The 144,179-nt window shown below is 36.4% G+C and overlaps 1 protein-coding gene across 3 annotated transcripts; it reads left to right on the forward strand.

The window, feature by feature from the left end:
- Window positions 1-41,678: 41,678 nt before the first annotated feature.
- Window positions 41,679-112,471, forward strand: VWDE (von Willebrand factor D and EGF domains). 3 transcript variants are annotated; one of them, XM_082693303.1, is made up of 30 exons: window positions 41,679-41,948; window positions 51,728-51,912; window positions 55,285-55,516; window positions 64,222-64,287; window positions 65,211-65,458; window positions 66,581-66,670; window positions 68,887-69,031; window positions 72,069-72,286; window positions 72,535-72,608; window positions 74,197-74,467; window positions 77,050-77,258; window positions 77,392-78,353; window positions 81,586-81,722; window positions 85,215-85,370; window positions 85,477-85,581; window positions 87,193-87,307; window positions 89,207-89,457; window positions 90,513-90,732; window positions 92,257-92,394; window positions 97,535-98,104; window positions 99,511-99,606; window positions 99,688-99,783; window positions 101,431-101,526; window positions 102,104-102,199; window positions 103,433-103,528; window positions 105,872-105,967; window positions 106,067-106,162; window positions 106,925-107,020; window positions 109,496-109,599; window positions 112,174-112,471. In XM_082693303.1, the coding sequence occupies exons 1-30, from the start codon at window positions 41,888-41,890 to the stop codon at window positions 112,186-112,188; spliced, it is 5,340 nt and encodes a 1,779-aa protein (XP_082549429.1). In that variant the 5' UTR covers window positions 41,679-41,887; the 3' UTR covers window positions 112,189-112,471. The 3 variants fall into 3 exon arrangements, with proteins under 3 accessions (XP_082549429.1, XP_082549430.1, XP_082549431.1); XM_082693304.1 differs by having other exon boundaries at window positions 105,872-105,949; XM_082693305.1 differs by having other exon boundaries at window positions 89,363-89,457.
- Window positions 112,472-144,179: the final 31,708 nt, after the last annotated feature.

Consider the following 144,179-nt stretch of genomic DNA (forward strand, 5'->3'; position numbering starts at 1 on the left):
AAAGAGTCTGCCTTTGGCTCAGGTTATGATCCTGGGGTCCTGGGATCGAGCCCTACATCAGGCTTCCTGCTCAGTGTGCAGTCTGCTTCTCCCTTCCCCCCACTGCCCACTCATGCTCTTTCTCAAATAAATAAATAAAATACTTTTAAAAAATAAATTGCCTAAATGACTTACTTTAAACATGAAATCATGTACTATGGTTTTTAATCCCACTAATCTCCTTTTTTGTTGTAGAGGTAGTTTGTATATACAGAATGGCACTTATTTACATGGGGGGAGGGACTGTAGTTCCTGCTGTGTCTGCTTACACATTAAATTATCGTACTGTAGGTAAATGCAGGTTTTGTTGTATGTAAATAAGTGAGATGACAGATCTTTTTACTAATCCATATTTACATGTATTATATAGACTTTTACTGTTGACAGTGAATCTAGCTAATAGCCGTCATGCTTTATGGAAATGTATATTGAAAAGTTGGAAATACCATATAAACATAGGGAAACATTATGATAGAGGAGTTAACTATTAATTATTGTTTGCCACTGTCTTATAAACAGATAATCATAATTTAAATTCATTATTAAACTTATTAGTCCACCACACTGAAATACTGAACTAACCTTTGATATGAAAAAAGATCTACTTAGCTGAACAAATGTTCATGAAACCATGTGGATGCTTTGTGCCACGTGGCTCTGCCTAGGTCTATAGCAGTCGTCAGCTTTAGGTGAGAGAAATTTTAGGAGACTCGCTTTTGATAAAACAAAGCACAACTCCAGTCAGAGTTGGATTTACCAGGAAACCACTTAGGCACCCACAGGCTTCAGGGCTTCTTACTATGACTGGCCATTTACTTCCAGGGACTGACTCACAAAGGACCCTTGCAATGGGAAAAAGCATATGCTTTATAACATTTGCAAAAGCCAGGTATTTTATCTGAAAGCAGTGAAGACTGTTCTCTCGTCACTTTGTCTTCTTTATACTTTCTTCAGGGAAAATGGTGTTGGAATGATTAAAGAAAGTTTTGAGGGGCATCTGGGTGGCTCAGCTGGTTAAGCATCTGCCTCTTGGTTTCAACTCAGGTCCTGAATCTGGCTCCCTGCTCAGCAGGGAGTCTGCTTCCCCTCTCCCTTTGGCCCTCCACTGCATGTGCTCTCTCTCTTTCTAAAATAAAAATGAAAAAAAAAATCCTTAAGGAAAAAGAAAAGAAAGAAAGTTTTGAGATTAGTCTAAAAGGAAGTTAGTTGGGGATACATTGCAAGTTGAGTTGAAAGTAGCACATAGTTAATGTGGCTCTCAGTCTCTTATATGGATAGTTACATCATTTCTGGTTGTGTCTGTGTTGGAAAGGCTGTCATCCATCATACCAATTAGGCTGGTGTCAGGTCACAAGGATGTTAGCACCTGAGTCAAAGGCATAGTACTCTATAAACATGTCCAACAGCATCTGACACTAGAAGAGAAATGGAGAAAAAGATTGGTCTTGAAACATACATACTCAAGTGCTGCTCTGTGGAAATTTGTCCAAACTGTACAGTTTACAAATAAAGGAAACAAGTACTGCAAAGCTCTACTTGAAAGCACTAGTGATGAGCTGTGAATCTAGAAGAAATTTTTCTAAATTATTATTAGTAATAAAAAATTTCTATCAACTATTATAGAAAATTGGATTATCTTTCTATTCTCTGTAGAAAATGTCATAACATTGTTTCACATGAAGAGGCACTCAAAGAGTATATAGCTAAAAGATGTAGAAAAAGTATTACAGAAGTGTGTGAAGCAGTTATTAATAAAAATCTGCATTTTATTTTATTTTGTGATGTTTATTGTATTTGCCAACTTTTTAAAATATGTAATGTGTTGTGATTTTTCTCTTTCTGAAAGATATTCATTTTGTGTCAGATTTTGTATGCATAAATTTGTATTCTTTTTTGTCAAGAGGGTCCAAATTATACAACTTTAGGCCTCATAAAACCTGGTTCTGCCCCTTACATGAGAAAGTCATAAAGAACTCTAGATAGGATCCTAATTAAGGAAGAAACAGCCCAGTGACCCTTTTGTTTTTCCTTCTCTTTGTCTTTTCAGTGATCTTTTTCTTATGGAATTCTAACTTGATTCCTGAAGCTGCCACTACAATTAGCCTTCAGGAAAATAGATTTCTTTTTTGTTTTGAAATTCTGCATCTTGTCTCCACTCCTTCCAAAGGAGAGTTTGCATCAAAATTGTTACAGTGAGTCATCTTTGTATGGGAAGACTATGCATGGTTTTTAAAATACATCTTTTTTTCGCTCTTTCTAAAAGGCTTTTGTTTTAATTCTATTGTAGTTAATCTACAGTGTTATATTGTTGCAGGTGTACGATGTAGTGACTTAACAATTCTATGCATTACTCAGTGCTCATCATGATATATGTACTCTTAATCCCCTTCACCTATTATACCCATTCCCTCCATCCTCTGGTCCCACCAGCCTGTTCTTTATAGTTGAGTGGTGTTTCTTGGTCTCTTGGTCTCTCTCTCTCTCTCTCTCTTTTTTAATACATATTCTTTTGATATGGCTTATATTTATTTTCTACATTGCAAATGTGCTTTCCTTTTTTTTAAATTAAGGTTTTATTTTTTTCATACTACTTTTTTTTTTTAAGATTCTTTATTTTTTTATTTGAGAGAAAGAGCAAGCAAGCACGAGTGGGGAGGCACAGAGGAAGAGAAAGAAACAGACTCCCCACTGGGCAGGGAACCTGATGTGGGACTCGATCCCAGGGTCCCAGGATCAGGACCTGAGCTGAAGGCAGATGCTACACCCCCTGAGCCACCCAGGCGCCTCTAAAATTAAGGTTTTATTTTAAAGAACTTGGCTTAAATGCAGTGAAAATTATTTTGTTCTCATAAATTCAGTTCAAATTGATCATGACTTTACCTTATTGAATATTTATTACATGCCAGGCCATAGAATTATCCAAATAATTAATTCTTTACAAGGTTAATTTTAAAATGTATGAAAAACCAAAAAACCTGAAAAAAATCCTACAGTGTGTTCTAAATATTCAATCTTACAAAGTTGGTTTTCTGCAGAAAACACAGCTTATTTCTTGTAAATTATCTTGAGTCTCTTATGCTATCTGAGCAGTCTGTGGAGAAACACTTGACTTGTCGCGCTCTCCCTGCCCGCAGAGATGATGCAACACCAACACACACACAGGTCGATGCACAAGCTCTTGTTTATGCCCTGGTAGATCTTTCTTTCTCCCTGTGGGGAAGTTCCCTTGCCTTATATAGAGCATAACAGCCAATCACAGGGGTGTTCACGTGAACAGGGAGTATACAGCCAATCACAGGGGTGTTCACGTGAACAGGGAGTATACAGCCAATCACAGGGGTGTTCACGTGAACAGGGAGTATACAGCCAATCACAGGGGTGTTCACGTGAACAGGGAGTATACAGCCAATCACAGGGGTGTTCACGTGAACAGGAGGTATCTGGGGCTCCTAGGCAGTGGTGGCATATGGTGCTCATGTGAGGAGCACGAAGTCACGTGTGGCCAGGGCGGGTATTTTTTAGGCTGTCCGTACTGCTCCGGCGCCATCCTAGGGGCGCGACCGGCGCCATCTTGGGGGAGTGACCCCGACATTGACTACCTGAGGAATCTTCATCTCCCTACTTCTTTGGTCCTTCTTGGTTCACAGGGACTTTCTGTGGAGGGCAGTGAGGGATGATTGGGGTTAAAGGCTGTTATGAGCTAAATGTGCTCCCATTTTATATGCTGAAATCTTAGCCCCAAAGTGGTGTTTTTCAAAGGTGGGGGCCTCTGGAGGCAATTAGATCTTGACAAGGTCATGAAGGCTGGGCCCTCCTGAGGAGATTAAAGCCCTTGAAGCAAAACACCAGAGTGTGTGTTTGCTCTCGGCCGAGTTGAAGTACAGTAGGAAGTAGGAAGGTACAGTAGGGAGGGTACAGTAGGAAGAAGGTAGACATCTGAAAACCAGGAAGAGGCCTTTCACCAGACACAGGATCTGCCGGCTCTTATCTTGGACTTCTCAACTTCCACTATTGTTAGAAACAAATGTTTTTTGTTTAGGTCACCCAGCCTGTGGTATTTTGTTCAAGCAGCTCAAGCAGACTAAAACAAAGGCCCATCTCTGGGTCTCATGGGAACGGCTGGAGAACTCACCTTCCTCCATGTCTCCACAAAAGACAGATAACCTTCCAGATAGAAAAGAACCATTTCTACATGTCACTTCTTTCCCTTGTTTTCTCCCTTCATTACACATTTTGGTTATTTTCTCAGAGGGGGATAAATCCTACTCACATGTAGAGATCACTTCGTTCTCTTTAACTGTTGGTGAGAAGATTCCTTGAAGGGACAGCTTCTCGTTGCTCTTGGTAGAGGTGATGATTTAGTAAGCCTCCTTTAGGGTTCAGATTGGACCTCCAGAAGCCTGCTTTGCCTGTATTTCAAGCATTTAGCAGGAAGGCTTTTCTTATAGGTTTGATGGGGTCCATGATCAAAGGAGCAAGACTGACACAAAGCGAAGGTCAAGCAAAGCTTTATTTCCCACCAGCACAGAGAATCAAACTTACCGGTCAGGGCCAGCTCTTACGGAGAGAGCGACCACCCCCAGTCTCACAGACTAGCTTTTATAGAGCAAATGCCATGTGGTTGAGCCTGGCCAATGAGATTGTAATACACAGAGAAAGTTGCATAGTCATGCTAGGTCATACATGGTTGGCCAACTGAATTACAATTTACCCTATAGTAGCTGTTTGAACTAGCCTATGACTCTGGTCAGAATTGGTGCCCTAGTTTGGCACCCAAAAGGCAGGGTTTGCATTCTTTGGTGGTTAGGGAGATAGTATGTGTGCTTTACTGATTGGATGTCTCTACCTGGCCTGACTAGTCCTTGCATTCTGGGCTTTGTTATCTCCATCTGACCTGACCTGTCCTTGTATTTGGGCTCTGTTATCAGGGACTGTTTGACCATATTTTACTGGTTTCCCAGACTTGCTTTTAAGTAAGTTTTTGGTGGTGGTGGTGGTAGTGGGGGGGTTGACAGGGTCAGTTTAAGTTTTATTGCATAAAAAACAAAATGGCTGTTTAACCGAGATGGAGTCACTCTGGCTAAGTAGGGCCCTACAGGTTGAGGAAATTTTTTTCCAAGGAAAACCCTGGAAGGCATTGTAGGATGGACAGAGGATACAAAATTCCAGGTTATTTTATTATAAAATGTGCAATATAGGCTCTTTTTTTTTTTTTGCTCCTGTGTGAGACCGTTAAGACTTTGACCTGACACTTCTGCATTTCTCTGAAAGGAAATTTTTGTTTGTTTTTAAAGATTGTATTTATTTATTTGTCAGAGCGAGTGAGTGCAAAGCGGGGGCGGGGGGCAGGCAGAGGGAGAAGCAGGCTTCTTGCTGAGCAAGGATCCTGATGTGGGACTTGATCCCTGGCCCCTGGGGTCATGACCTGAGCTGAAGGCAGATGCCTAACTGACTGAGCCACTTGGGTGTCCTTGGAAGGAAGTTTTTAACAAGAGCTAGGATTTGGGTTCCAGGGAGTGCACAATTTTAAGAGGCAGAGGTCAGCAAGAGAGCTGACATGCAAGCCACACACAATTAATTCTGATGAATAAAAGAATGAGAAACACTAAGAAATACATAGCACATTTTAGTAACACTTGAAAGGAAGATACAGAGAATGTGAAGATAGAATGCAACATTTATGTATCTCAGACAGTCCTGTCCACACAGTGTGCGGCTCCTCCATTCCAAATTCAGTCCTGTCCTTTCAGACTGAGAGAAGAATATGGCGCTCAGATTCTCTCCCAGAAGAAAAATGATCATTTCATGGTATGAGCTGTCCTTGAACTGATTTAACACTTGTCTCTCGTTGTGATCAACCTGCTTTGGCTTATTTTACCATACTGACTCCCCAAGAACAATGAGGAAGCAATAGCTCCTATGAAAAGACCCTAACAGGGGCGCCTGGGTGGCTCAGTGGTTAAAGCCTCTGCCTTTGGCTCAGGTCATGATCTCAGGGTTCCGGGATCGAGCCCCACATTGGGCTCTCTGCTCAGCAGGGATCCTGCTTCCTCCTCTCTCTCTGCCTGCCTCTCTGCCTGCTTGTGATCTCTGTCTGTCAAATAAATAAATAAAATCTTAAAAAAAAAAAAAGACCCTAACAAAGGGATCCTTCCTAGAATAAGATATTTACCTGAAAAACAAAACACTACCTCTATCCTGGGTGGCAGAATCTGTTTGTAATTTATCCCAAACACAATTTTTCCAGATACAAAACAAAAAACAACAACCAACCCAGCTTTAGGTGCCATTGTCTCCACTCACCTTTTATGTATCATATAATCATTAGCTATTATAATTTGAAAGGATTGAATGGAATGATATAAAATGATATAAAATGCACTTAATGCATATAACAAGTATATGATTCAACTTGAAGTGTATCTTAGAATTTAATTAAAAAAAAAGAATTTGAATAATTGTGCCTTTCTATAACATTTAGACTTAAATGAACTCTTAATTACCATCTCAACATTAAAAAGTCAAGTCTGTTGACATTTTGGGTGAATATGCAGTAAGCAATGTATACTAAAATTTATTTCGATTGGCTTACTTAATGTGCATTGTTTTTAAGCATGTCTAAACTAAAATCTGAGTCAAAAACTTTCAGCCCCAAAGAATTCTAATACTTAATTTTTTTCTTTGAAAATAGAAATTTTATTTTCAAATATCCCAGCCAATAACTTAACAGGATTTCTGCTTGTAATAATCTTTTATGGCATTTCAAAAACAACATAATCAAGTTGTAGAATTCTTTATACAAACGCCAAAGCACAACTATTAAATTATAAAAATTTGAAAAAGCTCTTAACCTAAATGATGATATACAGAATATTTTAAAAGCAAATAATATGGGGCACCTGGGAGGCTTGGTCAGTTAAGCATCTGCCTTCAGTTCAGGTCATGATCCCAGGATCCTGGGATCCTGGGAGCCTCATGTCAGGCTCCTTTTTCCCCCCCTCCTGCTTGTGTTCCCTCTCTTGATGTGTATCTCTCTGTAAAATAAATAAATAAAATCCTTTAAAAATTTTTTTTAAATAAAAATAAAAAATAAAATCAAAAGTATGTCCATACAATCCACACAATAATAAAGGAGTAGGCAATCATTAAGAGGAAGACATGTAGTTTTCTCTATTAAAACAATAACAATACATCAGAAAAAGTAGGCTACAAAGAACATAAATAGTAACCTAGTTGTACTAAATGTAAGTGATTACACAAAAAAAATGTGAAAGGATGTACACTAAATATTTTTGTTGATTATTACTTGGTAATTTCTTTCCTCATATTTTCAATTTTCTAGTTTAAACATCTATACTTAGACCTTTAAATAAATATAGCTTTTGAGTTGGAGTTAAATGTAAAAATGAATAAATATATAAAATCAAAGTGGAGAATCAGAATTACTTTTTAGGTGTTCACTGTAACCATGTATGTCTAAAATACAGTCTTAAATTACAGATTACTCAATTATTAATTGAATCTATGGTTCTCAGAAAAAGAGTGTTACTTTGTTTAAGGGAAATTTGAGGGGTGCCTGGGTGATTCAGTGGGTTAAGCCTCTGCTTTTGGCTCGGGTCATGACCTCAGGGTCCTAGGATCAAACCCCACATCATGTTCTCTGCTCAGCGGGGAGACTGCTTCTCCTTCTCTCTCTGCCTGCCTCTGCCTACTTGTGATTGCTCTCTCTCTGTAAAATAAATAAATAAAATATTTTTTTAAAAAAAAGGAAATTTGACCACCTACCTCCCCATATTTTATATTTTGTTCTTGGATCCAACAAATTTTGCCTTCTGAAATCTCAATCTAGAACTAGCACCATTTTAATTTTATAGTTGAATGAAATAGAGTTATTGTTAGTTATTTGTTTCTGCTAATGGAATATAAGTTTCATGAGGTCTAGAACTTGGCTTGGTTCATTCCTAGTGCCTTAGGGTCACGTATGGTTTACAGCAGGCATCCAGCAAGAAAATTGGTAAAACCTGCCAAAAATTTTTCACTTATATTAGCTTGTTTCAGTTCCCCACATGTTTCCTGTGGATGTTTTATACTGAGCTATTTCTTCTTTTTTCACCAGTACTATGAATCCTATTGCCAATTTTGGCACTAAAAACATTTTAATGATTTAGATGCTCAAACCACACAGACAGAACCTTGTGTTATTTACCTGTGTGTTGACCTGATTCCTGGCTTCATCTTACTTGATATCTTCAGATCTTTGAATTCAATATATTTACCCTTTCATGTTATTGTGTCATTTATTTACAAAGATATTTTAAATTCTTTGAAAATGAGAAAGTGGAGAAGCAAGAGTGGCAGAATGCAAAAAAGTAGAGAATCGCTTTGATACACATTGATTATAATTAGGGTGACTACGTAAGTTACTGCTCAGACCATGGAAATTTTGAGAACAAAATGGAGAGTGCATAACAATTATATGAAGTAAGATGTCACTCTAATTGTAATAACTTTGTGATTTGACAAGATCATGTTAATACAAAATAATAATCATAAGATACTTGCTTCTCTGGTCCTGCTTCACCATTGGGATGATGACTGAGAACATGACCTGCTCGCTAACCCATCTTCTCTATGCATGTGACTTTGGCCACTTTTTCTTCCCTCTCTGGCCAACTGGAATATTTTTTTGCAAGGGAATCATCCTACCCATGATGTACAGATTTTTCCTTATGAATCATACTCTAGTACATTCTCCTATAATTTTATGAAATTAAAGCAAAAGCTGAGATTCTCAGCATATCCTAGCTTTGTGTCTCAGAATTCTCCTTTGAATGATGAACATAGAGAAGACTATGTACTTAAAATCTAAATAGGCTAAAATATCAGAAGAAGGATGAAAAATTAGCATAATATTTCAAAACATTATTTTGCCAAAAAAGCAAATCCTTCCCAGTTGGGTTCATGCCAGCTTACTCAGTATCTTCACTCGCCATTGTCATGCTCAGTGACATTTTGCTCCTACAAAAACCAAACCTGGCCAGCTTTCTTACTCTTCAGGATTTTTTCTCCATGTCTTTGCATGAGTGGTCTCCTTGGCATCTGGAATCCTTCATCCTTGCTTTTGCTCAGAACTTCTTAAGAGCACAGAGTAAACTTTCCCAACCCCACAAGCAAGATCTAATATTCCTTCCTTCAGGTTCTGACATCACTTTTTACTCTGGCTTGAAAATTTTGCATCTCCCTGATGAGACCCTTGACTTCATTTCATGTTTCTTACTCTGTTCTCCTTTGTCCCAATTCTTTCCCTATAAGAGAAAAAGCATGAGAGACATTAACTTATTTATTATAGAAGCAATATATATGAATTCTAACAATTTGATATGACAAGTCTATAAAAAATTCATTTTTTTAAAAGATTCTATTTATTTATTTGAGAAACTGAGATCACAAGTAGGCAGAGCAGTAGGCAGCAAGAGAGGGAGAAGCAGGCTCCCTGCTGAGCAGAGAGGGCTTGATCCCAGGACCCTGAGATCGTGACCTGAGCTGAAGGCAGAGGCTTAACCCACTGAGCCACCCAGGCGCCCCATAAAAAATTCATGATGCTTTACTCCAATCTCAACTCCCTAAGATACCAAGTGTGACAATTTGTTAAGTATCCTCAGACATTTTCTATTATATCTATTATATATGCATCACATACATGTATAAATGCGGAATTTCCTTTTTCACTTGATACATCATGGACATCTCTAGAAATCAACATATCAGATATGATTCATTCTGTTGTGGAATATTCCACAGTATGACTTTCTCATAATATTTTCCAACATCTTAGGAAACTAACACACATATGAGACAACATACCTAGTTCTATTTGCAATCACCTGGCTCGAAGCAAGTTCTCTGTAATTCCAGCTGTCATTCAGAACAGTACAAGGAGCAACATTTCAAATCTCTACTCCTCAAGTATCTGCAAAATCTGTTTCCTTTTCAGCATTCCTACCATGACCTTCAGTTTTATTATGGAAGTTTATAAAAATCTTCACATACTAAATAGAAGAAAGAGCTCTTTTAGTGAAATGAGATGACAAAAAGCTGAGGCTTTTCCATTACAGAAATCCTTGCACTTTTTTTCATTAAAATAATGCCAGTTACGGCTCTGGTTTACAGTTGTGTCTTACTGTATTGTGGTAGTAAACATTAATCAAGATTCTTTGACTCTCTTCCCATTGTTAGGTGAGTGTCTATGCTCTTTCTTTGAAACTAGGGAAGATATGGTGGATTCTACCATTAAAAGTGATGTTATGTGATTTCTGAGCTAGGTTAGAAAAGGCCATTCAACTCTTGCCTGGTTCTCTTGGAATGCTTGAGACAAGTCAGCCACCACAGAGGAAAGCTGCCTACTCTAGCTTTACCATGTTAGAAAAAAAGAACATTACAGAAAGTTGTTATATGCTGAGGGACAAAGTATGATATAAAAAAAGGGGGGGATTAAAAAAATGAAGTGAATAGAGGTAGAATATGTTAATAATGGTTGGCTCTGGCTGTTGAGATTGTAAATCATATTTTCCAGCCCTTAAGATTACATTGGACTTTCTAAAATATTTATTGAAGAGTGTGTGTTTCTATTATTATTGAAACAAAATAAGCCAATAAAGGAAAGAGAAAGTAAATTATCTTTTTCTATGTACATGTAGGCCTTGATATAATGTCATTATTTAAAAATTCTTCCCAAGCACCTGGGCGGCTCAGTTGGTTAAGTGACTGCCTTCGGCTCAGGTCATGATCCTAGAGTCCCAGGATTGAGTCCCACATTAGGCTCCCTGCTCAACAGGAAGTCTGCTTCTCCCTCTGATCCTCCCCCTTCTCATGCTCTCTCTCTCTCTCTCACTCTCTCTCAAATAAATAAATAAAAATCTTTAAAAAAAATGCTTCCCTTTGCTTCTCTCAAAATATATAGATATTAACTAAAAACGGAGCAAAATTTTAAAAAATGGGTATAGGTTAACTAATTACATTTATTATTTCTATCTGAAGAATACACAGAGGTTAAATTTATTATTAAGACCTCTTTGTGGGACCTACTGACTAAATTAAATGTTTTTAATGAATGAGAGATTGCTGGTCCAAAAGTAATATAATAACCAAAGGTGATTTATAGCATGCCAGATTTAAAGATATGATAAAATAAGCTATCTGGCATAAAATAAATCAGGGTAGGTCATATTAAAATCAGATACCGGGTGTATAAGTTAACATGTTCCATATTTTAGAAAAGTATTTATAGGAGTGACTTGACACCTGTGCACACAGAAACACACAAAGGCTATTTTCTTCTTATTCTGTTCCATCTAACTGACTTGTTCATAGACTTCACTTTATTTTTTCAGAAATCATTCTTCTTTATTTTATGATTTAAGCAATACTAACACAATCATGTTATTAAATAATGAAATAAAATTGTGACTATTCAAATTGTATATGCAAACCGGTGAAAGGTGATACCCCCGCATTAGGTATTTCTTAGTAAAATGATTGGCAACGTTAACTCATATGTCAGAAGCCAGAGTCTAGTGATGATTTACCCAAAATAACATTAATACTTTGCTCTTTCAAATAGTGTCGATAAAGGAAAAAGTCATTTTGTTTTTATTGCCACAGTGTTGCTGTTATTGACAATGTTGGTTATCATAGAGCCTCACTATGGCTTCAAGTAGGAAAGGAGGTTGGAGAAACTTATGAAATAATTTTCTGCATAATAAAATTTCCCCATTTCACATAATATGCTGATATTGGAGAAGGAACAGAATCCTAGGCTTCCATAATCTCAGTAAATGTTTTTTGACTAAATCAATGATGAAAATCAATAATTTGATAAATATAAGTATCTAGTATATACTCACTAGTATATACTACAGAGTGTGGACTCTGTAGCAGATGCAAAGTTTCAACTAGAATCAAACAAATACTGTACATGGAACTTTAACGGCGTAAAATGTTCTGTGCTCTGCTCCTTTTAGGAGAAGAGAATACTCATTACCATTTGGTTACTATTTTCCCCAAGCTCCTTCATTATCCTTGTTCTTCATCTTTAGTAAATTACCTGTTCTTATTTATTTATTTATTTTTAAGATTTTATTTATCTCCTTGAGAGAGAGAAAGCAAGCACAAGTAGGGGAGAAGGGAAGAAGGAAAGGAAGAAGCAGGCTCTCTACTGAGCAGAGAGCCCAACATGGGACTTGAATCCAGGACCCTGAGATCATGACCTGAACCAAAGGAAGATGCTTAACCAACTGAGACACCCAGGTGTCCCCAAGCTATCTGTTCTTCTGTTTGGCTTGTTCACTCTCTAGTTTGTGTAGATTACTTATTATGGGAAGCTTTTTTGTTTGTGATTTCTTTGGGAGCTTACAAAAAAGGATAAAAAATCAAGTTTCCTTACAGATGACATCTATAATGGAAACAAATCAAAAGCAACAATCAGGCTACTTATGACCTGTTACTCAAATATTTAATTCTACAAATTACTAGCAAATAGCTTTGCCAAGAACAATACTGTTCAGTTAATTAGAAAAAACGCCTAAGGTTCGGTATAAAAATTCTGTGGAATATCCCTCCATGAAGAGTAACTTCCTGCTTTGGGTGGTGGGAGCAGACATTGAGAGCAGGGAGAGAAGACTGATCCTCAGCCACTGCCTGGGACAGTTGCATTGAAAATGACAATTATTTGGGTTATACATAGGGACCCAATTCAAAATTTTAATTTTCCACTTGAACTATAAACTGAAGCAGGGTGCTGCAACATACTCAAAACCATGGCCAAAGAGAGATCAGTAATACTATTTGTCATCAGTCAAATCCAAAAGACAGCCTGGACCACAAAAATGCATTGACTTCAATGAAAGGAGTGTAAGATTCGGGAAATGGGCTGCTGACACCACAAGCTTCTTTCCTTATTGCACCTAAAATAAACCTATACCTATACTTACATCTATACCTATATCCATACCCATACCTATAACTACCTGTACCTATACTCATATACATATCAACTCTATTTTTATCATCTATCTACCATCTATCTATCCTTTTCTTTTTGTGAGACTAGTGTTAAGACTGCTCTTAACTTCTATCCATAGATAGATGGGGTATGTTCCTTGACATTTAAAGGTTTGTGTTTCAAAGGAAAAATGAGTGAATTGGAAAAAAAATTGTGATACATAGGGGAAATTAGCTTGATACTTGTGATATTACAGGGTTTATACAAACTAGCAAGAAAACAAATATTAAAATGAGAAAAACATATTTTAAAATCACAGATGAGGAAACCCACATGGTCAGTGAATATGAAAAAATATTTTATCTCACCAGTGGTTGGAGAAATGCAAATTGAAGCAATATCATTATTCACCCATCGGATTGATGAGAGCTAGTAAGAGTTGTTCTATCCAGTGTTGACACTAATGTGAAGAAAGGGAAATGCTCATGTATTTTTAAGTGTACAAGTGATGACATTAATTACGTTCAGAGTGTTGTGCAACCATGACCACTCTTGATTTCTAAAACTTTTATCACTCCAAACAGAAACTCTGCAACCATTAAGCAATAACCCCCAGAACCCCCTCCATCCAGCCCCTGGTAATCTCTAAACTACTCTCTTGCTCTATGAAAATGCCTATATTAGATATTTCATTTAAGTGGAATCATGTAATTGTGGTTTTGGGTCTGGCTTATTACACTTACATAATGTTGTCAGTATTCATGTTGTAGCATGGATCAAGACTTCATTTTTTTATGGCCATTGTATGCATTTAACACCCTCATTTGTTAGTGGACACTTGGATTGTTTCCACCTTTTGACTCTCATGAATATGCTACAATGAACATTGGCATACATATAGGTGTTGAGTCCGTGTTTTCAAACCTTTGGGGTATATGCCTAGGAGGACAATTGCTAGGTCATGTGCTAATTCTCTCTTTAGCTTTCTGAGGAACAACCAGACTGCTTTTCACAGTGGCTACACCATTTACATTCCCACCAGCAGTGCCCGAGGATTTCAAATCTCTCCACATTCCCAGTAACAGTTGTTATTTTCTATTGCTTTTGAGGTTTTTAAAAATGATTATTAAAGGCACGTTAGTAGGGATGAAACGGTATCTCACCGTGATCTTGATTTGTATTTCTCTCACAACTGATATTATCGAACATCTTTTGGTTATTGGTTTATTGTCCATTTGCATATCTTCTTTGGAGCAATGTTTATTTAATTTTGTAGCCTTTTAATTTGGGCCACCTTTTTGCTGTTAAGTTGTAAATGTCATTTTTTATAATCTGGGTATTAAACCTTTATCAGATACATGATATGCAAATATTTTCTCCCATTCTGTAGGCTGTATTTTCTGTTCCTTGATAATGTTTTTTGAGGCATGAAAGTTTCTAATTTTCATGAAGTCCAATTCATATAGTCTTTACTTTTGTTGCTCATGCTTTCATACCTAAGAACTTACTGCTCACTCCAAGTTCATGAGGATCTATCCCTATGTATTTCTCTGAGAGTTTTATAGTTTTAGCTCTTATTTTTAAAAGATTTTATTTATTTATTTGACACAGAGAGAGATCACAAGTAGGCAGAGAGGCAGGCGGGGGGGAGGGGGGTAAGGGGGAAGCAGGCTTCCCACTGAGCAAGGAGCCAGATGTGGAGCTGGATCCCAGGACCCTGGGATCATGACCTGAGCAGAAGGCAGAGGCTTAACTCAGTGAGACACCCAGGCACCCCTAGTTTTAGTTCTTATATATAATTAGGTTGTTGATCTATTTGGAATTAATTTTTGTAGCTGATGTGAAGTAGGGGTCCAACTTCATTCCTTTGCATGTAGAAAGTCCAGTTGTCTCAGTATATTGGTGGATAAGATTGTTTTTTTCCTATTGAATGAAGTTTGCAACTTTGTCAAAAATTAATGGACTGTAAGTGTATGGGTTTATTTCTGGACTCTGAATTCAATTCCATTGTTCTCTGTGTCTGTCCTAATTCCACTGCATATGGTTTGATCACCATAGCTTTGCAGTAAGTTTTGAAATTGATCTGTGAGTCCTCCAAGTTTGTTCTTTATTTTCAGATTTTGTTTTGGCTACACATAGGAAACCGAGAATCGGCTTTTACATTTCTGCAAAAAGTCTGCTGAAATTTTGATGGGGATTGCAATGAATCTGTAGATCACTTTGAGTAATATTGACACCTTAATAATATTGTTTCCCTCTTCATGGGATGTATTTCCATTTATTTAGATCCTCTTTAATTTCTTTCAGTAATATTTTGTAGTTTTCAGTGTACAAGTCTCTCTCTTGATAAATTCATTCCTACTATTTAATTCTTTTAGATGCTATTGTAAATAGAGTTGCTTCATTAGTTTCCTTTTTGGGTGGTTCACTGCAGGTATTTAGATACACAATTGGCTTTTTGTGTGTTAACCGTGCGCCCTGCAATGTTGCTGAATTCATGTATTAGCTTCAACAGCTTTCTCATGAATTCTTTGGGATTTTCTATATATAGAATCATGTCATCTGCAAGCTGAGATGGTTTTGCTTGTTTCCTTTCCAGTTTGGATGTCTTTTATTTCCTTGTCTTTTCTAATTGCTCGGCTAGAGCTAACAGTTCATCAAAGTGATGAAAGTGGGCATCTTGTCTCAATCCTGATCTTAAGGAGAACACTTTCAGTTTTTCACCATTGAGAATGGTGTTAGCTATGGTTTTTTCATAAGTGCCTCTTATGATGTTTGTGGGAATATTAATTATTATTGTTTTTCAGGGATTTTTTTTTGGAAATAGCAATTAAAATTAAATATAAAAGTAATTTGGAGTTCCTGTTTGTATATGAGTTCCACAGAGACAAAGGATCATTCCTAATGTTAGATTGTAAAATATCTGTACAGCAGTATTTTGAGGGGAGGGATTATTAAAAGCTGACATCAGCTTAATTATCCATAAATACTGAGTAGATTTTGATAGTACACATGGGGGAATATTTTGAATTTGTTAAAAATAATTAGATATCTACATATGGGCCTGGAGAAATGTGCATGATCTGTTTCCAGGTAGAAAAATATTTTCTGTATATTAATACAACATAAGCTCATTTTTAAAAACAAAACCAGGGGCACCTGCGTGGCTCAGTGGGTTGAGCCTCTGTCTTCGGCTCGGGTCATGATCTCAGGGTCCTGGGATCGAGCCCCGAATCAGGCTCTCTGCTCAGCGGGGAGCCTGCTTTCTCCTCTCTCTCTCTGCTGCCTCTCTGCCTACTTGTGATCTCTGTCAAATACATAAATAAAATCTTTAAAAAAAAAAAAAACCCAAAACCAAAACTACCCTAAATATTATGTGTGTGTGTGTGTGTGCATGTATGTGTTTCTGTAAGTATTAAGTATGGAGAAAGATAACGTATCATGTGGTTATAACTGGTTACCTAGAAAATAGAAAGATAGAAAACTGCTAATTTTTGTTATTCATTTTTAAAGATTATCCTGTATTATGGTATAAACATTTCAGAAGACATAATTAATATTTTTTAAAATTTAACAGTGCTTCAGAAGACTCATTATGAAATGAGTGATATATACTTCAGGAATAGTCAGAGAAAGAGGTTTTTTGGTTTTTTATTTTTATTTTTTTAAAATATTTTATTTATTTATTTGACAGACAGAGATCACAAGTAGGCAGAGAGGCAGGCAGAGAGAGAGAGGAGGAAGCAGGCAACCTGCTGAGCAGAGAGCCCGATGCGGGGCTCGATCCCATGACCCTGAGATCATGACCTGAGCTGAAAGCAGAGTCTTTAACCCACTGAGCCACCCAGGCGCCCCAAGGTTTTTTTTTTTTTTTTTTAATCAAGGAAAAAAGTGTTACAAAAAGAAATTAATCAGCTTCACAGTTTTGTTCAATGCCCATTAAACAAAAATGTAGAGGCAAGAATGACAGCCTCTATATAGAAGAAGCTGGAAGGAGTGAGACAATGAGGTTTTCTAAGTGATTCTGGAGATGATGAATAATTATGACAGGAAAACACTCACTTCAAGGAACTTAATAGACTGTGTTCTCTTCTTAGTGTTTCTTGAAAATTAAAGTTTACATAGTTGTTATTCATGTAAAGGCCCAAATAGGAAGAAGAATATGCCATTTTAACTTGTGAGGAACTGATTCTACTCACAGACCATTTCCCTCTTATTTTAGGAGCTTGCTGCCACCTATAGGTAAGAGCAAAGTATGACAGACTGCGTCAATAACTTCCAATGTCGCTCAGTATCAGATGTAGGCTTGCCTTTCATTCATTTTAGTTCAGTTCAGTTCAAGTAGTATTTTTTAAAGATTTTATTTATTTATTTTTCAGAGAGAGAGAGAGAGAGAGCACACAAGAAGGCAGAGTGGCAGGCAGAGGAGGGGAGAGAAGCAGGCTCCCTGCGGAGCGAGGAGCCTGGGATCATGACCTGAGCCGAAGGCAGCAGTTTAACCGACTGAGCCACCCAGGCATCCCACAGTTCAAATAATATTTAATATCAATACTAAACACTGAGTTAAACACTGGAAATTCATCTATAAATAAGTCTTTGATTCCTAAGGAGTTTATAGGATAGCAGTGGAGATAAATGTAGAAACAGAATAATTTCAATACCTTGAGATAAAAGAACATGTGTTATGGGAAAACAGTGGAATTCAGTCTTGATAATGTGTAAGTATGAAGCAGGAAGTGTGAGAAGTATGGGGTGAGAAGTTAGGCACAACCCAGATCATGGAAAAACTGTGTTTTAAGGCAGAAAAGCATTTCATGTAAATTAATACAACATATATGGGGGTGGTGGTGAGTAAAATACAATATGCAGTAGTTACATCCTGGGCATGTTGGATGGACATACTGCTTTTATGAATCTGAAGCTCAGACACAAGTCGGGAGCGGATATTCACATTTATGAGCTGGTGGATATGAATAATAGATAAATCATGAGAAAGAATGGATTGTGTAATACACTATACAGACAAACTGAAAAGAACAATGAGCCAAAAAGAGGAGCTAAGAACACATTTATTAAGAGTCAGAAGAGCAAAAAACCTACCAGGAGATAGTTTATAAGGGTAAAAATCAGAAGACTCCTAGGGCACTGAAAAGGAATTTTTCCTTTTTTTTTTTTCTCCTGTGTCACATAATTCTTTAATAATGTTTGATAAAAATATAAGGGTGCTTGTCCAGAAAAACACAAAAATACTGCATAAAGACTAAATAAGACATTGTGCTTATTTGATTTCTTTTAAAATAAATTTAAAACGTAAAATAAATATAAAGTAATTTAAAACACAATATGCAAGGTTAACTAATAACACAGTATAATTAATATAATCGGTATCAACTTGTGGAGTTAAAACAGTTCGTATAATCAGTTATGGAATATAAAAGCAGTATCAACTAATACTTATATCCTCGCCACTCCTAGTTTCATAGTTTCAAATACAGAAATTAAAGTTGGAAGCAAAAAATAAGACATATTTAGTGGAAAGAATATTATTTGAGTCTCAGTTTGCAAAGTAGACTTCTATGTGCAAAATAAATATTATATCTGATGGTAAATTAATATTTTTACTTTTTATTTTTTTTCAGTGTTCCAAAAATTCATTGTTTATGCACCACAGCCAGTGCTCCATTCAATGCATACCCTCAATACCTACCACCAGGCTCACCCCCACCCCCAAAACCCTCAATTTGTCTCTCAGAGTCTACAGTCTCTCATAGTTTGCCTCCCTCCTCCCCGATTTTCCCCATCTCACTTCTCCTTTCCATCTCCCAATGTCCTCCGTGTTATTACTTATGCTCCACAAGTATTTTTATTTTAATTAATATTTACTCTTAAGAACTAAAAACTTTGCCTCACAAAATGACATAGCTACATACAGGGGGGGAAAAAAACCAACTATGAAGTCTACCTTGCCAGAAAAGCATAGACAAGTGTAATATCACATCAGATTTTTTCTAAGACCTTAAGCAGCGTTCATTTCAAAGTCTGTTCTGCTAATGATATGTGCTCGCCAGTTGATAGCTGTCCTAGAAACTGGGGAAAGTACTTCAGGATTCCCATTTCTCCCATTTCATCTTCAACAAAAGCTGTAGACATGTACACTGATCTAGATGACTTCTCCAATAGATTTCACTGAATTTCAATATAATAAAAAATAAGACCATATAGGTAAAAATTAAGGAAAAAGTCAGTCAGTCTGTGAAAAACATGTTGACAATTAATGCAATCTGCAAGGAGTATGTTAACAAGCTATGGCTGGTATGCAGAAAGATTCTAGCTCAGCTGGCGACTAAGTATTTAGAAATCCTTAGCTAACTGTTGTCTAAGACAGTCTCTCTGTCCTCCTAGATCTTCTATACTTGGCACGTTCACTCTATCACCAATGATAAAAAAGTATATTTCATTTACTGTGCTTGTGATAATGACCCAACAATGACAGTATGGTAGGAATCACTGCTAATTAGTATTTACTAGTCATTATGCTCAATATTATACATACATCATTTTATTTCAATTCTATATCAACTTAATGGTAAGTGATTATATATTATTTCCCCTTTCAAGAGGATAAAATGAGGCTTAGCTATTTTTTTTTTGTAACATACTTAAGGTTACATTTAAACCAACACAATCAATGTCAAGAACCTCAGCTCTTACTAATGAGATTAGGGGGTCAGGGGAGCAAATAGAGGAGATTGCTGGTAGCTTTGCTAGAGGTGATGTATTAGCAAACTCATAAGGGAAAAGGAAGAGTTAGTTACAAAAACAAGAGAAAAAGAGTGGGAGTCTGAAGTCCATAAGCAATCTCTAAACTCCCTGACGATCTCGCAGAGTAATGTGTAATTTTGGCTTTTTCTGGGTGCACTAAATAAAGTTGCTGAGTTGATAAGATTGCATTACAGACCACATGAAAATAATACTACTACTAATAAGAAAAGCCTCAGACATTTATTAAACATACAATAACTTTAGGAGGCAAACACTATTATTATCCCCATTGTACAGGTATAGAAGAGGTAAAGACAAGTTAAAATAACTTGCTCGGAGTTACCTAATTGGTGAGCAGCAGGGCCAATTTCAAAACAAGTCATTTTGATTCCAGGCTCATGCCCTTAATCACTGCACTCATTTGCCTTACGTTGTTCCTCCTTGAGTGTAATAGCTCTCAGAGCAGTGGTGGCCTGGCAGCAACTCAGTCCCTACGCAGCTGACTTCCCATTCCTTGAATTCAAACTCTCCAAAGGTGAGGACATAGTGGGTTTACAGAATCAGCTTCTGTCTGCCTTGGAGCCTCCAGTGATGGAGCCCACTCCCCCAAGTTCATATACTGAAGACTTAACTGTGAGTGTGACTATCTGGAGGCAGGGTCTTTAGGAGGTAATTAGGTTAAATGAGGTCATAAGGAGATTTGCAGATGACTTCCACCTCTCTGTGTCCTCATATGGTTGAGAAAGAGAGAGATCATTCTCTTCCACTTCTTACAAGGTCACAGACCAGATTATGGCCCTTCCATCTTGACCTCCAAGACAGCTCCACTACCAGAGCACAAAGTATACTAAGCTATAAAATATGGCCTTCCTGTCCCACTCCCGCTAATAGTCTATCCTAGTTGCGAGGCACTTGTTTGGTTTGAAGTAAAATACTTGCAGGTTCCAAATTGTTGGCAATACTTGCCAGCAACTTGTAACCCATAAGCTCATGTCCACAGATAGAGCTATAGTGTTCTTTGGAGCTGGGAGGGTCTCCTGATGGCCCCCCAAAATGTCTTTCCAGCTAGTCCTGTAGCATCTGGGCAATCCTCTGATGGTGTGGTATGAATTTTCCTATGAAATTCCGATATGAATTTTTCTATTGCATTTATTATAAAAATCCAACTTACAGGGTCACCTGGCTCAGGTCATGATCACAGGGTCATAGGATCATGTCCCGCATCTGGCTCCCTGCTCAGTGGGGAGTCTGCTTCTCCTTATCCCTCTACTTCTCCTGCCTGCTTATGCTCTGTCTCTCTCAATTTCAACTTACTTTAAGGGAAAAAAAGAGCTAAGCAAAAGATTTTCTGTTCGGGTTGAAGAACATCATGAAGTCAGTGAGAAGATTAGACTTCATACAGAGGACCAGGAAGCTCTCATGATAGACGACAGTCCTCAAAGGGTACAAACTTTGTGTTTGGCAGTAATGCTCTGCTGTTTGTAAAGATTCAAACAGGCCTACCTTTTCTCGGAGGGATAGAGACCTTCACAGAGATTAATAAGAGTCACCAAAAATTTCATTTAATAGAGTGATGATAGTTTATCTTTAAAGGCAGTCACTATCTCACTCAAAGAGCCATCAAAATATTTCCAATTCCAAGTGACTGGGGTCAAGGACAATTTAAAGGCATCTCAGAAGCCTATAGAAGTATGTCAGAGTAGAATAGTGGTCTTGATGGAAATGCTCAGCTTCAGGAAAGCATAAAACTCTTTGCCAGAGAAGATGCTGAATGGCAAGAAAGAATGCGGAAGGTAAAGAAACAGAAAAAAAAAAAAAAAAAAGATACTTAAAAACTTCCACACACAATGTGAACTGGTCATAAATGATAAATCACCCTCTGACTGAAACTCTCCTGAGGATGATAAATGTGACTGTCTCTCGTTAGAGAAGATCACATTGATGGAACCAACTTGACATTAGAGAAAAAAGAAAAATGAGAATTTAAATATTAAAATACTTTAAAAATTACGTGAAGGCAGTCAAGCGAATGAAACAAAGTTCAAAGTTTCAAACTGGGACAGCATCTTTACAGTGTGAAATGCATATGTTGAAAATGTGATTCAAAAGCTTCAGCTGAGACCCCCCCAATAGTGCTTCAACTACGCCGTGATTATGTCAGGCAGCATCTCATCAATTGATGGGGAAATTCATACCTTAAGATGGAGCAGAATGCATAGAAGAGAAAGCAATCTGAAGATGAAGGCAGAGATAGGAACAGTGTGGCCACAAGCCCCGGAACGCTGGCAGCCAGCAGAAGCTGGAACAGGAAGGAGGGAATTCTCCCCTAGAGCCTCCATGGAAAGCGAAGCCCTGCCATCTCCTTGATTTCTACCCAGTGATACTTATTTCTGACTTCTGGCCTCCAGAACTGTAAAAGAATACAATTTCTGCAAGTTAAAGGAGAAAGGGGGCAGCGAAAGAAACAGAATAGAAACTTCCCAAGCTTCTTCAAAACATCAACCTTACACATTGAAAATTTGGCAGTAAGCTGGCCAGAGTCTTGGAGATAGAATTGGAAATGATCACTTTATTCTAGCACAAGTGGATTTTTCTCTTATGACAAAAAGTCTGAAGAACAGAGCCTGACAGCTCTGGTGACTGACAGAAAGCTCCATGATCTAAGGGAAGAAAATGGTCAACATGACTCAGAGCTTAGGACCCAGCTTTTGCCAGTGACCTTCTGTATCTGCTAGTCCCCAGGCAGCCCTGGGCAGTGACAGGAGAGCATTAGGAATTACCCTACATTCTCAGGTCCACAGAGAGAGGGAAGAGATCCAGGGTAACATATAGGTCAGAGTCAGGTTTACAGCAGGTGAGTCTGAACATCCATATGCGTGGGGGGACATCTCATGGGGTTTCCCTTTTTTTTTTTTTAAAGATTTTATTTATTTGACAGAGAGGGAGCAGGAGAGCACACCAGGGGGAGTGGCAGAGGAAGAAACAGGCTCCCCACCAAACAGGCAGCCCGATTTGGGCTCGATCCCAGTACCCCAGGACCACGACCTAAGCCAAAGGCAGTTTCCTAACCAACTGAGCCACCCGGGGTTTCTTCTCTTTAAAGAAATTTTGGTTACTTTAAATAATCAGTTCAGTAGGTTAAGCATTTGCCTTTGGCTCGGGTCATGATTCCAAGGTCCTGAGATCCAGCCCCGAATTGGGCTCCTTGCTCAGTGGGGAGAATGCTTCTTCTGCCTCTACCCCTCCCTCCTGCTCATGCTGTCTCTTTTGCCCTCAAATAAATGAATAAATAAATAAAACCTCCCAAAGTAATTTTGATTCAGCTCTTTTGAGTGTTAACTGCTGCCCTATAGCTAATTCTCTTTCAAAGATTTTGTATACAATAACTCCTAAGAGAGTGATTCCCAAATATAGATGGTTGAAATATAATTCTTATTAATATATTATTTTCATTTCATTGGACCTTCTAGAATTAGATTATATAAGTATTGTATTTCTAAAGGAGTACATTGGCCCATAATTACTTTAGCCATACTTGAAGTTTAATATGACCAGCTGGAGGTATTTGCAGCATTAAAGTCTATTTCTGTATATATCAAGTATACTAAAAAATCTGTAACTTAGTATTCACTTTAATAATCGGTGATGGTTTAAAAGTAACAGAACCCCCTCCCCCGCAAAACACAAAACAGCAAAATCCTAGCAAAGCTTAATAATGTTTTGTTTCTTCATTCTCTTTAAGAATTTTCCTCGTTTTGGGGGTGCCTGGGTGGCTCAGTTGGTTAAGTGTCTGCCTTCAGCTCAGGTCATGATCTCAGGGTCCTGGGATTGAGTCCCGCATCAAGATCTCTGCTCAGGGGGGAGTCTGTTTCTCTCTCTCCCTCTGCCCTCCACGCCCGCTCCCTCCGTGCTCAAGTGTGCTCTCTCTCTCTCTCACAAATAAAGATATAAAGGACTTTTCCTCATTTTTAAACATATGCTTATCTTTGGCAGAATGCATTCATTGTCATTTGGTTGAATTTTTCGCCCAAGCCCCAGCAAAATTTATTAAGTTGTTTATTGGTTTCAGTAATAATTTTATAAACCAATTTAGGGGAATTGAGTCATAGCCGCAGGAGAACATACATATATATTTAATTAAGACTTCTTTTATATGTTCTTTACATTTTTTTATCCATGTGCTCCATGTTTACTTTTAGACTTGCTTTTAGATAGTTTAACTTATCAATACTTATGAAAATATAATACTTTAAAATGTTAATCTTTGTTTACTTCATTTGGGGGAAATTTTCTTTCCTTGACATAGACTCTTTGTGTAATTTGAGATGTATTTTCTCATAGGTTGATATTAAAGAATGAAATTGTTTGTGGCTTTGATTTTTACAATTTTATGAAGTTTATAAGGGCACATATGGCACGCACAGCTAGGTGTAGGCATATCAGAAGTACCCAGTACACACTAAGGAGGGCACTTGCTGGGATGGGCACTGGGCACTACAGGCAACTAGTGAGTCATTGGACGATGCGTCTAATACTAATGATGCACTACTATATGTTGGCTAACTGAACATAATAAAAAAAAATTTTTTTTTTAAGTACACAGTGACTATGTGAGTACAAGGCCCTTTCCCTGTTACAGCACCTTAACCAGGAGAAAGACAACTGGGATCAAATTCTCCTTAACCTTCTTACCCTTTGCAGTGCTGGGAAGCTGAACCACAAATAAGATTTTGGTTCCTGGGTATGAATCACCAATGTGGCCGCTGCCCAAAGCTTTTGTATTTTTCCTTTTAAAATAACAAATTCCCTCCATTAAATGTATCCTCTTTGTGTAGAGCTCTGAGAGTTTCTATGACATGATGTGTGTACCTGCCTCTCTCAGCAAGGTACAGAGCAGGAATCTCACCGCAGAATGTACCTCTTGTTAATTTAAATTCAATGGATCCACTACCCCCTGCTAATCTGTTCTTTGGCCAGAGCGTATTTCCATTGCAGTAATGACATGTAAATGACATCTAACAGTGTGTAACCATTTGAATCTGTCTTCCTTCACACAGCATAGTACTCTTAAGGACATTAATCCTTATAAAAATGCTATATTCACTTTATAGCTCTAGTGCTACCTGACCAGCAACATCTCTTTCCAAACACAGCCTGCCAGTGTCGCTGATTTGCAAGAAATAAATCATTTTTAATGTTGGAGGGAGACATATAAAGTTTATTAAAATACAGTTTGACAATTACTCTGCAACTATGGATGAAGATTAATGGGTGCCACGATGAAAGGGCTGAGAGCAGCGAATGTGACACTCTAGAGATGACTTCCTTTTCTTGGCATGGAATTTATAACTCCTTTATCACTGGGTTTATTTCAGCTGAATCATGAAGAGGATCTTGTCCGTAAGAAACAGTGGCAAAGGCAGTTTAGGAAAAGAAAACAGTGTGAACAAGGGTATGGCAATGTGAGAACACATAGTACATTTTGATGTCACAGTGCAATATAGTGTGGTTACAGAAAACAGTCAGCATCAATCTCAATTTCCTAAACCAAATACAAGACCGCTTTACCATCTGATGGTCTGTAGTCTGCATAGCACATCACTGAGTTACATCATGCTAAGCAAGTAAGTAACTGGAATTGTACCGTCACCTGAAAAACAATGACAATTTTGGGGGTAATATAATTAATTACTGAGCATTTTGTTGACCTGTGTTGGTTCATAAATTGGCCTCCATGCAAAGAGGGCAAGGAGAGAGTGAAGAAAGAGGCAGGCCACTCCAGACAGGCAAGCTTAATAAGCAAGAGAACAAGGCTTGTCTTGGGTGTACCCCCTAGAATCTTAAAAGGTGATCGAGTGGCCTTAACTGAGTTCAGTCACATAGAAAAGCCTGATTGTCTCAACAACACATTACTCCCTTAAGGCTGCGTCCTTGGGACAGGCCCAGCTGTGGAAACAGTGAGTAGATCAGACATTCCAAGGACAGAAGAAGACGTGAGGAGCCACGGGGTCAGCTCTCTTGTCAGCCAGTGGTCCATCCTCTTGATGCCCCCCTCCAACAACTTCGCAGGCAGGCAGAGCCGATTGGCAGTGATTATGTACCAACTTAGGCTTTTTCCTTTTGTTTTTAAATGCTTGAGGGTGGGGGGAAAAAAATAGAGGACTAAGCAGCTGAGTTTTTAAACAGGTTATCTGGTACCAAAGCCTCGTCTCCCAGCTGGAGTTGCAGAAGCAACTCTGTCTTCTGAGACCAATAAAGGGCCTTATTGCTAACTCTCATGAACCTACTGACCTACCGTTCTTCATCCTTCTTCGTCAGCACAATTCATACTATTATCATTTCAATTTTATTTATTATATGTTTGTTTGTCTAAAGATTCAGAGCGAGCCAGCACAAGTGGGGGGGAGGGGCAGAGGGAGAGGACGGAGCCGACTCTCCGCTGAGCAGGGAACCCGTTGCGGGTCTTGACCCTAGTTCCTCTCTGCAGTTTCTAGAACCGCTAAGCCATCCCCAAACAGCTGCACTCAGCGAGGTGCTTGGCGCTCAGCCCCACCTGGGGAGCCTTCTCTGAGCTTGAGCGCGGGGCCGTGGGGTGCGAGAGCGACAAACAACCAGCAGGAGGGGCTGGCGGGCGGGCTGCGGGCCTGCGGGCGGGGGTCGCGGGCCGGGGACACGCAGGAACCCCGCGCAGCCTCACTTGGCTGCTCGGGCCATGGGCCGATTAAACCGGGAGCCAGGACCCCTGGCCAGCCCGAAATGTAGCAGGGACGGCGGGGAAGCCCGGAGGTGGATCCATCCTCCCTGTCCCCGCGGCCTGGGTGGGCTCTGTGACATCTTTGACTCCTGCGCAGGCCGCAGCAGCGACTGGCGGAGCCTGGCCGAGGTCACAGGCAAGGTCGGAGAGGTTCGAGACCGAGTGGGGCGCAGGGCGCCGCCTGGTGTGCAAATCGGGGGCTTACTGGCAGGCGACAAGAGGACGGTTACGGGGCATCTTTATGGACGGCTGGATGATGTGATTGGTTCTGACCCAGGCGCCGCTCCTGCTTTTGCAGTGATCCCTTTGCCCTCGGTGATTTTAGTTTTCCCGGCGGTGGTGGTTGCCTCCTTGCGGTCTTGTGGTTTTTTCCTCTGATAGCCTACTCCTTAAAATCTCTTTAATAAAATCTGTGACAAACGTCTGCTAGATCCTGAAGGCATCTTAGTGGCAAGGAGCTTCTACTTCTCAAGAAGGATAATCAGACACTGATTCTATTACAATCCCTTTTGCTACTGTAAATTAGATCTCTACTGAGGGAAGACCCTTCTGCCCTCAACTCCTTTAAGCTAGCCAAAGAAAACCTAGCCTCATAACAGTGTTTAGAGCAGCAACAGTGTTCCGTAGTCATTCCTACTTATTGTCAGGTAGTTATACGGAATATTAAAGTTACTTTGTTATTTTCCAAATACTCTTAGGTTTTACAAGTTTAAATCTGTCATGTATGGAAAGTATAATTATCTACAGCTTTACAAAGGTTAAGTGCAAGACTTAACAGTTTAGGATATGATCTTGTCTTTTTATTGGCTTATTGATTTTAGTCTATTCTATTAAGGTCAGTTTGATTTGTAAAAATAGGAAGCGAGCCTCTAACCCACCACACAATTTAAAAATTGAATATTAAACCCAGTTTATTAGATCATATCCTGAAAAACCCGAGTACAAGTGCTTTCCATTTTCTCCAATAGAAATACCATGTTTTCATAAAGAATGTTTAAAAGTGGATTTATGTAATATAAAATATGTATTTATGGTAAATAGACAAAATATTTTGCAAGAAAATATTTGACCCACGTTTAAAAAGAAAAGAGATTTTAAAGTTTATTGCATTTTTACTATAGCCCACATATCTCCTTTTCAGCGGTCACGTAAATAGTAATGGCACTCTCTAAGACAAATATTATCACCAGGTTCTAAGCTCCTATGAAAGGAAAGTGGATAATATCCTTCTGTTTAATTGAGTAGAGATACAAGGGGAAGTGAGAAGAAAAATATTTATTGAGTATCTTTTATATTTAGCGAGCATCATAAGGGCATTAAAATATTCAATTAAGTAATCCTTATTAAACTGGGAGATAGTTTCAGTTAGAGTCATTTACAAGTCTCTAGCACCAGAAATATAGAAGATTTATCCTCGAGATGTGTTATTAGAGAACACCTTGGTTTCACGGTATATGCAAGCAATAATGGAGTCAATGTCTTTTTATATTGTAATAGTTGCTTTAACAGAATATTATCATGGAATTATAACTGATACTTCCTTTTAATATCAAAATAAAATAATAAAGATAATAGAATAAATTTTTATTGAAATCTCAACTCAGACCATTATGGGAACATTTGCATGAGGAATAAGCTATTTTTCATTTGTTCTCCTGCAGGAGAAGCTGCATAGAGGAATGAACTATAAGTCAAAAGAGGAGGAGTTTGTTAAAATGGTTAACATATTTCCATTTGTAAGGCATATTCTGAAGACATACAGCAGGCACTGAGGAAAATTCTCTTACATGTTTTCACTTAAGATTTTGTTTGTTTTTATTTGTTCACATGTAAGGAGTTAATAGTGTCCTTATCCTTTCTTTATTGTATATTTCTTATGGTTTTTTGAACAGTTAACCTAAAAACAATATATGACATTATTAAGTATTTGCAATCATCACAATCCTAGTTTACACACTAGTGCTATCTTAGAATTTATTCAAACATGGTCAGAATTAATAGAGACTTGAAAGCAATCTTCATCTGTTTTTCTCCTCCCTTGCACATACCTACCACATGAAGATGCAGTTAAAATATTTTAGACCTGATGCTTTACATTAGAAAGTGAGTAGAATTAGCACAAAGATATTAAGTGGCAAACTAGTTGTTTTGCTCATCTTTAAAAAAAAAAAAAATAGGGGTACCTGGGTGGCTCAGTGGGTTAAAGCCTCTGCCTTCAGCTCAGGTCTTGATCCCAGGGTCCTGGGATCAAGCCCCTAATCCGGTTCTCTGCTCAGCGAGGAGCCTGCTTTCCCCCTTCTCTCTCTCTGCCTGCCTCTCTGCCTACTTGTGATCTCTGTCTGTCAAATAAATAAACACAATCTTTTTAAAAATAAATAAATAAATAAATATGTATATATATATATATATATATATATATATATATATATATACACATATATATTTCTAGGTTATTTTGTACTATCAGTAACAAACATTTTCTCTCTTGTCTAATCTCTCATGTTTACACGAGGATGCCATTTGTAATAGAATATAAAATTAAGGAGCTATTTTGTTGTATTCCATAATGGGATTTTTTTGTATAAGTTTCTCCTGTGTCCAAGGGCACAGATGGGTCCTTTATTTGGATATGTCCTAACAGTGTAACTATCCATGTGAAAATGTAGTTTTCCAAAAATGTAGATATTTTTGATGACTAGAATTATACTGTATTATATGATGAAAAGTAGAGTGTATTTAATGCTGCAAAGGAAGCTATATGAAGCATGAGCCTAATTGTTATTGCTGAGTCTACTTTATATTGATAGTAATGTTAGGAAGTAAATTCTTGTATTAATCAAGTCGTAAATAACCATATTCTTTCTTTTGATTAATGTTCATTACAATTGTAGTCCATAAACTACATAGCATAAAGAAACGTGATGCTTATCCTTTTTTGCTGAGCCCACAAACCAATAACATTTAAAGAAATTACCATTATAAGAAATCCACACAGAGAATAAGGCACCTAAGTAGAAACAAAGTTGACTAAAGGTGAAGATCAAGGATAATGGTTGAGTTTTAGAATTTTAGAATAACAATATTAAGATGGTGATAAGCATTCTTTTTATCTAAAGGTAGACTGGGAGCACCTGAGTGGCTCAGTCAGTTAAGTGCCTGCCTTCAGCTAAGGTCATGAGCCCAGGGGCCCTGAATTGAGCCCCACATCTGGCTCCTTGCTGAGCGAGCAACTACTTCTTCCCTGCCTGCCATTCCCCTGCTTGCGCTTGCTCTCTGTCTGTCTCTCCCTCTCGTTCACTTGCTCTCCCTGGGTCAAATAAATAAATAAAATCTTAAAAATAAATAAATAAATAAAGGTAGACTGGCTAAATTAGACTGCAAAAAAAATCCATATTTTCATTTGTTTCACTCAAATTGGATTGGCTACTTAACAGATTTGACAAATTAATAATTTTAATCAATTAATCAGTCAACAACCATTTACTGAGACTACTGGGTTCACACAAATCTAACCCTTTTCCAACATCAACACACTACATGAATTTGAGAAATTTTCTTATCTCTAAAATTGTCACAAGTTCTTTCCAGCTCCTTTTCCATTTAAATTGGGCTCTGTCTTGAATAACCCTAACATTAAAACAGCAGCAACAACAGGAGCACAAATTAAAAGTCCTAAACTATCAATATCAAAGTTTTCAGTAGTCACATGTATCATTTTACTTTCCTCATTTAGCTATACATTTTCCTGAAAACAGAACATTTGGAGAATTTTCATTGCTTTTCCTTTTTCCCAATTCCTCTCTATTTTCCTCTGGAACAAATCCACAACAGGTGCTCAAAATACAAGTTGAATTGATAAATGCATTTTGTTCATTCAGTTCACTGAGATGGCAGAAGACATAAATTCAAACTCTAAATGCACAAAACACAGAATACGATGAAGAACTATAAAGAAGAAAAAGTGTATCAAACATACTGCTACTTCTAAGAACTTGCAGGTTCAAAACCAAAACCATTGGCACTTTGTTCTGATAAGACCAGTCAGGATTCTTCACGAAGTTGAGACTCAAAAGCTTTATGAAATATAATGTAAATTTAAAAGGTTCAAAAGCTTGCTTTAATGGCCAAGTTTACAGAAACTCTAACACTACATAAAATGATATAAGTAAATGAATGCCAAAAGTAAACTTCCTTTGCAGCATTAAATACACTCTACTTTTCATCATATAATACAGTATAATTCTAGTCATCAAAAATATCTACATTTTTGGAAAACTACATTTTCACATGGATAGTTACACTGTTAGGACATATCCAAATACAGGACCCATCTGTGCCCTTGGACACAGGAGAAACTTATACAAAAAAATCCCATTATGGAATACAACAAAATAGCTCCTTAATTTTATACTCTATTACAAATGGCATCCACATGTAAACATGAGAGATTAGACAAGAGAGAAAATGTTTGTTACTATACATTTCACAATGATTTATTAAAGCAAGTTGTTCACTGTTTAAATAATTAGGTTTAAAGAGGACCATAAAAGGAGAGTTTTTCTGCTAAGGACTCCTGGGAGTCTTCTTGTTTTATATCCTGCTTCTAATAGTGAGCTATACATTTGCTTTTAAGAAATGAAGCATGAACCTAGTGATTTGTTTTTTGAAACCTTTATTTAATTCAGATAATGTCCTCTATCATCTACAAAATCCTTTTATTATAGTGCTTTGGTGGTATGCCTTTTTCATTACTGCCTGAAGTTGAAATTCCCACTCAATAAAAACAACTTGTAGTTCTAAGAAAAAACCAACAGGAAATTCAAGTTCCCTGAAGCAAGACTGGGGATTTTCCTGACAGTTAAAGGGGAAGAAAGGTCTTTTCAAAGGCATTATTTTATTGAAAGTCTCTCATTAAAACCATTGTTCAACATGATGTAATTTACAAGAAACCATATGTTTCCTCAACATGACAATTTCTTTAGTCTCTTTGTAGTGAATTGTATTCCTGTGTTTGCTTATTTTGAGGTGTAGTTCCTTCTTCATCTAAGGTAAGTGTTACAACATTAAACATGAAACCTAGATATATAATGTTTCACTACAACTTGGAAGACATGAATTGTCAGTGTTACCTATGTGGAGGGCTACATTCGCACTCCATTCCCCTTTGTTACCTATGTGGAGGGCTACATTCTCACTCCATTCCCCTTTGGAAACTTCCAAAAGTACACATTGTCCTTGTTGTTTACTTTTTTAAATATTTTATTTATTTATTTATTTGAGAAAGAGACAGTGAGAGAGGGTATTAGCGAGGAGAAAGTCAGAGAGAGAATCAGACTCCCCGTGGAGCCCGGAGCCCGATGCGGGACTCGATCCGGGGACTCCAGGATCCTGACCTGAGCAGAAAGCAGTCGCTTAACCAACTGAGCCACCCAGGCGCCCATCCTTGTTGTTTTCTTGATTGAAAACTAATATAACTAAACAATTTTTATTTGTGTGATAATTTTTGAAGACTTTTATTCATTCTGTAGACCCAGAAAGACAGAAATGTATATATGGGCATAGTTACACTTAACCAATGAATTAGACCTATACTTTCACACTAATTTCTTATAAAAATCTTCATTACTTTGTAAAATTTAATAATAGCCTCATTAATCAAGTGATTACTGTATGTCAGGAATGGGACTAAGTGCTTTCCATTTACTATCCCCCTTAACCCTCACTACAACCTTGGAAAAGATGCAATTATCCCTTCATGCTACAAATGAAGAAGCTAAGATATAATAGGATTCAGAGCTGGGATTTCTAGAATAGGTCTGCCCAGCCAAAAATTCTGCTCTCTTAACCACTGCATGATCAGCCCATTTTCCCAAGTCAAAGACAATGTGTTAGTGAAAAGGACATTTGGACACTGAAGTCAAAGAACATATGCCAGCCTTACCAAAGCATGATTTCTGATCTTCCATTCTCTTATTCATGAAAAGAATGAGAACCTTGATCCTGAGCAGAAGCTGCTGATCAGCATAATTGTTTCTTTGGTCTGACAAGCAATGTTTTCTGTTTGTTTTAAACTAGTTTCTGAATTTTAGAATTGTAGTGTTTAATAAATAAAAAAAAAAAAATGGGGGCACCTGGGTGGATCAGTTGGTTAAACATCTGCCTTCGGCTCAGGTCATGATCCCAGGGTCCTGGGATGAAGCCCCACATCAGGCTCCCTGCTCAGTAGGGAATCTGCACCTCCCTCTGCCTCTGCTGCTCCCCCTGCTTGTGCTCTCTCACTCTCTGTCAAATAAATAAAATCTTAAAAAAAAAATTAAAAAAAATATAAGAATGGAAGAAGAAAAACTTTGCTTTTTAGAAAAAAAAAAAAAAAAGAGAGATGACCCAGCAAAGTAGACTGGAATTCTGTCAGTATAACAATCAGCTGGTGGTAGCACCTACTTCTATATAATGGATGCAACTTCATGCCCTAGTCCCCACCTCTCCCAGTTGTCTTGCACTGAACCATTGTCACATATTTCTCTCTCCTGCCCTGCCTCTGTGGAATTCTGAGCATGTACCCTTACCTCAAGCCATGTTTCCCAAACTGTCCTCTGCAGAGCTAGTGGGGAGTGCTTCAGGACTTTCACTCCATTTTCAGTTAGAGCCTTTGGACAAATTGTCTTAAAACAAACTTAAAAATCATTGACCTTGATGACTTCTCCAGCTCTAAAATAGATAAATATTTTTTAACTGTTTTTATTAGTATACAGGTAAGAAAATATAGAAATTCTATGATAGGCTTAAAATATTCTAACAAAAAACTAAGATCATATATTTAGAGACTAAGAAGGAAAGAAATTTACTATGTACATGCAAGTAGATAACAATAGAAATAATATTTTAACTTTCTGTGAAAGATCTGCACACCATGGCCTACAAGTCAAATCTGATTGCAGTCTGTTTTGGGGGATACAGTTTTGTTGTAACACAGCCATACTGATAAACTTACAATTTATCTATGACTGTTTATACTTGACAGTGACAAGAAAGTAGTGTCAACAGAGACCATGTTGTCTGAAAAATATTATATTTGATATTTTCAGAAAAAGCTTGCCAACCCTAAAGGAAAAGCTGGGCAACATCCATAGAGCAGAATGGTTCTAGCTCAGATGGGACTAAGTCATTATACAGATTTGCCAGTGTTAAGTGATGACTAAGACACTGTCCCTCCCTCTTAGACTACATATTCTTATTGGTACATTCACTCTATCACAACATACTGAATAGGATATTTCAATAAATGGTGCTTATAATTAATACAGATATATACAGAAAATAGGCATTAGGCTACATATAATGTATAGATTAATATATAGTATATATATATATATTTATAATTCTATTTAATATTTATGCCATCACAATGATAAGCACTATTACATTATTTCCATTTTCCAGGTAGTTTAAGTAGCAGGCTTAATGTCACATTTAAACCAAGGCATCAATGCAACAAGGTAGTCACAGGAGTATATATGGTGGGGGGGGTGAATTTATTTTTTTTAAGATTTTATTTATTTACTTGACAGAGAGAGAGAGATCACAAGTAGGCAGAGAAGCAGGCAGAGAGAAAGGGGGAAGCAGGCTCCCCGCCAAGCAGAAAGCCTAATGTGGGGCTCTATCCCAGGACCCTAAGATCATGACCTGAGCCAAAGACAGAGGCTTAACCCACTGAGCATCCAGGAGCCCCAGGAGGGGGAAATATTACCTTGCCTTTACTCTCAGAGAAATTTGCTAGAGGTGTTGTTGTATTAGCGAAATTATAAAAATTTAGAATAGGAGGGGTGCCTGAATGGTTCAGTTGGGTAAGTGTCCAACTCTTGATTTTGGCTCAGGTCATGATCTCAGGGTTGTGAGGCCAAGCCCCATGTGGGGCTCTGGGGTGAGCATGGAGCTTGCTTGAGATCTTCCCTCTCCCTCTTCCTCTGTGTCTCCCCCGCTCCCAGGGTCCCTCTAACTGTCCCCCACCAAAAAAAAAAAAAAAAACCCAAAATTTTTTTTAGAACTTTACCATAGGAGGGGTACCTGGGTGGCTCAGTCAGTTAAGTGTCTGCCTTCAGCTCAGGTCAGAATCCCAGAGTCCTAGGATGGAGCCTCACATCAGGCTCTCTGCTCAGAGGGAAGTCTGCCTCTCTCTCTCCTTCTGCCTGTCCCCCCTGCTCATGCTCTCTCTCTCTCTCTCAAATAAATAAATAGGTAGATAAATAGATAAATAAAATAAAAGCCCTTGGGGGAAAAATAGAAATAAAGTGAAACATAGACATGAAGGACCCCAGGTCAGAACTATAGTATAGCCTATAAGTTTTAACATTCTTTTTATAACCAGCTTATGCTAACTAAGAAACTGTGGCCAGCTGACCATAGATAAGGGAGTCAGCAAGCAGCATAACAGGATAACGAATAGCAAAAATCTGTGTTTAACCCAGCTGTTTCTGGCTTCTGTATAATAATGCGAAACATAGACATGAAGGACCCCAGGTCAGAACTATAGTATAGCCTATAAGTTTTAACATTCTTTTTATAACCAGCTTATGCTAACTAAGAAACTGTGGCCAGCTGACCATAGATAAGGGAGTCAGCAAGCAGCATAACAGGATAACGAATAGCAAAAATCTGTGTTTAACCCAGCTGTTTCTGGCTTCTGTATAATAATGCTTCTAGTGCTTTGCTAAGAAATGAAAAATTGCTTAAACCCTCGTTCGCTGTGTAATCAAATAAAGTTATACCCTTCCCCTGTTAAGAATTTCCCCTACTACTAAGTAAAATTGATAAGGGTTGCCTCCCGTACCAAGGCCGGAGACGTACGGTTCAGCACGTACGCTAGCTGGAGACGTGCGGTTCAGCACGTATACAGATAAAGGTTAAAAACGTGCAATTCAACACGTACCCTCTACTGTACACTACCTGAACGGTGACTGGCCAGAATGTATGGTTGGTTTTAAAGGATTGGCTACCTATGTGTAGGTCTTACTGTAATGCTTTGAAATTACTGGCTAGAAAAGTGAGGGCTCTGATGTAATGGACTGTAAAATTCTATATTAAGGGACTCCCGAAACAGATCGGGGCTCTCAGACACTGACCCATCCCTCGCGGATTTCATGGTCAAGTGTCCCTGGGAGTCCGAGCATGCCCGAATAAAATCCTCTTGCTTATTGCATCCAGTGGTCTGTGAGTGCGTCCTTGGGTGCGGGTCCTCTAGGGTCTTTCAGACATATCCCATGACCAACTCCATTCCTAGATCTCTGTCTAAAATAATGAGCGTAAATGTACACACACAGACACACTAAGTTGATGACAGCATTATTTACATGACCAAAAAGTGGAAACAACCCCAAATGTCAACTGATGGCTAAACAAAATGCATTATATCCACACAATGGAATATTATTTGCCAACAAAAAGGAATAAAGTAAATAAAGGAATAAAATAAAATAGAGTAGGATAAAGCTACAACATGGATACTCTAAAAGTGGAAGAAGCCAGTTACAAAAAACACATATGTTCCATTTTTATAGGATGTCCAGAAAGGCAAATATATGGAAGCAGAAAAGAAATTAGTTGTTGCTTAAAACTGCAGGTTGGGATGGAGTGCAACTGTAAGTTGGCATGAGATTTACCTTTAGAGTGATGGAAGTGTTCTAATACTAGACTGTGATGATGTCGCACAGTTCTGTAGATATGCTTACATTCATTAAATTATACACTAAAAGCAGGTGAATTTTATGTTTATGTTTATAATAAAGATACTGTAAAAATCACTTTGTATCTTATAAAATTTTGGTTTATTTTAAATTGGATTAAGGGTGATTGGGAGAGTTGGACAAAAGCTAAATTTACTGATATTTATTTGATTTTTCATAAAAAATCTATTTCCTAAGTAATGGAATTTCTGCTCTAATATTATCAAAGTTCCTCTATAGTTGCAGAATTTAATTATATATTGCAAGTTATAATTATGAGGCTCAAAATGCTTCGTGATTTAGAAAGGGATGATAACATAAATCATATAAACAAAAATGGAAATGTTACATAGTTTTCCCACCTGCTACAACGTTTTATTTAAGTCTTCTAGGAGAAATCTAAATAACATTCAATTATAATCATGATACTTATTAGGAAGACATTTCAGTTATAAAGGCATTTTATAATATGTACTTTGGATGCAAACAGTAATAGTTATGTATATGGATGGCTGTTGAAAGGGATAATATACACCTTTTCCAACTCCATTCAAAGGAACTTTAATATTCTAATCTCATTTCTTTTTTTTTTTTTTTTAAAGATTTTATTCATTTACTTAACAGACAGAGATCACAAGTAGGCAGAGAGGCAGGCAGAGAGAGAGGAGGAAGCAGGCTCCCTGCGGAGCAGAGAGCCCGATGCGGGGCTCGATCCCAGGACTCTGGGATCATGACCTGAGCCAAAGGCAGAGGCTTTAACCCCCTGAGCCACCCAGGCACCCTCTAATCTCATTTCTAAATCACATCATGGAAAATATTAAGTTGAAACAAGTTGATTTCTTTATTAAAATAACTATCCTTAAAAGCTATTTTTATTGTGTAAAAGTGACAGAAACAAATCTTTGAAAAGTAATTGTGACCGATAAGATAGGAAAACTGCTTAGCTGGTAAATCTTATGACCCTATGTTGCAATTTATGTGGTTTTGCATGGCTGGTGGAGGTGTAATCAATTTGTCAACCTCTGAGTATGAGTTTATGTCTCAAAGTAAATTCTGTCAGAGGTTAAGCTATTTTTACTCAACTGAACATTTCAAAAAATCTCCTTCAAGCCAATAATGTTGAGATCTGTTTAAATAAAGGGTTTGCTTTCTGACTGATGGATGAAAAATCCATTCATTTTACTTGTTTTTTCCTATTGTGGCCAAATATATGTAATATAGAGTTATCATCTTAACCATTTTAAGTGTACAGTTCAGTAGGAATAAATACATTCACTCTACTGTGCAGCCATTACCACCACTCATCTCCCGAAGTTTTTTATCTTTCCAAACTGATTATTGCCCCCACCCCCAGTCCTTGGGAACCACCATTCTACCTTCTGTCTCTATGAACTTCACTACTCTAGGTACTTCACATGCATGGAATCATACAGTATTTGTCCTTTGAACTGGTTTATTTCAATTAGCATAATGTCTTCAGGGTTCACCCATGTTTTGTATCAGAACTTCTGTACTTGTATCAGAATTTCTATTATATTGTATCAGAATTTTTTTCCTTTTTAAATAATATTCCATTCCACGTATATACCACATTTTGCTGACAGTTCGTCCATCAGTGGACACCTGGGTTTCATCCACGTTTTAGCTATTGTGAGTAATGCTACTTCGAACATGGGTGTGGAAAGATTCATTCTAATAACCAGCCTTCATGCCAAGGCAGACAGCTCCTCTCTCCGAGGTTTTCCACATTATTTCCTAGAGGCATGCCCACAATAAACACTATAAAATTCACAGTTAGTGGATATTCTCGGTGAATTTTCTTTAATGTATCACATCTCTAGTTCACTCCTCATTAAGAAAAAGGAACTTGCTAGTCTTGGGAGCAAGATATCTATCCCATTTAGTGTCTCTGTCTGGGAGTAGTAGCCTCCTGATATAAACTCAGAGCCAAGACATTAATTTATGAAGCTTAAGTATTGATTTGGTAATGCCATTATCTCTCCTCCCCCATCCCCCCACCGGATGCTTTTGCCAAAATAGGTAGATGTATCTGGGAGAGAGCCAGACTCTCTCATTTAGTAAAACACACACTGGCCAAGGAATTCATATATTATATAAACCCGTGTTTCTAATAAGTGTACTCCAAATTATAATGTATACTGTTACAGGCTAACACTGAGAAACTATGCACCTTTATATAATAACAAGATACAAGAAAAAGAATAATTATGTGATGTTGCACCTTTATTTTATTAACGGTACACTGTTATATACATTCACTTTAGTTCCTCTGAATCAGATGCTAAGTGCTCTCTCTTCACACTCCTCCTCAGCACTCATTCCCACACATATACACACTTTTTTCCCTTAAACTCTGTGCAGTAGGTATTACTATCATCTTTCCCATTGCGCATATAAATGAGGTTAAGAGACATTAAGTATGCTGTCCAAGGTTACACAGCTAGTAAATAGGTGGCAGATCTAGGATTAGAGCCTAGGTGTCCTGACTCCAAGGTTCGTACACTTCATTTGCTCTGTCTTCTCGCCTCCCCTTGAGGGGTTTTTCCCAAGGTAAATGATCATTATCATTTTGCAAATGATCATGACAAGTGCTGAGTTATTTTCTCCCCTTCTCCCCCGTAAAAAAATCATCATATGGAGGTTTCTGTTGGTGGGCTTTTTCTCTTTATTCAAGTTATGTTATACTTATTAACTCTTGGCTTCATTTCATCTTCCTCCAGAAATTCTACACTAAATTTCTCTCTCAGTGATACCTGCCATAATTTCCCTGGTGTCATAGATATTTACACTAGTGGTACCATGCATCCACTGTTTTTTCCTCCTTTCAAAAAATAAAGAAAAAATGAAAAAATCTGAATCTTATACCAATTTTTAATGAACTTTACTAGATATATGTTAAAACATCATTTTTATTACTTTGTTTTTTCCCACAGTCCTGTAACTAATTTTTATTTGATATATTCTTGCAGACCCACACGAGTGTAGATAAATTTTCCATTGAGATTTGGAAAACAATTTAAATTCACTTTTTTTCTATCTTAACTCACTATATCAAGGAAAAATGGTGGTTACAAATCTATTATAAACTCATAAAATAGTATTCATTAGTCAAAAACTGAGGGGAAAAATGGGACACACTGTATTTTAAATTATATGATTTAAGTTGTATAATTTGTTGAGAATTAGGTAAGTAATGTTGTCCTCCAAGAAAATATAAATGTTGCTTGCATTTCTACAGATATTGTTGGACAAAAAAAATTTACAAAAAGACTTTTACAACTTAATCTTGTTTATAGCTATTATTTTATTCCTTGTGATTTCACAAATAGACTGAGACAATTGATGTTTATTTTTCTGCCTCAGTTTTTTGTTAAATATTTATTCATTTATTTGAGAGAGAGAGCTAGCATGGGGGTGGGTGTTGGGTAGGGTGGAGGAGCAGAGAAAGAGGGAGAGGGAGAGAGAGAATCTCAAGCCGACTCCCCACTGAGCATGGAGCCCTACAAAGAAATGGATCCCAGAACCCTCACCTGATACTGACCTGAGCCAAAATCAAAAGTCGGTCTCCTAACTGAGCCACCCAGGTGCCCTTCTGTCCATTTTATTAGGACTTAATATGCTGAAATAAAAGATATACACTAAAAATTCTCTGGGTTTTCATCCTGCTCACCTTAAATTTTTCTTTCATAATTAGGTCTGAAGATGAAAATCATCTGCCCAACCCCACCAAAAAGTTATATTTCACTTTTTTTCTGTATCTATACTTGGGTGGCTTCTTCGCATGTAAAAGGGGACTACACACAAGTTATATGCAGTGCAAAGTTTTTTTTTTTTCTCAAAATGAGTTAATACTTACACTTTTGGAAACAGGTTTAAAATTATTTAATTGCAATTTATCTTTCAAAAAAAGTTATAAACTATTTTTTTTTAAGATTTATTTATTTGAGAGAGAGTGAGTGAGCAAGAGAGAGCACTACCAGGTTGGAAGGGCAGAAGGTGGGGGAGAAGCAAACTCACCACTGAGCAGGGTTCCCAATGCGGAACTCAATTCCAGAACCCTGGGATTATGACCTGAAAGCAGACACTTAATGGACTGAACCATGCAGGCACCCAATTATAAACTATTTTCAGAAGGACTTCTTTTGGGCATCTCCAGTGTTTATCATCATGCCTCATCCAACCCCTCAGTCCTCCAAATCCATAAGTGGAACTGTGGCCTGGATCCTGGAACCCACCAGGACATTGGGGCTACTTTCTGTTGACTAGTGTTTTCTTTTCCCTAAGGTACTAGCTCTGAGGGCAAAGTCCCAAGTGATGGCTAAGGGGACTCAAGAACTGAGACTGCGGAATAGAACTAGGAAAGTGAAGTTTCATTTAATGACATAGAATGATGCAGAAACAGTTGTGGGGCTTTTTTGGGTTGTTTTGTTTTGTTTTGTTTTAAATTTGTTTTGTTTTGGGGCACCTGCGTGGCTCAGTGGGTTAAGCCTCTCTGTCTTAGGCTCAGGTCATGATCTCAGGGTCCTGGGATCCAGCCCCACATCAGGCTCTCTGCTCAGCGGGGAGCCTGCTTCCCCTTCTCTCTCTCTGCCTGCCTCTGCCTACTTGTGATCTCTGTCTGTCAAATAAATAAATAAAATCTTTAAAAATTTTTGTTTTGTTTTGTTTTTTTGTTTGTTTGTTTCTTAAGGCGGGCACCTGCTTCCTCTGCGGAGGCAACCACACATATAAAAATAACTTCAGAAGAAAAACCATCACCCTCCCCCCCCCCACCCCCGCAGCCTTGGGAGTCATGTGACCATGTATGACAGGATCCAGAGTTACTGGGTCACCACTGGACAACTTGAAAGAACACAGGAATCACCAGCAAATATAAAATGGGTAACCCTAGGTGTTTGGAAGTCTCAATGTCCTCCTTTCCACTTCTTAAAACTGTCATTGAGGCAGAGGAGGAGAGCTACCAGTATTGGAATATTAATCTCTGCTCCCTCCTTCCATCCTTCAGCACCGAAGCCTTAGGTGACAGGGGCAACTTCTGAGAAGCATGTGCACCTTTGGAGGCAAACCAGCACCCCCAATTACCAGGTTAAAAATCCGTCTATAGGAGTAATCAAGGGCACTGCCCCTTCCAACAGAACCCCGCAAGGCTGCTTTTATTGGAGGTCCATCTGAACAATTTCCAGGATGACCAAGTTGTCTTAAAGCATTTGTTAAAACAGTGAGACGCGAGGGGCCATGCTATACCCCGTGAGCTTGTCTCCTGGACGCGACCGCTGTTGAGGTACAAGGTGGTGAAGCCACAGCCGCAAAACGCCAGACGCGGCCTCCAGGGAGGGAAAGTGGGCGTGGCTTCCCGCCGGGTGGGCGTGGCTTCAGAGGGGGACGTAGCCGCAAAGCGGCGGCGCGAAAGACGCTATTCCTGGGAGGGACTGCTGCGCCCCAGAGCGAAGAACACGCGAACACGCAGCGGCTCTGAGGAGTTAGCAAGAACCGGCCGAGAGAGTCCTGTGATAGGTCTGAGGTGTCCCCATCCTGCCGGCGCCCGCGGCCCCGGGCTCTGCGACACTTTGGACCCCACGCGCGGCAGCCACGATGCTTGGCCGACTCTGGGCGCTGGCGCTGCTGCTCCTGGCCCCGGGGCAAGGTCGGCAAGGTAGGGCACCGGCGGAGGGGAGCCCTGGGACGACACTCCGGCCTGAGGGAGAAGGGGGCATCTGCTATTTGTCCCTCACCGCCTCCGCCGTCCCCTACCGCAATCCTTGAATGGCCAACTTGCACCCTTTCAGCTCTCGGTTTTCTCCCTGCGGTCAGGAGGTTGTCGCCCCTCTTCTCCCGCTGTGCGACCCTCAGTACCCTCAGTACTGTTACTCTTCCTCTGGTTGTTTCCTGCTGATAACCCTGGTCTTTCGGTCCCTTTAGTTTACTGTAAGAAACTTGTACTGCCTCTGCCAGGCATCCTTGCGGAAAGTGAATCCGAATTATTCGAAAAGAGTTCAGTTCCAAACGGCGCGGTTTCTGCCCCAGTCCCACCCCATCGCTGGAAATAAGTAATCGGTGAACATTTATCCCCACTATAAGTCAATAAGTTGGGGCGCCTGAGTGGCTCCGTTGGTTGACCTACTGCCTTCGGCTGGCGTCATGATCCTGGAGTCGTGGGATCGAGTCCCGCATCGGGCTCCCAGCGCCGCGGGGAGTCTGCTTCTCCCTCTGACCTTCTCACCTCTCATGCTCTCTCTCACGGTCTCTCTCTCAAATAAATAATTAGAATCTTAAAAAAAAATAAGTCACTAAGTTACGTTTTGTGTATGACTTTTTAGTTTATGTTAGAATGCCTCTTCCTGTTCTAAGAGATCTCTATGAAAATATAGCGCCCCCCCCTCTTTAATCCATGACAAAAGAAAACCGTTTAGAATTCAGTGAAGTTAAAACATTTATTAGGTCTTCCTTATTGTTTTTTGTGTATATACAGATAAAAGTATTAAGTGAAGGGTAACTTATTCTTTTAAATTTCCTTATATTTTTCAGTACTAAATCTGATCTGTTGTACAACTTCGAAAAAAGTTATGGGCAACTTTTATAATTGCTTAGGGTATAATTCTGACTTCTCATCTTGCTAATCTCAGTATTTTACTAAGTTAAATTTGCTCTGTAAACAAGGGAGGGGGAAGAACAAGCAATCTTTCCCTCAGGAAAGATTTTTAAAATAATATTAAACCCCAATTTATTATTTCCTGAAATGATACCTTTTTTTTTTTTGAAGATTTTTATTTATTTGTCAGAGAGATAGAGCACAAGCAGAGGATGCTGAAGGCAGAGGGAGAAGCAGACTCCCTGATGAGCATAGAGCCCAAGGCAGAACTCTCTCCCAGGATCCTGGGATCATGACCTAAGTAGGTCAACCACTTAACCAACTGAGCCACCCAAGCGTCCCTCCTGAAATGATACCTTAAAAAGGTATCATTCTTCTATACCTTCTTTGGTATGCTTACAGATGTACTAGATCTTCCTGAAGATCTAGTTCTTGAAGAACAGTTAAACATACATGTAATAATATTAAATATGCATGTATTATGGTTAGATAAAATATTTCCAGAAAAATGACCAGTATTTATAAAGAGAATCTGCTTCATTGTTGACTATAGATCACAAAACCCCTTCTTGCCTCCATATAATCTCTCAACTGAAGGCAAATATTAACCCTTACTAGGTTTTAACTCATATCTTGGTAAAGTTGGTCATTTTTTAATCTTTAATAGAGTCAAAATAGGAAGTAAATATGAGTTCTTTTTTTTTCAAACAACATCATTGAAATATAGCTCATATACCATATAAATCACTCAGTGTGCGATAGTTATTACTGTGTATAGTGATCTGGGTTTTAGCATATTCACAGAAAAATGCAGCCACTATCATCAGTTTTAGAACATTTTTATCACTTTGAAATACTGTACTCTAGCTTTCGATCCCCTATTCCTTCCATTACCCTCTCGCCTTTCCAACTGTAAGCCATCTCTGACCTATATTGTTCTATGGATTTGCCTATTTTGTGTATTTTATGTAAATGGGATCATATACTATGTTGTCTTTTGTGACTGACTTTTTTCACCTAGCATTATGTTTTCAAGGTTCATTCACGTTGTACTATATTTAGTCCTTCATCTCTTTTTGTAGTGGAATAGTTTTCCATTCTGTGTTTACCACATTTTGTATGTACATTCATCAGTTGATGAACATTTGGGGTTTTTCCACCTTTGGGCCATTATAAATAATACTACTTTGAACATCCTGGTACAGGTTTTTGTGTGGACACATGATTTCATTTCTTTTAGGCATATATATAACTAGAGGTAGAATTACTGAATCAGGGAATAATTCTGTTTAGCCTTTTGAGGAACAGCCAGATTGTTTTCCATAGTGGCTGTGCTGTTCTATCATCCCATAGAAGTATACGAAGGTTCTAATTCATCCACATTCTTGTCAACATTGAGATTTTGATTTTAGCCATCCTGTTATGTATGAAATGACATTTCTTTGTGGTTTAATTTGCATTTCCCTCGTGGCTAATGATGGCAAGTGCTTTTCGTGTGTTTATTGGACATTAGTATATCTTCTGTGAAGAAATATTACTCTGATACTTCAACAGTTTTTTTTTAATTGGGTTGAGTTATATGAGTTATTTTTGTTGTTGAGTTATATGAATTATGTATGTATTATATATACAATTCTCTTACCAGATACATGATTTGCAATTTTTTCCCCATTCTGTGAGTTGTCTTTTCACTTTCTTAATAATGTCTTTTGAAGCATGGAAGTTTTAATTTTAATGAAATCCAATTTATCTATTTTTTTGTTGCTTGTGCTTTGTTGTCATATCGTGGCATTTGTTGCCAAATATAAAGACATGAAGATTTACCCCAGTTTTTTTTTTTACCCCAATTTTTTTTTAAAAGAGTTTTATAGTTTTTGCTCTTGTATTTTGGTCTTTGATACATTTTGAGTTAATTTTTATATATGGTACAGCATAAGGGTCCAAGTTTATTCTTTTGCATGTGAATATCCAGTTTTCCCAGCACCATCTGTTGAAAAGACTGTCGTTTCCCCATTAAATGACCTTGGCACCTATGCCGAAAATCAGTTGAAAACTAGATGGAAATGTGGGTTTACTTCTGGACTCTCAATTTTATTCATTGGTCTGTGTTTATCCGTATATCAACACTATGCTGTTTTGATTGCAGGTGCTTTGTAGTAAATTACAAAATGGAAAATATGATTGCTTCTATTTAATTTTTCTTTTTCAAAATTGGTTTAGCTATTCTGTGTCCCTTGAAATTCTATATGAATTTCGAATTAGTTTGCCTATTTTTACAAAGGAGTCCCTTGATATTCTGATAGGGATTTGATATTAATTTGGGAAGGATTACAATCTGAACAACATTAAATCTTCTGATCTATGAACAAGGATGTATTTCCATTTACGTAGATCTCCAGTTTCTTTTAGCAATATTGTGCAATGTTTAGAGTGTAAGTTTGGACTTCTTTTGTTAAATTTATCCCTAAGTTTTTAGTTCTTTTGAGGCTAAGTAGGTGGAATCGATTTTTAAATTTTCATTTTCAGGGGCGCCTGGGTGGCTCAGTGGGTAAAGCTACTGCCTTCGGCTCAGGTCATGATCTCAGGGTCCTGGGATCGAGTCCCGCATCGGGCTCTCTGCTCAGCAGGGAGCCTGCTTCCCTCTCTCTCTCTCTGCCTGCCTCTCCATCTACTTGTGATTTCTCTCTGTCAAATAAATAAATAAAATCTTAAAAAAAAAATAAATTTTCATTTTCAGTCTATTCACTGTACATGTATAAGAGTATAATTAAGTTTTGTATCTTGATTTTGCATCCTAAAACCTTGTTAAACGTGTTAATTATAACTTTCGTGTGTGTGGATTTCTTAGGAATTTTTACATAAAAAATCATGTCATCTGTGACTAGAGATAGTTTTACTTCTTCTTTTCCAGTCTGGATACCTTTTATTTATTTATCTTGTCTATTTGTCCTAGTTAGAACCTGAAGTACCATGTGGAATAAAATTAGGGAGAGTGGGCATTCCTAATCTTGTGAGAAAGGACCCAGTCTTACTTCATCAACTATGATGTAAATTGGAGGGGATTTTTTTATATGTTAGTTTTTTGTTTTTTTCCTGTTAGGGTGTGTGTGTGTGTGTGTGTGTGTGTGTGTGTGTGTGTGTATGTAGATTCTCTTTATCAGGTTGAGTAAGTTCTATTCTATTGCTAGTTTGTTCAGTATATATATCAAAAAGGGGGGTTAGATATATTTCAAATTATTTTTCTGGGTCTTTTGAAAGTACTTGAGAATTTTTATGTTTTTATTCTATCAATATTAGTGTATTATGTTGATTCATTTTTGGAAGTTAAATCAATCTTACATACCTGGTTTAAATCCCACTTGGTCATGGTTTATAATTCTTTGCCTAATTTCTGGATTCATGTTGCTAGTATTTTGCTGAGGATGTTTGCATCCATATTCAAAAGATGTATTGGGGGCATCTGGGGGGCTCAGAAGCCTCTGCCTTCGGCTCGGGTCATGATCCCAAGGTCCTGGGATGGAGCTCTGCATCAGGCTCTCTGCTCGGCGGGGAGCCTGCTTCCTCCCCTCTTTCTGCCTGCCTGTCTACTTGTGATCTTTCTGTTGAATAAATAAATGGAAACTTAAAAAAAAAATGTATTGGTCTGCAGTCTTCTTTTCTTGTGATATCTTTTTTTCTCGTTTTTGTATCAGTAATACTGGGTTCATAGAATGAGTCTGAAAATATTCCATCCTTTTATATTGTTTGTGCTTGTGAAGAATTGGTATTATTGTTTAAGTGTTTGGTAGAATACAGACAGCATTGTTGCCATCTGAATCTGGCCTGGCCTTTTTTTATGGGTGTGTTATTTTTTTTTAACTCAATATTTTTACATGACATATCTATTTGGATTGCTTATTTCTACTTGAGTCAGTTTTGTCATGTCTTTTTAGGAATTTGTCAATCTTATTTATCTAATTTATTATAATATATTCCTTTTTAAAAAATATTTATTTATTCTAGAGAGAGAGTGCACGAGATGTTGGGCAGGGGAGAGAGAAAGGGAGAGAGTCTTAAGCAGATTCCATGGTGAGCACAAATCCCCATGCAGGGCTCAAACTCATGAACCTGAGATCACGATCTGAGCCAAAACCAAGAGTCCAACACTTAACCTGCTGTGCCACCCAGGTGTCCCTGTAATAATATTTCTTAATAAAATCTTTAGTGGTGTCTCCTTTTTCATTTCGGATTCTGGCAATTGAGTCTTCTCTCTTTATTCCCAGTCTCTTTAGAGATCTGCCAATTCTGTTGATTTTTTTAAAGAACCAGCTTTTAGTTTCATTGATTTTCTCCATTGTTTTTCTGTTCTCAATTTTATTAATTTACTCTCTAATCTTTAAAATTTCTTTTCTTCTGCTTCCTTAAGATACAGTCTGCTTTTCTTTCTCCATTGTTAAGGCGCAAGTTTAGCTTGTATTACATTGGGATCTTACTCTTGTCTAATGTAGGCATATATAGCGACAAGTTTTCTGCTAATTTAGCAGCATCTCATAGATTTTGGTATACTGTATCTTTGTTTTAGTCTTTTCAGTATATTTTCTCATTTCCTTACTAATTTCTTTTTTGACCCATCAATTATCTAGGTTGTTTAATTTCCAGATATTTGTAAGCTCTTTAAATTTATTTCTGCTGTTGACTTGTAATTTCATTCCATTGTGGTCAGAGAACACATTTTTCATGATTTCTATCTTCTTTAAATTGATTAAGGTTTATCTTGTGGTTTAGTTTACTGTCTATCCTGAAGAATGTTTCATGCATACTTCAGAGGAACTTCTCTTTGCTGTTGTTGGCAGGTGTGTTCTGTAGATGCCTATTAGCGTAAGTTGGTTTATAGTATTGTTCTAGCTCTATTTCTTTGTTGACCTTCTGCCCATTTTTCTATTCATATTGCAAGTGGAGTTTTGTGGAATGCCTGGGTGGTTTAGTCATTTAAGCATCTGGCTCTTGATTTCTGCTCAGGTCATGATCCCAGGGTTGTGAGATGGAGCTGTGTGAGGCTCCATGCTCAGTGTGGAGTCTGCTTGTCCCTCTCACTCTGCTCTTCTCCCTCCCAACCCCACTCACTCTCTCTCAAATATATAAATAAAATCTTAAAGAAAAAAAAAAGTGGAGTATTGAAGTCCCCAACTATTACATTGAAGTAGGTATTTTTTTCCTTCAGTGTGTGTGTGTATTCATAACTGAGTATCTTCCTCATGGACTGAACCTATCATCATTACAAAATGCTCGTCCTTATCTCTAGAAACATTTTTAAATATTTTTTTGGTCTGATATTAATATGGCCAATCCTGTTTTCTTGTGGGTGCTGATTGTATGTTATTTTTCCATACTTACACTTTCAGTCTATTTGTATTCTTCACAAGAGGCATTCAGTTTTGCCTCTTGTTATATGAAGGAGGGCAAAGTAAAGAGATAAAGCAAACTAGTCACTCTACCAGACCTTGCTTTTTAGTCTTCTGTCTTGTTGCAGAACTCATAGTCTAATTTTGAATATCAGAAGCCTTAAAAAAATCACAAATACTTAAAATTTTAAAAAAATCACAAATATTTAAAATTACCAGAGAGCAATACACCAAAGGTTTCTGATTATAAACTCAAGTATAATGAAGTAGCTGTCTTCAGGCATTAAGCATATTCAAAACAGTGATTTATCTACTTTCCTAACATATTTGTTTGTCTACCAGTTATGAATCTTAAGGAATCTTGGCCATTGTGTTAAAATTAGAAAACAATCTAGTACAGATCATTTTATTTCTACAAAGAAAAGTAGAAAACCATTTCCATATTGTATCATTATGTATCTATTATTTATAACTTGACAAATTCTCCCAAAGTATTTGAAATCCAGATATTACAGATTCTATTATATACTATCTAACTTATTTGAATCCTCTTTGGAAAGAGAATAAATAGAAATGTCAATTTTAATGTATATTTTATATGTACTTTTGATATGAGGGAGAAGTTATGCCGGTAGTTTGCTAGAAAGCTTAGCACATTATCCATGTCATAAAATTGACTAATGAGTGAGCTCTAATTGTAGAGCTCTTCTTTTAGTATTTGAGGAGCTAAGTCCCAAATTTCCAAATGGGAACCCAAACCAAGGATGGGATAGGATGGGAATTATAAGGATATAATTCTCACTTAGTTAACTGTATGTTGCATTCTAGAGTTAAGGTTATAATGAGGTTTTTAAGAGTGTGGCTTGTTTATTGCTAATAGATTTTAAAATTTTCTGCAGAGACCTTTAACATTTTTAAAAGACAAGTAGATTTTTGGGGAAAAATATGAAATGAACAATACAAAATATGGGTTACTATTATATGAGTTAAGAATTTACCTCTAAAATAAATACTATATAAAAATAAATAAATTTTAAAATTTTTCTCTGTAAATATTACATAATCCTTTAAATATTACAATATTTGATGTGGGGAACAAAGGCAAAGGAAAAAATTAAATTTCCTTATTGCTTAGAGCCCACTGACAAGTCCTTAAGATAGGTCGAGTGATTTCCCCTAAGAACTCAACTGTCTCAATGTTAATACTTTGCTAAGGACAAAAGGCAATTTTATATTAATATTAACCCAACCTCCAGGGTCCTTTAAATCTCCTTTAACATAAAAAAATTCCTTTGAAAATTTCCTTTGTCTCTACCCCCCAAGATACATGTTAGCAGTTATCCCCTAAGCATATGGCCCACCAGTATACATGAGACACTTTAGGGGTTTAAGGTTTTACTAGACAGTAATAAATGACCATTTCCTAACAATAGCTATCCCCCTCAAGGTCCTAGAAACCTTGCCTCCAAAATTCGTTATAGACCTTCACTATCCCTAACCCCCTCCCAACTTAAAAGTATGTAATTAATTGGTCACAACCTCAGTGCAGCTGTTTCTGCGCATGGGTCCTGTCACCATGCATTAATAAATCCACCTTTTTGCACCAAAGACATCTCAAGAATTCTTTTTTGAATGTTTGCTCTAAACCCCAACATTTCCGCACACTGTTGATTGCCAGTGCATTTACTACATCTTTAGCTTTGATTTCGAAAACAATTATTCGAAGTGCAAAGTCAGAGGAAATGTGAGCGCTATAGAAGCATTAAAGAAGGAGAAATACCCTTCAGAATCAAGTTAGAGTTAGTGACTTTTTTCCCAAGACAAAATTCTTGCAGGAAAGAGATCAGTGAAAATGTTTCAATAATTCATGCAAACCTCACTAGGAGTCTCTTTTTATATATTTTCCTTAGTTTGTAACCAGGTACAATGTTGTGGTACTGATAGGATCTTAGAGTTATTTCAAAATTAAACGAAATGAAGCGTGTCTCCTGAGTTCTAGCCATATACATTTTATGAAATATTTATCTAACGTTGACAGTTTGAGATCATCGAAGTCAATAGTATTTTTTGGATTATACTTTTCTGGGGATGTTGAAAACCGGTAGAGCAAGAGATAAAAGGAGGAGAAACCTTTTGTGTTCATTCTTAAATTTTTTTACTATGAAAATTTCTTTGGGAATATCTTTTGTCTTGGAGAACAATACATTTTGTACAATTCAATTGCGATCTCTGCCAACAACAAAAAGCAAAAAAAAATTATAATAAGTTTTAATAAACTACATTTATGAGATTGACTTATAAGTTAATATCTCTAGTTTATTGGACTCTTACTAAGTTAAGTGATTTTTATTTAAAAACATTTCTGTAATTTAAAATTATGTAATAAATTCTAAGAGATTTTGTTCAGTTAGATAATTTTTTCCCACAGTGAGGTACTTTCGTAATGATTGAATTTTTCTTTCACATTTCTATTTTATAGATATTATCAGTATTATAGTAGTTTCCTTCAACATACATAATAGCTAATATTTGGAGATTTTATACCTACTGTATCAACAAGAAACTCTAGTATTCAAATAAGGACAGTTCTTTATGCTTCCTATCATTTGAGAGTACAGGAACTTCAAACAAGAGTTATAATTCTAGTTATATTTCTAGGATTACTACCGCTGTTTCTCTCTTCTTGCTAGGAGAGGAGCTTTATGTTCTGCCTCTGTGGGTTTGACAGAAAAAGTATCCTCCAGGTGAAGTGCTGCTCAGAAAATGTCTTCCCTAAAAAAAACCTACAGTCTCCCTTTCTCCAGGGTTTTTTCTTGTTTCTCCTTCAAAACTGTTCCCCTACACCCCTTTCCTTTTCTTGTGCCTGGTAATAAAAAGGGACTTCGATACTTTATCTTACAAAAAAGAAAAAGGAAAAAAACTGAAAACTAAATTCTTTCCTGTACTCAAGAATGCAGGAAATTTCAGTAGGAGGGCATTTTGCAAAAATTAGCTTGGCCTTAAAAGCTTAATTCGTTGCCTTACAGGACTTGGCAGAGATGGGATGTGGGGGGCATATGGCTACTGGGGAGGGATGTGTGTCATGAAGGGTCAATAATGGCATTCAGATCTGGAGGGCTACTCTCAAGAGGCATCTTTGCAGGGTCTGTGACTTCAGATGATAAGAGTAAACAAATCCTAACTCAACAATGAGCAGCAGTATTGCTTGTCCAAATTAAATGAAAATAAAGTTCTTCAAATTGAAGTACCTCAAAAATACATTCGATAGTTTATTGATTGGTTTATTGCATTTATGGAAAATGCAAGTCATCTTTGACTTACTAAGAGATCCTGACATTTTATATGGTCATGATGTGCAGTTGTAGGTTTTTGCTTTATTTGGGAGGAGAAACAATTTTAACTGAGGAATAAACTGTGTTAATGAGAAAAACACATACATAAGACACTGTCTTTCCATCCTAGCTCAGGAGTGCTCTCCTGGGGGACACCGGTTTCTTCAGAGTCCTTACAGAAGTGTGCATTTTGACTCAATGCACCTCCAGCATTCTCCCTCTCAAGACCTGATATGTGACCATTCTCTCTCTCCCGGATGGTATCGGTTTCTCATCTTTGACAGACCTGCTGAGATGCCAACCAAATGTGTTGAGGTATTTCAACTCACTAAGAACTACATGTGTGTTTTCTTATGTATTTTTTCATATGAGAATTGAATCTTGTTAAAACCAATTTTATTTCTCTCTCTGGAATATGATTTTACTTTTGTGTCAAGATTGAGTTAATCCAAAGGTATATTGTGCCATGTTCCCTGTTGTAATAATAATAGTAATAGCTAATGTTATACTCATGCAGTCCACCAAGGGTTTTTACCTACACTATCTTATGTAGTTTTTACAACCCTAGAATAAAGTCTGTTATCCTTATTTCCATCATAGAACACAGGACACACAGTTTCTTAAGCGAAAACACCCCTGCTTGGGTAACCTAGTCAAACAGCCACGTTTTGATCACAGGCCACCAGTCTCCAGGGCTCCTGTACTTACCTCTAAGTAACTTTCAAACAGTAAAATACAGTGTTGTCTAAGTGCTTCAAGTTCTTGTCAGTCTTAAATAGAAGGCTCCTTCTATATGAGGGCTCTTCATTCTCCTTATTGTTACCCACATTTTGTGAATTATGCAGAAGCAGGAATGATTTTCCCTTTCAAACGTAATGTAAAAAAACTCAGGGAAGATATCCAAATTTTAATAGTATTTAAGTTGTGACACTGTGGCCATCTTATTCTTTCCTTTTTGTTTATTTGCTTGTCACTTATGTGACATTTTGTTTGTAATAAACTAAAAAAAATCAGAATTTAGAAGTAAAATTTGAGGAAATTCATTACATCCTTAAATATTTGAGTTTTCTTTCTTTGGCTGAACTAATTATAATAGAATCTAGAACCTCACACAAATGTAAAAGTGAACTGATTTCACTGGGTCTGTGCCCCAGGGAGAAGTATTCTCTGCCCCGACTCTCTCATTCCCTACTTGATTAAAAGCTTTAGAGGAGCCACCTGAAGAATCCATAGGGCTTTTTTCTTCTTCTTCTTTTTTTTTTTTTTTTTACCTCTAGAGGATAATACAAGTCTCTGTAAATAAAAGTGTTTATTTATGATGATTAAAGTAATTCATTTACATTATAGAAAACTTAGAAAATGAAGGACTATTAATAGAATAACATTCATTCATCATATACCCACATAGTCATAATACCATAAAAACATTTTGCTATCATTCCCTCTTTTTATATTGTTCTGTAAGGTTCATGCTACATGTTCAATTGCATAACATGCTTTTTTCAGGTAGTTACAGCATTAGCATTTTCCTATGCTATTGAAAATTCTTTAATATTAATTTTGAAGATAATATTTTGTCATATGCATATACTGTATTTATATAAACCATTGCCATGTGTGAGCCTTTGGGCTCTTGCTATAAGTAATTCTGCAACTAGTAAATGTGCATATAAATCGCTTATAATTTAGTGTATTAAGATTATTTTATAATTAAAATTAGTAAAGGTTAATATCTTTTTGAAGTTTTTGATACATATAATTGTTTTTTAAAAATATGCTAATCTCGGGGCACCTGGGTGGCTCAGTGAGTTAAAGCCTCTGCCTTGGGCTCAGGTCATGAATCCAGGGTCCTGTTCAGACTCTGGGCTCAGTGGGGAGCCTGCTTCCCTTCCTTTCTCTCTGCCTGCCTCTCTGCCTACTTGTGATCTCTGTCTGTCAAATAAATAAATAATCTTAAAAAAAATAATGCTAATCTCTCATTTTAGGAGCGGTAGGTAAAAATACCTTTTTAAATACTGGATACTTTCATGTATTCATTAGACATCTGTATTTCTTTTGCGAATTATGTGTTTGTGTCTTTTACCCATCTATGATCTTACAGTTTTTAAGTGGATAATATTATATAATTAAAATAAAATAAGAAATAATGTGACAATAAATAATATACTAAATATAATGTTATTAAATAGTTCTTATTTAATTCTGTTTTTTTTTAAAGATTTTATTTATTTATTTGACAGACAGAGATCACAAGGAGACAGAGGCAGGCAGAGAGAGAGAAGGGGAAGCAGGCTCCCCGCTGAGCAGAAAGCCCGATGTGGGGCTTAATACCAGGACCCTGAGATCATGACCTGAGCCGAAGGTAGAGGCTTAACCCACTGAGCCACCCAGGGGCCCCCAATTCTTATTAACTCTTACTTGTCTTATATTTCGAAAATTATTATTTAAACATAACTATCAATCTTTTCCTTTATGATTTCCATTGTTTTTAAGTATAGAAATCATAATATTGAGTATTATAATTTGGATAACAATCTGAAAAAAAACTGAGTCATTGCTATGTAGAAATTATGTTATGTACATAATTATGTTTATACCTTACCATAGCACATACTACAATCCACCTGGAACAAAAAGGAAGGATGCTAAGTGTCTTGCCTGAGGTCATGCTTTTAGCAAGTACCTGCGTGGGTCGTTCCTAAATCATATGTAGTTTATTTTTCCTGGGTTAGTTTCCTATTTATTTTCATTTTCCAACTGGAAATGATTTTGATAATTAGCTTTAAGGGAGACTTTTCTTTTCCAAATTCCCAGCCAGTTGTTTCATCACTGGATTTGAACAGTCCTTTCCTTTTCCCCTCATTTTTGATACCTCATGAACTATACATTAACTTCTTTTTTTTTTTTTTTTAAGATTTTACTTATTTATTTGACAGAGATCACAAGTAGGCAGAGAGGCAGGCAGAGAGGAAGAGGGGAAAGGAGGCTCCCTCCCTCCTCTCAGCAGAGAGCCTGATTGGGGGGGGGGGTGCTTAATCCCAGGACCCTGAGATCATGACCTGAGCCGAAGGCAGAGGCTTAACCCCCTGAGTTACCCAGGCACCCCCTATTATCTTCTTTTTAAAAAATTCTTTATATAAGTTCAATTTAGTTAACATATACTGTATTATTAGTTTCAAGCGTAGAATTTAGTGATTCATCAGTTCCATATAACTCTCAGTGCTCATTATATCAAGTGGCCTTCTTATTGCCCATTACCCAATTACCCCATACTCCCTCCCCCCCCCAGTAATCTTACATATACTACATCCAGTAATTTTAGAAGAAATTTCCAAGGTGAGTTTATCTTTTTGCTCTATATTAAGATGACTTCAGATTCTCTTATGTTATCTTAGAATGTATCACTATGGTAGTAAGTTATCTGATACTGAATTTGTCTTATTTACATTACAAAGGTAATATAGAATAAATTTAAATGGAATAAGATTGTATTAGTTATGAACAATTAACCTTAAATTTAGTATTCTTTAAATTTAGTAGCTATGTAAAGTTCTTGTTACAGTACAAGTTATTAGAGTTTTTAAATAAGAGTTTATTATTTTAAAGGTTGTTTAGAAGAAAATGCAAAGTTGACTTATGTGTGAAAATAAATTGGATTTTCAACTTTTGTTTTCTCTGTTGCAAAAGGTGAATCACTGTGGAACACAGGCCCCCATCTGGCTATCACTGAGAGATTCAGAGACACTGCCTTCACCTGGAGAGATCAAGCAACTGACGGCTTGTGCCACGTGGCAGTTTTCATTTAGTGCTACAAAAGACTGCTGCGTTTTTCAAATCCCAGTGTCTGTAAGAAACTGTGGAAACTTTTTTGTGTACTTACTACAGCCCACTCAGGGATGTATGGGATATTGTGCACAAGGTAAGAAAATATGAGTGATATCCATGAGCTGTTAATCACAGAACTGTTTGTGTTGGTGTTTTGGGGCCATTCTTTGGATAGGTTGTGTTGAATAATACAGATCTCAGGAAGAGTCTTGGTCTGCCACTGTTTGTAGAGTGAAGCTAAATTTCTGGTTTAAATTAGCTAAACCTATTTAGGATTCTTTCCTCCCTTTGAACATGATGATTGAATGTGTTAAAAATTCATTGGTTTCCTCATGCCCCTTCACTCTTTTCAATTAAGAGATGAAGAATGGTGAGTAAAAGAGATCATGAAAATGTGTTTGATATTATTTCATCTTTCGTTCTTTAATATGGATTGAATGTTTATCCTTTGCCAGGAATTCTTTTATGACCTCGGGTTATGGTAATGAGCAAGACAAATGGGTTATCTTACCTCATGGAACTCATATTCTAGTGGAGTGCCTCAGACAACATACATAAAGGAACTGAATATGACCCAAAGAATAAAATAAATATCCATGAATCCCTACTATATCAAGGCATGATTAGAGAAATAAATGGGTGGAGGAAAGGAGATAAAGCTTTCTTAAGGACAAATGCAAATATGTATAGCTACTATCCCACCTATAAGGTGTAGTCTAATTCCTTTTGTTTTGGTTGTGGGCTGTACTTAGTGACTTGCTTCCAAATAATAGTATATAGGAAGGAAAATACAGTGATTTCATAGTGGAGAAATATAGTAGACACTATATTAATCAAGTGACCAAGGTTAATATCACTATTGATAATGTATGTTGATATTGGGCTTCTACTAATAATGTGCAATAAGATGCTCTTCTCCTTTGTGGTGTTCTTCCCTAAAAGCCATAACCCTGGTATAATCATGAGAAAATTCATGTAAGTCCAAAGTCAGAAGCATTCTACAAAATACCTGAACAACACTTTTCAAAGTGTCAAAATCATGAAAAGCCTTGAAAGAGTGCAAAAACTGTCACAGATTGGAAAGGACTAAGGAAACATGAAGAATAATGCAATATGATGATAGCCTGGATTTAATACCAAAACAGAAAAGAATGCTGCTGGAAACTAGTAAAATCCAAATGGAGCTTTCAGTTTACTTAAGAATAGATTCCTAAGGTTAGTTTCTGAGTTTTAATAAATGTATCATGGTTTTGTAATATGTGAACGTTAATGAAAGGGGTATTATTACAGGTAAAGATCCATATTATTTTCATAATTTTTATGTGAGTCTAAAATTAACTTTAAATAAAATGTTTTATCACAACCCAAAAATAAAACAAAAAATAAAATTAGTTTTGAAAGCAGTATCTGTATAAATTAGAGAAAATAGCTATTGACAGGCACAGGGATGCTGTCTTACAAAGAATGCCTGAAGAAGGTTTCTCTCAGTAGATGATGAACTTGAGCTGAGCTCTGAATGAGGGGAATAAATCAGCCATGGAAATATATGGGGAAAGAGCATTCCATGTAGAAAAAACAACAAATGCCAGTGTCCTAGGATAGACATGAAGATGGCCATTTAAGGAACTGAAGGAGGAACAACGTGGCAGGATGACTGAGTAGATGAGACTTTAGAGATGAAGTCAGAAAAGTAGGAAGGGGACAGAATCTGTAGGAATCTGTAGGGTCTGTAGACCATGGTAAGAACTTAGATTTAGTCATAACTGCAGTATAAAACCTTATGGGATTTAAAATAGGCGGATATGGTCTAAGGATTGTATTTAAAGGGCCACTATTCCTGCAGTAAGACTCCGTTTAGGAAGCTTTGGAAAGACGGTGGTGGCTCTAAGGTTGCGGCCCGGAGGGGGCGGCGGGAAGGAAATGGTTTATACTGTGTGACAGAGGAAAGAGGTTATTGAGTTGAGATGTCTCTTGGAAGCAGAACTCATACACTGGGTATGGGAGAAGATGGACAGAAGGGAACCAAGGACAAAGCGTAGGTTATTTTCTTGAGCAATGGAAATGGGAAAGTAAGACATCAGTTGGGAGAGAAATGGAAAGTTGTACTTTGGCCTGTTCTGTAAGAGGGAACATGAGATATAGAGACATAAAATGTACACCAGGTTCATGAGCCTGCCGCTGATACGGTATTGACTAAGGATACTGGGGAATAGGAGCGCTTGTGGGTAGCTCTCATAATACACCATCATGGAGCTCACAATAGATAATCGAACTTACTGAGTTTTTGTTTGCTTGTTTCATTCTCTCTGTACTCAATTATGACTGTGAACATTTTGAAGACCACGTACCCTTTACATCAGGGTCTCAAAACCTTGTTTCCTTAACAAAGTAAGGATTCAACAAATGAATGTTTAATAGAAGTTTTTTTTTTTCTTTTAAGATTTCATCCACTCATTTGAGAGAGATGGGGAGAGAGAGAGAATGAACAGTGAGCAGGAGCAGAGAGAGAAAGAGAAGCAGACTCCCTGCTTTCAGACTCCCTGCTTAACCGAAAGCTCCATTCAAGGCTCGATCCCAGGACCCTGAGATTGTGACCCAAGCTGAAGGCAGATGCTCAAATAACTGAGCCACCCAGGTGTCCTTAGAAGTGTTTTATAGAACTAGTGACCCAACTCCTCAGATAGGAGGAGCTCAAAATAGAAAGAAACTACATAATACTGATCTTTTTTTGGCTTGGGCTGCGTAGATAAGAATGGAACCAATAATTGAGGGATTTATTCTTGGGGTAGAAGGAGTGTACTGATATGTGACCAGATTATGGGAGGAAACCAACTTTCCCCTATGTTATCTGGACTCCTTCATATGTAGTCGATTGAAAATGCTGGGAGATAGTGTTGTAGATCAGCCATCTTAAACTAGGCAAACACTGGATTCAGCAAAAAATAAAAATTGTATGAGTAACACCTACAAATATTTTCATCCTGAGGTTCTTAGACTCTCCAGATTAAAATAAAAATAAACAAACAAAAACGAATAACAGATCCTGGAAAAACAATGGCAAAGAGTATATATGTGGAACCACAAATTGCAATGAATGATGTGAATGAGAAGATTAAAAGTTGGCTGTAGCTAAGAACACCAGAGGTGGGGGAGGGTGAAATTTATGAGATGCTGAGAAAGCCTCTACTGAGAGCAGGGCATTGACACTGAGGGTTTGAAGGTAGACAGTCCTGGGGCAGATAAAGAGTGTGGGGAAGAACCTCTCAGAGAGCAAGGGCAGCACGTGAACAGCCTTAAAGCAGTGAGTGTGGTGTTGCTCTCACGAGGGAAACAGTACAGAGATGTTGGATCACAGAGAGTGAGGGAGAGCCCAACAAGACATGGATTTGGGAAGGCAGCCTGATTCTTAGGGAGCTCTTAATTTTATTCTCTGTGCTATGAGAGGTCTTAGGAGAATTATCCTGAGAGCATGAGCCAGTAAATCTTCATGTTTCTTACACAGCTGCTGGCCAGCTAAACCTGGCGGAAAGCGGTACGTTCACTGAGGAAGGACAGCATCTGCTCAGCTAATAGAGCTAGTGTTACTCATTGGGAAGGAGAAAATCTAGAGAGATGCATCTGTTTCACTGAGCGGCCAAGTTAAGAGATTTTGAAAAATGTCTTTTAAGTGTTTTTCAATTTTCGTGTCATTAAAAAGTTAATTTTTTATGAAATTTCAAATAATATTGCCAAGTATTTGTGGAAAATTGTGTAGGTGTTTCAATGGAAAAAAACCCAATAATATGCCTACATTATTTTAAGAAATATTGATTACTGTTAAAAATGAATATAAAACTTTCATACCAGAGAATATCATAAAATAAAAACAATCAAGTCATCAGAAATACTGTTTACATTGAATTTATAAACAAAATACATGAAATTTGCATTTTTATGACATACCCTTAAAACTTAAAAAAAATTCCTGTGGGGGGAAAAAAAAACTTAAAAAAAAAAACTTAAAAAAAAAACTTAAAAAAAAATTTCCACCCATTCAGTTTCTCAAGCTTGAATATTCGAGAATTACTTCTCTTATTCTCCATATTCAAGTCCTGCTACTGGTTTTAATTAAGGAGAATTTGGGGGAGAAGATTGTTATTTTTTACTCTTTGTGTGTAAGATATTAATCAGGCAAACACATGAATTACCCTCTCTGATGTGCCAATTAAAAAAAAGCTTACCTTAAAATACTATTTTAACTGGAATTAGACTTCATGGATAGCAAACAAAAATGAGTCACTTAATCTGCGTTGTGTCTCTTTTTCTTGGTTACCAAGAATCTGTAGCAGATGTTCCCAGTTGATGGTGGTTTGGCCATGTTACAGTGAAAGGCTGAGGACTCTGTGAGTCTCTAGGCTTTTGCTTTTCCTTCACAGTGAGGGGATGAAGGTACAGTTTAAGCCCTTTATGTGCATTTTAAACATTATTATTTAAAGATTTTATTCATTTATTTGACAGAGAGAGATCACAAGTAGGTAGAGAGGCAGGCAGAGAGAGAGAGAGGGAAGCAGGCTCCCTGCTGAGCAGAGAGCCCCATGTGGGACTCGATCCCAGGACCCTGAGATCATGACCCGAGCCGAAGGCAGCGGCTTAACCCACTGAGCCACCCAGGCGCCCCCTTTATGTGCATTTTAGACAAGATGAAATGGGAAGCCCTAAGGGTGCAAAGAGGGCATGTGCTAACAGAAATACTTCCCTTTAAGGAGTTGATTTGGAATAAGTCTTATGATAGCTACTTTAGAAGAATTCTTTGGCTTAACTCTGTTTTCAAGAGGCAGTCTGTAAAATGTACTTTTTTACTTGGACAAACTTCTGCTCCCAGCAAATGGGCAGTTGGATAGGCAACAATCAGTCAGTCATATTTAGCTTAAAAAATCATGAAAACAGCAAAAATTAAAAATGTTTTACTTTAGGGCGCCTGGGTGGCTCAGTGGGTTAAGCCGCTGCCTTCGGCTCAGGTCATGATCTCAGGGTCCTGGGATCGAGTCCCGCATCGGGCTCTCTGCTCAGCAGGGATCCTGCTTCCTTCTCTCTCTCTCTCTGCCTGCCTCTCAGTGTACTTGTGATTTCTCTCTGTCAAATAAACAAATAAAATCTTAAAAAAAAATGTTTTACTTTAATAATATATTCTCATGACTGTGTTTTGTTTTTTAGAATTTGTATATAATTTTCACACTGTTTATCTGCACTTTCTAGAAGCCAGATAAGAAAGGTTAATTCAAGATTATACTTATCAATACCATTCAAACAAAAAGACTTATATATAATTATTAAGAATTCATTAGGGGATGCCTTGGTGATTCAATCAGTTAAGCATCTGCCTTTCGCTCCGATCATGATCGCAGGGTCCTGCTCAGCAGGGAGTCTGCTTCTCCCTCTGCCTGCCACTACCCTGCTTGTGCTCTCTCTCTCTCTGACAAATAAATAAATAAAATTAAAAAGAAATATGTAAGGTCTAAACACCCCAACTGAAAGTCAGAAATTTTCAGATTGGATAATAAAAGCAACAACCAACTATAGGTTCCCCAGAAGAACCCATTTTAAATATAAAGAAAGATGAGGTTGAAGATATAAAGATAGAAAAAGATATACTTAAGTACCACATATCACAAGAAATCTAGAGTAGTAATATTCATATTAGACAAAGTAAATTAATGAGCAAAGGATATTACCTAGAAAAACAAGGGTCATTTCCTAAAGATAAAAGAGTCAATTGAACAACAAGACAAAAGAATCCTAAAGATTGGTGTATCTAATAATGGAATTCAAACTACATGAAGCAAAACTTACAGAACTTCAGCAAGAAATAGACAAATCTATGCTTCATGTTGGAGATTAGCAGCCATCAGTCGATAATTGAGCACATAGAAACAAAAGCAAAAAAATGGAGGAGACTAGAAAACTCTTATCAACCAACTTCATCAAAATGACATTTAGAGAAGATTCCACAAATGATTGAGTAGCCCACATTCTTTACAAGTGCACAGGAAGCATTATCAAGATAGATTACTTTCTAGACCCTAAGTAAGGAAATTAGAATATTAGAAAAAGTTTGATGTTAGTAAAAAAAAAAGAAAAACAACACCCCACTAAATATAGAGTGAAAACAAAGTTTACAAATAATAAAAACCTCAGCTTATAGTTAAGATTATTTATTTATTTTAGGGAGAGAGAATGAGAGAGGGAACACAAGCTGGGGGAGTGGGAGAGGGTTTCCCGCAGAGTGGGGAGCCCCATATGGGGCTTGATCCCAAGACCCTGGGATCATGACTTTAGCCAAAGGCAGATACTTAACAACTGAGCCACACAGACAACCATTAGTTCATAGTTAAGAAATTAGAAGCAGCAGTGTAAATGAGACCCAAAGTAAGCAGGAAGGAAATAATGACCAGAGTGAAAATCAATGAAATAATACACAAAACAAAAAACTTAAGATAATCAAAAGGTAGTTCTTTGAGAAATTCAATAAAATTAATAATTCTCTAGCTAACTCAATCAGTACAAAATGATAAGACAGAAATTTCCAATATCAGGATAAGAGAGATAATACAAGTACAGACTCTATGAATATTAAAAGAATAAAGAACAATTACAAATAATTCCCAGTACATTTGACAACTTAAATGAAGTAGACAAATTTCTTGAAATGTACAGATAACTAGAGCTTACTCAACAAAGATAATTTCAATGGCCCTATATTAAACAAATTATATTTCTAGTTAAGATCTATCCCATAGACAAAACAAACAAATGAAAAACCCTGGCCCAGATGGTTTGGGAATTCTTCCTAATAATAAAGGAGGAAATAATACTAATTTTACACAACTTTTCCAGAAAAATGAGTAGAAGGAACTATGAGACTTCTCTAGGGCCCACATTACTCTGACACGAAGAGCAGACACACATGACAAGAAAACTATGAAACAGTATCACTCGTGAATATAAATACAGATGATATCGTCTATTTAGAAGACATCCAGTGGAATCTACAAACAACTACTAGAACTAGCAAACAGAGATATTGAGTAAAAAGATCAACATGTAAAAGTTATATGTAATTCTTTATATACCAGCAAAAATTTCATCTAAAAATACCAATTATAGTACTAAGTATATGGAATACTTAGGAATAAATATGGAGAAAGATGTATAAGACCTATTAAATAAGAACAGTAAAACTTTGCTAAGAGAAATTGGGAAACTTAAAATAATGGAGAGATAAACCATGTTTATGGATCAACGATTCAATGTTAAGAAATCAGTTCTCGGGGTGCCTGGGTGGCTCAGTGGGTTAAAGCCTCTGCCTTTGGCTCAGGTCATGATCTCAGGATCCTAGGATCAAGCCCTGCGTCGGGCTCTCTGCTCAGCAGGGAGCCTGCTTCCCCCTCTCTCTATGCCTGCCTCTCTGCCTACTTGTGATTTCTGTCAAATAAATAAATAAAATCTTAAAAAAAAAAAAAGAAATCAGTTCTCCTTGGAATAATTTATAGCTCTAAAACAATCCTGATCAATATCTCAGCAAGCTTTTTTGTGGACATTGAAAAATTAATCCTAAAATTTTTAAAGAAATACAATATATCAATATCCACAACTATAGTGATAAGGAAAAGAATTGGACAATTTATGCTAACTTTTAGACATATTCTAAAGTTACACTAATCTACAGAGTATTGTATTTGCATCAAGATAGACAAATAGATGGGTGGAAAAGTATAGAGTCTAGAAATAAATCAACACACATAGTTAACTGATTTCAACATGGGAACACAGTCAGTTCTTAAGGACAAGTTTCAACAAATTGGGTTTCCATATACAAATAAAATGATCAAAATGCAAATAAAAAATAACTCACAATGAATATTAGTTTGAGTTGCAAGTAACAAAATAAGTAAAGAGAATGTTTAAAAATGATGAACTGTAACAATTTTAGGATCTGTCATTGAATCCAAGAAAGAGTTAAATAACGAGGCCTCAGAAGGGGCGCCTGGATGGCTCAGTGGGTTAAGCCAGTGCCTTCGGCTAAGGTCATGATCTCAGGGTCCTGGGATCAAGCCCCGCATAGGGGGCTCTCTGCTCAGCAGGGAGCCTGCTTCCTCCTCTCTCTCTGCCTGCCTCTCTGCCTGCTTCTGATCTCTCTCTGTCAAATAAATAAATCAAAGCTTAAAAAAAAAAGTCCTCAGAAGGTACTGGCAATCGAGCAGCTCCCATGATGTTGGCAATAAGAGTCTGTAGACATTCCTGGAGAGCTTCATCACTGACTTGACCCAGCTTTCAACTCCTGTCTCAAATTCTAAATTTCTAAATTTTCCCAAGAAGCAATATGATGAAACTATCTTTGTTCAGGTAGTTACCCTTATCCCAATTAACTGATTTTGGCATTAAGAATTATTATATAGTTATAGTTACAGTTATTACCATGATAGCTGCTGACTTGTTTCTGTAATCCTGCACATGGTTAGTGGGGTGGCAAGTTACCTGGAAGCGGTTCAAACCAATGGAAATTGTAGTTTTGTTATTTAATAATGTAGACTAAAATTTAGAAAACAAGATATGAAAGCTGTGGTTGTTTTAAAATATGATTATAAATTATCTCCATTTAATCTCATCTTGAAAAGGGAAAAAATTATTATTAAAAAAGAGAACTATTAAGTCTAGATCTGTATTAAAACATACTTCTCTAAAGAATTGTCATTTCAGATATTTATGTATTTATATCTTTATGCTCAACTGAATAATGATACAAATCTGAACCTTTTTCAGCTATTTCTGATGCAGAATTATACCCATGTCATCCTGATGAAATTGAAATTGGAGGTCTCTGTGTTCGTAAGTACCATATTTTATTTTTTAATAATTATTTATAAACTAACAATTTCAGTGGGTTTTTATGTTCTGTAACTTACTTTAGATGTTAATTATACTCTGGGAGAGAGAGCGAGTGAGAGAGAGAGAGAGCACATACCAGAGCAGGGGTGAGGAGTAGAGGGAGACTCCCTGCTAAGCAAGCAGCCCAGTGTAGGACTCCATCCCAGGACCCTGGGATCATGACCTGAACCGAAGGCAGACGCTTAACTTACTGAGCCACCCAGGTGCCTAAAATCAAAACACATTAGATCCCCAAATTTAATTTTGCAAATGACCAGAGATAGAAACTGCAAAGTCTTCCTAAATTCCTAGAGAAAACTTCAGACATTTTTAACATCAGAAAAAATGAAAAGACTATTTTTTAACACTTGATATATTTCACTGAACAGTATAATCACTCTTGTGATGAGTAGCTCTTTCAATCCAGAGTAATGATGAGTTGAGTTGTAAGAGTAAATGATAAGAGTAAAACAGTGAGTCATTTAAATTTACATTATAATGACTGTTTTTAAGTGAGAAATTGTAATGTAAAAAACCTTAATTTTATTGTTTGTTCTGTCTTAGAAAAGGAAATCTTTCAGAAATTGCTTTAAAGGAGGTAAATTACTTTTATGTCCAAGAGCTAGACTCTTCAAGAGTAGACACATCCAACACGCATTAATATAAACTTGAGCTGATAATTTCTCTGCTGTCAGTATTTCTGTGATTATGGATCAAAATAAGAATATGCAACTTTGCTGATTGCTAGAGAATAATTATTTCTCTAAGTGCTATCTTCCTTTTCCTAATATAAACCCCTGAGTTAGTCTCCATGAGTTTTCCCCATCACCAAGTCTCTGTTCTTTAATATTCCCGACTTCAGATGATGCATTTTCTCCCATCAGGTCAGCTGTCTGCCTCATTGCCACCACCACCCCCAGAAAGGCCCGAAGTTGTGTTGGAGCTGATTGGATCCAGGCTTTTCTGTAGGTGTGCTTTTGAGGTTTCCTCTACAAACACCTCGGTGGGATTTCTCATAACTTGGTCTAGGCTTTCTTCTCAAGAAGTGAAAGAAGAGCTGAAACAAGAGACCACAGTTCAGGCATCCTCTCTTTTAGAACTGGATGGCATAAATCTCAGGCTTGGAGATAGGGTATGTTCACAAATAATTGGATTTTCTTTTCTTTTCATGATGTGTTAATTTTCAAAATGGATTCTTTTTAATATATCATATCCTAAACATACTTTTGGCCTCAGAATATAAAGTACTATTGTTTTTCTTTTTCTTTTTTTCCTTTGTAACCATGCCAACTCCACTGATAATTGGATGAGTCAATAATTTTAGTGACTATATGTGAAGATCCGCTGTTGCAGTTGGCTGGATTATCAAGGAACCCATATGACTTCATGTCTCATTCTGGTTTTAAAATGATAAGTTTTTATTCTAGAAAGATGTTTTCATTTTTTTAATGATGATATCACTTATTATCTACTTTTAAATATATCTTCTTTTTAAATTTATTTTTTATTTATTTTCAGCATAACAGTATTCATTGTTTTTGCACCACACCCAGTGCTCCATGCAATCCGTGCCCTCTCTAATATTCACCACCTGGTTCCCCCAACCTCCCACCCTCCCACCACTTAAAACCCCTCAGATTGTTTTTCAGAGTCCATAGTCTCTCATGGTTCACCTCCCCTTCCAATTTCCCCCAACTCCCTTCTCCTAACTCCCCATGTTCACCATGCTATTTGTTATGCTCCACAAAGAAGTGAAACCATATGATAATTGACTCTCTCTGCTTGACTTATTTCATTCAGCATAATCTCCAGTCCCGTCCATGTTGCTACAAAAGTTGGGTATTCATCCTTTCTGATGGAGGCATAATACTCCATAGTGTATATGGACCACATCTTCCTTATCCATTCGTCCGTTGAGGGGCATCTTGGTTCTTTCCACAGTTTGGTAACCGTGGCCATTGCTGCTATAAACATTGGGGTACAGATGGCCCTTCTTTTCACTACATCTGTATCTTTGGGATAAATACCCAGTACTGCAATTACTTTTAAATATATCTTAAAACACAAAGTCTACAACACTTTATGTTGAGGTTTTGAATAGCTAATATTTTTGAAGTTTCCAAGCAAGTTTTAAAATTATTTCATTTCTTATTATCTTGTTTGCACTATCTACCCAAATACTAATTATAATAGTTTACACATATTTTCTCCATAATTTTATTGCTAAATGATTATTTGTTAATTGTATTTGTAGATATTCTGTAGTGCCTCCGTCTTTTTATTGGAGAAACCACATGTACAAAGTTTAGCCATCGAAAGCCAAGAATTTTTTGCAGGCATTAAGGTATGTAGCCATGGGGGTGGATCAGAAAGATTATTTCTCTATCACTGTGTTTTCCATACTGCGATCTGTGGATGCTGATTCTAGGACCTCATCACCGACTATTGAGATCCCAGAGTCTGTATTTTTGAAAAGTAACCCAAATGATTGTAATGCACAATGATGTTTGAGGGCCCCTGTTAATGAACAAATTTGGAATATATTTGCATTATTTTTCAGAAGTAGCTCACATTAGAATAAAATAAAAGTTTTATTCCCATAATTCTTTACATCATGTAACTAAAAGTTAGAGTATTGATATTTAGTCATCACGCATTTGGAAGACAGGACGAGGTCCGGTACTGATACCTCTGACTGGACTAGAATTGACCCAGGGATCTGTGCTCTGTGAACTGTGATGAGGAGCCTCATTAAAGGAGGCAGTATCTGTGGTCACTGCTGGTAGCATGGTCATCCAAGAACAGGTGAGCTTTTGCAGCAGACGAGCAGGTATGACAGGGAATCCAGAAGGGGTGGATGGAATGGGGCAGTATCAGGAGGTCTAGGCAGGCAAGCACTGAACACCCTCTGTGGTCTCAGCCACGGTGCTGGAGTTTGGCCTGGATTCACCTCCAGTTCAGGGACAAGATGGGATGGTCTATAGATTATGAGATTAACACTCAGAACCAGGGCAGACCCTGTTCCTGTAGAACATCCACTTATACACAATAGGGACCAGGGAAAGGAGGGAGAAGAGCAACCATGTTTTCGAACAGCATCATTACAGTGGAGGGAGAGCAGAGCTCAGACCTTGGAGCACAGAACCTTTGGATCTCCATTGGTGAACACTCAGTAGACAACATCAGCATTCAGCAGTCCACCACCAGAAAATGTTTCTGATTAGGTTAACAGGGAGAAAATGTGGTGCTAAGAAGCATCTGTTTGGAGAGCTAGCCAGGAATTAAGATGGACTAAAAACTTGCTGGCTCACAAAAAGATTGGCCTATGAACTGGATAGGACTGGTCCTAGATTTTCAGTACTCAGTAATCCAACTGAGGAAAACAGAGGCAGTGAAAGAAGCTGATGGTTGAGATATTTAAAGTGATAATAGTATTTTTATTTATATATTAAAAAATACATAGATTTCTATTTGCAGTGATGTGGATGGAGCTAGAGTATATTATGCTGAGCCAAAAAGTTAGAGAAAAACAAATACCATATGATTTCATTCATGTGTGGAATTTAAGAAACAAAACAGATGAAATATGGGAGGGGGGAAGAAAGAGAGGGAAATAAACCATAAGAGACTTTTTTTTTTAATTAAGATTTTATTTATTTATTTGAGAGAGAGGAAATGAGTGCACAAGCAGGCAGAGAGGCAGGCAGAGGGAGAGGGAGAAGCAGACTCCCCAATGACCTGGGAGCCCAATGCAGGGCTCTATCACAAGACTCTGGGATTATGACCTGAGTCGAAGTCAGACACTTAACTGACTACACTTAACTGACTGAGACACCCAGGCACCCCTTAAGAGCACCGGGTGTTACACATAAGTGGTGTATCACTAAATTCTACTCCTGAAACTGGTATTGCACTGTATGTTAACTAACTAGAATTTAAATAGGAGTTTGAAAAAAAAAAAACTTTACATTTTTAATTTATGTTAGGAATGATAATAAATACGCTGTTACCTTGGTGAGTCAGTAAACGTTGACAAAGCAATGGAAGAATATAGTCATCTTTGTCTCCTCCATCTCTAGTGCCCATCCCAGAACCAGAATCACTAAGGCAGTACCAGGATGCCTAACGTGTTGGGGAACCAGATTATGGCTCAGCTTGGAGCAATCCAGCAATTCCATGTGCTGCCAGTGTTTTTAAGGGTTTGGTTTTAATTGATCTTGTTTAAAGAGTTTATTTATCCATTTGACAGATAGAGATCACAAGTGGGCAGAGAGGCAGGCAGAGAGAAAGAGGAGGAAGCAGGCTCCTTGCAGAACAGAGAGCCCAATGCGGGGCTTGATCCCAGGACTCTGGGATCATGACCTGAGCCGAAGGCAGAGGCCTCAATTAAAATTAAATTAATTAAAAATTAATTAAAAATTAAAAAATTCCAGGGCTTCAGTTATTACTCCTAGCTTATTTAGCAAAATACGAGCTGTCAAGAAAAATGCTCTTGCAGAATTTTATCTTAGGAATAAATTCTGTTTTGACATGACTGCTCTGCATGCTTTCTTTTGCCAGTTACACCCAGAGTTAAGCACTATATCAGAAGATGGGAAAGAATATCAGTTGAAGATAGAGAGCACAGTTCCTGTCATTTGTTCTGAACCCAGTGAGCTTGGCCAGCAGTGCAAAATCTCATTAAAACTGAAAACTGTTGATGAAGGTAATATATTAAATTCACTTAATTTTATTATTAGATTTCAGATAATAATTAATGCTTTTTTTTTCTTCTAGAAAAAGTCACTGGAGTGTGTATATATAATTAATTATGTTGTATGTTTACATCAAGTTATGGCTCACTCATATTAATACTTCTGGGCCATTATTATGACTGTCAAAACAATCTGTGTTGCAGTTCTCATTTATCCCTGGCCTGGAAGCTTTTGTTAAAACCAACCAACCAGCCCAGTAATGAGCAACTCCTCCTCTTATCATTCTCTTCCTCCTCCCACTTATTTTTTTTTTCTTTGTTTTGTTTTGGGAGATGGAGGTACAAACTGCTCTTGAAGATTTTCCAAATATCCCGAAATAGGGAGGTGTGATATGGAACTTATGCTACCATAAGTTCCAACTTAGGCAACATGAATCTTCTAATGCATTCTTTACTTCTCTCTCCCTAATGTAAGCTTGTGTTTGAGATCTTTTGTTTTAAAATTCTATTTAAATTACTAATTATATAGATTGCAGGATGCATGCCTGCATATATGTACTGTCACAGCCTATAGAGAAAGGTGAAATTCTCCCATGAACTGATAGAGTACGAGAGGACAAACCATTTATAGCAATCATTGGTTTGATTAGATTCTGTTTCTCCCCCTAAGACTCCGATATACAGACCAAAACACATAAGAGATACATAAATTAGAATGCAACTTTTTTTTTTTTTAGAATGCAACTTTTTTTTCTTTTTTAAGATTTTATTTATTTGAGAGAGATTCCAAGTAGGTAGAGAGGCAGGCAGAGAGAGAGAGGAGGAAGCAGGCTTCCTGCCAAGCAGAGAGCCCGATGCGGGGTCTCGATCCCAGGACCCTGGAATCATGACCTGAGCTGAAGGCAGAGGCTTTAACTCACTGAGCCACCCAGGCGCCCCAAGAATGCAACTTTTAAGAGAGATTCTGTTTATACACCTTTTCACCATAGGACATAAAATGTTATGTAACAAATACACCAAATACAATATATCTAGGTCTTCATGTCTGTATTACACCAAATTATATGTGCTGCCAAAGCGAGCACTGTATTACACCAAATTAAACCAGAGAAACAAAAGTATAAAAAGAGAGTCTGATGGGAATGAATGCAGCACCCAGTAAAGAGATGGATATGGAAATAGAAAGAGGCATCGAGAGAGGCTATCTCCAGGCAGCTGACAATAAGCAGGCTGAGGTCATACCCTGCTACATATTTAGATTTCTAGGAACACCATGAGCAGTACTGTATTTTGAAATTCAGCAGAGAAATATGAAATTAAACCCTTTCTCACACCATTTGACATAATTCTACTTCAGACAACCTGTGAAAAGCATATTTTGTAAATTTTGCTACAGTTTACGGGGACGAATAGGAAGAGGAAGATGTTACTGGTATTTTCCAATTGTGTTAGCCAAAGATTTTCTCCAGTTGCAAGTTTACTTTGAGTTATATTTGTGTGCTCTCAATTCTTTCAACAAGACAAGCATTATAATAATAGAAAAGCAATATGTTTTTACATTTTCAAAGTTTGCATGTTCCTATTATCTGTCAATTAAAAATAATTTCCTTTTTTTCTGGAGAAGAATTTCTGGATTTCATTTTGGATATGTCTCACCTTATCTTTTTTAAGTGTGTCTACTTCCATAGAGAACAAGTTGGTCTCTCCTAATGTATTTCTACAATGACTATGCTGCTTTATTATAGGCTTACAGAGAACAATACTTGGCCTTCACACCATAGACTGAGGAAATGATGTCAGGGGCTATATCCAAGCCAGATGTATTCCATGATCACCTTAGGGAGCTGGCTAAGGGTTTAGATGTTTTTGTTAATTTTTATGTGTATAGGAGCAGTATGTATTTCTAGGGGGGAAAATGCATAAAGAACTTTTTTTTTCTTTCTCAGGAATCTGTAGTCCAGTACAGTGTTCTATATCAGACCAATATAATTTTATACCTTAAAATTATGTGTGAAGAAAAGAAGATAGAAATTTTTAACAACTGCTGCTTTTTTCTGGATCTCAAAAGGATTTTGTAATCATTAATTAGATATGAGAGCAAACTTCCCTTTTTGCTGGTTTTTGGAGCAATCTATCCTTTTTGTTTAGTTGTTTAGTTGTACTTCACAGAAGTTCCTTTTTTCCTCTTCTCTTACCATTTTCTTTCTAAATTATTATTTTTTGTTCTTTGTTCCATAGGAAAGGGAGCATCTCAAGGTTCTGAATATATTGGGACATTTGAGAGACAAAAAGGAATTGAGAGTTTATTACCGATGTGGAATTACTTAATTTATGTTAACATTTATATTTTTAAGATGATGATCCAATAATCATCTATACCAATAATCGTTGCTATCACTCAACAATGGATAGGACATGAGTGCAAACACTGTGAAATGTCACAGACATATCAGGACCGAAGGCAAAATTCTTAGGCAGAAAGAACATTACATTATGTTTCTTGGTGGTGGAATCATGATTTTTCTTTCAGAAACACAATACATTTTCTTTTTTTTTTTTTTTAAAGATTTTATTTATTTATTTGACAGACAGAGATCACAAGTAGGCAGAGAGGCAGGCAGAGAGAGGGGGAAGGAGGATCCCCACTGAGCAGAGAGCCCGACACGAGGCTTGATCCTAGGACCCTGAGACCATGATCTGAGCCAAAGGCAGAGGCTTAACCCACTGAGCCACCCAGGTGCCCCAAACACAATACATTTTCTATACTGCTTTTGAATTTTATGTAGGTACATATGGATATATAGCATTTTTGAAAATAGTACTGTGTATGTACATATATATGTATATATTGAAGTTGATTAATTCATTGTAAAGATTGGCTAGGGTTCAGTAGCTTTGTTTTTATTTAGACAAAATTACAACTATATTTTTAAACAAGAGGAAAGAGGAATAATCTCTCAATTCAGTGTTCCATGTTAATCAAGTTGTTACATGCTTTGGTTGGTATATTTCCTTTAAAAAAAAGTCAATGTATTTTTTCACAAAATAGGTAATGAACAGCAAGGTTTAAATTTGGCGCTGTCTTCCTGTCATGTGGACCTTCACCAGACATCTTCCTGTGCTAACGGATCATGTAGCCATGCTTTGGTGTACTACACGGCTGTGACAGATTTTTCTCGAGATGGGGACAGAGTGACAAACATTGTTGTGGAACCTATAGTGCATGAGGATTTCCTATGGAATAGCTACGTTCCAGACAGTATCCAGGTTGACAAATTACAAAAACTACTTTTACAATTGGAGCTTTAAAAAAGATAAATTTATTTGATCAGTACATCTTATAAACTTTTCTTTTCAAAATTGTTTAATAAGCTTTTTCCATTTTTAAATGAGTCAATTTCAATAACTGTGGTAAAAACAGTAATGACAAAGTCATTGAGATTGCTAAGCAATTTATTGTGTATCACTAAATACAATTAATGATAATATTTACCAAAAATGTCTTTGCTTTTAAGATCAAAGTAAAGGATGTCCCAACTGCTTACTGCTATTCATTTACTGACCCACATATAATTACATTTGATGGCAGGTAATTTCCTGAAAGTTTTTTTTTTCTTTTAGTAGATTTTGTTCTTTTGGATTTTGCTTTTGTTTTCTTTTAAACATCTTCCTATTTCATTGTTTCTTCATCCTATTCACTGAAAGATTAGATAGGAAGGCATGTATGGATATCACTGGCTTGTTTCAAAATACTAATTTATTTGTGTGGAGTTTTTTTGCCTTCAAATTTGGCTCTTGATAAGTATACAATTTAGTTATGAGGATGAATTAGTAAAAATGAAGATTCTTACAAATACAAATAGTCATTTTAACTTGATTTCATTATCTTTAATAGTGGTTAAATTCTAGGCTCTAGAGATATTTACTGTATTGTATCTCCACATGATACTGAAATAATCCTTAAGGTTTAGGTGAGATGATTAGGCGAATGCATTATAATTTTTTTTTAAAAACTGAGTATTTCTATTTCATGACAAGGATACTCAGGGGAAAACTATTGTAGCCATCATGAATACCTGGATATCTGCTCCTGGAATGCAAGTAAAAGGGCAAAATGATCAAAAAGTAATCTAAGCTATCTTGCTATTAATATCTGCATATGAGGATTTAAACTCAGTTATACTGTTCTGGGGAATATATGATTTTAAGATGCCCCTAAAGAAAATTATAAGAACAACTTTTTGTTGAGTCAAAATTGTCTTCATCATGTAAGGTAAGATAATTTATTCTTTTTAAAAATTTTAATGTGATCAAAGTCAGTAAAATTATTCAGTATGGGCAAATAAATACAGAACTCCATCACAAATGATAATCAAAAAGTTTGAGCAATTATTGAAAAGTTGTAGAAATTGATCCCACGTGCAAGATTCCTTTATGGTTACAATAAAAATCTTAGAAGTTTTAGTGGAAAAACCTCTAGAAAACATAGTGGGGATTAATTCAGTTAGTTATAATTCAATAAGATTAATTGTGCAACAAGTGACAAACCCTGTTCTCAATGCTGGGGGTATGGCAGTTCATAAAACAGACATCTCCTGCTGTCATGCAGCTCACTTTTGCATAGGTAAAGAGATATGCACAGTTGATAAATAAAATACAAAGTGTATCTGAGGAACATGGGTGCTATGAAGAAAACTGTAGCAGGGACAGGAGGAGAAGGCTTTAGCAGTGTTGACCAAAGTGATAGGAAAAAGGAAGAAACAAGTCATAGGATTAGGTGTTTGTCACTTCTGTGTTTCATTCAGTGCTCTAAACTAACACGAAGTAGTGGTGTCTCGGTGGCTCAGTCGGTCAAGAGTCGGACTCTTTATTTGGTCTTTGGTCCTGATCTCGGGGTGGTGGGATCAACTCACATAGGGCTCCACACTCTGGGGGGAGTTTACTTGAGATTCTCTCCCTCTTCCCCCTCCCACATGCATGTGCATGCTCTCTCTTTCTCAAATAAATAAGTAAATCAAAAAAATAAACTAATATGAAGCTATTAGATATATGGATTTTTCATTCTTGTATCAAAATACATTGAATGTGGATAAATAAATTGAACACACATTTTTTGCTTATAACGTATTGTGGTATTTTGTACAGTTCTTAATGCAGTTGATTTTTGTTAACCATAGGGTATATGATAATTTCAAAACTGGAACATTTGTGCTTTATAAGAGTGTGTCACGTGATTTTGAAGTCCATGTACGCCAGTGGGACTGTGGAAGCCTTCACTATCCTGTGTCGTGTAACTGTGGGTTTGTTGCCAAAGAAGAAGGTGATGTTGTTACTTTTGATATGTGCAGTGGTCAGCTACATGAATCACAGCCATATTTATCTGTAAAGAGCCAAGATGTAACCAGCAATATCAAGATAAGTGAATCCTACTTAGGAAGAAAAGTCACAGTATGTATGATTTTTTAAAAGTATTTGTCCTCTTTTTCCTATAGATTTTGGATTAAAATCTGAACTTCTTTTCATCTCTATAGGAACTATCATATTTTAACATTAGTTTTCCTCCAGAAATAGCTTTTTGACAACTAATACTGTTCTTAGAAGGAATAACTTTTTTTCTTTTTTTGGCTTAGTACACACAAATAGATGCAGCATAGTTAATACTTCATCAAATCTAACCAGCCTTACTTTAAGATTTCAGTGTAGTAACTTGGTGGGTTATTCCTATAAATTATTTTTGACAGTGCTGAATAAATAGTATATTACACGTAATTAAGAATAAGTATTCAGGGGGCGCCTGGGTGTCTCAGTGGGTTAAAGCCTCTGCCTTCGACTCAGGTCATGATCTCAGGGTCCTGGGATCAAGCCCCGCATCGGGCTCTCTGCTCCTCAGAGAGCCTGCTTCCTCCTCTCTCTCTGCCTGCCTCTCTGCCTAATTGTAGTCTCTGTCAAATAGATAAATAAAATCTTTAAAAAAAAAAAAAAAGAATAAGTATTCGGGGGGTGCCTGGGTGGTTCAGTCAGTTAAGGATCTGCCTTCAGCTCAGGTCATGGTCCCGGGGTTCTGGGATCAAGCCCCATATCAAGCTCCCTGCTCAGCAGAAAGCCTGTTCTCCTTCTCCCACTCCCCCTGCTTGTGTTCCCTATCTTGCTGTGTCTCTCTCTGTCAAATAAGTAAAATCTTAAAAAAAAAGTCTCCAGGAGTAGTTAGCCAGTTTTTGAAATGAGTACAGGTGGTTCTGTCTCAGGAATAAGCTGGTAGATACATGGAAAAGATTAGAGATCATTAATATTTTAAAATAATAGTTTGTGTGTATAAGCTATTTATATTATAATGTCATTTTCCTTTCATCTTCCAAAAAAGTATATTCCAAGTGAATAAGATTCAAATTTAAATGAAAGTAGTACAAAATACAGGTGACTGTTTCTTATAACATTGAGGTAAACAAGAATTTTTAAACATAATGTTATGTATTTAAATTCTATCCTTAAAAACCAAAGTGCAAATGAAAAACTGGGAAAATATTTTCTACATATAAAATATACAGTTAATATAGAAAACACTGCTTTTTGAAAGTATTTTTCTATCTTCCTGTCTTTTTGTTTGTTTGTTTGTTTGTTTAAGAAACTCTACACCCAACGTGGGTCTTGAATTCATAATCCTAAGATCAAGAGTCACATGGCGCTACTGACTGGGCCAGCCAGGTGCCCCTAGAAAACACTCTTATACATCACTAACAATCAGCACTCTGATTAAAATGAGCAAACAATATACACAGGCAATTGACAAAAGAAAACTGATAAATATATCCAAAAGTATAAATAACCAATAAAAATATGAAAACCATGACCTCATTAGCAATCAAAGAAATGCAGATTAAACATCTCATACAATGTTGGTAAGAATAGAAAATAGTATCTACAGTCTTTCCAAAGGACATAGCTATATTATGCATGCACACAACCTACGCATGTCATTTTTCAAGAAATTTTACTTCTGAAAATTTACCGTAATAAGTATATTCAGAGTCCTGATAGTGTTCATTGTATCTCTCCTTCTAAGATGGAAAAGTTACAGTTAATCAATGATGGATCTTGTAGTTTAACCAAAACCCTAAGAAAAGTGATGTCACACAATAGAACATTGTCTAGTCATGAAAATTTTGGAGCCAATTGTATTAATTGGCAGGCAAAGATATTAATGGCATATAGGAACAGTTTTAGAAAAATCGGCACCAAAATCTTAACATGAACTAGCTCAGATTGAATGGTAACATAAGGTTTGTTTGCTTTTAAAATAATTTTGGGGAGTGAGCACTTAAGATTTTTATACAGAGAAAAAAATGCCATTTTTAAATTTAAAAAAATTAAAGGAGAAAGAGTCAGATGAACAAACATATATGGTGTATCTTCAGTGACTTTAGAAGAGAGCATTTCTCAACATTCAGGTCCCTGATCTGGGAGCAGCGGTAGGCCTGTGAGGAGGATCATGGATGACACAGGCTATTGAGATAATTTGACAAACCCCTTGCTCTCATTCAGACTCCCCAGGTATGCCCTGTTTATAATTTGGCTTATGATTCTGTTTGCCTACTGTGAAGATGAGAATGTTGATTAGCCACAGGAACATGTATTCCTCTGGACTTAACATTTATCTGTGTAAATTAATTACTTGGCAGTCTAGTTCCATACTTAATTATTATCAGAGGCTTACTTGGTAAACATAATCCTCAACATTTATAGCTGTTTTGATTGTATAAAATACCCCACCTTAGTTTAAAAAGAAAGAGGTTTGAACAATATTTTGCAATACAAGAGTCAATATAGAGATCAGATTTCAAGTCAGCAAAGTGCAAAAACCATTGATTTGACACAGAGCATTAAAAGGAAAATTGTAATCTGAAGAAAATCAGTATTCTGTTCTCTCTTTATATTGAAGGAATTAAATGAATTTGTCTCTTCTCAAATAATAGTTTTTTTTTTCTTAATCCATATTGAATATTGCTTAAGCATCTCTTATTTCTGTATTTCAGGTCTGGTTTTCTTCTGGAGCATTTATCCGTGCTGATCTTAGTGAATGGGGCATGAGTTTAACCATCAGAGCCCCTAGCCTAGACTATAGAAACACTTTGGGGCTTTGTGGCACCTTTGATGAAAACCCAGAAAATGATTTCCATAATAAAAATGGGATAAAAATTGATCTAACTTTTGATAATTGTGTTGCTTTTATTAATGAATGGAGGTAAGAAAGTAAACTGTTTTCATTTGTTATTGTGTTTAGTGGAGACACAATACTCTTTTTTTTTTTTTTTTTTTTTGGCAACATGTTACTGAGAAAAAATGTTCTTATGCAATTTATTATTCTTTTCTGGAAGGATTTTGCCAGGGAAAAGCATGTTTGACACAATGCCAGTTTCTCCACCTTCACCTGGAAAACTGTCTTATTGTAGCTGCTCATCGGACACTAATTCTTTATATCCTTCCAATCGTCTGGACAGTGCTTCTCAACAAGAGATTGTTTCAGGTTGCAGAGATCTCAAACATGTCAGATTCTCTTTCTTGATACCAGAACTAGATGTCACCTCTGAGTATATTAATTCAGAAGCTCTTATCAGAGGGATAGATGGGTCTACATCTGGAGAAGAAAATAATTTGAACTTCCTTCCTCAAGAAGAAAAGCATGTGAACCTAACCAAACTGGAATTACATTTACAAAAACATCCTGGAAATGAAAAACAAGAGGCACCAAAAACTCTGGACGATGGGAAACATACACGGGGCGAGGGTAGCCACAGCCAGGAGATGAGGCGGGATCCACAAAACAGATGGAAACGGCAAAACTTTTACGAGTTTCTTCCCATGTTTGCTTTCCAAAGTCTTAGCCAAAGCAACCTAGAAGAATTTGCTTATTTCTTCCCTGAGGACCATATTGAGGATGTCCACCAGGAGTTTGTCCCTACGTGGCCCACACCCTCTGGTCTCACCGAACACGGCACTTTGGCGCTCTGCCAGCAGACTCTTGCCAACTCTAGCATAGGAAGACACTGTCTCGCCTTTCTGGGCAAGAGCCTAGACACTGCTATAGATATGTGTGTTAAAGATGTTCTCCTAAAAGATGATCTTAGCTGGGCAGAAGCAGGTGTGGCTCTTTTAGAAAATGAATGTGAAAAGAGAATTTTGGAAGAGGGGAAATACAGCACAGAATACAGCAAGTCAGTTGAAGACATTCTCGAGGTCCTCAGATGCCCCAGTTTATGCAGTGGCAATGGGCAGTGTGTGGAATGGGGATGCGCATGCTCCCCAGGCTTTAGTTCTTATGACTGCAGTGATTCACATGGTGAGTGAGAACTCTACAGCTTTGATATTGCATATGCTATTGGGTTATAGAAATTCTTTGTTCTTTTTTTTACTTTCAGTATCTTAACAGGGTTTATTCAGATTATTTAGGGAAAAGAACCCCAATTAACTAATCGATACAGTCATAATTCTTCCAAAGCATCTCATCTTAGATAAAAGCTGTGGTACTTATAATAGCCTATAGGGCAGGCTGTACCTCTTCAAACTCATCTCCTACAACTAAAACCCTCACTCATTTCACTCTACCCACTTTGGTTTCTGTAATGCCAAGTTCTCTTGACCTCAGGGTCTTTGCATGCAGTTCGTCCCTTCTGTTGTAGAGAATAATCATTTTTTTCTAGAACTCAAATTTAGTATTTTTTGGATACTGTGTTTCTAATATTCTGCTAATTATGCCAGTTTCCTTAATTTTTTTTCTCTAATCCACCTACATGGTACAAACTATTATATCCCAATATGTAAGAGAAAGAAATTTTTAAATATCAATTTGTGGGGCACCTGGGTAGCTCATTCAGTTAAGCATCTGTCCAGCTCAAGTCATGAACACAGTATTGACCCTGTGATCCAACCAGCGTGGGCATTGGGCTTCCTGCTCAGCGGGGAGCCTGCTTCTTCCTCTGCCTTTGCCCAACCCCCCTGCTCTTGTTCTCTCTCTCAAATAAATAAACAAAATCTTTAAAAAAAAATTATTTTGATTTCATTAGCCATTAAACCAGCAATTCCAGATTTTCCTTCTACCCCCACCATCCCACCCTTCTATCTGAGAGACTTTGCCATCTCAGTAAATACAAACTTCACTCCTCTGACTGTTCACATGAAAAACTTGCAGTCATTTTGACTCTTCATCTTTTTTTTTTTCCATGCTCAGGCTTAATCCATTAGTAGCAAATCTGACTCTAGCTTCAACAACTTTCATCTCTTCCCCAGCTACAACTTAGTCCAAGCCACCTTTATTTCTCATCTGGATTATTATTATTATTATTATTTCTCAAAAATTTATTATTTATTATTATATTATTGTATTTTTATTTATTATTTATTATTTATTTATTATATTTTATTCATTATTTATTTAATTATTTATTTATTATTTATTTTTATTTTATTTATTATTATATTTCTCAAAATTTATTCTCCATACAGCAGCTAAAGTGATCCCTTTGAAATGGTAGTGGAATTATAGTACTCCTGCTTAAATCCCTCTCATGGCTCTCCTTTTCCTTCCAAGTAAAACCTACCATGGTCTAGAAGACCCAATGCAGTTGGAGCTTCCTCTCTCACTGAATTTCATCTGTCATTCTCTCCACGGCCCTCCAGTGTTATTAAATGGTTGCTTTGCTGTTTCTCAACGAGGCCAAACCTGCTCCAACCTCAGGACCTTTGCATGTACTTTCCCTCTCACTGAAGCATTCTTCCAACATCTATCTTTGTGATGGACTTCCTTCTCTTCTCTCTTCAAATGTCATTATTTGAGACATCTTCCATGGTCATTCAAAATAAAGTAGTTTCCTTCACACACCCCATAGTCTTTATGTCCCTACAATATTTAATATATGTTTTCTTCATAGTCTTGAAAACATTTATGCAATATACTTTATTTTTCACTTGTTTATTTTTTGTCCTCCTATATTAGAATGTAAGTTATAAGAAGGCAGGAGCTTTATTCTGTTCATATATCCCTGGTGCCTAGAATAACATCAGAAAAAAAAATGCTCAGTAAACATTTGTTGAATATGAAAGAATAAACTAGCAAATATATATTTTTAATTTTCACAAATATTTTAGTGTTCTGAGCACATAATTTATGATCTTATATTCCATTGCTAGTAAAGTTATATTCACTTATATTTTGCCAGTACTTAGAGAACTGTTACTTTTATATGCAGCATTTATCTATTTTGACAGCCAGATCTTGCTGATACAGATAGTGTATCGTCTTACCGAGACCAGAATCAGATATATAAAAATATGATGATCAGTTAACTCTGATGGCTAGGAGAAATTTTTTTTTCCAGTGATTGAAAGTACACCTAAGATTGTGGTGGCATATAGGATAGCAATAATACATAAGAACATAGTAACATTTTCATGAAATTTTGATAACTCTTATACTGTTTAAGAATTTTTAAATTTTAACTCATTAAATTTTAACATATTGCTAATTACACTGTTTTATTACAAAGGTATTTTTTAAGTTTTTTTTTTTTTAGGGATTTTATTTATTTATCTGACAGAGAGAGATCACAAGTAGGCAGAGCAGCAAGCAGAGAGAGAGGGGGAAAGCAGGCTCCCTGCTGAGCAGAGAGCCCGATGTGGGTCTCAATCCCAGGACCCTGAGATCATGACCTGAGCTGAAGGCAGAGGCTTTAACCCACTCAGCCACCCAGACACCCCTACCCCTATTTTTGGTATAACCCATTTCTATGGCACAGACCAAAATGGCAAGAACAAAACACAAGCCATTGTAGTAGCAATTTCTTAATGCTTGTAAATAATTGGTATTAAACATTATTAAAACATTAATTAAACCTGTATATTTAGGCACTGGTAGTATCTTTAATGCTATTTTTATTGCTTTAATGGTGGGTCACACTTAACACCAGATTTCTCTTAATATTTAATAGTTCAGGGGTGCCTGGGTGGCTTAGTAGGTTAAGAGTCATGATCCTGGGACCTGGGATGGAGCCCCTGGTTGGGCTTCCTGCTCAGCAGGGAGCCTCCTGCTCCCTCTCCCTGCCACTCCCCTGCTTGTACTCTCTCTGTCAATAAATAATATCTTTAAAATACATACATACAGGGATGCCTGGGTGGCTCAGTTGGTTAAGCAGCTGCCTTCGGCTCAGGTCATGATCCTACCTCGTCCTGGGATCGAGACCCACATCGGGCTCTTTGCTTGGCCGGGAGCCTGCTTCTCCCTCTGCCTCTGCTTGCCTCTCTGCCTGCCTGTGCTCGCTCAGGCTCTCTCTCTCTCTGACAAATTAAAAAAAACCACAAAAACAAAAAAGCCCTTTAAATAAATAAATAAAGCAAAATAAAATAAAGTACATACATACATAGATATACATATATATATTTGTTTAATGTACTAATATTTAGAGTAGAGTTCAGAATATATTTTCCATATGCTTTTAACTTGGACCTTGAAAATAATTAGTTTATTTTTCTGGAATTAAAGAAAATTTGTACATTTTGTTTTATCATTCTGTCCAAAGACAGGGCTCCTGAAATTATAGAACTCGAGAATGCTGGATTCTGTAATATTCGAAAATATAATTGTATGACAGTGAGAGTGTTTGGTCAAGGCTTCAAAGAATCACCTTCAATTAAATGTGAAGTTACTAAACTGCAGGTATGTTAATTATAGTGTTGAAAAACAATCAAGTTTATGATTTATTCAGATTAATTTTATCCTGAATTAATTTGTTCTGTCCATTAATAACATAATTCCAATGGATGTCATAGCCACAGAGCGCTCAATAGAAAAATGGTTGAATTGCTTGACCTTAAAACTTCTTCCTTATTTGTTAACTCTATTAAACTATTTTATATAATTTTTATTGCAGTATTGGTTCATTATTCTAGTTATAATAAAAAATTAAAATAATATTAAGCTTGATATGGAAGCTTCTGTATTTATTAAAATGTAAAACCATAAAGAATAGAGATCATTTTTATCCAAGTCAGCCTGTGTGGCTTAAGGGGCACAGGGATATGAACAGTTCCCTTTACAAAACAAAAAGTTGAAGAATAATTGCACTTAGCCCTTTTTTTCTTTATCCCTTTTTCTTTCTTTAGGCCATAAATAATGGACATGATCACTCAGTTTGAACACTGGTATATCAGATTACACCTTATTTTGATGATTATTTATATGGTCTTCCTTTTCTTTATTCAAGTGGATTTTTATTTTAAGGGAAATTCTTTGAAAGCACCTACTTGGATAAGCTGAAAACTGAAGACAGCAAATGACATTTTAGCATTCTTTTTACTTTTTTTCTAAATTGCTAAAGCCAAATGGGATCCTGAGATTGAGAATTTAAGGAGGAAATAACTTTCGTATCTGTCTTTATCAAATATTTATACAAGAAAAATATGCTTATTTCCAGATTTTTGAGTAGAGCTTTTCTAAATAACCATGAAATATTTTAATCCTAATGAAATAATAAGACATACAATAGAAAATGGAATATATGTATAATTTTGTTCACTTAGTATTACTCAAGAGAGTAGACATTATATTGTTTGTGGCAGAATAAATCATATATCACACTACCATTAAGTGATTTGCCAAGAAAGAGAAAGTACACTTTGTACTTACTTTCAGATATATTATTTGCTGTGATATTTATTCTCATACTACCTTTTTTTCGCCTAAACATTTGAGAAAGAGCACACTATGAAATTTTCTAACATGCTATACAGAACTACAGAAAGAAATATTGATGTTCACTAGCCCAAACCAAACTTACTTAGCTTAGCTATTTTCTTTAGCACCCTGTTCAGGATATTTATATATTTCATTTGTAATATGATTTTTTTTTAATGTTTGTATTCTACTTTGAATATCCTCTGCCCTCTGGTTGATTTTAGTTATGTACTTATTTGGAACGTATACAAAATACTCTCATGGTTCTGAGGGTTTGCACCATACGAAAGGTACACACAGAGAAATGTCACTGTTTTATCATCTCTACCATTCTGTCCATTACCCTTTCTTTCCATCCCATTCCCATCTATCCCCTGAAAGTATCCACTTTCACTCTTCTCTGGTTTATTCTTACTGCCTTTCTTTTGCACAAAGGAACAGATAAATCCCTTTTTTTCACATGAGAGGTAGCATATTATAGATGTTCTTTTCTACTTTTGCAGTAGTAATTTTCAACAAGTCTTTATCTAGAGATGCAAGCACCCACCCAATCCTTTCTTTCACTCCCTGCCCCCAGACCAGGACTTTACAGAATCCAATTTTAAAATACTTAGAGGATTAAATCCAAATAGCTATCCTAAAAATGAATGGCCCTTTGTGATCCAGCTCTTGTCTATTTTTGCAAACTTGAACCTCCTGGATATGCTCTACTAAAATCTCATGCTGTCTCTCGCATCCCCGCATTTCACTTGCTATTCCCTCCAAACAAATTGAATACCACTCTCTCCATTTCTGCTCCCTGTGTCCGAAGAGCAGTCTCTTCTACTTTCAGGAGGAGAAGCCTCCCGTGACTGCTAGACTCAGTGGCTTCTTTCTCTCTCATTAAGCTTTATTTGAGTCTTGGTTACAATAATATTAAAATTATTTTGTCTGTCTTTTCCTCTGTGATCTTTTTCATCAGAAAGTCCTCAGCACCTATAGAAACTCACAAAATATTGATGAATGGAAAGTAAATAGAACTCTCTTTATTCCTTATTTGGGGTAGGCTTCTCTAAATGTGGCTGGAAATGATGTCTGTATGAAATCTCGTTCAATACACAAAGTCCTGTATCCATCTAAGTGTCCTTATCATGACGACCCGGAGACATTGTCAGTCGCCCTCCATAGGGAGGGACCACCGAACTGACCTGTCTGTAGGGCCAGACTCTACACATCCCCTTAAACGTGGTTCTACTGTGACCTACTCTGTCAGTCATCAGTATTTAACAAGATAGTTTCTGCTGGCTGCAGATGACCACATGTTCTTGCCTTCTTTTCCATCTCCTACTGACCCTCAGTATGGCAGCATCAACATGCTCCTTGCCCATTTCTGAGCAATTGAAAGCATTCTACAGTCATAAATTAAAAAAAAATTAAATCAAAATATTGTTAATAAAATATGGCTTTTTAGTTTTCTATGTAGTTAGCAGGACCCAGAAAATTACTCTGGCTTTTCTTGTTTAGGCACCAATGCATTTTAATACTGAAAAGTAATCCCTTAATATAGATTAAGTATGATTTGCTACTGAGTTATTAAGTAGGGTGAACTGGTTAGAATTAAGTTTTCAGTTACGTAAATTTATCCAAACTGCCTTGAGCAAAAATGGTACTTATTATGAGGACAGTATGTTTTTCACGGAGTCAGGATTAGAATGTAATTGCCGACTTCTCGGGAATAACTTGAATTTGGGACTTGAACACATGAAAACTCAGTATGTCTGCATTTGTATGTGTGTGTAGTTATCTATCTCAGTTCTTTTTTTCTCTGTGGGCTTCATTTTTCCCTTTCATTAGATACTGGCTTTCTCCACGTAGTGAAAAACAACAGCTGCCCATAGCTCCATAACTTTGTGTCTTGCACCTCAAGCCACCAGAAGCAGACTGGTCCAACGTACCCCCGGGACAAAGTTAAAATAGTCCAAGTAATCAAAACATTAGCTCAACTTAGATCCACCCCTGGAGTGGTTACATGTAGTCAGGAAGATGGGTCATATAAGAACATGAGAGGGCTCTGGGAACCAGACAGAAAGAACAATTTCAAGTTGCAGGAGAAGGTTAGGAGCTTTTGCAGGAGAAATGACTTCCTGGGTAGGAAATCAATCCACTGTTGGCCAGTTATGTAGTCAAATGTGTTTCCTCTTGCTACAAAACTCATGGCATGGTGATTCATTATGTGTGACTGATATTGGTAACTTCTTTCATTTGAACTCACAAGAAATGCATGAGGTGTCAGAAGCAGTTTACATCAAATTAAAGTGTATATGGTTTTCATTATTCTGGATAAAATTCAATGTTGATGTCACTTTTATTACTTCATTATATATTCCATTATACCAGCCATGCATTTTAAAATTTATCTTTTGATTATATGTAATTCACTAGCAAGGAGTTTCTATAATTAAACAGAGGTTAATTGCCTTCTCATTATGCCTTTAGTATAATAACAGTAAATGGGTCCTTGGAAAAGCTGTCTACACGAATACTGTTTTTCAAAATAGCAGAACCATTGATTGTCAGCTGCCCCCTGATGTTCAACAGTCTGATACCATAAATCTGATGGGGGAGAAACCAATTGCAAAGTGGCAATTAAAGGTAAAAGAGAAAAGACATAAGTAAATTTTATATATTAAAATTTCATAATGAATTTATGAAGCTACATTTAGAATAGATCTTCTGATTATAAAACTATATCTTACAGGTATCTAATGATGGTTATAAGTTCAGTAATCCCAAAATAATGATCATATATGATGGGGCTTGTCAAGTTTGTGGTCTCTATGGGAAGGACTCATGTACTATAAAGGTATGCATTTTTTTCCACTTATTTTCACATTTACACAGTTGGTATTTTCATTTCCCATGCTATTGGCATATTAATGGCATATTAGTTTTTTCACCTTCATATCAGAAATACTAATGGAGAAAAGCCTTTCTCAAGTTTATATACAGTTAACTAAAATTGTTATTCTGCCCATAACTGTTGTTGAAATGGCAAGGAGAAGGTTTCTACCTTGTATGTTTTGAAATGGCAAGTGTTTATTCCTTAAAAAAATTCCTTAAAAAAAAAAAGAAAGGAGGTTCAGATTGAATTTTAACTCTTACATATATTCCTTCTGAAATAGTAATAATGATTTTCCAGTAAGATGTCTCTCCACAGTTACCTAATCTTCTTTGTAACTAGAGGCGTGCAGGATGGAGCTTGTAAAATGTATAAGGCTAGCACTTTTATAAGGAGGTTTTTTGTTTTGGGTTTTGTTTGTTGTTGTTGTTGTTGTTGCTGTTGTTTTGTGGCAACTAAATTCATTGGACCTCGCAAATCTCTACCACTGAAGGAATTACGGAAGAGCCCAGCCAGAGCTGAATCCTCACAGCCACACCCTCCTCATTTAGCTGCAGTCTGTTGGTTTATCAACAGATCTTTCTCATAGGCCAGCTACTGATGTAATAGATGCCAGGGATCTAATATTACTTGGCTCTTCAAAACTGAGAAGCATATAAAATAATATTTATGTAGATAAAAATTTAAAGTATTATTTTAAGTTTTAGATCTTTCTTCCCCTGAGATTAGCAACTAGATGTTATCAATAAGAAGTTTCTGTTTCTGAAAAGTTGTTTGATTCTTACTTTCCCTTAAATATTCCATTTCCACATGTCTTATAAGAAATACTTTTAAAATGTTATAATTCACAATTGTTTTATATTGTTGGGGCTATTTTGTTTTTATTTTTTGTATTGTGTTCTAAGTGACATCAGAAGAGATTTTTGTCAAATATGCAAAGTTTATATATGCTGAACAAAATTTGGTCTTTTTCTCGGGTTGAAAATGATTGCTACATTTAATGTTATTTCTTTGCAGATCAGCTTCTCTATTATTTTGTATAAGGATATCCATTGTCAAATGTGGATAATTATATCATAGTTCTTGTTCAGTTTTGCCATATTCAGAGAACATAGTGGGCTCCTAGAGCAAGGGAAAATCGTTAGAAACTAATGTGTTTCAGTAAGATGAGCAGGGGAAAAATTGTTTCATTTCTTTATTAATAGAGCATTTCCAGCCTGAGTTAGCAGTAAAAACAAAACAAAACAAAGAAAAAACAAGAAGAAAACACAGGTTTTCTTCCTTGTTATTTATAAACTAATTCTACACAAAGATAAATCTACATATATATTTTCTTATTCCCTCCTTATTGATCAATTCCATACGCAAATTGCACAAAAGAAAATGATTTGTTTTCTAACATACATTTATGATGAGGATATATGAAAAAATGTTTCCTAACCAGAATAGACTTATTATATGCTTTCACTGAAATCACCAACATATATGGTATTTCCTTTCTATGTACATTTTTTTTCCTAAACACTAACTATAATGACATCTTAATTGTTTTTCTCTTTTTAAAATTTCCATTAGGAAAATGTTTGCATTATAGATGGGATCTGCTACATTGAAGGAGATAAAAATCCTACCAGCCCTTGTTTGATTTGTAGACCAAAAATTTCAAAATTTACTTGGTCATTTTTAGAAAGTAAGTTAATCTTTATTAATCCAGATATTTTCTCTACAAGATGTTTTTAAGTGATTTTAAAGCATATTTAAGATGTGTTTAATTTAGGATCCTTCCTAACTGCATGACTTACTTTGCTTGGACATAATATAGGATGAAATGTTATTTCATGTAATTTCTATGATTATAATACAATAGGGTATGGGATTTCCATTTTAATATTTATACTGAAAGCAAATGTGAATTATTAATGGAAGAAATGGGAATGGCTAATTCAGTTACACACAGTTTGTACAAGTCAAATAGCTACTAACAAAATAGGCTCTCAAGTACTATATAAAACGTCCATCAGTAAAGTTGGTGGGTTTAGTGGAAAGAGAACATTACTTTGAGACCAAAGCTCTATATCCTATCCTTAGCCTTATTTCTTTTTAGTTTTGTGACAAGACATTTAGCTATTTAAATTCGAGAGGCCATGCATTCACCAGCTGTTAAATAAGTCTTCCTGGATTCAGTAATCTATTAAGTGCCTTCCAGCCCTACCTTTCTGTGACTACGTGAATATAATAGTGGGTCCAGATAATGTCTGAATACTTAGTTCCATCCGAAAAAAACACCCCACCTCATAGTCATGTACCATATAATTTCTTCACTTCCTTAAGTACAGCTATATATAATTCCACATAGATGTTTCTTATTCTCTTTCCCCAGTGAAAAGACCAGGCATCACAAAATACAATGAGATATATTTACTCCCTGGCCCCATCCCCATGTAATTTTATCTGAGTCATAAAACCTTTTATTTATACTGTGCTTTATAACATCACTATATATATTACTGTATATACAAATTTCATGACTGCATTAGACCATTTGTCAGATGATTCATTGCTCAGGTGCAAGACCCATGGGGTGTTATGGGAAGACAATGAAAATTTGAAGAAGAATTTAGTGCCAGGGACAAGGGAAACACACTATAGCTTCTGAATTGGTATCTGTGTTTTTAATGGTTTTGGTATGACTGACTCATCATAGATTTACAATGTTCAAGGATACCAGGGGTCTGGAAATACCATCTGTCCCAAGTTTCTTGTATTGAGGGATGAGGAAATTAAAATCAGTAAATTGTATAAAGATATATGAGGGCAGAGCAGGAACCAGCACTACACTCTCTTGGCATCAGTGCTTTGTTGATGCAAGTGGAGTGTGTTTGTGCCCAGCACAATGGAAAAGGCTGTTCTTCCAATCTGTTAAGCCAGTTGGCAAGGGAGGGAGCCATTTTTTAATGTGACATTGTAAAAAGATGTTTTAAAGCATTACTTGAGCACAAAAGGAGCACTCTCTGTCTTCTGAAATAACCAGAGTTCCAGCAAGTGAGCTTGGCAGCAGGAAAGATCTCTGAGGAGCAGAGGGTTGCTGTGACTCTGTGGCCCCCAGTTATAAAGGGGGAGACAAGTACAGTGAGGAAGAGTCAGGGGAGTCAAATGAACAGTCCAGACATGGTGGAGAGTAAAGGAGAAATAAAGAAAAGAAGATGCTGAGAGGGAAAGTAAAGCTGAAAAGGGTAGAGGACAAAGAAGAGTGAGAGAACAAGCACTGAGTTGGTCGACATGGAGAGGTAATTGCAGACAGGAAAGAAGAGGAATCCAGTTTGGGGAATGCAGAAGTGTTTCTCTGTTCAAAGTGCTTTTACACTCTTGTAGCAAAGTTTGAAGTCTTGGACCTGTGAGTTACTTTTACATTTTCTCAGAATGCAATTGAGTTTATTCTGAATGTTAAAAAAAAAAAAAAAAGGTAATGGAAGTTAGCTGAGTTTGAACTTCATCAGAAAGTTCCAGTAGGAGCTCTCTCTATTGTACTTTCCCTTTTCCTTTATTTTTTTTCTACACGAGTACAAAGTAAATGTTTTCTCTGTGACAGACAACCAACCCCCAGTGATTCAAATACCGCAAGACAAATTGCAGACATTTTTGGGGGAGAACTTTGTGTACCAGTTCATGGCCTTGGATCCCGAAGGTTCTGACATCCATTTTACCTTGGACTCAGGTCCTGAGGGAGCAAATGTTTCCTCTACAGGACTTCTCACATGGAAAGCAGAGTCCCAGACTCCACGGCAATTCACTTTACTCTTTAACGACGACTGCAATGCTGAAACAAGAGTCACGATTATGGTAATATTTATCATTACATAAATGCCACTGAATTAATTAGCAATATCGGTATCCATTTTAAACTTAAAATCCTTAATTTGTGAAGAGGAACTAAATTATTCAACATTTCATGGAAAATTAAACTGCCAACATGCTGTTTTTGTCAGAATTTAAAATCTTATGGAGATTCTCAATTCTAGAGCATGGAGCTAAAGGATCATTTTCACCTGTACTTAACTATGATAAGGATAAAGAATGTATTCATTTCTGCCTCTCTGAAAGACCTGTGCTCAACCTAAGGTTGATAATTATACCCTTTCATTCAAGCAAAGTCATTTTTTATTGACCATTCTTTAGATATTATCAGTCATGAGCTGTTAATACTATTTTTTTTTTTGCACTGTATATGCTCAACATTTGGGACACACTCATACAGAAGTAATGGTATGAAGTGCAGTTGTGTACAATTTCATGGTAACCACAGAATTCAAGTGACTGTTTACTCTCTGTATTTTGGGATAACTCAGGGGCATGACTGCTTTACTCCTTACGGATTTTTGTTTCAGTTGTGGTGCGTGCATTATAGAAAGTGATCAATCATCTTGTAACATTTTTTTTTAAGATTTTATTTATTTATTTGTCAGAGAGAGTGAGCACAGGCAGACAGAGAGGCAGGCAGAGGCAGAGGGAGAAGCAGGCTCCCTGCTGAGCAAGGAGCCCGACATGGGACTCGATTCCAGGACGCTGGGATCATGACCTAAGCCGAAGGCAGCTGCTTAACCAACTGAGCCACCCAGACGTCCCATCTTGTAACATTTTTAAAAATTATCCCCAGCATTTATATTTTGGCTATGCTTTTGAAAGTTTGCATAATTACTTTATTAACATATCTTTTGAAATAGTCTTTTACATTAAATATATATTTTTTTAAAATTAATTAATTAATTAATTAATTTTTGTAAAACTTGTGGTCTGGTCTTGTACATAAACATACATACCAATCAAAATTTCTGGAGCATAAATTGAAGTTAATTTTATTGAAAAATAAAGCATCTTACTTTTTGTTTCTTTTGGAGGTGACTGTGAAGTCTTGTGATTGCTTGAATGGTGGATCATGTGTGTCAGACAGGAAATTTCCTCCAGGAAGTGGAATGTACCTGTGCATCTGCTTGCCTGGCTTTGAGGGGGTTCTCTGTGAAGTGAACGTCACTGAGTGTCAGTCGAACCCCTGTGGCCTTGGCAGGTGTATTAGTGGATTTCCCAGTTATTCTTGTGTATGTCCGCCTGAACTCAAAGGTGAGTTTTGGTTCTTCATGAGTGAAATTAGTATGTGATCAGATTAGAAAGGAAAGTTCTGTGGCTTTCCAAGTAATCTACAGATTGCTCAAGCAAGTGTATGTTCCTAAAGATTTTAATATACACTTAGAAAGTGTGGTAATAGTCATCACAAATACATTTGCTACCAATATCCTTTTATTATTGTACATTGCTTACAGAAACTCTTATAATTTTGCCCATTTTTGTCATTTTAATGGCAATACTCTATGGCTGTGTTGTATTTTGCAGGTTCCTAAACATTTCTGTCTAAATTTGGTAGGTAAAGTATTTAAATGTATTCAATTGAAATATAACATGGGATAATGAAGAAGTTTGCCATGGGAAATGTAAAAATTATCATTTAAGAAAGGTTGATAATTCATTTACTTAAAAGATCATGATATAAAGTTAAAGTTGCAATCAAATGAAATTTGCTAACTCATTAATTATCCTCAAATGTCTGATTCTAGAAACCTCAACTAAGAGTATGAATGACACCTTTTAATTTCCCAAAGCTTTTTGCAAGTCATACCCATGTTCCCTCTAATTTAAATAGATACAAATGTTAAATAAGTAAATGTGTAATTATTGAGCTGCAGTTTTTTTTCCCTGAAGGCATCTATTTTAACATAAAAATGTTAGAGGTGCCTGGGTGGCTCAGTCAGTTAAGTGTGCATCTCTTGATTTCAGCACAGGTCATGATCTCGGTCTTGAGATCAAGCCCCACATTGGCTCTGGGCTCCAGGAGGATTTAGGCTTGTCCCTCTCCCTCCTCTTTGGCGCCTCCTCCTGCTCAGTCTGTCATATAATAAATAAAATCTTAGAGTAAAATTAAAAAATTTATCATTTGGGACTGTTAGGCTACAGACTACATTTGAAAGAATTCAAATGTTGATTGTTTCATGGATTTTACTCTAATGAGTAAATGACTGAATATATTCATTCAAATAAGTTTTTGAACATTTCAAAGAGCAACACTTGATCTCAAAAAATTTTACTGAGGAAAGACTAACTTTTCCTAGCATGCTATAAAATTTTCATGGACTTTCACAGCTAATGCAATAACTGCAGTAAGGTGTCCTTAAGCTAAGATGACAACCATTCTAAGACTTTTTAAAAAATTCGTGGAGTGTTTTTAGCAAAGTAAGAATTGCTGCTCTAATATGGTAAATTTTTTTCCTTAAAATATTAATGGCTTTTTGTCTTCTTTTTTATAGGGAAAATCTTATGTACTTGAAGCGTCTTGTTTAATGTTAAAAAGAATCTAATTAATGACTATGTTTTACTCTGTTGTAAATTTTAAAATTAGTACATTCCTCTTAATATATTACAGCTTTTCTGAAGTTTGTAGGGCATACCTTAATGTAACAGAAGTAAAGATATCTTTTGGAAAGTAAAAGTAAAATATCTTCAAGTAAAAGAAATCAAATAATGAGCACTTAACAAGACACATAATGTTTTTCAAAATAAATAATTTGAACTCTCAATCTTTATTTTGTTTAGGCAAAAATTGCCAGGAAGATGTTGATGAGTGTGAATCCAGGCCTTGCTTTCCAGGAGCAGAGTGTCTCAATACCTTTGGCTCCTATCACTGTGGTGCATGTCCTAAAGGATTTTATGGTGATGGGAAAATGTGTCATGGTAAAAGTCCCTATTTTCTACCATGAAGTATTTTTTGCTCCATTTAATTAATCCAAATCCCTCAGTTCTATTATATCTTTTACTCCTGTATTCATTCAGTGTATATTCATTAAGTGTCATGCACTAAGCTGGAGGTGGAAAGATGCAAAAATAGGTAAGACATGCCCTTTGACCTAATGGGTTTGAGTATGATACCAGGGAGTCTGATGTAATCACCGTAGTTCAATATGGCGTTCTATGTCTGCTGATAGAAGTGCCTGCAGAGACTAGCAGGAATACTACGCAGGGAATCATGTCTACCTGGAGGGATAATGAAAAGTTTTTTAAAAAGAAGAGTCATTACAGCTAAATCTGATGTATCCAATCAAGAGAGAAAAAGCTTTCGAGGCAGAAGAAACATGTGCAAAGGTGGAGAGGCATGTAACATCACAGCACACTTGGGCACCATGAGTAATTAAGTGTGCTTAAAATATAGAGGGTAAGAGGGACTGCTGCAAGAATTAAAGCTGGAGTCCTAGCCAGTGGCCAGATCACCGAGAAACTGTGAGAAACACAATACAGTTTACAGTCTACTCAAAAGCAATATGGAGGATGGACCACTTATGTGTAAGGAACTGTGTAATTCTGAAGGAGGGAAGAAAAGCTAAGACAGTATTACAAATAAACAGGAAAGACATGAAGATATTCTGACCTTGGAGGAGGAGGTAATGGTTGAAAGAAACACTAAAGGAGCAAGGTGATGGTCCATGGTTAGTGATTGGGATTAGCATGGAGAGGGAAAGAGAGTTACTAAGTGCCAAGTGCTCAGTTTAGGTGAATGGGTATGTAGAATTGGCTTTCATATTGCTATGCACTAAATAGTGTCACCTGAAAATTCATATGTTGTGTCCCAAAACCCCATTGTGGCTGTATTTGGAGTAAGCAGTTAAATGAGGTCATAAGGGAGGATTGGGATCCAATAAGACTGGTATCCTTAGAAGAGGATACACTGGAAGCTTCATCTCTCTCTGCCATGTGAGGACACAGGGAGATGGTATGGGAGCCAGGAAGAGACTCTCACCAGGAACCAGATGGGCCTGCACTTTGATCTTGAACTGGCTACCCTCCAGAACAGTAGGAAAATAAACTCCTTTTGTTTAGGACACTCAGTCTATGGTATTTTATTAGGCAGCCTGAGCTGACCAAGATACGTGACACACATGACATCTAAGTAAGAAGAAGGGGTTTTGGAAGGGAAAGAATGAATTCAGTATGGATAAAATAGGGACTGAGGTGACTCCAAGTGGAGCTCTGGAGGGAAGATTAAGTTAAAGATACAGTTCTTAAGGTTATCAGTCATGGATGAAATTACCCAAAGAGAACACGAAGAGAAAGGAGGGCAAAAATTGGTGGATATCAACCTTTTAAAAGCTTAAAAGAGAAAAGTTAATTATAGAAGACAGTGTCAAAGAACTGTATTTTGTTACCTATAAGTAAATAAGACCTCATACTGATGAAAAATAAATCACTTTGTGAGTCAGATTGGAATAGGCCAGTCTAGCACTAGAGGTAACAGATTTAAGCCCAGTGCAGGCTGGTAAGGGGAATTCCCTACTATCTCAGCCACTCACACTTCCCCTTCAACACACAGTTCCAAATACTCAACAGTATCGTACCCTTCACTGTGTGCACTAAAGTGATCTAAGATCAGCCTTTTGCAAACAGAGACTCATTCCCTGAATAAAACCTGTATCAAGTGGAACTTAAGAGGAAAACAATTTGAACCATGTCCCACTACATATGAGTGATTAATAAGTTTCTTAACTCTGTCAGAGGCATTTGTGTATTTAGGAAGATGCTTGTTAATACAAAATAATTCTTTTTTCTTATTGGTATTGTTTACTTGTTTTATGGCAGACACTGATTATAAAAGTCAACACAGCACAGTTCTTATTCTTTAGATTGCTGACTAGAAGAGGAAAGAGACACATGAGTCAATATCAGGGACAAAACTCTGTGGGAGAATATAGATGGATGAAATTGGTTGGGTGGGTATGTGACTATAGGAACACCTGTAGTCACATCTGGCTGCCATAACAGAATAACAGATAGGATGACTTAAACAACAGAAATTTGTTTCCTCAGAATTCTGGAGGCTGGAAGTTCAAGACCTAGGTACCAGCAGGGTTGGTTTCTGGCTTCTCTCCGTGGCTGACAGATGGCCCCCTTCTCACTGTGTCCTCACATGTGCACCCTCCTTGTGGCTCCTTCTGTTCTTAAAAGGACACCAGTCGTATTGGATTAGGGCCCCACTCATGACTTCATTTAACCCTAATTACCTCCTTAAAGGTAATACAGTCACATTTAGAATTAGGGCTTTAACATAAATAAATTTGGGGGACACAATTCGGTCCATAATACAAGGATTTGCTGAAGAGGTGACATTTAAGCTAGCTCTGTAATCTAATTTGTGAAGAGTTCAATCCTAGTGACATTTTTATTCATAGCATTTTGGTTTTATAATGGTGCAATCTGTTTTTCATGTATACATCTGCAGTTGAAACAGTTTTTAAATGAGTCTACCACACATACTGTAGTTCTTACAAGTTCTAACAAAAGTGAAACTACGGAAGAGTATGGTAAAAATGCCATACAGAGAGACAGGCATTTTAAGTCAACAAATAGAAATGTCTCTAGTAAGTAATGGTCTTGCTAAATAAAATCAAAGGACAAGTAATACATCTCATTTATTTTCCAGAATACAAATATATTTCTTCCTTAGGAATTTTTCCCTTTAGAAAGATTGCCTAAGATTATACAATGCAGTTTACAAATTATTCTTTTTCTTTCTAATCCGTTCACTCCTTGGCTTATAGTCTAGAAAAATGATGCATGTTGTATAATGAACAAATGATATATCTAAGGTGATTTCTGCGAGGCTTATGATTATAAGTGACCATTTCAAAGTTACATTTTACAACTCCCTGGTCATTCAACATTGACTTAAACCCTAAAGACTAGAAGAAACTCATTATTTCATTAGGCCTTTTCTTTTCCACAGTGCTGTCCTTATAACTCTTGATTTATTCAATTAATATTCTGATTGTCTTCACAATGACCTTACACATTTTACATAAGCTTTCTTTATGGTTTTGCATTTTATATTAGCTATTCATCTTGCAAGATTATCGCTGCACTTATTTTGCAAGATATCTTTATCAATTACTGTAAAATAGGAAAACTCTTGATTTTAATTTATTCATGCATCCAGTTGCCTTATTAAACACTCTACACTTTTTTTATAGTTCATTCTTGTTCTTGGTTTTATAAATACACAATACCTCTTGCCAATAGTGAGTTTGTCTCTTATTCTTACTTTCTTATTATAATAGTAATTATGATTTAATCTATATTTATGATATGCCAGGACAAATATTTATATACTGTGTCATTCCATCTTCTCAATAGCTATAGACAGTAACAGTTATTATTTCCATGTTAGTCATCTGTACAGAGGCATAGATGGGTTAAGTATTCTGTTCAGATATATACAATTTGTAAAAGAAAGAGAGATTTGAACATGAGCAGTCTGACTGCAGTCCCAGCTCTCAAATTTGAGCCCCCATTGTAATGGCTGGACCTCCAGTGTGTAGGCAGGGAGCAGTTTTTAATGATTTTAATGGAAATTCTTCTCATGTTTCACCATTAAGTATGATATTATGGTAGGTTTCTGCTAGAAACCCTTCATCCAGTTAAGGGATTTTCCTTTTATTTGTTGCTTTCTCAGAATTCTCTTTAGATTTAAGTTAGAAGTGGTTTTTAGGGGCACCTGGGTGGCTTAGTGGGATTGGGTTCTCTGCTCAGCAGGGAGCCTGCTTCCCTCTCTCTCTCTGCCTACCTGTGATTACACTCTCTCTGTTAAATAAATAAATAAAATCTTTTTAAAAAAGTGTTTTTTAAATTTTATCAAATGGTTTTTCGGCATCATTTATGACTTGCTATAATTTCTATTAATGTTTTGTTAGACTAACTTTTTTAGAATGTTTTCAGGAGAAAATTGTATCAAATTACTTTTTAACATTTTATATTTTCTTTATATTATAATATCATAATGAAATTATGTAATATAATTCGGTAAGTAGAAATACAAGTCAATTTCATCCTGATGTTGTAGTCTGTAACTACACTTCTTCATTTCATCTGGTAGTATTTCATTGAATATGTGTATGTATTTTCATAAATGATACTGACTTTAGGATTATGTCACTTGATCAAATGTTTATAAAACTTTTCATCTCGGGGCGCCTGGGTGGCTCAGTGGGTTAAGCTTCTGCCTCTGACTCAGGTCGTGATCTCAGGGTCCTGGGATCAAGCCCCACATCAGGCTCTCTGCTCAGTGGGGAGCCTGCTTCCCCCTCTCTCTCTGCCTGCCTCTCTGCCTATTTGTGATCTCTCTCTCTGCCAAATAAATAAATAAAATCTTTTTAAAAAATAAAAAATAAAAAATTTTTATCTCTTTCTGTGCATTGCAAGAATTTTATACAATATTCTTTCCTTGATAGTTTGGTAATTTTTTTTTCTATTGGATCATCTGTCTTAGCATCATATTTAATGACTTTTGATTATTTTAGATTATTTAGATTTAGATTATTTTTGTTTCTCTCATTGCAATTGTTCTATCAACTCCTCTGGCTCTTCTTCAGTCAATTTAATTATATTTTGCAAAAAAATTTTAAGTCTTCATTTAAAATTATACATAGTATGTTTGTATGATTTAAAATTTGCTTCAGATTATTATTATGAATTGCTCACATGTCAAGAATACAAACGTGAGCAATTTCCTTTGCTTTGAGCCTCAGTGTATGAAGTGGTCAATAAATGTTTGTTGGCTCTTTCTAACTCTTAATAAAATTATTAATTATTGTTCTTTAACTTTTACAATGTTTAACAGTCTGTGTACCTGATATATCCAAACAGATTGTAAATTCTTTGAAGGCAGGAAGTGTATGATGACTTCTTACTACTGCATGGCTCTTAGTGTAATGGCATACATGTGATAGGCATTAAATAAAGGAATGAATTAATGTTAAATACTGGGGAAAGAGCAGAATATTAATAAATGTTATTGACTGACATTTCTTTTTCTTTTTTGGTTCTTCAGATATAAAATTTCAGTCACTGTCAACAGATCATTCATCATCCGGTGCAAGCTTTACCCACAGGCCTGCCACTATCAAAAAGTTCTTGAACACAACCAGTGACATCTCGCACTTCTCATTAAAATCAGTTACAACTCAAATGAATAATTCAAAAAACATTATTTCCCATCAGATACCAGGGTTTGAACAGGCGGATCATACTATCAGTACAAATTTCAGTCTGGAGGAATTGGGAGTGTCGACAAAAAACCATAGTTCTTTAAGCATCAACCCAAATGGTTCCCCTGGTGAAGTAAAGGATGTTAAACAGAGCACTATCCAGACAGAGGCTGGAGGGAATAATTCTCAAATTAACAGGCCTGCCAAAGGTTACACGCAGTATAAGGATGGGTTTGCCTCATCGGTTACTAGAGCCATCACTACTTTGCCAGAAAAGCCTGGATGGACCAGAATATCAACTTGTGCTGAATCACCTTGTTTTCTTGGTGTTTCTTGTGTGCCAACCACAGATGGTCACTTCCAGTGTGGACGCTGCCCCCTTGGATATTATGGAGATGGTATCAATTGCAGAGGTAGTATGAAAATTCTTGAGAAGATGCATTTAAGTGCATTTAAGTTCACATTTAAGTGATTAAAAAGAAATGCCTCTCTATTCTCTCTATTAATTTCTGCTTATTCCATTTAGTTCACCAATTTCTATTCATTGTATTTATTATTTATATATATATATCTTCTTCATATTTCAAAAAAAAATTAACATGGCTGTTCCTGAGTTATTTTTAAAAATTAAATCAAATAGTACTATAACTATATAATATATTATAAATATGGTTTGGGTACATGCTGTGTTCCAAGGTTTATAGACACATTCTTTATCAATTATGTCATATAATCCATAAAGACTCTGCACATGGACTATTTATTTTTCCCATTATCCGGATAGGAAAGGCAAAGCCTTACAGGGCTAACTGACTTGCCTAGCATTAAGCAGATAAAGAGAGAAAATAAGGATATGAATAACATTGTGGTCTGGATTCTTTTCAGCTCGCAGTGGGCACTTAGCACTTTAAATTACTAATTTGGGTGTATTTGCTTATTTGCATAAACTGGGTTTCTCTATAATTCCTCCAGCTCTTGAGAATAAAACAAGTTGGGCATCACTTTAATTTTGAAAGGACTGTTTGCTTCTTTTCACAATTATCAGTATTGTTTTCTTTGAGGCAAATCAAAATTTTGGCTTTGATACTGCAGAAGCTATTTTGTGTTGTTGGTATTTTGTTACTTTGTTTTGTGTTATTTGTGTTTTGATTTATTTGAGACCAACTTAATTAAGCAATAGAGCTGTTGGGGTCTGTATTTCTTTGTTCTCAGTATTACTGAGAGGTACTTTTTCTGTTTGTTTTGGGTTTTTTTTTTTTGTAGGAATAGTGATAATAATAACAACTTTCAATACTTACATGTTTATAATATAAAATGTCATATTATTAGTAAGACAAAACAATCATACATTTTGTTTACCTCAGAAAAATGTTAAATGTCCAATAAAATATATCAGGTAGTTAAGCTCAAGGAATATAAGCCTATAAACTTATGACGTGTTTCTAGCCTCTTGCTCTTTGAAATTCTGATTATTCCCACCATTTACCAACATTTGTCTGATTAGTTTCTGAAACTTTATTGACCTCTGGAAAAGTGTAATCCCATTTATGGCTAGCAGCCACCTTCAACATCAGGCTTTGCTATGGGAGTAATTACCTCATATGATATTTCTTTTTGACTGTATTAGTCATTTTTCTCAGTCACTTAGTAGTAAAACAAATTCAAAGGGAAAAAATAATTTTATAGATAAATGTAGTGATTATTGTTCAATAAGCAGCCTCAGAATTTTCAGAGAATTTGAATTTTCTTATAAGTAAGTCTATGGGCAACATGTGTATATTGTATCAGCAGTTCAACCTTTTTTCCTTGATTTTTGCAGCCATTTGTAGACACCCATGTGGAAAAAGCAGGGAGTGTGTTGCCCCAAACATATGCAGGTGTAAACCTGGCTACACCGGTTCTAACTGCCAAACTGGTAGGTACAGCACTCACTAGTTTGCATAATGAATTTAATCGATAATGGGCATTTCTAAAACATGAGCTTTATTTTATACAGCTATATGTCATCCTGATTGCAGAAACCATGGAAAATGTATTAAGCCTAACGTTTGTGAATGTCCCCCAGGGCATGGTGGAGCAACATGTGATGAAGGTGATCATTCAAATTAAAAACCAAATAAGAAGCAAAATAACACTATTTTCTTTAAAGCTTTTTAGAAAGATAATTCAGTTTTGCTGTGTTTGTACTGATAAATCTTAATGTTGGCAGGGAAATCTAAGCTTTTTAATGTTTATTAAAAATAATTTATTTGAAGCTTCTAAACACTTAAGTTTCTAAAATTAGGTAGCCAAAGAGTAACAGCTTATTTTTCCTTGGTAAAATTGTCTTCAGAAGTAATATTTTTGAGATTTAGTTATAATGTGCCATATCCCAATATGTATTTTAGTTTCAAGCAGAGGACTCCTGATTATTGAATGACTTGTCAGACAAGGCTCCAAGAAAGTGCTAAATACCAAATAATTAGAAGATATTAGGTGGTAAAAAGAATCCTAAAAAGTGATTTTTAAAAACGTGTATACAGGGACAGCTGAGTGGCTTAGTCAGTTAAGCATCTGCCTTTGGCTCAGGTCATGATCTCAGGGTCCTGGAATTGAGTCCCACATGGGACTCTTTGCTCAACGGGGAGCCTGCTTTTCCCTCTGCCTGCATCTCCCCATGCTTGTGCACTCTCTCTGTCTCTTTCTCTGACAAATAAATAAATAAAATATTTTAAAAATAAATAAAAAATAAAAACATGTCTATAGCTATATAATTTTTTTTGGAATCTTGAGAGTTTATGAAATGGCATTTTCAAATGGATAATATTTTAAAAGGACATATTTGTTATCTTTAATATAATATTCTATTTATTATTTATTTATTTTTAAAATATTTTATTTATTTGACAAAGACAGACACAACGAGAGAGGGAACACAAGCAGGGGACGCGGGAGAGGGAGAAGCAGGCCTCCTGCCAGGCAGGGAGCCTGATGCGGGCTTCTATCCCAGGTCCCTGGGGTCATGAACTGAGCCAAAGGCAGACACTTAATGACTGAGCCACCCAGGCTCCCCTTAAATAATATTTTAAAGAATATCTTTGATAGATGGTACAATAACTATGAACAAGCTAAGAGCCACACTAAATACTTCCATGACAAGGCAAAGTACAAATTAATAAATTAAAGTAAATCCAGAGTGAACTAATAGAAACAATATCAATGATGATGAAAATAATTGTGGAAATATAGGAGTATTCTTTTTTTTTTTTAAATTTTATTTATTTATTTGACAGAGAGAGAGATCACAAGTAGGAAGAGAGGCAGGCACAGAGAGAGGAGAAAGCAGGCTCCCTGCTGAGCAGAGAGCCGGACTCGGGGCTCAATCCCAAGACCCTGAGACCATGACCTGAGCCAAAGGAAGCGGCTTAACCCACTGAGCCACCCAGGCGCCCCAAGAGGAGTATTCCATTTTTAGGGCAGGAATGTGTACATCCAGGTCTCACTCTTCAGAAGAAACCCAAGATGATATATTTACATGCTAACCAAGAGTTTTATAAACCAAAACATGCTGATGATTTGTTGGTGGTGTTAGAGTATAAACTTGTATAGTCAATCCCACAGAGCTAAATTTCATAGTAAATGAGAACTGAGTTTACTATAAATTGCTGTTAGAAGAAAGTGTATTGTGCTGTGATTCATAAATATCAACTGACCTTTTCCTAATTCAGAGCTGACTTAAGAACATAATCTGTGTCTGCAGAACACTGTAGTCCACCTTGTCAACATGGCGGCACCTGCTTGGCTGGAAATCTCTGCACTTGTCCTTATGGTTTTATAGGACCAAGGTGTGAAACAAGTAAGCAAAACTCTCTTGCAGCCTAATGTAAGGAAACTGCTCCTTTGAGTAGTTGGTGGCTTTAGTACTAACTAAAATAAACCCAATGTCTACTTAAAGGACATATTATTCATGATTTGTTCTGACAGTTCTCATTCTGCATATCCCTGGGAGCCCCAGGTGCCAGTACTAAGATAAAGAAGTTTGTTCTTGGAAGCAACTCTCGTCTTGACCCTATCCATGACCATTCCTTGAGATAATAATAAGAATTCCAGTTCGTTGGTTTGCATATAAGTTTATCTTGTTTAATTTAGATCTATGATTATTTTCATTACTAATAATTTTCTCAATCAGCGAACTCTTGTTTATCATTCAGCTCAATGATTTCCTTCCTTCCCCAACTCTATGAGCAAAAAATAGCTGAATGTGAGAATCAGAGACCATTTAAAGCCAAAGAATAAGCTATTTTTCTTTTTTTCTCTGATCTTATTCATTAGAGGATGTGATTGGCAATTACAAGCAAGCTAGGTAATAGCCAATAATATGGCCAGTTCCAAGCCTAATCTACCTTGCTTTTATTTTTATTCTACGACCTTAGTGGTTTGTAACAGGCACTGTGAAAATGGAGGTGAATGTCTTACACCAGATACCTGCCAGTGCAAGCCTGGCTGGTATGGACCTACTTGTGGTACAGGTAAAATCAGAAATATGTTCAATGAATAAATCAGTTAAAACAAATGTAAAGTGCACCGGTATCCTAAAGACCAGCACCCCAAAGCATAACACTAATGTGACAAGACTGGTATGAAGTTTTATTAAAAACATGCCTTTTGTCTTGATTCTTCTTCTTCTCCTATCAGACCATAGAATTTCAGCTTTACTGTTATCAAGACCAATCAGTACTTTTTTTTTTTTTTGCCTTTGTATTTCCATCATCCACTTGCCTCATAGTGGAGAGAAATCTGTTACATTTCCTCGATCTCTTTCAAGTTTTCTATCACAGCACAGACATTCTGTTTCATGAAACATTCAAACAGTTAAAGGACACCATCACGGTATTTGTGTCTTTATCACAATATCAGGCTTACTTCTTTGCCAGCATGTTCGTGGTTATCTATGAATAATCTAAGCCATTGTGATCTAATGACTTTTCTCAACATAAATTTAATTTAATGCTTATAGCTTGCCAACTATGTGTGAAGCATGATGCAAGGGGACACAAAGATCAATTTGATTTTTGCCCTGACTTCCAGTAGCACATCATTAGTGAAGGAGACACAAGATACACTTATTCAAAAAGACTATGATACAAGTTGGATTATAATAAGTAATGTAATAGCGCATTGCTCCTTGGGAGCAGAAAAGACAAAAATTCATTCTGGCAATTACACTTTGGAAGAAAATAGTATTGAGGTAGGCTTTGGAGGATGAATAAAGTCTGGGTTGAAAAATGGATTTGGGGGTGACTCTCAAAGTGGAACAAAAGTAAAGAAGCAAAAATAGAATGCTTTTGAACATGCCAGGACTTGAACGCAGTGTTCCTGTTTGAATTAGGAAGGAGACTTAAGGAGGTACACATGTGGCCCCATGTATTTGAGCAGATTAAAGACCATCCAGTTAGTGCTGTTGACGTGTCTTCCAATTTCCCATCATTTTTTCAGCTTACAGAGGGCATTCTGAATTCTAATCATAACCTCCATATTCTTAGCGTGGTATTATTTGTAAACTTAACGAACAGACTCTCAAAGCTATTATCCAGTTATTTCATTCCTCTTATGTTTGGCAAAGTCAAATTAATTATAGGTTATGGGTTTTACTTGCAGTAAAAATAAAATATTTCATTATGCACCATTTTGTACTTTAGTGCAGCTTTCATTTTTTAAATAATAAAACTTTTATGGTCTCTCTTCCCCCTGCTGTTCATTAGCTTTGTGTGACCCTGTTTGCCTCAATGGTGGTTCCTGTAATAAGCCAAACACTTGCCTTTGTCCAAATGGATTCTTTGGTGCACAGTGTCAGAATGGTAATTATTCTTTCTTTCTTTCTAAATAAAAAGGGAAAGGCATAAACAGAACTCAGAGTAAACCTAAGACTAGTCTCAAAGGGGAAGATGCCATTTTTTTTCTCTCCTTCCTGTGATGTTGCTGTTGTGGTCACCGAATGATCAGATCATGGAAATGTATGAGTTCTTATGTAAAATATTTGTATTTCTTCCCCATGTATTAGGCTCCCGCCTCAGCACTTGGCTGGGCAGTTTTGTAGGATCAAGGTGTGAACCAAACAAGCAAAGTTCCCTTGCAGTCTGCTGTGTGCCGTGGTGCCATTTTTATTGCCCTCACAGCCAAAATGCTTGATTTGTGGCCAGTCCAATGTCCACTATTATCTCATGATCTCTCAACTTTAGTTTTGTTAAACATTTATGAAAAGCTATGCACAGCACTGTGCAAGGTGACAGGGAGACAAAAAGATGCATCATTTCCCCCCTTCATGTCCTGCTATTTTAACACTTCCCCTGTTATTATTCTAGTAAAAAATCTGTAGCATTGCTATCAGCTTGTCCTGAGGCTGACAGTGTAGGCATGAATTAATGTCAACAAATGAAATTTAAAATGTATTTTCTACATCTTCATATCTTTGAGTTTATGCAAAATGCAGAATAGATTTTTAGTAGAAACATGTCAAAACCTGTCATAATTTAATTCCTAAAACCTATACTTTCCTTGCCATGTTATACTTTAATGTGATTTCATCTCTTTTATTTGGAGGTTGGCTAGGATTCTTAGGTTGCAGTCGAGGTAGAAAAGAAGGCATTGCTGAAGTTCTAGGTACACAGGCATAGCAAATGAGTTTTTCTAATTAAGATTTTCTTTAAGGAAACGGCTTGTGAAATGGGAAGAAGTAAAGACTAAATTAAGGCAAACCTTGAAAACCAAGCAGCTACATCTAAACCCGTATTTGTGATCTGTAGGTGTAGTTTTTGACTGAGAACGTTAAGAAGGGAATAAAAAGCTGATAACCCCCATGCTCCTTGCTGTCAATGTAAGCTAGAGTGAGAAAACGTCTCTATAATTTATATTCCAACCAAGTAACTGGGAAAGGAGGAAATCTCTAAATTATTAAGTATTGCACTAAAATGCATTTGTTGAACATATGTCATGCTAGCAGGCTTTGGAGTTAGGTAGCCTCTAAAACTTCTAGCTGGCATTGATTTGGGGATTGACTTAAAGTTTCCAGGATCAGACTTCCTGAATTTCGGGTTTGAACTAGACAGTTGACATAAGGAGTCAGTGAGACATACATACTGTAAGTGCATGGCTAGCTACCAGAAATAATAGTACAATTGTTTTGGGGGGTTATTATTTTAGGGGAGGAGGGGGAGGGCAGAGGTAGAAGGAGAGAGAATCTTAAGCCGGCTCCATCAAGGGCAGAGCCCACTGCAGGGCTCAATCTCAGGAGCCCGAGATTCATGACCAGAGTTCTTGACTCAAATCAAGAGTCGGGCACTTGACAGACTGAGCCCCGCAGGTGCCCCAGTACAGTGGTCTTTAGGACATGCTGCAGAAGATGCAGAAGAAATAAAAACATGATCTTTATTATCATTGAGGGAAAAAATAAGTTTTAAAATTTCCAGGCAGGTTTGCTTATCATTTTTTTTAAAAATAAAGGTATTTAATTGTCATTTCTGGAAGAAACATGAAGGAATAAAAATCCTCTCATAAAAGATAATAAATACTAACTTTTAAATTCCATGGAGCAGAATCATATACACAGAAAATACTAGTACAGTGTAGTCAAGGCTATCCAATAAACAGTCCTAACAAAGCCAAGGAATTACTGTTAAAAGGACTTTTCACTAAGCTTTCACAGAAATAAGTGACATATAAAGCTCTGCCTTTATGACCTCAGCAGGTGTTCAAAAGTCAACTTAAAATTATTTTCCAAAAATCATGTGTTAGACTGTGGATATTTTTCTAATTTCTACAGGCATAGATACATCTCTTATTTTGAGCTAGGTTTTGACTTATTTTCTTGGTTTTTCCCCAATCATTTCACTCTTTACTTTCGAGAATGGTGAAATATAAGACTGGGTTTGTAATTTAAGCACTATAGTAGCAAGATGCCGTTTGTTATGAACAGTTCATCGATACATTTCAAATTGTGCTAATCCACAGGCTGCTGAGAGCTATGAGCATTGGATTTTATGATTTAGAAAGGATGATTTTAATGACTTGCAGTTGTGATCTTTTATTTTAATAGCACATTTTTCTGCCTTATGGCCCCATAGATAACAAGCACATGAGGCAATATGTAATATGTAATAATCAGAGATGTAATATTCACAGATTGCGGCCATGTGTTCTTTCAGCTCTCTGTCACCCTCCCTGTAAGAATGGCGGACGCTGCATGAGAAATAACGTGTGCGCCTGTCGTGAGGGATACACTGGTAGGAGATGCCAAAAAAGTAAGGCACCACTGAAGGTATTGCCAGCCAGAGGTAAATCCAACACATGAAATAGTAAAGGATTGCTACTTGAGGGCTGTTTCATTCTTTTCCCTGAAGGTATCTGTGATCCAGTGTGCATGAATGGAGGAAAATGCATGGGACCAAATGTTTGCTCTTGTCCTTCTGGTTGGAGAGGGAAACAATGCAACATAGGTAAGAGGAATACTCTTAAAATGTTAAAGCCTCATGAGAACATAAAGCAGAATTTACTACAAAGAGCATTTTCCTTGTTTTTGTTGTGTTTTGTCTTTGTTTTTTATTGTTTGTTCCTACATTAGGGGATCCCTTTTTGAAATAGAGTAGAATAAAAAGAGCTCTGAGTTCATTCTCTTAGGTTAGCAGAGAAAGAGAATGTTCCGGATTTCCAGTCTGTCCACTATAATTGCCAGGATAAATGACAAGTCTTTAAGTCCCATCTCCTTGTCTTATGTAGGGGGCAGGAGAAGGTGTAAAAAGTTACTGATTCCTTGACCCCATTTCAGACCAGCCAATTCAGAACCTTCCAAGGTAGGGTGCCACTGCTTTTAAATCTGGCTGGGTTTTGAGGTGATAACAGCTCTGCTCATTCAAATATTTCATTTTTTTCTTTTTATAAATTACCACTTAAAATTACCAGCCATTATAATCTATTGGTCGAAGTGAAAAAAGAAGCAACATAAATGCCCCCAAATTGAGGAAAAGTTAAATCACCACACATCCGATCAGTGGAATGTTATCTAACCTTTAAAGTCGCCTTATCCAAGAATCAGTGTGACATTGAAAAATGTTCTTGCTAAAATGTTATGGGAAAAAAATCTCCTTTAAATCATTAACTTTTAACTGGTTCTCTTTTCTTTGGTGAAATTTTTTGTGGCTTATTCATGAGTATTTGACTAGCAAAATAAATTTTTAACTTTTTTATATTTCTCTTTGCAGCTGTCTGCTTTCAGAAATGTAAAAATGGTGGTGAGTGTATTGCTCCCAGTATATGCCATTGTCCTACCACATGGGAAGGAGTGCAGTGTCAAATACGTAAGCCTACAGAATTTGTTAATCTGTCTTCTGAACCTGAATCTGTTACAGTTATTGAGCAAAGTAGTGTGAGGAGAAATCATAGAAAAAACAAATCCCAGCATGCTGACCCATTAAAAAAATGGTTTTAGAAAAAAAGAAAATCTTCTTCATTGTCATACCCATTTAAAAGAAGAAAATATGGTAAAATATATTAAGATTTTATGTGACACAGGTAACTCCTAATTGTGGTCTGTGCATTGCCTTTGAAGTTCTTTCAGGTGTGCTGGAGATGGTTTTTAATATACACTTTAAATATTTTTTTCATATTATGAGAAAAATACATATCAATCATGAAAATCATAAACTATATTAAAAAGTTTTAAAAACTAATAAATTGTCTCTGATTCTACCACCCAGAACTAATTCCTATTATGACTTTAATATGTTAATACATTTCCCTTAGTTTTAGTCATGTGTATTACATAGATGAGTTCTCAGGGTATTGAGGAAAATCAAATATTATATAATTTTAAAATGTATGAAAACTTGAAATAACATGTTAAAATATTAACAAAGATTAACCGAGTGGGGGAAAACTGGAAATACCCCCCAAATATTTTTTCTTTTAAAGATTTTATTTATTTATTTGACAGAAATCATAAGTAGTCAGAGAGGCAGGTGGGGGTGAGGGGCGGGAAGCAGGCTCCCTGCTGAGCAGAAAGCCTGATGCGGGGCTCGATCCCAGGACTCTGAGACCATGACCTGAGCCAAAGGCAGAGGCTTAACCCACTGAGCCATCCAGGTGCCCCTCCCCCAAATATTTTCAAATAATCAGTACTTACATCATTTCAAAACTGGTAATCCAAGTGCATTATAAACTGAAAATACAGTTACTAAACTGAACCATGTGATTTTACTGGAAATACCTGCCCTGTTTTTTTTTTTAATGTTTTATGAACTACACTTGTTTCCATGTATCATAGATTCTGCATATAACTCCTGTGACTCTCTTACTTTATTTTATTGGTAATACCTATTATAACTTACACATTTTTCATCTTAAGAAGATATTATCAAAGAATTCACCAAGTGCTAGTATCTACTTAAGAAATATCTGCTCAAAAATCAATAATTCTCTTTGGAAATTAGATGTGATAAACTTATTCTGGAAAGAGGGCTATGTGGTCCACAGGTGAAAATGATGAGATGTTAAAAAAGTGTCCAAAGATGCCCCAGTGAGTGTGGGTTGAGGTACTCTGTAGCCTTATGATCTGCACTCTAATTTTGCGCCTTGCAGCACTTCTATATGAATTTTTCAAAGTCCCCATTTTCAAAATGTTTTATTTCCAACTGTCCAGAAATTCTGAATATTGATGTTATTTGAACAAGATGTCTTATTGCCATCTGCTGGAAAGTTATTGTAACAAGTATTCAAATCTATGATGTCTGTGATGTGAGAAGTTCTTCCTTAGCTGTGGTACCTTGTGCATTACACAACCTGCCCAACTATACCCAACAGCATGGTTAAAAACATAACCTTTTAATGTTGCACATATACCAAAGTGAATATTATTCTTGGGTTACACAAACTTTCCTAATGAGCTATGGAAGCAGATATCTCTCTCATGAAAAATAACTGTATTGTATATAATTTTATATTATACTTATTTTCACTCAGTATTACTTAAAAGCATTTTCCATGTCCTTCAAAACATAATTTTGAATGAAATATTAAGTTCCATAATATATACAATATAATTTTAAATATATAACATAATTTATATAATTCACTTGACTTTTGCCCTTCTGTTGTTTATGTTATTACTCTGACAAGCATTTTCTGTCTGTAAGTGGATAGGTGATAATAAAAACAGATAATAGATGATAATATAGGTGGATAGAGTAGGTGGATGATAGAAAAATAGATCGATATTGAGGTATGTTGAGATAGATATAGGTATATATAAGTTTCCCGAGAAGAAATTTTTAAGGAAGAAATTGCTAGTGTAAAAATGTTTAGGAAGTGTCTAAAACAGTTATTTCACATTAAACTTCCAATGATAGTATATTAAATTGTCAATTTTTCCATACACTGGCTGGTACTGAATTGTTTCTTTTAAATGCTTGCTAAATTAATAAAAAACAAATTATGAATGCTATTTTATGTTTCTAATTTGAATCTCCTCTCTCAAGAAAGCAAAACGTACACCCAGTGTTTAAAATGTATCCAGTGAAAATTCTCTTTGCTTTAATAATATCTTTAAAGAATAGTGAAACTGCTGTGTTAAGTTCCGGGTGTTTTGTTTTTTTTATGTGTATGATTACTATATGTGTGTGCTCTGACCACACAAGGATGGGAGTGTAGTTGGCCATTCATAAAGTCTTACAACTATTTTATAGTTGAGTTGCTGAATGGCTTCTGACCATTAGCATAGACTATGTCACAAGCATTGGTGTCAAAGGATGTTAATGGTCAAAATTTATGTATTACAGCAATTTGCAATCAAAAGTGTCTTCATGGAGGCAGATGTGTATTTCCCAATGTGTGCTCTTGTCGTGATGGATATTCTGGAGTCAAATGTGAAAAGAAAGTACAGGTATTTTAAATTTTAAATGGAATATTGACATCTATCTACTCAGATATTCTGCTTAGCAATTGATACCTATCTGTTAATGTTTATTTTATTTCCAAATTAAAAAAATATGCAAGGATTTACTATTTGCCCTCAAACTAAAAATAATATCATTTTTGTGTCATGATAGAGTTATCTTCTTATTCAAAAGTTTGATGTGCACTTAAGGAGTTTTAATGTATAGGTGTAACTGTCAGTGTAATATTCTATGTCATGGCATTGGAGCTGAAAGAGAGCAAATATTCCCCAATATGGACTTAAGATACCACTAATTTATATTTTGGTCAAATACTAGATAAAAAGACTACCTTCATCCCTCCCTCCATTTTTTTTTTTAATCTACTACTTTTATATCCACTGCTTCATTGATTTGAGGATGGGTTGTGTGCCACTAAGACCTTGTCTATCTTCATTCTTTTCCTGGACAGTATTTCTTTCTCTTTATTTGCTCCCCAGTCTATTTCAGGGGTGCCTGGGTGGCTCATTTGGTTAAACCTCTGCCTCCTTGCTCACCAGGGAGCCTGCCTGCTTCTCCCTCTGCCTGCCTCTCGCCCTGCTTGTGTATGAACTCTCTCTCTCTCAAGTAAATAAATAAAATCTTTAAAAAATAAAATAAAATCTATTTCAGGGAAAGCAATAAAAAACTCTTCATATCATTAGAATTAGGATTTATTTTTATTTTAGAAAAATCAAGAAAACAAAGGAAAAGTAAACACTTTCTTAGAGTTTCTGATATTGCCTCACTCTTACAAGGCCAGTGCTGTAGAAACATCTATTTTTAAAGTTTTCATGATCAAATCTGTGCTCATAAGATCAAACTGAACTTTACTTTGTCTCCAATCTTAAGTTTCTGAATATCTACAGAGATCTCAAAAATTTCTTAATCTATATTAGTTTTAATATAAAAAGCAATTTTGCACACTTCAGAAGGCCCAAGTGTTGTGAATATCAAAGTACGCTGGAGTGCCATAATTTGAAAAATGATAAGGAATTTTCTTTTTGAAGTGTGATCCAAGATCAGTCTGGCTCAGAGGCAAAGTGCATGCGCACGTGTTTCTACTTGCACAGGTGTTCGGCCTGGGTGCGTATGGCCTCCATTGTGAAAACAAAGCAAACAAGCTTATGACAGTACTGTGGTTTGAAAACCAGAAAACATAAGTTATGGAGTACCTCTTGGATCAGGTGTTGTTAAGAACAATAAATGTAAAAAATGTGAATTCCCTGGCCTAAAGGCAGTGTACACATGTATTATTTTATTTAATTTGGAGATTTTTATGGCATAGAAAACCCTATGACCTCAAAAGCTTTCAATTTCACTCCAACATACCAAACTAGGTGACTTAGCTATAACCTGTTTTTATCTATTTCTTTACTACCTGAATCCTTCCTCAGATCATCATCATCCCCATTAATGGTACTTCTGAGATTGCATCTGGAACCACATTAGGGAAGGAAAAGGAAAACAAAGAAGAGATTAGCTCAAGGATCCTATGTCCTGCTTTCCTATATAATCAGCTCTTCTAAATCCTTGACTTTAATTCTCACTTGAGTTTTACTCTGTTGCTCATTGGTATCGTCGCTTCATTTGCTTTTATATATTTCTATGGCTCCAAAACAGAGGATAAAAATAACTTTCTTTTTAATAGGAAACAAACAAACAAGTACCATTATGAGCATTTACAGAACCTTCCCTGACTCCTCCCCACTCCTTTCCTGCTTCTTGGCCCTTCTTCCACCATCCTGAGGTACTGGGGGGAAAAGAATTGGAAGATAGTGATTGAGTTGCCAGCATTTCAATGAAAACAACAACAGAATGAGAATTACTAGCTAGAAACAAAGGACACAAAGAAAAGGGAAATTGGGCGAAGGAGGTGCTGAAGAGGGGGAGGTTTATGAAAGACTTTCAGAGGCTTCTGAACTTGCTGCCCAGCTGCTGTAGTTACAATTAGCATTGGCCCTGCTGCTTGTTCACACTCTATGACCTTCAGCAAGGTATTGAACTCCTCTGAGCCTCAGTTTCTTCATCTGTACTGTGGTGCTAGTAACACCTAATCACAGAGTTGTTAAAGGACTAAATAGGTCGCCGCAGGTGGCTGGTATGTAAAAGACACTGTGTAAGTTGGTTAGTTGGTTATCAGTTATTACACTGAAGAGAAGAATAGACATGGAGAAGGAAAAGAATGAGGAAAGAGACTGGAAAGAAACGTTGCCATGAATTGAAAACAGTCTTTTCCTGAAAAGTATCAGGGAAAAAAAATGTACTGGGTTTTATTGAGCAAGGCTGTTTCTTGAGTGTAACCTTTGGTCAAGATGGAGTCATGTAGTCTCTAAGCTTCATTTAGTCACAACATTTTTCATATTTAAATATGATCTGGATTAGATCTCAGTTTCATGAAAGCAGTACTTAGTCTCCAGTGGCAAAAACAGAAGCAAGAGCTTTCTGTATCACGCCAGAGAGAAGTAGGTGACAAATAATGAGCAAGGGTTAAACAGTTTTCTAATATTCATTGAAATTTGATTTCCCTCTTCTTATTACAGACAAAACGCCATTAATATCAAGTATGTGAATCACAAGCCTGTCATAAGAATGAAATTTTTATTCAGAAAAAGCTGAAGATAATTATTTGAAGCTTATTTGAGCATAATTTTAAAAATTATTTTAAAGACTGAAGAAACTAATAACATATAGAATGATCTTACCTATCATTGTTAGAGAAAAGCAAAGAAGAAATCCAGGTAATCTGAATGGATTTTGAAATGTGATTTGATATTTACTTATAAAAATGATGTATCTGATATTCAAGACAGTCACATTATCTAATAAACTATTTCCCAGTTCTTATGTGATGGTGTCTTTATCATCAGGGATCAGTCAGCATAACTGAAGCTATTTGATGTATTCAGATATATAGTGTTTAATGCAGAATTACGAACTTTCAGGACTCTTGGATGACCTGGGGGTGAATGTAGGGAGAGAGGAAGATAGAGGTCCCAAAAACAGCTGCTGAAAGTCAGAGAGGTAGATATTGAAGATGCTAGCCTAAAGCACCAAGCAGATGCTTTTCATCTTTCTTGGAGCTGCTGCAGTACTTGAGAATCTTTAAAAAACTCCAACTTCTCAAGCAAAGCAGGTCATTATAAAAAAAAAAAAAAATCTGTTGGAAGGCCACTGTGAATCTTTTATCTATCCAAATATCTAGCTGCAAACACCTTTAAAAAATAATGACTTCCCATTTCCATCTTATGTCTCCCTGGAAAGCTTTTGTCATCAGCTTTTGTCATCAACTCTAACCCAGAACCACACAGGAAAGGGGATTCCAGAAAAAGTAGCTCTACCCTTATACAGAACTGACAGTCATGAAGAGATGATAGTGAGCTAACATAGGACATACCCTGCATCTTACTGCTTTGGACTGTATTCCAGATACTGAAGCCATCATCTTTCCATGATGAAAACACCATATTTACTTTTGCCTGTTTTTCCCCTCCAGTCTTTCTGTTGCTCTGACCTGTACATTTCTGGACAAGGTGGAAAAAAGAATGAAATTTTGATCTTAGAAGACTTACTTGGTCACTGTGCTGATATGTAAAAAGAACATGAAGATGTCTGTTTCATTTTCCATTCTTTTGGTACCTTGATCTATTTTGGTGTAGAAGCAAGAGAAAAACTATCACAAAATCAGATCCTTCTACAAATACCAAAGGAGAAGTGAAAGCTAAATAAAAGCAAAATTTAATGGCATTAATTATTGGGGAAGTGGGTAATATCAACAGGTATATACATATAATTGAAAGATTTGTCTCAGAGATAAAAATTACTATAGGTTATCTATAATTATAAATCTTTCCTCTCCTATCATACTTGACCTCACACTGTTTGTCTTTCTTCAGAAAATATTTTAATGTTTTTAAAAGATTTTTACTTTTTTATTTATTTACAAGAAAGAGGGACAGGGGGAGAAGCTGACTCCCTGCAGATCCCAGGACCTGGAGATCAAGACTTGAACCTAAGGCAAATGCCTAACCATCTGAGCCACCCAGGTGCCCTAGAAAATATTTTAACTTGATTGTGTCTATTTTAAGTCACAGAAGTTCACAAAACTCATTTTGTTCTTTTAAGTGGAAATACTGAACATTCCTAAGCCATGTTTAAAGTATCAGATAAAGTAAGACATTATTAGAATAAAATTATGCTAACTTTGATAAGAATCTTATAAATAATAGCATTCAATGTCAGAATTAAAGAGATTTTAGTTTATTTCATATTTACTGAAAGATAGTTTTAAAGATTTAAGAAAATATAATGTTTCACTGTGTTTTAGTTTGTTACCAAAAGTATGGATACATAAATGTAAAATAAACCTTTGACTATTAGTGTGTGCTTGAATTTTTACGCTCTCACAGAAACAGAAGTCCTAGAAAGAAAAAAGCACTCTAGATAAAAATGAATACTTTTTGAAAGTTAATCATTAGAATTGAAATTCCTACAAAAATAGTTGTAATAAAAATAGATGTAATTTGAATATTCATCTCTTTGTCACCTTTGCTCAGTATACAATATAGCAGCTTTATCAATAGCCTTATGAATTTTCAATGTATATTTTTATGGTTAAAAAGTTATAATTGCTCAAGGACTTATTCTGAAATGTCTAAACCAACACTTTTAAATCTTTCATAAACATTTTCTAGATCCACACCAAGAATCCCAAGCTACAATTAAAATATTCATTAGTAGACTGCCCATTTATAATAGATTTAATGGGCCTGTACATGCTAATAATGAAGAAATGCTATGGTTTACAGATTTTATATAAAAGCACTCCTTATGAAAGCTAATGACTCATACAAATGAAAGTAATGTTTTAGAAATATAATGTGAGTTTAGAAAAGCAAGTAATTTGATAAATTTATGGAGAAGAAATTTAATTTTTTCTTATTCTTGTTGATATTTTCACATTTATTAACTTTAAAATTTTTTATCCAGAGTCTATTGGATAATACTTTGAAGATAAAGCAAAGGTGCTTGAAAATATATACCTTTCAATGTTTACTTTATAAATCATTTTCCAAAAAGAATTCAGATCATAGACCTTGTTTAATATGCTTGGTTATTTTGTGTTTATTCATGTTAGCATTTAAATGAAAGGTTTATGTCCAATATTATGCATCCAATATTCTGACTCTTTCTTTGGCCCTTTGTTTAAAATACAAACTTCGGGGCGCCTGGGTGGCTCAGTGGGTTAGGCCGCTGCCTTCGGCTCAGGTCATGATCTCAGGGTCCTGGGATCAAGTCCCGCATTGGGGTTTCTGCTCAGCAGAGAGTCTGCTTCCTCCTCTCTCTCTCTGCCTGCCTCTCTGCCTACCTGTGATCTCTCTCTGTCAAATAAATAAATAAAATAAATAAATAAATAAATAAATGAAATACAAACTTCTCTAAACTTTAAAATAATGCTGCTAGCCCTTACTCCAAAATATTAAAGTATCATAATTTTTTTGATAGAATTAGAAATATATCTTATTTTTCATATTCACAAATTATAAAACTGATCCAAATTGCAACATACATAATAAAATTTTAAATTTCAGATTAGAAATACTTGGAAATATTTAGAGCCTAGAATGGAACATTTTATATCTATCTATCTATCTATCGATCTATAGACAGATAGATATAAAATAAGTATCATTATAACCATGTAATTGTTTTTAAAGCAGTTACATGATAGAGGTTTTTTTTTCTTTTTTTTGTTTTAAAGATTTTATTTATTTATTTGACAGACAGAGATCACAATTAGGCAGAGAGGCGGGGTCGGGGGGTGAAGCAAGGCTCCCCACTGAGCAGAGAGCCCGATGTGGGGCTCCATCCCAGGGCCCTGGGATCATGACCTGAGCTGAAGGCAGAGGCATTAACCCACTGAGCCACCCAGGTGCCCCACTTGCTAGAGTTTAAACCACGTGTATTTATATTAGTTAAATGAATGTGATATTTTCTCTCCTTTATGTCACTTAATAATTCATTCCTTATGATAAGCATGCCACTTATTTCTAAAATGAGATGAAGTGACCTAAATATTAAACATATTAAATGGGGATAAAGCAATAAATACAGAAAACATGAAAAAAGAAACAGTATTATATCTACAATGTTATAAGTAAGAAGTAAATAACAGGCAGTTATAAGATTTTATTTTTTAAAAAAGTGGAATAGCTATAGTTATGTGTTCATATAAAGCTTAGTAGATGACCTAAGTGGAATGTATTAATTAATTCTTATATAAGAGACTTGGAATAGCACTGTAGCTGGCATTTTCTCAGGCGCTGTTTGCAAATGATACTGAAAACATCAACTCTCTTCTTGTTTATAGAAAAAGAAAAGCCTGATAGTTTTAAGATTGCATAAGTCTTCAGCACATTTTCCTCATCTGATGAAGTGGATGAAATGGTGTACTTGTGAACAGCAGTAGAACACAGTTGGGCTGAAATTACTAATATTTAATATTAAATAAGAAATATCTTACAAAGCCTTTTCCTAGATACCTCCCATTTTTCATAGAACTCAGCCCCCCTAACCCTGAAAATGGGTTGCAGAACCTGAGCCTGTTGATGACTTTGTCAGTTTTACCCCCCAGTTTTCAATTTGCCTCCCAAGGACTTCCTCATGTAACTTCATTGATGTTGAAAATGATGGACAGCGTCGTCGTTGACACTGCATCTATTATCTGTTCACAATGGCCTGAACTGCTCCGGAGGTTTCTGTGGACAAGTACGTTGGACAGCTACCTCTCCCTGGTGTTGAAGAGTGGGTAACTGCCCTCAGTTTCCTTCATTTTCCGTCTTGTCTCACTTTGATAAAAACTGCCTCCCTTCTCTAAGGTACGAACCATCAAGTTGAAGTTTTACATTTGATTGAACTCAGTAAAAATGGTGACTTAGTGAAAAAGGATATAGAAAATGTCGCAGAGCTCAAAGGCAAGATGCAAAGTTGGGCTTAATGAGAACGGAAAGTAATCAAGAAAATAGACCCACTCTTTTCTCTTTTCTCTCTACTCATTGCTATCCTTTATGATCCACCTCAGGATCTCACAAGGCTGCCACGTCTACCTGGAAATCTTTCAGTTCCCATAGTGGCCACCCATTGGCTAGAAAACACGTCATTTAGTTTAAAAGTTCGAGATAGAAAAACCTCAGAAGGTAAGGAAGAGTCAGAAGATTGGGCAGGCTTGAGGCATTGTCCATCCCTGGGGGTTAGCCATGATCATAGCTGGAAGTCATATGGGTGGAATTGTCTGTGTTTAGGCTATGAGGATGTTCACGTTCTGAGGTAGGCATGTAACACTTCTGAATACTGGAAGATCCCAGTATGCCTTCATTTCCAGAGTTTGACTTTTATGATGCGGAAATTAATTGTAAATAATTAAACGTTTGACTTTTGTGATGCTGAAATTAAATGAGGCAAATAACTAGGCCCGAATAAGCCCCCATTCTTGGGAAATTATGGTATTTGTAGGCAGAAAATGTTGTCAAGGGAAGTTTTTTGTAATTGGGTTTTTAACTTTTATTTATTTATTTTGATTATTTAAAGATTTACTTGTTTATTTTAGAGAGAGAACATGAGCTTAAGTGCTAACAAATGGGGGGAGGGTCAGAAGGTGAGAATTTTCAGCAGACTCCCCACTGAGGAGGGATTCCTAAATGGAACTCATGACCCTGAGATCATGATCTGGGCCAAAACGGAGAGTTGGATGCTTAAGTGAGCCACCTAGGTGTCCCTGTGTTTTTTTAAATTTATGTATTTGAGACAGGTAAACTAAAGCCCATGAAAATAAATGTCTGTTAAAGGACAGTGTATGTACGATACTATCTCCAGTCAATATCCACTTTATTTTCATAAATTATTCAGTAGCATACTGTGAGAATCAAAAGTGTTTTCTTGATTGGAAGTAGATCAATTATTTGACTATCAAATTGTCAGGCTACACTGAAAGGGGAAAAAAAACTGAAGTGTATTGAACACGACACTAAGGATTTTAACTAACATTAATTATTTAGACCTCACAAAATTACTGAGATAAGGAGACTCATCCCCATTTTACAGATGAATATCCTAAAAGTCGGAAGAGTTCAGTTGTTTAGTACCCTGCTGCTTACATATTGCAGTGATTGTATTCGAATACCTGTCTGAAACCAAAACCTATTATTTAACTGCATTGTATCACTTATTTTAAAAAAAAAAAAAAAAAGCCAGGAATTTTCAATGGCTTTTAATGGCTCAAGACCACTTGATAACTTCAGTAAAGGATTCCTCATCAGTATCTCTTCCCCCATATCTTTTTGATCCACAGTATGCACTGATATAGAAAGCTATGCATGTTAAAATAAAAGGTTTTAATTTATTCATTAATCCAGCAAAAAAAATTTCCATTTTACTTATTTTTATTAACATATAATGTATTATTTGCCCCAGGGGTAAAGGTCTGTGAATTGCCAGGTTTACACACTTCACAGCACTCACCATAGCACATACCCTCCCCAATATCCATAATCCAACCACCCTCTCCCTACCCCCCAACCCCCCAACAACCCTGTTTGTTTTGTGAGATTAAGAGTCACTTATGGTTTGTCTCCCTCCCAGTCCCATCTTGTTTCATTTTTCCTTCCCTATTCCCCAAAACCTCTGCCCTGCCTCTCAAATTCCTATCAGAGAAATCATATGATAATTGTCTTTCTCTGATTGATTTATTTTACTCAGCATAATACCCTCTAGTTCCATCCATATCATTATAAATGTGAAGATTTCATTTCTTTTGATGAATGCATAGTATTCCATTGTGTCTTTATCTATATATCTATATCTATACACACATACACACACACATACCATATCTTCTTTATCCATTCATCTATTGATGGACATCTAGGTTCTTTCATAGTTTGGCTATTGTGGAAATTGCTGCTATATACATTCGGGTGCACGTACCCCTTCAGATCACTACATTTGTATCTTTAGGGTAAATACCCAGTGGTGCTATTGCTGGGTCATAGGATAGCTCTATTTTCAACTTTTTGAGGAACCTCCACACTGTTTTCCAGAGTGGCTGCACCAGCTTGCATTCCCACCAACAGTAAAGGAGGGTTCCCCTTCCTCCTCATCCTTGCCAACATCTGCCGCTTCCTGACTTCTTAATTATAGCCATTCTGATTGGTGTGAAGTGGTATCTCACTGTGGTTTTGATTTATATTTCCCTGATGCTGAGTGATGTGGAGCACTTTTTCATGTGTCTGTTGGCCATCTGGATGTCTTCTTTGCAGAAATGACTGTTCATGTCTTCTGCCCATTTCTTGATTGGATTATTTGTTCTTTAGGGGTTGAGTTTGATAAGTTCTTTCTAGATTTTGGATACTAGCCCTTTATTTGATATGTCATTTGCAAATATCTTCTCGCATTCTGTCAGTTGTCTTTTGGTTTTGTTGACTGTTTCCTTTGCTGTGCAAAAGCTTTTGATCTTGATGAAGCCCCAACAGTTTATTTTTGCCCTTGCTTCCATTGACTGTGGCGATGTTTCTAGGAAGAAGTTGATGTGGCTGAGGTCGAAGAGGTTGCTGTCTGTGTTCTCCTCAAGGATTTTGATGGATTCCTATCTCCCACTGAAGTCTTTCATGCTTTTTTATGTGTGATGTAAGGAAGTGGTCCAGTTTCATTCTTCTGCATGTGGCTGTCCAATATTCCCAACACCATTTGTTGAAGATACTTCTTTCCATTGGACATTCTTTCCTGCTTTGTTGAAGATTAGTTGACCATAGAGTTGAGGGTCCATTTCAGGGCTCTCTCTTCTGTTCCGTTGATCTAAATGTCTGTTTTTGTGCCAGTACCATGCTGTCTTGATGATGACAGCTTTGTAATAGAGCTTGAAGTCCGGAATTGTGATGCCACCAACTTTGGCTTTCTTTTTCAACATTCCTCTGGCTATTCGGGGTCTTTTCTGGTTCTGTATATATTTTAGGATTATTTGTTCCACTTATTTGAAAAAAATGGATGGTATTTTGATAGGGATTGGATTAAATGTGTAGATTGCTTTAAGTAGCATAGACATTTTCACAATATTTGTTCTTCTAATCTGTGAGCATGAAATGATTTTCCATTTCTTTGTGTCTTCCTCAATTTCTTTCATGAGTACTTTATAGCTTTTTGAATACAGATTCTTTGCCTCTTTTGTTAGGTTTATTCCTAGGTATCTTACGGTTTGGGGTGCAATCGTAAATGGGATCAACTCCTTAATTTCTCTTTCTTCTCTCTTGCTGTTGGTGTATAGAAATGCAGCTGTTTTCTGAGCATTGATTTTATATCCTGACACTTTACTGAATTCCTGTATGAGTTTTAGCAGTTATAGAGTGGTGTCTTTTGGGTTTTCCACATAAGTATCATATCACCTGCAAATAGTGATAGTTAAACTTCTTCTTTGCAGATTCAGATGCAGATTCAGATTTTTGTTGTCTGATTGCTGAGGGTAGGACTTCCAGTACTATGTTGAATAGCAATTGTGATAGTGGACATCCCTGCCATGTTCCTGACCTTAGGAGAAAAGCTCTCAGTTTTTCTGCATTGAGAATGATATTCGCTGTGGGTTTTTCATAGATGGCTTTGTTGATATTGAGGTATGTACCCTCTATCCCTACAGTCTGAAGAGTTTTGCTCAAGAAAGGATGCTGTACTTTGTCAAATGCTTTTTCAGCATCTATTGAGATTATCATATGGTTCTTGTTCTTTCTTTTATTAATGTATCATATCACATTGATTGATTTGCAGATGCTGAACCAACCTTGCAGCCCAGGAATAAATCCCACTTGGTTGTGGTGAATAATCCTTTTAATGTACTTTTGGATCCTATTGACTAGTATTTTGGTGAGAATTTTTGCATCTGTGTTCATCAATGATATTGGTCTGTAATTCTTCTTTTTGATGGGAACCTTTTCTGGTTGGGATCAAGGTAATGCTGCCTTCATAAAATGAGTTTGGAAGTTTTCCTTCCATTTCTATTTTTTGGAACAGTTTCAGGAAAATAAGTATTAATTCTTCTTTAAGTGTTTGGTAGAATTCCCCTAGAAGGGTGTCTGGCCCTGGGCTCTTGTTTGTTGGGAGATTTTTGATGACTGCTTCAATCTCCTTACTGCTTATGGGTCTGTTCAGGTTTTCTATTTCTTCCTGGTTCAATTTTGGTAATACATCTCTAGGAATGTATCCATTTCTTCCAAATTGTCAAATTTGCTGGTATATTGTTGTTCATAATATTAACAGTATTAACAAACAATAATAATTATTTGTATTTCTTTGGTGTTGGTTGTGATCTCTCCTCTTTCATTCATTATTTTATTTATTTTGGGTCCTTTCTCTTTCCTTTTTGATAATCAAGTCAATTTTCTGTTCCTAGAATTGCTGCTCTTCTTCTCTTCTATCTCCTATTGAGTTTGTAGGTGTTTGGAATGGTTTGATAACTATCTAGCTGAACTCCTGGGACCTAATGATATTTCAGTCTGCTGCTCCTATGCCATCTTGCTCTAAATCTCCCAGAAAAAATATTTTTGAAAGGAACACATTTCAAGAAGACTTTCTGAATTAGTAGCCTGTTTGATCTTAGCTGTGGAATATGCATCTGTATCTAGAAAGATGTCTGGTAAGAAAAGGCATCCTTGCAGAGATAAGACTAAAGCCAGGAGAGCAGCTGGATATTGGGCTATGACTTAAAGTTAGGAGACTCTCAGTTTAATTAAACCCCAAATCCTTGTTCTACCTCTTCCCAGTGATGTGGACTTGCACAGAGAGCTTCACCTCCTTCTATATTTAATTTCTTCATTTGTAACATAGGAGTAAATAATATTTATTTCACAGCATTACTGGGTATTTTTAAGTAAAAAATGAGATTATTAGAAATGATTTTTTCACAGTGACTACCATCTAATAAATGCCAAATATATGGGTTTGATTAATATTTATCAGTATTACTGACAATATTGATGTTTGTTTTTAATATTTACTATTTATATTATTTCTGTTGCTGAAAACAATCTGTGCAACTAGCTGAAGAAAGGATGGCAGGCAGACTCCCCCACTTGGGCTTTAGGTTTTCCAATGATTACTGTATATTGATGAGTCTTGCTCCCTGATTAAAGAATTTACTTTTTAAAAAGCATTGATTAAACAGTATGTGGGATGAAAACAAGATAAAATAAGTGAATGGAAATTTTACTTCAAGTCTGGCATATGATTAGTAAGAACGAGGGTAAATAGGCTTTAAAAGCAGCTGGCACAGAGTGAGCACAGTTCGCGAGCTGTGCGTGTGTCAGGCTGGGTTGTGAGTGCTTTCCAAAGGGTTCGGTGGATTGTGCCTCCTGACGCAGCTGTGAGGTGCTCCCTGTAATTCTTCATCGTGGAGGCGGCTGGGGGCCCTAAGCCCTTTTGTCTTCCGGCCCCTTCCTTCACATAAAAATATTTAAAGTGATATTCTACAGATGGGTTGGTAAAAAGGCAAATGTATTTATATTTTAAAACATTTTCTTTAAGCTAACAGGTTTCTTCCCCCTGATTTTAAAAGAAAGGAAAACATTTTCTTGAGCCTTTGAAAGTACTGTGAACCCTAGTCACTGTGCCTCTTGTGCATGGTGGTCAGGAAGGTGACACACTGGCCAGCATGGCAGCCTGTGGCCCACATACCATGTTAGACCACAGTACTTATTAAGGAGGCAGTCTGCATGCTCTGAGAGAAGAAAAGAAAGGGAAGACAAACCAGATGCCACTTCGCTTTGCATGTTTATTGTAAGGACCACCTTTTTTCTTTGGAGAAACAATTTTGACCTCAGTGGGAAAGCTTTTGTCAAACTTTCGACTGCCAGATGAGATGAGCCAATTTTTGCCTGCAGGTGGTGCTAGATCCTCAGTTCCCAGGTAACATACCAGAAATGAGAAAGGACCGCTTCAGTGAGAAAGCATATTAAATATTTAATGCAAACAGGATGTTCTTCAAAATAAAACTCGTCATTAATATGATATCTGTCTTTCCTGCGAACTTATATGTCTTCATCTCACCTGGTGAGTAATCAATAATAACAGCCACTTGCCTGAGTGCTCTGAACAATTCATTCAAAGAAGTGGTGATTTACCCAATTTGTACTAGATTAAAATTGTTGTGAGTGGTATTAGTGTAAGCAGAAAAACATTTTGCTTTTCATATATACATTGAGCTTGGAAAATTCTCGCAATTAAAATAACCAGCAGTTAGAGGTATTTCAAAATTATGCCTTGTTTTCCCTGTCTTTAACAAATAATCCTAAATCAGTATGTAGCACACCCTGTGGGGGAGAGAAAAAAAAAATCTTTGTAAAGGATTCTTTCATGAATTTGCTCCTTCTTGGCACCATCATTTTGTCTGAAGTAAGTAAGGTTCCCCCAGCTACATGTATTGTATGTGACGATACCTGAAAAATCTTTGACTCAAGACACTATGAACTAGAGAAAAGTAATAAGACTTACTGGTTACAAATATTATAGTGAGAATAATCCCAATTTATTTTATTTTTCAATTCCCTCAGAAGACATGACCGATAAATAGATCAAAATATATAGAGTGGCTTCTGATATCAGACTTCAGTCTTCCTCATCATGGAATTGGTGGTAATCCTTGTTAATATGGCCAAGAAATATTGTTACTGTCTAATTTGGATTCTCATTCTAGGATCTAGGGATCTTCATCTGCATTTCCTTCACTGTTTTGGCTCAGTGCTGCCAAAATTGAGATGCTCCTTTCTTGCTTAAGGGCTCTGATTACAAATCAAAGGAAATTTCTTAGAGTTTGCTTATTGCATGGGTCCAAGTTGTGGGGTTTTACTATTTTTGTTTTTATTTCTTTTTTAAAAGATTTATTTTTTTTAAATTTTTTATTTTTTATAAACATATAATATATTTTTATCGCCAGGGGTATAGGTCTGTGAATCGCCAGATTTACACAATTCACAGCACTCACCAAAACACATACCCTCCCCAATGTCCATAACCCCACCCCCTTTCTCCCAACCCCCCTCTCCCCAGCAACCCTCAGTTTGTTTTGTGAGATTTAGAGTCACTTATGGTTTGTCTCCCTTCCAATCCCATCTTGTTTCATTTATTCTTCTCCTACCCACTTAAGCCCCCATGTTGCATCACCAATTCCTCATATCAGGGAGATCATATGATAGTTGTCTTTCTCCACTTGACTTATTTCACTAAGCATGATACGCTCAAATTCCATCCACATTTTTGCAAATGGCAAGATTTCATTTCTTTTGATGGCTGCATAGTATTCCATTGTGTATATATACCACATCTTCTTTATCCATTCATCTGTTGATGGACATCTAGGTTCTTTCCATAGTTTGGCTATTGTGGACATTGCTGCTATAAACATTTGGGTGCACGTGCCCCTTTGGATCACTACCTTTGTATCTTTAGGGTAAATACCCAGTAGTGCAATTGCTGGGTCATAGGGCAGTTCTATTTTCAACATTTTGAGGAAGAAATTTATTTATTCATTTAGAGAAAGAGCATGCGTGGGAGCATGTGTGGGGGAGGGGAGGGGCAGGAGAGGGGAATGGAGAGAGAGAATCTCAAGCAGACTCCCTGCTGAGTGCAGAGCCAGATGGGGGGCTTGATCCCACATCCCTGAGATTATGACCTGAATATGGATCAAGAGTGGGACATTTAACTGACTGAGCCACCCAGCACCCCGCCAAGTTGTTTTTTAGCTGTCAAGACCTATCACTCATTTTTAAGGAAGACCTTGATGCTGCCTTGATGTTGGTTAATACAGATGGCAGGCGAAGGATGCCTCATACCCCCACCTGACTGTTTTTGCCACCTCAGTGTTCTCTGCTGATGCATTCTCGCTGATGACTGACAACTTCTGAGGACTGTAAAAGTGGATAGGATTTTTTTTTATTATTATCATTTTAAAACCCTTCTGGTGGTAATTTGCCAATTTCTTCTTTGGAGTTGACCTGAATCCTGTCTCCCCATATCAAAGAGTCAAGCCATATCCAGTGTAATGTCATAAAGACAGCCCGCTGCAGCATTACAAAAGAAATGAATAAAGCATTAGCAATGATATGTATAGTCTGACCACTGTTGTTTCCCACAGAGTGGACTACATAGAAGAGTAGAATGGGTCAATCCAGGAGAGAAAAAAATCACAAGGCACCAACAGAGATTGGTGAAAAATGTGGGTTCCTTTACAGAGAAAATGTATTATGATTCACGTGAGTCACAGACAAATACTTTGAAAAAATATTTTGGTTTTGTCTTCCCATAAAAGAAGAAATAGCTATAAGAAATGGAAATTTGCATTACCAGAACATAAAGCCTGAATTGCTCATTTTGAGGGTTTGGCATATGGCTGTGTGCCTGGCTCTGTAGAGCAAGAGTGGGATTTTTCTAGAGCCATATGGTTGAATCAAGAAGGGCAACGGGCTAGAGCAGACAGAAGGCAGTTTACAGTTAATGATAAAGTCCTGATGCATAATAAATTCTAAAAAGCTTCCAGCATTAGAGTCACATTAAAAAGGGGAGGCTGCCAAGGAATACATTGTTGTTGTTGTTGTTGTTGTTCACCTGAAATGAGAGAGCGAAGATCCCAAACAGAACACTATTTGTGAGCTCTTTTTAGATGACCTAACCTTCTTCCTATCACTGTTAAGCCAAGCAATTAAGAGAAAATTCCTGTTTGTAATTGTCTTGAACACGAGTCTTCCAAGTGAGTAAATACTGAGTTTCCACTAAAACAAAAAACTCCTTTACCAACCCAGGCAGGCAGGCCGATTACAGGCTCTCCCTGTCCCTATTACTATGCACCAGTGAGAGAATCTGCTAGAAAGAGCAAATTGATAGGCTCCCTACCCCTTAGGGAATGCTAAAAAGACAAGTGTGGTTGAAACCAAAATGAATAATCAGTTTGTAACTTGTGAAAGAATACTCATGTGGAAAATATACATGTGAGATTTTAACTAATGAGGCTCCAAGCTCTCTGTAAAAGCCACGTTGCAATTAATTAAGATGATTGCTACTCATTATATTTTAAAAAGCAAAGTAAGTTCCTTATTAAAGGTATAAAACTGTCAGAAGAGAGCAAATACTCATATACTACCATATGATAATTTTTATGCTAAACTAGATAAAATTGGCATATGATTATAATTACTTCAGCTAACATATAATAATAATAGAATGAACAAATGAAAATTAAAATCAAAATCCACAATCTTTCATTGAGGCCCAAATTTAAAGAATTATCACATCTACTATTAAGAGTAGTGCTATAAACTGGGAACTGTCAGTGAAAATTTTGAGAAATATGGCCATTTAATAGAGCACTGGAGATTTAAAATAACCCCTGATACGTTACTTTTCTGATAATTTAAGTATTAGGGCAATAATTCCACTGCCAAAAATGTTTATTGTGGCACAGTTTCTAATATGAAAAAATAAAAATAAATAATATTTTAAGTGACTGTCAATAGGAAAATAATTAAATTACTACCTACTCATCATTAGAATAAAATAATAAAATAAAATAATGATTCATGCAGAACTATATCTTATATCTTGTAAAGATAGCTATGTTATAGCAAATGAAAAAGGTGAGGAGGCAAATTTCCAGGTAATAATTACAGTATACTTTCATTTTAAAGTGTATGTTTGCATATGTATAAAAACATGTATATTTTTAATATATATTAAGTATAGAAAATTTCTAAAAAGACAAATATTAAATGTTTAAAACTAGGTATGTCAGGGAAATGGGATTGGGAGCTGAAGAATAATAAAGGTAGATTTTACTTATTATTTCATAAATCTTTGTACTGCTTAAATTTTTATAGTGATATTATTTTTGCAATTTATATTTTTGCAGAATCTCCAATTAGTCCTAAACAATGCAGCTTTCTTGAAATGCCATTTAAGAGACATTCAGAATAATAGGAATTGAAAATCAAAGAACCAATATGTAATTTTCTTTAACTGAAGAGAATAAAAATTAATTAAAAATTTAATATGTTCTTTGTATAAAATTTTAGCCATAGTACTTATATACTTTTCAGAGAAAAAATTTTATTTATTCATTATTGCTTATGTATTTAACTTGGAAACTATTATATTTAAATTAGGGAGAATGGTTTACCATCCCATGAGTATTATCGTAAGATTAAAATTAATTGCTTGGAATTTTCATATGAGGCCAAACTGGACAGGTAATCAGTCACAGACTAATGTTATTAGCTTGATTCACATTATCAAACTGTATTTCTAATACTATCAGGCAAGGAGGTGGGCAGGAGAGAAATATACTACACATGAAAATGAGGGAACCAGGTTCTTTTGTCTGCATTAGTTCTAATATTTAGAGGTCACATTTACAGCTAAGATTGAGCTTATTACCTGAATAATTCAAGCAAAGAACTCATATTTGCTTGAATTTATGGGAGAAAATACACCACAAAATAATGTTTTAAAAAGTTGTAGAGTGCCTATTATGTAAAAATTTTGGAACCTTTGTAGGAATAACTTAATGATACTTTAAAATGAATTAATGAACATTTACCTTACAGATAGAATTAAAATGCTCTGTTCATTATATAGATTTTACTTATATATATATAGTATGGGGCAGACAGAGATGAAGCAGCCGTCCCAAAGACTCATGAACCAAATGAAATGCAATGGCTAATTTTCAGTAGAAACTAAAGAGGTCAGTTTTGAATAGGTAGTGATTTGTTTCAGAAGAGGACCAGTACCTATCTTTAAAAAATATATATATATGTTAAGTGCATGGACTCTAGGGACATATTGCTCTCTGGATTTGAATCCTAACCTTATTCCTTATTAGCTGGGTGACCTTGAGCAAATTACTTAACCTCTATCCCTTCCTTTCCTTGCCTGAAAAATGGAGATACATAGAATACCTACCTAAGGATTGACATGAGGTTTAAATAAGTGAATACTTAGAAGCCCATAACAGTAGTTGACATACAGCTATTAGTAAATCAATAAGTGTTCCAACTTCTTTATTCCTAATAATGCTTTTTGCTTAATGGTTATTAAAGGTTACTTAAATAGTTATTAATAGCTATTCCACCCTTTTTTTTTTTTTTTTAAGCATTTTCCCGGGAAAAAAATCCTCCTGATTAATCTTTTTCTTTTGTATTTTTAACCTTTCTTTCTCCTTAGGTTTCAAGCATATCTCTTGAATTCAAAGTATAGCTGGATTTCTTTTAAAAAATACAATTAGTCATTCTGTCTTTTAACAGGAAAAAATTGAATATTGTGATTATAAATAATTTGACCTTTCTATCGTTTTGTTTTGGCTAGTTGTCACATTTTTACTATTTCCTCCCTTCCTTTATTTTGGATTGACTGAGGTATTTTTTTTAAAGATTTTATTCAATTATTTGTCAGATAGAGAGCACAAGCAGGGGGAGCAGCAGGCAGAGGGAGGAGCAGACTCCCTATTGAGCAGGGAGCCTGATGTTGGACTGATCCCAGGTGATCCCAGGACCCTGGGATCATGACCTGAGTGGAAGGGGGATGCTTAACTGCCTGAGCCACGCAAGCATTTCTTGACTGAGATATTATATTTATTTAACTCTTGGTTCCTCTTTTCCCTTTAACTGTCTTGGGAGTGATTTATATTATATTTTGATCTTTTTGATAATTTTCTTTGAAATTTTCAATTGATGAACAAAATATAAATCACTTTCCACTCTCATTTCAAAAATATATGAGCCATTTTCACCCTCTTTCCAAGTTACATGTTATTGTTGTATTTTAATTTTATCCTCTTGTATATCCTAAATAAGAAATTATTACTGTTACTTTATTAAGAGAATTATTTGCCAAAATTTAATTAAATGTTTATCAGTTTGCTCTCCATTCTGCCTTGCCTCTTGACCCTCTTTTTGCAATTAGTTTTCTTCCCCCTGAATTACATTCATTTTGAAGCTCTTTTAATGAAAGTCTTGAATATAAACATTGTTTTTATCTTAGGGTATTGCTGTGATTCCCTCATACCTGAAAATAGTTTTGCTTGATACCTAATTCTACATTCATAGCTATTTTTCTTTTTAAAAAAATATTTTATTTATTTGTTTATTTGTGTGTGAGAGAGAGAGAGCATGAGAGGGGGGGAAGGTCAGAGGGAGAAGCAGACCCCCTGCTGAGCAGGGAGCCTGATACGGGACCGATGCTGGGACTCCAGGATCATGACCTGAGCTGAAGGCAGTCTTTCAACCAACTGAGCTACCCAGGTACCCTATTTTTCTTTCTATACATTGGACTCATTCCAGTGTTCTTAAAATTTCTGTTATCAGTCTAATTCTTGATACTGTCTTTTATTGTGGCTCTTTCTTCTTCTCTTTTTATTTGGTATTCTGCAGTTCGACTGAGAGGTGAATGTTAGTTTGTTTTTTGTTTATACTGCTCACTAATTACTGTGTTTCTTGTATCTATGGATTCATGTTATACCTACTCCTAAGATTGTTACAATAATTAAATTAGTTGATGTCAATACCCAGCACATAGAAAATGCTATATATGTTTTCTATTATTATTATTATTTCTTAAAGATTTATTTATTTGAGAGAGAACAAGTGTGCATAGAGGAGGAAGAGCAGAGGGAGAGGGAGAAGCAGACTCCCCCCTGAGCAAGAAGCCCAATGTGAGGGCTCAATCCCAGGACCTGGAGATATGACCCAAGCTGAAACCAAGGGTAGGACACTTAACCAACTGAGCCACCCAGGCACCCCCATGTTTTCTATTATTATTGGAAAACAACTACTTTTATTATCATCTCCTTTAATAGTACCTACCTCCATTATTTGTGTTCTTTTCTCTAGATCACCCATTAGAAATATAAAACACTTGTCTATTCAATTCTACATGTCAATTAACTCCTATTCCTTATTTTCCAAATCCTGTCTCTTTCTGCTGCTAGATGATTTCTTCACACCTGTCTCTCAATCAATCAGTATCTTTTAAATTTGTTTAATCTGCTATTTAATACATCTGTACTGACTGTCAGTCCTTCTCTGCCTCTGTGTCCTGCTGTTGATTTTTAAAGAGCCCCTTACCTAGGTACCAAGCACTGCAGCTTCTGATGGGGCTGAGACAGTGGGGGTCAGCAGCAGTAGAGATCTAAGCCTAGAAGGAAAGAGATGTCAGGGTCTTCTGTTTCCTCTCTCTCCCTGGGGTATCATCGCACTTGCATTTTAATGATTTTAATGGAGTTAATACTTCTTTCCAAAGCTTGGATTTACTCTTCAACATGTGAAAGGCACAAAAACACAAAGGGTGTTTCTCCTCAGACAAGAGGGAGTTGAATTCTTCAGAATCATGACCAATTCCCAAATAAACCAGGAAAACAAAACATTTTTGCTTCACCTGAATACTGCCATGCCCATCATCACTGGGTATTTTATGTGAGATTGCTTCAACAGTGTTAAAGATAAGCAAATCTTTTCCCCCTCTAAATAGGAGAGGCAGAGCAATTCTCTTTAGATGTAGCACATCTGGTAACAGAATGGGCATTGTTGAATGAAGATGGGGAATCTGATTACAAAATAAAATTTGTTAAATGCTTAGAGATTTGGTGAAATGGATCCAAAGTGTTTAGAAAAGGAAAAAAATAAAGACTGCTGAAAAAGTGAATTTATAAACTAAAATGTTCCCCCCCGCCTTGGTGACATAAAAAACAGATGTTAATCATAAAGATGCTTTGCTACTTTTCTGTACTAGTTATTATTATTATTTATAGACAGTTACTGCAATATTATTGCCACATATAAGGTAGAAATATTGCAAGTCAACTTCTAGATTTAAGAAGGAAGAACAGAAATTTAGAAGTGACATACTACAAAGGAAACTGCTGCATTAGCACAAACTTTCTCCATCCCTTCTGTATTTTACAAACTTTCCCCAATCATCTACATGTAGTAAGTATGAGAACAGGCACTGCCATCATACAGGCTCATATTTAGTTTCCTTAGGAAGCTCAGTGGAACTGAAGCATGTATACGTTACACATGATGAAGCATGTATATCATTACCAGAGTTGTTTTTCTTTCTCAATACTGTTCCTTGGAGTTAGTAGCTGGAAAGCTTAACCAGCTCCCCTGTGCTGCCCATTTGGGATCATCTCCCAAATCCCAATATAATAGTATCACTGAAGTCCTTGAGACCAGAAATAACAAAATCCATTTGTCTAAGGCACCTCTAACAAGCCCCCAACCCCATTCTTGAACTTTCCTTCTGACCTAACTGTGCTTTTAACCATCCTACAGTGACAGAAGTAAAATAGTAATGACGTCTCATATGACAAATGTTGACCTTGATATGCATGCTTTTAGTTGCTAGGCCAAAGACGTCTTATTACTTACATAAAGAAAATTATCTACAATACTTCAGTGCATATAAAACAGTTCAACTATTAAATTATAAAACATTTAAATCAAGAAAGAAAATCTAATGAGATCTGCTTTATAACAAAGATGCTAAAAATTACTAATATTCATGTGTTGGAGTTGGCAAATTAAGTTTGTTTCAGAAGTGCTAGATTTATCTAGAGAGAGACCTTCATTCAGAGTATTATTGACTAATGCAATTGTGTGCTACTTTTGATAAGATGACATTTAAACTGAGGTTTGCTTCAAACCAACAAAGGCATATATTGTGTGTTTTGAAAGTGTTAAGGATGGGGCAAGTATGAATATTTCTAAAACCAAACCCAATTTATTCTAATTTTAAATACATTGACTAGAGTATAACATCAAGGAAGAAATGTGAAACAGCACTCTGTGTTGCTTTAAGTTAGACAGGGAAACCATAAACAAATATATCTGTCTTGAAAAATATATAACCGAACTCAGCAGACTCAGTATTTTTTTTTTTATCAATTATTAAGGATACATATAAAGGGAATTTCTCTGCATACTTTCCTTCTCCCCTCTGCCATATAGCTTTAAAAGTTCTTTGTTCCTTCTGATTTATTGTCCTGTTTGTGCATTCCAGCCCCAGAGTCATAGTTAAGGGGACAGCTAAAATTAAGGGACTAAGGAATAGTCTGTCAATCTTTGCCCTTTGGGTAGAAGCTGCTGTAAAGCAAATGAAAAATGAAGCATCATTAAGAATAAATTGTAGGTTTTGAGTATGTTCCTTTATTCTCAAAATGGTTTTTCTTTTTTGAGAATCATCTCTTTCCATTTGAATTGGCTTGTATTATAAGCTGATTGTGGCATTCTGTTTTCATCTGAGTCTGCCCAGATGTTCCCTCCATTTACAGGAAAAATTTCTACTTCACATACAAAAATTCTGTATTTTTAAGCCCTATCTGATGAGTTAAGTTTCAAAGTCTTAGTAAAGTTTTCAGAAACTTTTTTTTCCTTGACTCTACATTTTGTTTTCTAATTTGAAGAGACTTTTGTTGATTATTTTGTTTTGTTTTATTGAGCTGTGAAAATTATATTGCATTTTACCAGTCAGTTTAGTTACACATTTCAAAGCAGGATCTTTATGTTAAAAACTGTAACCTGAATATTCAGCTTTAAAATGTGTTAATAGCTTTATTTTTACTTTTTGTTTCCATTGATTATTATTATGGATGGAAGTTTTAATGGTTTCTTTCTAATTATATTCAATTGGTAAATACAGAAAACCATATATAAATGAATTAAATATCACAGTGAGCTAAGTAAATGGTGAAAACACATTTGTAATTATGCATGAAAAGCAGGAGAAAAAAAAACCCAATCTTTCAACATCATTATTAAAAGCAATTTTAATCAAAATTTCATTAAATAATAATTCTAAGTTAAATCAAAATCAATGTAGTTAATCTATATATTTAATAAGGACCTCAAAAGAGATTAAAACTGAAAGGAACATTTTGTCTAATACACATAACATATTTAGGACCTACTTTTATGTTGATCATAAGAATAAGGCAATTTTTCAATACCATTTAGTCCCCTAGTTTCTGAATGTTCCTTGAAATATATAAGAACTTCTCAAACAGGCAAAGCAGTTCATCAGAAAATACTCTCAGGTTTATAACAAAGATGTAAAAAACCTTGGGTATAAAGCTAAATTCTCAGAATAAGAAACATAAATGAATTAATTTAGAAAGAATATTTCCAAGGCCCTTTTATATTATCTCAAAATGGGCCTTTAAAATTTAAATAAATGCAACTCTTAAATTGATGTATCAATAAACTGCTTTATTGTGGTGATCATTGTGCAATATATACAAATATGAAATCATTATGTTGTACCTTGGAAACTAACATATCAGTCATATCTTAATAAAAATATTAAATAAAATAAATAGACTGCTTTGATAACTGGAATCAGTTATATTGAGGAACATATTTAAGCAAGGAATTTCTTAAATGAACTGAACACAAATTAATAAAGGTAAATGTAATCAATAATATATATAATTTATAATGCAGTGCATAGTGAATGTAATGTTATATATATATTGTATTTGTAAAAAAATGTAACAAATAGGAGAAAGGGAGGTAAAGATAATAAATTCAGAATAATTTCTTTTATACATAATAGATATCTAAATGATAGGACCTCAATTTCTATGATTGTACCCAGATTCAAAATTTTTTAAAACTTCCCTTGATTTGCATACTTAATAGTAGGATCCAGCAGCATTTCTAGTCAAAGATAAAGAATGAGATATTTTACATATCAAATTTATGGGGTGAAATAAATACCAGCATATCAATGATAATGAAATATTTACTACTCTCTTACTATAATATTTTTACTACAGTATGATTTTTCTCTACAAACAATAGAAAGATCTTCAAAGTTACATTAAATTATGTAAGAAAAAAAGTTCATTAGTGCCTGAAGGTACATAACAAATGTTAAATCTAACACTAGCTCTAATCTGTGTTTAGTTACCCTGAATATGCACTAACCTGTGGTCACAACCAAAATTCATTATTAACAGCAACCTAAGGAACACAATACAAAATTAACATTTATTTTTTAAAATCCAAGTGAACTTAACCCAATATTAAAAAAGATATTAGATGTTAGTATTCTGTGAGCATTACCATGAAATATTCTTTGACTTGAAGATCACAGAAAATTCAGTTTCAAAGTAAGTTTCATTATATAATCTGTATAAGCTTTATGTCAGTTAGTGTCTCCCAGTTCCTTGAAATAGACATATCAATTCAAACCAATGTCATATAACCTGGGCAAAATCCTGGGCAAAGAACAGAGTTGGCTGTTTCTCTTTTGTTTTGTGATCATCCCTTCATGTACATAGAGCACCAAGCACTGCCCTTTTTTATCTCTCCCTCTCCAACTAAACCAATAATCCAAGATTTGCAAGGAGCAGACATTTTGCTCAACAATTACACTGCATTCAGTAAATAACAAACATCAATTGGTCATGCTTGTTTTTGAATATTTCTAAAACCATCCATACCACTAAGGTATTATCATCATTTTACTCCAAACAGAATTCAGCCTTCAGCCTAACACTCTCTCATTGCCACTTTTATTCCATTCTCTGGCCTTTCTTTCCTTTTCTGTTTTTGTTTTTGCTTTGCTTGCAAGAGCAGGAAAAAGTAAAAGTCCTTTTTCCCTTCTGCAGAGTAGTGAGCATTCTCTTTGATTGACTTGGGCCCTGCTAAATATTACCTTCCACCCTAAGTAGCTCAACATGGTCTTTCTTTTCCTTGATGGTGGCAGTTGCTTCCTAGTAAGGATTTGACTGGTAATTGCTGGGGTTAACTGTTCTCCCTACTGTGCATATGTTTGTAATTTCATGACCTAGAATTACTCACACAACCATTGTTTCATTTGAGGAAAAAAAAAAATATTAGCAAACCATAGTAGAAAAGAAGCCTGGTCTTATCCACAAAGGGGACTATTCTACAAAATAGAATGGCAGAAAGGATTTCTCAGACCAGTTATTACAGGCACATCATTGGGATCAAAGTCAGGAATTTACAGAAGCCGCTGCACCCAGGTTTCAATATCCAAATAAAAGGAAAAGGAAAACTCTTCAGCCGATCCCTAGAGGCTGATGGAAGGCTAATGCCCAGAGTCCTGCAGTGGCAGGAAGGACTGGCCAGAGCACATCAGCAAGAACAAGAGAATAATGAAGACTCTACTGTAGCCTAGCCATCTGCCACAGTGTGCCATCCTCCAGGATCTTGTCGTAGTATTCAGTGTCCTCTCCCTTCCCCCAGGCTTATTTCCCTGTCCCCCATGCCACTAGGCTCAACTAATTCACAGTTGAACTACGAAAAATACACAGACTAATTTTTGTTAACCCTCTTAGTTCTGGTTCAAATTTTATCTTCTTAACACTTATTTCCTGGCTCCTCTGGGCAGCTTGAGTATCTCCCTTCCCAGAGCCTTGAGTATATTTTAGCTATCTCTGTTTTCATGCTCCGGTATAAGCTCCTAGCACCAATCATCATTCCTTGTGTATAGGTGATCAGAAACGCCTGGTAAATTCATGAAGGAGTCAACAGAGCATTTTCATTCTATTTAAACCATAGATTTTAAAAATTAGATTAAACCATAGATTTTAAAAATAAACCAAGATTTTAAAAATTAAAAGAATGTGCTTAATAAACACTTGGCTACTGTGATAAACTGATGTTATCTTAAGGAGACATGTTCTTTTTTAGAACACATGTTAAAACTTAACAAGAGCATATGATTTTTGTTGTAAAGAGTCTCTGAGGTCAAATTATAAGTCGCTCTATAAGAATTATATTCTCACTGTGACTGGAAATATTTATTAGGGGGAACACAGTTTAAACTCAAACAGTTTTTAGCTACAAGGTGTTACCTACCAATCAAAAGAAAGTGAACATTTTTTTTAGGCTCTCAGTAACCTAGAAGACAAGTGAAAAGGGGAACTGTAGAGATTTTCATGTATAGAGTTGAGTTTATTTTTGAAGAGAAACTGATTGATATCTTTATAGTAAAGGATAGAGAATTAAGAGTGTTAGCCTAGCCATATTTATTGACATGTGATCTTTTCTTCAAATTACTCTGGCTCATGCATATCATCCCCCTAACTTTTAGTGTGATTATCTATTGGCAGTTTTTAAAGCACTTCCTGTGTCAAGATGGAAAGAGACAGCACACAGGGAATCTACAGGAGGTACAGATCTCCTAAAGACTTTGGGCTTCTTCAATATGTGCTGATTTAAGAATTAGATGACATACGCCATCATACTCTTCTTTCCATACCTTAATGGCAATTATCACCAACCAACCAACCCCACAATCCTCATCTCATATCCCATTTCTGTCAAGTGCTAGTGATACTACCTAAGCCTATGCGTCACTTTCCACTTGTATGTCACCCCAATTCACCACAGGTGAAGGTTTTACTGTTGCTACAGTACCCCGGGGACAATCACATCCTATTTGCCACCGGCAGTGGGATCCTGCTGGCATTTACCTGATGTGATTCAATTCCACTATTGTGTCCCAAGGTTTTACTTTTGGTACTGTCTTAATTTTGCTTCTCCCTACCCCAAGTCGACCTTAAAACAAGGATTTGAGTTCAAGTAGTTTATTGGAAGTTGAATTGTAGGGTCATGGAAAAACGAGGGAAAGAAGGAAAGAAAGTCAATTAAGAGATTTTTTATTATGGTCAACTGAAGCCTGGTCTCACACACAGTGATGGCTTCATATCTCAAACTCATTCACTGAAGTAGCAGTAGTATTTATCTACAAATTCCCACTAGTCATTGTTTGAAGGGTGTTATGGGAGACTAGAAGGCAGGCATTCGTTAAGTGCCATTCCAGTGGCACGGACAAAGAGGAACAGCTAGAAAAATTCCTCTGGCAAAGAAGTACACATGTTAACAATTAGAAGTAAGATCTCTATATCAGGCTTGTTTTAGAAGCAAGATTGGGGAGTAACCAACAAAATCATTTATCATTTTATATGACTCAGAAATATCAAGAGTAGGCAAGTAGAAGCCTGCTACAATGGAAAAATCATTGATCCATTGCCTAGTTTCTACACCTAACTAATTTCTCTTTCCGAGTTGAAAGGGATGTTGAGTGCTGTTATGGAAAGATCCTGTAACAATATGGCAGGTATAGTAGGTATTCCTACTGTTCCTACTCTGTCCCCAGAGGGATCCATGACATGTAGCCATGTAACTCTACATCCATGGAAGAAGAATACTGAGATTCCTCAAGACTGTTGGACACAGAGTTGAGTTGTGACTGATACTGATGACCCATTCTATGGCATAGGAGGTACAATAGACAGCATATGCCCATGAACCCCACTGGTTCTACTAAACTTCTCACCCAAAAACTGCCAGGGTAGTAAAATTGTGGAATGGCCTCTTAAATGCCCAGCTGATGCTTCAGCCTTTGGATGCTACCCTGAGTGGTTGGGGGTTGGGATATCATTCTTGAAGATGTAGTATATATGTTAAACCAAAAGCCATTGTATGGTGATATTTTCTCAAAAACTAGAAATGCATGAGGCTGAGTCCCAAGCAAGAGAGCACAGGTGACTCTCTGATCATCACTCTTACTGACCCACTTGAGGAATGTGTGCTTAAACTCTGCCCCAACTTTAGGCTTTGTAGGATTTGAAATACTGGTTTAGGGAAGAGTAGGGCAGTGAGTGCTTCTGTCAGGAGACACAGCAGGCTTGGCTACTCAACCTACAGTTGTGGTTGCCACCTGGATATTTTGGATTCCTAATACTCAAAGACAAGCAGACAAAGAGTTACTATAGTGGGAGGGGTAATGGGACCTGATTATCACAAAGAGGTAAAGCTACTGCTAGTAATAGAGGCAGGAAAGATTAAGTTAGAAATTTAGATGGTTGTGTCAAAGGCCTCTTGCTGTTTTGTCCCCAGTGATAACCAGGAGTGGACAATAAGCCATACACAATCAGTTATCACATTGGTGAGGAAAGAACAGCGTTTTGATGCTATATTGATAGAACAAATGTTAAGAGACTGAGGGGAAAAAAAGTTTCTAAATTCACTTGAAATGTAAAAAAAACTTACTTGTTATCCTTATTATTTTTCAGTATCCATTATCATTACAGAATGTGATTTTTTAAATTAGAAAATGGGTTATGGATAATGTACAATTAAAAGGGGAGGAGGTTTTATATACAAAATCGACTTTTCTTTAATACCAGGGCATGTTTGAAAAGTTACAGTGTAGTAAGGCTTCAGCTAAAAATTGCGATGGTTAAGCTATTTAAGCTATTTGTCAGAGAACATCTATTTCTCATTTCAAAGATTATTAAAATCAATTGAGAAACTCTGCTTTGCCTCCACCTCTCATTCCACTTCAGAACTTTCATATTGAACCCCACGGGGCTTGGACAATCATGGCAAGGCAGCTATCATGCAGCATCATTTTAAAGCCTGTTGGCTTATTATGTAATCATGTATAAGATTGATTTTCTTTCTAAAGTAATGTTCATATTTCCAATTAAACCTTTCCATGGACTTACTTAAAAAGTTGTGGGACACATCAGTGATGTCTAATAGAGTAAATAGAGCCCAAATTGAAACCTCACTTAAACCACTATATGATATTATGGGGCACCTGGGTGGCTCAGTGGGTTAAAGCCTCTACCTTCGGCTCAGGTCATGATCCTGGGGTCCTGGGATCAAGCCCCGCATCGGGCTCTCTGCTCAGCGGGAGCCTGCTTCCCCCTCTCTCTCTGCCTGCTTGTGATCTCCCTCTCTCTATCAAATAAATAAAATCTTAAAAAAAAAAAAAACCAACTATATGCTATTTTAGCACATTTGACTAATTTACTCCTGAGAGACTTATGTTTTTGAGAAGTTCCTTTTTGTTTTCCTTCCATAGCTATACTGACTACCTGCCCATATCCCTGCTGAATCGTTGCCATCTTGCCTGCCCTGCATTGGGCCTCAGGATGGCAAGCCCAGGAGGCATCATTGATTCCCTGGATCACAGGATTTGGCTTCAGCCAATAGGACAATGCCAGGAGATTGGAAAGCATGGGGAGAGTAATGTCAAGACAGGCATTCTTTTATCTTCAGCACCTGGCTGTCTGTGATCTGCTGAGAGGCCGGCTTGTCTATACAGCTTTCCTCCCTGGTTAGTTGTGGTTAGTTGTGGTTAGTTGCACAGGCATGGTGCTTCATGCCATGGTGCTCTTTCTAAACCATGCTTTCACCATTGTAAAGTCCTTTGACGAAAAGCTCTCCTTCATGACCAGAATTGAGTGTACCTGTGTTTCTTACCAGGACCTTGACTGATAGATTACTCTAAGTATATTTGTCTTCCCCACACAAAAAGCTAGAAAAGTTATAAAAGGCAATAATTACTTTAGAATTCATGACCCATAAGCACTACACTTCATCTCCTTAGACACACTCTCCTGAGCTTATAAATCCAAGATGGGTGACTAAAAATCTTCCTTTACAGATACAACGCCTTTCTTCCTATTTTCTCAAATCAGTTTTTTTTTTAAAGATTTTATTTATTTATTTGACAGACAGAGATCACAAGTAGGCAGAGAGGCAGGCAGAGAGAAAGAGAGAGAGAGAGAGAAGCAGACTTCCTGCGGAGCAGAGAGCCCGATGCAGGGCTCGATCCCAGGACCCTGAGATCATGACCCGAGCCGAAGGCAGCAGCCCAAACCACTGAGCCACCCAGGCGCCCCTCAGATCAGTTTTGTGATCGGTTTAGCTTGTGCTTCTCTCCTCCTAGTCTCTTCTTCCTCCAAGTGAACCAAGGATCTATAGTGTGTCAGCCCCCTCTCCAACTAAAGCCTAGAATAACAGTCTCTCAGTTTGGAAACATCTGAAGTAGTTTTCAAGTCCTTCCTTTAACCAGTGTCCAAATGAATATGATCAGTTATCTTCTGGACATTTCTACAATGTTCTCAAGCACCTCTGTTTTAATATGCTCCAATATTATCTTTATTTTCTATCTGGTCTGTCACTTTTCTTGTATAATAAATGGTAGCATCATCCTTACCAAACTAGAAAACCATAACCATGTTCATCCTAAACTTTACATTTTTTCCTTCTCTGATACCAAGTAATAATGCATATTATAATGATAGCACCAAACATGCATTAATTACCCTTTATATCCAGGCTCTAAAATCAGTACTCCACATAAATTATCTTATGTAACATTTACAATAATAGCTAATATTTATTGGGAGATTATATTTATCAGATACCATGCTGAATTTAATTTGTATTAGCTTAATCTTCATAACATCATTTTGATGTTAAATATTATCTTCATCTTCCCAGATGATACTGAAGCACAGTAAGTTATATAATTTCCCAAAGTTACACACATCATAGCTGTCATGACCTGAATGCAGGTAGTTTGAAGTTCAAAAACATGCTATTAACCACTACTTTTTTTTTCCCTCTTACTCCATATAGGAGAACTATTATCCCAATCTCACAGATGGGAGAATGGATTTCTGAAGATGCTTAATAAATTTGTCCAAGATTATACAGCCAGTTGGAGCTGAACACAGCTACAAGACACAGTTTTTTCTTCAAAATTCCCAGAAACTTAACTTTCATTAGAATTTGCTCATAGGTTTTACAGAGAAGTCTTCTTCTAAAATTTCCAAATGTCTCCCCTTAGCATTTGAACAAATCTGGATTGAAAAATTGTGAGCATTCATAGTATCTGGAGAGGTAGAATCTGAGTTGCATATGTCTCTCTGGATGAGACTAATTGAAAACCAAAGGAGAAACGCCCAGAACTCTAGACCTCCTTTAAAGTTTCTTGGCTGAAAATAAATAAATAAATAAATAAATAAATAATCGAGTTTTTTGGCTGAAAGCAGCCAGATTCCTACTGCAGCTCCAGGTTCTCATCTAGCGAGTAAATATTTAAAATACAGGTACCTGTAGTGGTCGCATATTTCATTAACTCCTTGCCTTGCACGTGGTGCATTGATTAAACTCACAGTAAAGGCAAAGACAGAGTTTGGCTTCAGGCCTTTTGCCACTAAAACATCCATCTTGGTGCCAGGCCCTTTCCTTTATTCTACTAAGGTGACCAATCTTTTCTTTCTTTCTTTTTTTTTTTTTTAAATATTTTATTTATTTATTTGAAAGAGAGAGAGTAAGCAGGGAGGAGGGGCAAAGGGAGAGGGAAAGCAGGCTTCCTGCTGAGCAGAGCCTGATGCAGGGACTGGATCCCAGGAGCCTGGCATCAGGACCTGAGCCAAAGGCAGCCACTTAACCAACTAAGCCACCCATGCGCCCCTGGAGTAATGCGTCTCATGGTTTGCTTGCCAAACCCAACAAAAAATTGTATTTATGGACCATTTAACAATTTTTGTTAAAGATTTATTTATTTGAGAGAGAGTGAGCGTGCATGCCGATGAGTGAGAGGAGGGGCAGACAAGGAAAGAGAGGGAAGCAGACTCGTCACTAAACTCAGAGTTGGACTCTGGGCTCCATCTTATGACCCTGAGGTCATGCCTGAGACAAAACCAAGAGTCAGTCACTTAATGGACTGAGATTCCCAGGTCCCCCTGAACCACTTTTTAATAAAAACTGTACAGTTATGTTTTAAAAACACCAATATATGGTTATCCCGCTAGCAAAAGGAGAAGCGAGGATTACAGCTCACTCTGTCTCACAGCAAATCCCAACTCCTTCATCTGTTCTGTTATTATCAAATATAGAAAACAATTCTTTAAATTTTCCCTATTTTCTCTGTATTTCCATCACTACTGCCTCACCATTCCTCTTCTTATTCTTTTTTTTTTTTTTAAGATTTTATTTATTTGACAGAGAGACATCACAAGTAGGCAGAGGCAGGCAGAGACAGAGGAAGGGAAGCAGGCTTCCTGCAGAGCAGAGGACCTGGGATCATGACCTGAGCCGAAAGCAGAGGCTTTAACCCACTGAGCCACTCAGGCACCCCTCACCATTCCTCTTCTTGACTTACCCCAATGTTAGTAATGTTCTTCCTTCTTCCATCCTCATTCCTCCCAATCAGTGGGAATATTTGTAAATCAAATATCTGATAAGGGGCTAGTATCCAAAATATAAAAGAACCCTTACAAGTCAACAACAAAAGAGAAATGACCCAATTATATCATGGTCATAAGATTTGAAGAGACATTTCTCTGAAGACAATATAATTTTGGCCAATGAGCACATGCAAATAAAATCAACATCACTAGTTTACTGGCATTATGCAAATCAAAACCACAGTTTTGATATCATTTCACACTCACTATGATTGCTTATATTCAAAAGGATGGGCAATAACAACTGTTAGCAATAATGTGGAAATTCTGGAATCTTCATGCATTGCTGGTGGCAGTATAAAATGGGGCAAGATGCTTTGGAAACAGTCTGTCATCTTTTAAAAAAATTAAACCTAAAGTTACCATTTTACCCAGCAATTCCACTTCTCACAGTAGACCCAAGAGACCCGAAAATACATGGTCACAAATGTTCATAGCAGCATTATTCATAATAGTCAAGAAGCAGAAACAACCTAAATGACCATCAGTTAATGGATGGATAAACAAATGTGATGTACGCATGCAGTGGGATATTTCAGCCATAGTAGGAATGAAGTACAATGTGAAAGAACCTTAAAAAAATCACTCTAAGCAAAATAAGCCACTCACAAAAGGACACATTTTGTATGATTCCATTTATATAAATGTCCAAAATAGGCATATGCATAGAGTCAAAAATATATTTATAATGGCTGTTTGCGGGGAGGAAAAAATGGAGAGTGACTGGTAATGGTTATGGGGTTTCTTGTAGGCCAAGCCTTTACAACTGTTATAGTACGTAATATAACCTAACAGAGTAGGTAATATAACCCCATAGGAGTCAAGGTAGACTTGGAAATCCTGTGGGAATAAACCATGGAAAATCTCAGTACCCTAACACAATGAAAAGTTAATTTCTCACAAATGCTGTAAGAAATCTCTCACTTAATATCATTTACTAGAAAAAAACAACTTATGAAACCACTGGTGAAATGTTAACTGTATCACACAGATAATAAAAGGAAAGACAGAATTGCTTTAACCTCCCTTCCATTGATAACATCCTCAGTAAAATATATTTTCACAATATAGGCTATATTTTGCCATTATTTTCTTAAAAAAATCCTTTAGCTAACATATTAAATTTGAATGAAGCCCTGAAAATTCATTGCTCTTTAATGACCTATAAAGGCATTTGTCTTCCTAGTTTAAACATGTTTTATGCCCAATTAAAAATAAAATAAGCATGTCTCATGTGGTGAATTTTCATATCATTTTATTACAGTATGAAATAAAATTAAATTTTGTAGTCAACAGCCTGCTAATTTTTGTAGTTTGGTAATAAAAGCTTAGATGTAATGAAAACATGTAGTGATTTACCTTATAAATAATCAAATGATCCAGTCCATTAAAATAATTTAAGGACATAATTTTTTAGTATAAAGTAATTCCTATTTCGTTACTCTGAATAAATAACCAGTCAGTTAAGACATTACCTCTTAAACTTTAAAAAGTATTCAAAAAGTTCTTAGCAGCAGCTCAAATTTTAAAATTGCCATATTTCAATAAAATTTCATTATATAATGAGACAGAAATTCTGTAACAGTAGGATCAGCTTATTGGATAGAAAAAATAAGGATTGGTCTATATGATAAAATTTGAGGGTATCTCTTCAAAGACACTCCTACTTGCTATTCTGTCTTACATTCCAATCAAAGATTCAGTCACACAAATACTCATTATCTACTGTGTATCACACTTTGTTCAAGACTTGAGAATTCAACAGATAACAAAAACAAAGACCCTGTCCATTTTTTGAGAACTTTATTGTCACTTTGATATGGTTTGCTGTGTTTGTGTGCATGTGTGTGTGCATTGTGTGTGTCATGAATTTATTATCTCATTTGAGAAAAAAATAAGTCTAGGCTGAGATTATTAATAAGGGGAAAAAGAAACCCTGTCATTGGTGTGCTAGGCAGTTTTTATTTCCTCAACTAGAAACACTATGTTCCCCGACTCTGTATTCTGGAAAACTGGATTTGTATGGATTCTGTCAACAAGATCCCTTGTTGCTAGTCAATTGGGTAAGCCCCAGTGGGAGGTTAGAGGAAGGGAAGAAAATGAAGTCTGAATATGTTTTCTCCCTGGCTTCCTTCCTGTGGGATGACATGAATTGATGGAGTCCCTTGACTAGATCTCAGCACCTGTCAAGAATTCCTCTCAAAATGGGGCACCTGGCTCTGCTCAGCGAGGAGCCTGCTTCCTTCCTCCTCTCTACTTGCCTCTCTGCCTACTTGTGATCTCTTTCTCCCTGTTTAAAAAGAAAAAAAAAAAGGGCGCCTGGGTGGCTCATTGGGTTGAGCTTCTGCCTTCGGCTCAGGTCATGGTCTCAGGGTCCTGGGATTGAGACCCACGTCGGGCCCTCTGCTCAGTAGGGAGCCTGCTTCCCCCTCTCTCTCTGCC

This window comes from Mustela nivalis (assembly GCF_964662115.1).
Source record: "Mustela nivalis genome assembly, chromosome: 12".
NCBI classification, from domain to species: Eukaryota; Metazoa; Chordata; class Mammalia; order Carnivora; family Mustelidae; genus Mustela; species Mustela nivalis.

Excerpts from the sequence above, each read along its gene's own strand:
- VWDE (XM_082693303.1), top strand. The coding sequence starts at position 41,888 with ATGCTTGGCCGACTCTGGGCGCTGGCGCTGCTGCTCCTGGCCCCGGGG. Across the intron at positions 102,200-103,432 it reads TGGACCTACTTGTGGTACAG|CTTTGTGTGACCCTGTTTGC; the intron begins GTAAAATCAGAA and ends GCTGTTCATTAG. Across the intron at positions 107,021-109,495 it reads AGGAGTGCAGTGTCAAATAC|CAATTTGCAATCAAAAGTGT; the intron begins GTAAGCCTACAG and ends TATGTATTACAG.